The 144179-nt window shown below is 46.0% G+C and overlaps 2 protein-coding genes across 6 annotated transcripts in view; one reads left to right on the top strand and one right to left on the bottom strand.

Moving 5' to 3' along the window:
- The window catches only part of P3H2 (prolyl 3-hydroxylase 2), an 86574-nt gene extending 85106 nt beyond the window's left edge, over positions 1-1468 (top strand). Inside the window, exons 14-15 of the mRNA XM_026070944.1 lie at positions 1-32; positions 1282-1468. The exon at positions 1-32 is cut by the window's left edge and continues 109 nt beyond it. Coding sequence (XP_025926729.1) covers positions 1-32; positions 1282-1374 — 125 coding nt within the window. The 3' untranslated portion in view covers positions 1375-1468. The remainder of the gene's footprint in view (positions 33-1281) is intronic.
- A 21751-nt stretch (positions 1469-23219) lies between these two features.
- On the bottom strand, positions 23220-135022 carry TP63 (tumor protein p63). 5 transcript variants are annotated; one of them, XM_026070863.1, is made up of 14 exons: positions 134875-135022; positions 111695-111823; positions 110762-110894; positions 75546-75800; positions 44537-44723; positions 42711-42826; positions 42264-42373; positions 41366-41502; positions 40270-40352; positions 39177-39313; positions 27533-27690; positions 26445-26589; positions 25449-25542; positions 23220-24167 (listed from the first exon to the last, which is right to left on the bottom strand). In XM_026070863.1, the coding sequence occupies exons 1-14, from the start codon at positions 134934-134936 to the stop codon at positions 23871-23873; spliced, it is 2043 nt and encodes a 680-aa protein (XP_025926648.1). In that variant the 5' UTR covers positions 134937-135022; the 3' UTR covers positions 23220-23870. The 5 variants fall into 5 exon arrangements, with proteins under 5 accessions (XP_025926648.1, XP_025926649.1, XP_025926650.1 ...); XM_026070865.1 differs by lacking the exon at positions 134875-135022 and having other exon boundaries at positions 23871-24167; positions 41378-41502; positions 111695-111783; XM_026070864.1 differs by lacking the exons at positions 110762-110894; positions 111695-111823; positions 134875-135022 and adding an exon at positions 94856-95031.
- Positions 135023-144179: the final 9157 nt, after the last annotated feature.

Raw genomic sequence — 144179 nt, 5'->3', positions numbered from 1 at the left:
GGTTTACCTTGGACCCGCTTTACAGAGAGCTGGTGAGTTCCTCCTTTGCAATATGAGGGGAGCTGGGGGTACCCAGTGTCCCAGAGGTGCCAGTAGAAGCCCCTGGCTCCTCCCTTCATGCTTCTTAGCCACTGCAGAAAGGACCCATCCTTAGCTTCCAGTCCCACCGTGTCTCCCCCCCCCCCCATTAAACTCCCCGAACAGCATTCCCATGGAATGCGCCTCAGGGAAATGAGGAGCAAGGGACTGCTAGAAGAGCTGGAGGCACCGATACAGAGCAGTTTTCTCTGCTAGTCATGCTCCTGGGTGCAGGTTGCCCTGCCTTCACCCACCAGGATTGGATGCTGGACACGATGCTGGATGGTTCTGCTCAGGGTTGAAGCTGGGCATTTGTGACACCTAGTGGCCAATAACCTAATGAACAGGGAAAGGCCTCATTAGCAATCTGCAGCTGAGAAGACCAGAGTAATGTCCTGCTGCTGCCAGATCCTCAAAGGCAGTTTGGCACCTTCTTCCCATAAGTCCACGAATTTGGACACCTGGATTCCCTGGAAGATCTGGTTTGTGCTGCCTTTCAACTGTCAATCTCCGAAATCTGTTTTAAAAGTCTGCCATATCAGCCCCTGTAYCCCTTCAATAGCAATCCTGTTCTATGGGGATAAAAGGCAAAAGGCCTACTCCGAGCAAGTTCACAGCAAAACCAAGYGTAGGGAGAAAGCAAAACCGTTGTGCTTCCACCTTGTGAATTCTGTGTMTTGGGCAAACTGGTGGGCTGCGATGTTTTGGGAGAAGCTTGTTTTCAGACATGCACATTACTGTTTCTGTCTGCATTTTGGTGGTAGCTGACATCCCACTGTGCTCTGTGCTGTTCRCGCATATGGTAAGAGATCAGCCCTGCCCAGAAAGCTGGAAATCTTAGCTGACAAGGCAAGTGAAGGGGAAGATTTACCAAGGGGACAAGAGGAGGCTCCAACACCCTGCCAGTGGCAGCGACTGTTAGTGTAATATGATAAGGATACTACGATAGGTCAGCTCTGTCCCTATCCGTTATGGCCCTGGAGGGAGGAGGGAAACTGAGGTWTTGAGGTGCAAGGTGATTTGATTAATTTTGCCTAGCAAATCCCCAGGACAAGTTCCAGGCTGTGTCCTGTCCTCTAGACAACACTGCCTAGATGAATTGTCTTGCTGTGGCTGCTCCCAGTGGACTGAACTGCCCTGAAAGAACTGGGGGCAGGCCCTGGAGCTCTGCTGTTACGGTTTCTTCTTCTTCCTTTCTTGCAGGAGCGAATCCAGGCAGATGAAGTGATTGCAATGTTGGAGCAGGAGCGCTTAGGACCCAGTGAAATGAACATCAACCCAAAGGATGAGCTATGAACTAGGCCAAAGACTTTTTCTATTAAATATTTATTTAATATTGTTAATCTTATTAGAACCCTTCTATTTTTGTACAGAGCTGCTGTATAAATTAACAGGTTAATATGATTGTGGAGTTTCAGAAGCGCCTCTTCTGTGTTTAGCACAGCTCTTGCTGGGACCCCTWATTCCTGTGCCAACATCTCCTGCTGGGACTGACTTTTCCTCTTGGATTCCCTGTTCTTCTCTAGCACTTCTCAGGACTCATTCAAACCCACCGTACCTTCTTGGAGGACCCTCTTTTTTCTTCCTCAGGCAGAAGTAGCTGCTTCTCCTCAGCCCCCGCTGGGAGAATTGTCTCCAGTGCGATGATGGAGCATTGACAGCCCCTCTTCCTGTCCCTGCTGAGTGCTGGCCAAAAACCCAGGTGGTGCTGCCCTGAGGGAAACTGCCCCCCCTTTCCTCTTGGAATACACATCAGTTATGGCTGCTCTTTTCATGCTGTCTTCCCTCTCAAAGCCCTTTACCATTTGGAGCATGCTTGTTAAGGAGAATACAAAGCAAAATCCAGCTCCTAAGAAAATGCACATCTCTCTGTAGTCATGCAAAGCTGGGGTTTGCGCATTAATTCAGAGCTGAGCTTCCAGAAACCACCTGCTGAGCAGAGGCATGGGCTGTGCACAGGCATGAAGGGTCTTGGTTTGCAACTGTGTCCAGTGAAATAGGGCCCATCACTCATGTTCAGTCCTTTCTTTTGCTAAAGGCCTGGGATGCAGGAAAGAAACTGCCTCATGCCTCATGCTTTAAGCTTCCAACACAGTGCTGCTGCTGGTAAAACCCAAGGTTAAAAGTCATAGTTTCCAGGTCCATATTCAAAAGCATCTGAAGGTCCCAAGGACGTTACAGTGCCACAGTGTTGGATGATCATGGTGCAGCTTTGTACTCTTGGTGTATTGGCTGCATCCTCCCATCTCGACAGTGCAGAAATAGCAGTTGTTGTAGAATATTTCTGACCTAGTCTGMGGGTATTGCAGTGAAAGTTGTGCTGCTTATCACCAGAGATTTACTATGCAAGTAACTGCTGCTAAGCTAGTTAATCATTCTTCTCCCACCATCAACCTAACTCCTTTGCATGAGAATGGAGCAGCCCCTACAAAAATCTGAACAAGCACTGAAGTCTCAGACTTCCCTGTGTCCCAGTCATAGGGACAGCCTTTATTTCAACCCAACTAGCCTCTGCTGCTAGAAAGCAGTTCCTAAAAGCCAGGTTGTAGCAGTCTTCACTGCTGAATTTCCTACAAGGCTGCTATCTCTCCAGAAAGCACCGTAGGGATCTTGGCTGGAGTTTTCCTCAGGCTCCCTGACCAGCTTAGCTCAGCTCCCTGCTGCATTGGCTTGGCACTCACTTAGCCCTTGTCTGCTCCCCTGTGTCAGCTTTGGCATTTCCAGCACTTAAAATCTGCAATAGAGAATTAGCTTTTTCTCTGTTGATGCTGCTTGTCCAAGTCTCAGGCTTGGTAGCACCCTCCTTGCTCTCTGTCCCTGGCTGAGAAGGCCATTTGCAGGAATGATCCTTTTGCAGAGACCACCTCAAAAGCTGGCCCATGGCAGGATACAGGGGTGCTCAAAACATCTGGAAAAACAATTGCCCAGACTGTGAAGGGGGCACCATTACTGTCAAGYGAACTGTGGAAGGATCATTTGCTGCACATCCTTCACAGTCAAATCTGCGGGGGGAAAAGCTTAGAGAGTTTCTGAGCCACCTCTGTGGCCCATTTCATTGAGGTTTTCTCTCCCTTCCTAGCATRCTGTACTGCTGGTTCCCAGAGCAAATGCCCACACAGTTTGCCTTTCAGTGATCCTTCCCTGTTTAGATGTCTCCCCTGTAAATGTTTAGATCCCCTTTTTAAAATAGCCAAAGGAAAAGGTTGGGGGGGGGGGGGGAGGAAGAGAGGGCAGATGAAGAGCTGAAGTGCCGGTTATGTTTTGCCCCGTCTGCACCATGCCATTGCATCCAAGGCCAGACTCCCTGACCACTGCCGTCACCKTCAGCATGAGTTGGTGCTGCTCACCACAGTTCATTCACATACCCCTGACAAACAGGTCGGCTTTCACAGCTTGAAATCATCTGCCCCAGCTCATCCCAGCTGCTGCTGCCCCTTCCAAACAGCGTGCTGTGGACCCTGCTCTTCAGGGTCCCAGTCTGCAAGGAGCCAGCTGCTTTACAGCAGCTGGTTCCTCTGCAGGGAGGGACAAGGGGCTGTCTTTGCGCCTGTGTGCCCCCTTTCCGGGTTGTGATTTGTTTGCTGCTGTGGTGGTTAGCCAGAGCTGTGTCTAAATTCAGGGGAAATAAACTAAAGACAACAGCTGAGCTTGTCTTTGTCTTTCTTTATCCAAATATTAGAAGGGGAGACTGGGGCAGGGTAGGGGGAGGGGAGCTGTGCACAGTCTGTCTCATTGATGGTATCTGTCCTTTTGGGGGGGGGGGGGGTTCTGTCCCAATCTCTACAGCACACTCACAAACCCTGGGTGCTGGAGGAGGTGGTAGAGACAGTGATGTGGACCTGATTAAGCAAAGGTGGGTGGGTGCATTTGCTGGTCTGTCCATCTCCTTTGCTAGGCATTCAGCCACCTAATAACTTCTACACCATTGGCGCTCTTCAGCCACAGTGGAGAGCAGGATGGGGGTGTCACTGACCAGCCTCTGGTGAAGCAGCAGCTTTGGTGGAGACCAGGGGAACAGCCTCAGCAGTACGCAGCTTTCCAGGATTCAGYTGCAAGCACTACCAATGCTAGCCCTAAAGCACTAGGAAGTGGTGGGACTCCAGGCTGCCTTGGCCCTACTGCTCACTGCTCCMCTCTGCCTGCAAGACCTGCCTGTGGTTGGTGCCAGCCTAGAGCCAGGAAACAGGAACTCAGTGAGTCAAAGGTGCTTTTCCTGTTGGTTTCTTTTTCCAGCTTTCTGCTCCTTTTAAAGTCTAGCTCACAAATGGATTTTTATTTATGCTGCAACAGCGGAGGTGGTTGCCAAGTTTATTAGCTCGCTATAGCCTTGCTGGAGCAAGGTGCAAAGCCCTTCRGGTCATGCACCAAAACACAGTTTAGGCTTTTGGGTCTCCTTTGTATCAAACTGGGGTGAGGTTGCCTCCGAGATTGGCCACCAAGAAGTGGCTTTTGACTCTCAGGGCCATCTTTTGATGTAGGAGCCAGGAGTTCTCAGGGTCGCCTCCAGACTGCCCACATGGCACCCACATCCCCAGGCAAAGAAAGCTAACAGCAAAACCCAAATGCACACACTCCTCCTTAGTCAAATAACCCCAAGGACCGGCCTGGCGCACTAACAACATGTTGGCTTYCTGCTATGGCAGGTCACAGCCCTGACCTGCCTCTTGCCCTGCTGGTCTGTTCAGCCACTGCTTCCCAGAGCGCCCTAAATGAAGCAAATTACTGCCCCAAGCTGCACAGCGGATAAACCTGCAACTGCGACTAAAGCTGATGTGCGTTTCAGAGCACACTTCATGGCTTCTAGACCTGCTTCCAGTTCTTCTAGCCAAGGTTTAGCCACCAAAGGGAAACACAACATACTTTAATGTTGGCCATTTGTTATACATGTCCCAGTGCTCACCAGCAATAGGTGTGGTTTGGAAACGAAGGTGCCTGAACTATGGCTTAGTGCTTTGTTGGCTCTGCCATACCCCTCCTAGTACTAATAATATAGCCAGCCTGGGATTAGCAGGGTTGATTTATGTCTGTCAAAAAAAGAAAAACCTCATAAAGGAAACATAATAGAATTAAAATGTATTTCAAACAACAACTTAAGAGTGTGTTTGTGTGTGTGTGTGCGCGCGCGCGCGCGCGCACATGCTTGGGTGCGGCTGTTGTTCTGAAAGTGAAGCACTGAGCGTGTTACTCAATGGGAGGCGATTTTTTTGTTTTTGTTTTCGTAAGAAAGCAAGCCCGAGCCAAGTTTGGGTGCCCCTTGCACAAGACTGGCAGGCTGCCTGCAGTGTCTTGCTTGTTAAGGGGACGCAGTCTCAGCCATAGGCACCCCTTTAGCAACTGGGAGTCAGTAACATGTTTCAGGAAAAAAGTACAGATGAAATTAATGACTTCATTAATGAGAAGATGAATCACACACTTTTTGTAGTCAGAGATGCTACAGAGCAGCATACAGATGCTTCATGCAGTGGGCCAGAGCATCCACTAGTGCTCCAAAATGCCTCTGTACTGAGCAAAGAGCCAACAGGAGCCCCAGAAAATCTGGGGCTGCAGCCTCTTCAGGCTGTCAGCGCTTTACTGTGAGCTGCTACCGAAAGGTTCCCTGCAGCCAAAAGCTCACCTGTGTAACCTCATCTGAAAATAARACTTGTGGATATTTACTAATGCCTAAATTTGCAGTCAAGGCTGAAATACCTAAAGGTGTAAGTGCCAACGGCTGTGGAGGCTAATAAAATCTGGGAGAGTCAGTAGGCATTAGCCCGCTAGACTTTTTGTGGTGCTAATTTTAAGCAACCAAACCTCASCAATATTTCTGTGGAGGCTTAGGGCCATATGGACGAGTAAGTCTCCCTGGCAGCTTCTCTGGATGATGACTAACCAATGCTGATTGCAACCTGGGGGGGGGGAAGGGGCTGTGATAAGCTTATGAGCTATGGTATATTTATTTGGACCTCYGTGTCACCTTTACTTCCCAGAAGCTAGACCGGCAGCCCAAAGGAGTTTAGCAGCTTTGATACTCTTGAAGACTCAGAGACAAGCCCTGCGACCAGCTGAAGACRCTGCCTTCAGCAGCAGGACACACAGCCTCCCACCTCACTCTGAGACTGTGGCACCCCAGGGGTGATGTGAAGAGCCTCGCAGCYGCTCAGGATGTGTGCAGAGGGCTCAGCAGTGCAAGTGAAGCTCCTTGGAGGAGAGCAGGGAAATGGAAGGGGCAGCAGCKCTCAGTGTCTTGGCACATCAGTGCACACAGCTTAAAGAGCAGCCCACGAGCTCATCCAGGGTCTCCCCACCCTGGAGGCAGCGGCTGCTGCTGGTCATGGGTGGGAGTAGAACCCAAACTAGTTTGTCAGCTTTGCACTGGAGCTGCTGGACTGCTGCGAGCTGCAGCAACTTGGCTAGGGAAATGATGTGAGCAGAGGAAGGAGACAGAGTTTGCACCGAGCACTGCTCATCCCTCCTGCTTCAGCTCAGCCTGGGCTGGGCAGAGACACCCTGAGCCATTCACAGGCAGCCCTGTTTCCACGGACCCGCAGCCCCGGGGTTGTCTGTGAAGCTGCACTTAACTTGCAGCAAGGTAACATCTTCCCATGAAAAACCATCATTAAAAAAAGAACATCATTGTTCCCTCCTTCCCACACCCTTGCCCAGCCTGGCAGGGAGGTGAAATCAACTGGCTCTAATAGTGCTGGCAGTGAGATTAAAAATAGGCTAGCCCTGCTTTGACGAAGACCTATATTAAAAAGGGAAAAGAAGCATGCTTGTCTTTTGTTTCCGCAATTGGTCCTACACCCRCACCCCATGATCTACCCAGAACAGCTGCCTTTTCCTGAGGGAAATAGCACTGTTTGTCTGTATATCAGGAAAGGACCATGTCTGGGCCCCACAATATGTGCCCTTGCCCAAGTGCAAATGGCTGCATGCATGTACATTCCCCACACACACACACGCACACGCACACACACTGGTACAGCAGGTCCCCTGAGAAGGACATGGCCTGGCCTCCCCATATCTTCCAGGAGCGTGGGGGGTCAATTGCCCATCCTCCAAGCACATGCTGCAACACCCAACTGCTGTCTTCTAAAGGTCTGGTGGACGCCATGCCTAGTTCAGCATTACTTTTATCTTGCTTTAAACATACAATGAAACTGGAACCCAGTTTTTGTTTCCTTGTCATTTAGTAAAACTTTGTTATACAAAAAATCATAAATGTCAACAAGTCCCAACCCCTGGCAACCATCCAACCCTTCTGAAAATTAGTCCAGCACTATATGGGAACCTGAGAAAGCAAAGCAGGTAACTCCTAGAGCTGCCTGACCTCTTTCATCTTGATTTCTGGGGCAAGACAGAGACAGTTGGTCAGCCTGTGAGGAACTGGACTTCAGCCTTGGTCCTGCTGGGTGACAGCAGGCAGTGTGTGAGACCGTGGCGGAAGAGCACTAGCAAGGGAAACCCAGTGCGTGCTGTAGAAGGAGCTATCAAAACAAGGGCCCTGTGTGTAAACAGAGCCAGGCTGCTGAGTGGACACATTTGGCAAAGGAGCAAGTCTGCTAATGATCACTTCCAGGGGAGGTTTGGATAACGAGAAAGGCAGTTCTGGTAGATATTTCCTGGGGTTGAGCAGGGGAGGGTGGTGGGGGGGATTAATATGAGCTCAGTTTAGCTTCTACCCCTCCTTTATTTGTAATGAGATTAACAGCAGAGATCGTAGCAACATCATCAATCTGCTGTTGCGATTGGGTGAGCTGATAAAGCAGCTTTTGCACTGCCTCGCATGCGAGGCCAACGTCTCCTGCGTACGGGAAAAAACACCGGAAAAACACCACTTCTCTCACACATGGTATTTTTTTAAATGGCCTCACTTGACTCTCAGGTCCGGTGGAAACACGTTGCACTGGACTGGCCCAGCTGCTCCCAGCAATGCCAGGAGCATGACTGGATTCCCACGTCAGTTCCAGCATCCCAGCCACCTCCTGGTGGGGTTTCTGCAGCCATTGCGAACAGCCAAGAGAGCACCCGGCTAGGGCTGTGCCCTGCTTCTTGGGCTAGAAATGAGGCAACTGTTTGCCACCAGTATGCTTTGAGCAGCTCCAACCCTCCTGAGTGCAAGAAATCAAACCAAGTCTTTTGACTGCAATGACCCAGAAACTGGAAGGAGGTGAAGCGCCCTGCAGACCTCCCTGCTGCTTGCAGTATGGCGCTGTATATCAAGTAACTGAACTTGTCCTGCTCTGCAATGGAGTTGGAGTAGCTGTGTCCCTTGGACAGGTCATGGGAGACAGTTGCTGCCCCGAGAAGCTGCCAGTAAAGGGACAGGTGAGATAAGATGCAGAGAAAGCAAAGCCACCCCCAGGTCTGGGGATTTGTTTACATTTACCCAGCTTATAGCAAAAGTTGAGAAGAAACTTTCTCATGATCATCCTCGTAGCTTTTAAAAGAGGATAATATGAACCGCTAGCAAGTTTTGCAAGGATCTTTGTCCATCCTACGGCAAGGATTTTCATGGAAAGCCTAGAGCAACCTACAAGTGTACATATGTCAGCTCCCTCTGAGCTAGCAAAGAAAGAGGTTTGTCCAGAAAACTACTGAAACAAAAGCCCTATATTTTTAAATCCCTGTGTTTTTTCACAGTAACTGGACAATCATGGCCCACATGTGCCTGTCTGGGGAAAGGCTTCCCCCACCCCAGCTGTTGCGCCCCCCCCCCACACACACACTTCTCCTCATCCCCATCATTCCTGGGCTCTCTCCAGTGGCCGAGAAGAGCCAAAGGGAAGCACCATCCAAGCCCACCAGCCTTTCTTGCCACATAGTTAGTCACCGTCTGGCCTGTACCTCCGGACCGACGCATGGAGCTATACCCAGTCCTTGCCTGCTTGGCCTGTTGGAGAGTTTGGACCTGCAGAAAGACTGGATGCTCCTGCCCAGGCTCTCCAAGTGCAGTGAGGGCAGCACAGGCTGCAGGGCTTGCCAGGTGGGCTCAAGGGCTCTGCATGCAGAGCCACATCTCACAGCACCGGTACGCCCGCTAAAACCAGCTCCAATGATGAGCGTTTCTGCATGAAACCTTTGTCATTGCACACAGGGAACAAGCCGTATTGACATATGTCCATGCCACTGACTCACCAGGGGATGGCAATGGGCCACAGGGGGCAGCTGCCAGGTCCACTCGGGGTGGRGGGGGATCGCAGAGGCCTGCTCCCGCTGCAGCGCTGGAAAAGAAAAACAAACCAACCGGYGTCTGAAAACCAGTTTGTTGCCCCAGGCCTCTGGGGGTTGTTTGTTCATCTCATTTCATTTCGACACCTCATGTGAGAGGCTGGGAGCTGGCATTTCAATGTGCTGGTGGTGCCAGCTCTGAGATCGTTTTATTTGATTTACCATCCAAATTGGGTGGATGGGTGGAGACTGAATTTTCCCTTTATTTTTGTTTTCAAAAAACCCTTCTGGCTCTGGGTGAGGCAAAAGGAGCTGAGTAGTTTCGTGTTTATCTCCTCTGTGACAGTTACATGCCTACAGCGGCAGGACCACAGCCCCGCTCCTCCAAGCGCAGGGCCGTGGTCGCAGCTGTGCAGGTAAAGCCCTCAGCCTGAGCATGGCGAACGCTTCCTGCCACATCACAGCATAGCATTTTTGTCTTTTCTTTCCTCAAAAGCCCTGGAAACAGCTCCTGTATGAGCCCATCTTTCCTTCCTCTGCCCTGTGGGTAAGAGGAAAACAAGGCTTTTACCACGAGGGGAAAATGAGGGGGCAGCAAGCAGAGGCAGAGGATGCTGCCGGTGAGGCGGTGTGTGCTGGGGGGCAGCCCCYGGCCACATGGGGGTCGGGACAAGACCAGCCTGGTTGTATGCTCAGCCCTGCTGATCTTCTCAATGGCACAGAAGTGATTGTCAGCAGATGCTGGCCAAGCTATTGCCCAGCCTCATTTCAAACAGCTGTGGTGAAGGGGTTTGGTTACCAAAGATCCCCAGGAGATGCCTGGGGCCATGTGCACTTAACACCCTTAGGAGCTCTGAGCGAACACTTTCAGAATAACTGTCCACACACTGAAACACAGACTTGAGAGCAAGTCTTGGAGATGTGACAAAGTATATATGTGCTTTCTCCACCACAGTGCTATGCTGTGTGCTTCTGCAGGCAACAAACCTAGCCCTCGCAGCACCTCCACAAGCGAAGGAGATAAGAGGGAGTTTTTTTTCTTCCCATTTCACTCATGGTCTCAAAGAGGAAGGAAATTCGTGTGCATTTTCCAAAAGCTCGGACCTTAGACCCACCTCCCACAGTGACTGATGTACAGTCCTTGCTTGGGCCCAGCAAAGTAGGAGGTCTACCCTGTCAGCCGCACTGGGTCCAGGGCTCACTCCTCGCACCCCTTGGTGATGCCACTGCGGTTTCCTGGCAGCTTGTGCTTGCCCACACCTCTAGAGCCACCTGAGAGGCTGTGGGGAAAGGAAATRCAGTACTCACACCAAACCCAGCCACTTTGGGGACTGAAAAAGCACCGCTTACCATCAGCAGCCTGGCTAATGAACACCCACCCTGCCACACAACCTTCTGTTCAGCAAGAGCCTAGCRCTTTCCTTCCCCTTTTTGGTTAATTACCTCTGCCGGGAGCTGCAGTGTTAACTCGGCAGGCTACAGAGCTGCGAGATCTGGAAGCCTCGACCCCACGCCTTGCCAGYGCCCTGAAACCCAGCCTTACTTCAGAGGCCACATGGCAGAGAGCTGCTGCCACGCCTGCCTGCCCTTCAGCTGTTGGGACATATCACCCATTGCTCAGAGCCGCTAATGCTCCCATTTGGGATTAATTGGGCCAAATCCGCAAATCTCATTTGCTCTGGGAGCCTAACGAATCTTCAGCGGTTCCCCTTGAGGTGAAAGGAGCTACATCCTTTCTCTCCTTTCAGACTAATTACACTGAAACAAAGGTAAGATATGCAATACCAGGAACGTTACCAAGACTGTGAGTCCTCCACCCATCGGGATTAGGTGGGAGCTTTGGATGGCATGAATACAGATGCAGGCAGATGGCCTCCTGCTCCTCTTGCTCAACCACTGGCGCCAGGAGACAAATGACAATGAACATCTCTCATACTCTGATGGGCTTAGCAACAAACAAAATTTCCAAGTCAGAAGCTCTTGTTGGACAGTCCATTCTCCAGGCTATGCATAAGAGCTACCATCCCTCATCCCCTCTTTGCACCAGTTGTGAACATCATCCAACAGTGGCATTAGTGCTGGCGTGCACGATACTGGTGCCTACATGGCACGCAGGGAAGGTCAGATGTGCCGCATGGTGCACCGGTGACATTACCTCAGACTCCCTCCCACRGCCTGGCATGTTCAAAGTGCAAAGTGCTTCTCGCTGCCTGCATTCCCACTCCTTCCGAGGGCTAAAGCTCCTGACACTTCTCTAGCAAGAAGCCAGCTGACCCAGGGGCCACCCACACCAGTAGCCTGCTGTCACAACTTTCCAGGCCTTGCCTGGAAAGCTGTGTCCTGCATTGGCTCAAATGAGTGTCCTGCATTGGCTCAAACACCTCTGAGTTTTCAGGAAAGTCAGCAGGACTGTTTGCCCCTCCCCTCCTGCCCAGCTCAGCAGGACATCAGCCACCACCCAGCTGGGCCATGCTAATCCAGGGAGGGATAATGGGATAAACACACTGGAGGGGTAGGACTCAGGGCCCTTCTCCACTAGCTTTCTCCCATTCAAGTGGAGGAGAAGGGCAGGGTGCTGCCCAGCTAATGCAGGACACCTCTGGGAGCAGGCCCCACAGGGTATCAGGTACGGGTTCTGCAAGGCGGCATCACCCAGACCTTCTCCCTGTCACARCTGGCCACCCTGGCCAGCATTGCTCTTCTCTTGCTCATTAATGGGAAAACTCACAAGTAGCCAAAGCATCGTGAATAGGAGGCAAATCAGGCCCTGGTCKCTTGCTCACATTAATAGACATGTCCATCTTGGCCACCCTTTTCTGCAGCTTAGCCTCACTGGGTTTGATTTGACTGTCTCAGCTAGCTAAGATCCTCCTCCAAGATCATTCCAGATGCCCTGGCCTAACCAGGCGTGCAAGGGTTAATCACTTTTCTGTTCTCTTGGAGCCTGCATCATTTTGCTCTAAATGGGGCAGAAGGAAAGCTGTACCCTGTTGCTGCTGAAAATGTAAAAGAGAGTCAAGCGCTGTGGCTTTCTATAAGGAGCTAGTAAAGATGAGCCCTGGGTCTAACTCGCCTTCCACCTGCTGCCAACCAATTGTTTCTTCTTCAAGGAACTAGTCAGGACTATTGCATTGTATTTTTAAGCAGAGAGTGTGAGTCCAGAGAGAGAGCTTTGAAAGATGTCCAATGGGAAAATTTCAATTTGGTCAAAATAATGGATTAATTTTTGTTCAGAAAAAACAAACAAACTGGGATTTGCTTCATTTTCACCAGATTTGGTTTAAACTAAATATAATTTTTTGTTTGTTTCAGGTCTTGCTCACGACGTTCTTTGGGTCACTCAGCTTCTGCAGCAAGTCACAGGACCTGCAGTTCGCACTTACAGTCTGACTGTCTGGTGAGACTTCAGCTCCTGCAAGACGCTGAAGTGTCTCTGTGAGGGGTATGACCGTGCTGCTTCCTGAATAGGTACTGCTACAAGAATGAAAACAAAAAATTAAAAATCAAATTTCAATCAGATCTTTGCAGACGGCAGCCGATCGCAGACTGCGTGGGACGCARGATGTCTTCACTTTCACTCCTCACCTGCCCAACTTCAGTTGGCTACTAACATCCTTGGCAGGGATTTAAGTTGTGTCCAATTTCCTCACCTCCAAGGCAAGTCTGAAATAATCTGAGACATCTGCTGCCCATGGCCTGAGTGTAACATACTTGCCTTAATGGTTACTTGCTAATATTTTACCCTTGGGTGAAATGATAAGATTCAGGGCCAGGTGGAACACGTTCAGCCGTCTCCTATTTGGGGCAGGCTGAGTCACTCCTCTTATAGCTGTGCAAATGTAATTGGTGGGTGGTTTTGGTGCATGTGTTTTTACCTTAAGCCCTTAACCTTCTACGTACAATATAATCCTGTTCTGCTGATAACTTCTAAACACTGGGTTCCTTCTGTGTCCCTAAAGGAACAGCATCAAGAGACTAATTAAGCAACAATAAAGGCTAGCATATAAACTGTTATAGAAATCACTGCCTTGCTACCCATAGCACTTAACGCTGGAAGGAAACTTTTCTATAGGGAACACAAGCAGTATGCCCACGGATTCTGTAGCTTCAGTGGGGTCCAAGTTGTGGAGGGGGCAGCCCTCCTTAAATACAGATGCATAGATGGCAAACAGGGTAAAAAGTGCAGCCCCAGTGCAGAGAAAGGGAAGCTGCCAGCCCTTGGAGGCACACGCCACTCCTCGCCTGGTTCCGTGAAGCTGCACTCTCTGGGGCACAGAGGCTGAGGGCTGAAGGTAGGGCAGAGGTGTCCAGCCCAGCACTGGTTTTAGGGCAGCAGTCAACATTCGTGCTTGGGCATGGGAAGGGTTTGAACCCCTCAGGCTGAGGCAACCTCAAACCCATGCAGAGATGGTCTCTATCCTCCATCTATCACCTTCAGCGACAAGCAGGCGCTGCCACAGGCTGCGCCTTTGGGAAAAGGGAAACTCTGTCCAGGACTTTCAAAGCACGTTGTGGGTTTGGGGCTCAGGCCAGAGCCTAAATGCCAGCAGGGAGGGGAATGGCTCACACGTGCCACTGCCCAGGGTTTGGTGTTCACTCAGTGTGCAGAAGCTCTGCATCACCCTTTGGAGGGCCGAATACTGCCATACRGGGACCTGCCCTAGAGGAAGGGGTGCTGGAGCCTGCTTTGGGCCAGGCTTCTTAAACATGGGCATTGAAGCACCTTTTAGGCTACTTGCTCTGTATTGGATGGCCCCCCCCCCCCCGGTTCTAGTTTTCATGAAAAACCATGACAAATTTTCTGGTCATCTTCAGGTTGGTAACTCTCCCTTCCAGGTTTAGCACCAGCTGCTTGATTGTGTCCTCAGAACTACGAATCGATGCATTTATTTCACATTTCACCATGACACATGGGTAATTTGATGCAATTGTATACTCACACCTTTAATTAATCAAAGTCTTTTTCAAGCAGAACTGTGCAATATTTTGTTTCCTAACATCCCTGCTATAAAGTACTAGAGTCTGTTGTAATATTTCTTACCCAATTCCAGTGCTGAGGGCTATGGAGCTTAGAAGACGTTGGATCACATGTGTAGAAACCTTCGTCATTGTCTCCAGAGGAGATTTCCAAGGAATCAGGAGCCAAATTAACCAAAGAAACTCATAAAGGCAATGAGACTCACTGGAGAAAAAAAACCAAACAACCTCAAGAAGAAAATATGAAGAAGTCAGCAGATTCCCTGGGTGCCATTTGGGAAGCTCTGGAAAAACTAAAGGAAACCAGAGGCTCTCCTAGAAAATCAGAAAACACCTGGGCAAAGTAATCAACTCTAAGATGTATCTCAGCCCCCCCCCCCTTCCATTGGACCAAGGGGCCTCCCCAGGGTCTTACCTTCCCTTTCAGAACTGCTCCTGCCCAGCTTCATGTTGCAGCAGCAGTCCTGCTGCCGACAGGGGAAAGAAAAGTGCAAACAAGGACTGGAGGTGGTCAAGTGCTTGGAAATGCTCAGACTGAATGCTAAATGACTGGAAAAAAMCTTGACAAACGCTTACCCACACCTTAGAGCTGAGCATGCAGATCACACTTTTGGGTGCAAATGAGGAATGCAAACACACCCTTCCCTCAGGGTCTTCCTGCAGGCCGCAGCCACCTTCCCCAGGAAAGCCAGGCTGGACTTGGAGGCTGGGGCAGGGGTGAGCACTGAGGAGCACCAGCCTCAGCACTGAGGAGAAAGACTGTGTCGTCTGAGAATGGACTGGGTTTGCCTGGAGCTCATCAGTGCAGAGACCATGCAAGCACTGTCCATGGTTGCCAGCAAGGCACACCCCTCGCCACCTTGCAGCCCCAACCTGGGGCCTGTCTCCTCCAGCCCCCCCAAGCAGGGGTAGCAGTGAGCCTTCCCCATCTTCCTCCCTCTGATCTGTAAAAATGTCTCTTTGGAAAAGCCGGCACACAGCCAGAACTGTGGTGGGTACRTGCCCCGGGCTAGGGACTGCTCTCACATTTGGCCTCCTCTTGGGCAGAACCACATGGGGGCAAAACAAGCACGGCGAGCTTTTAAAGCAAGCACATGAACCAGCAAATGGCTCCGGAGCCAGCTCGTGGCTTCTGAGCCAAAAGCCCTCCGGGGAGGCCATGGGGGAAGAGCCCCCCTCCGCAYGCAGCACCCTCCTGAGCAGCACAGGTGCACAGCAGGGTGCCCTGGCGCCGCAGGCAGGCTCAGCCTTGGCAGGGCACAGGGCACCCCACCCAGACTCGCTGAGCTGGCTCTCACGGTGGCGTGGGAGCCCAAAGCTGGCTGTGGGTGCTCCAGCCAGGTGGTGCTGTGGGAGTTCCTGGTTGTGGTGTGCTCTCCCTGCAAAATATTTAGTGGTATTTTCTCAACTGGAAGAGATGCATATCGCACTAGCAGAGAGGACTTCTGCAGCTAGGAGTGTGTGTGTGTGTGTGTGTGTGTGTGCGCACACGTGGAGGAAAGGTGGAGAACATCTCACCTGCCCTGGGGCAGAGGCGTGCATGGCACTTAGGAGCTCAGGTTGCTGACAGTCGCTGCATGGTGGAGCAGCTGTGGGTAACCATGCAAGCCCGCTTGGCTCCAAGGTGCCTGCAGCCAGTCTTATGCGGTGGGTGGACTCCAACTCTTGGGCCAGCTCAGGGCAGAGTTTTACCAATCAAGGGCAGAGTGTTCAGCAACTGAGCACCCACGACCTGCACTGGCTTTGGAGAGTCAGCCCTCTCAGTTTGGCAGGGGACAGTTTTTGGTCTTCATCTGCTGAATTTCCTATTTGTGCTGGTGTTGGCTTGCATGGTGCAACAGTAGGTATTCCCTGAGCGTACAGCAAGGGCAGGAGAGCAGCAGCTGTCCTAAGAGGCAACTGCAGTAACAGTTGATCTGAAAAACTGAGGTAACTTGTTAATTAACCCATGCAAAATATATAAATAAATAGAGTCACTAAAGCAGCTCTTGAGTGTGGGATGAGGGGAATGAAGATTTTTTTTTTTTTTTTAACTTGGGAAGGATGTTGAGAAAAGCAATTCTGTAAAGTTCACGACTACGGTGTGAACACAGGAGCAATCTGGGGTGGGGGAATCGCATCTGCCTGTGCTTGGTAACACTACGATTACAGCTGCCGCAGGAGGACGGCTGACATGAGGCGCTTGGCTAACGACCGGACAGCGCTGCGGCGAAGCGCCTCGCGATCGCAAATTGCTCTTGGCGCTCAGCTTGCGAGGCTGAAGCGCAGGCGCCGCAGGGCAGCTTGCTAACGGCCGCCTGAGCAGGCGGCAGCCTGCCGTCCCTGCGAGCCCGGCGCCCCCAGGCCCGTGCCGCCGGCGCTCCTCGCGCGCCTGCAGCCGCGGGGCCCGTGGCGACGGCCCGGCCCGGCGGCGCGCGCAGGTAATCAGGGCTTAAAAAAAAAAATCCATACTTTTTTTTTTGAAGACCTCATTACGAATGCTTGTCACAAAGGAACCGGACCGGGTGGGAGATGATGTGCTAGGAAGTGGCTTGGCTTCACTACATCCAGATCTCATCTCGATTTTTYTTTTTAAAAAAAAAGCTGTATTGAGTTTGTATTTTTTTTAATGTCTGCTGCTAGACACCGATTTTGAGAGAAGTTGCAGTTAAAATAGAAGGGGAGATGCACTAGCTTCTCTTCAGGCCTGCTGATTCTTTGCAGCTTTTYCTTTTTGGACCCTGCAACAGCTTCTTTGCCCTACAGCAGAGCCCTGAAACCAGTTACTTGCRTCTGGATTGCACATGGCAGTGCAATGAGTGTCTCACAGTGCAACCACAGGCCTTAGACAGAGGCAAAGCTGATCGCATGGACAGAGCCATCCTGCTTAATACTAACAAACAAGTTTAGTCTTTCCACGGCCTTTATGCAGGCAATAATGAGACCACATCTTCCAGGGCGTGATTCAGAGTGGGAAGTTAACAGGCTCTGAATGGCTCCCCAGGGACTTTCTTGCCRCTGATGATACAGGGAGCCTAATCTCCTACCCTAGGCAGCAGAGAGAGACGATGCAAGCCCCTTGCATGCTGTAATGGTTGGTATCAGCCCAGCTGCTTCTAATTGCTCTGCATGCCAGCAGGTTCCCCCTCCTGTTGGAGCATGTAACCCCAACTTCTGCAGAAGCAGGACAGCCAAAAAAGCCACTGGATGCAGTGCTTGTGCTATTGCATGCAAAGGCCAGTGCATTGCAATGGGAGTGAGAAAAATCAGCTGAACGGTGCATGGACACCCTCACCAAACACTTAATCCTAGGGCTATCTGGTATCTGTCCTTTGCTGCCCATAAGTTGAAATCTAGTTGCCAATGGGCCTGTGTCTGATATTGCTGAAGGAGAGGAGCGAGCACCAGTACAACTGTGACTGCAGCTACCAAGGCAGAAATGCTGTGCACGAGCAATGTCCTCGGGTGCTGTGGGGACCATTCAGCCTTCGCCATCAATGACATGGACACGCGGTCTGCCTGGTTGCTGCACACCATCCCCGGAGCTGCCCCATGGAGCTTACCTGCACCCTGGGGCAGGCAGCTGGTGAGCCCCCACTCCAGTCTCATGTCTCCTGCTCCCACATAACCTTGCCTTTACTCACCCACAATCTCCGGCATCTGGGTTGCTTCGTGAAGGCAGAGCTGATGTTTCCTAAGAGCAAAACACGTGACTCTGTAGGAGTGTGTTTACAAGGAAGTGAAGGCATTTTAATAAAACCAGCTGCTCTTCCCCTCTGCTTCCACCCCATTCCCCCCCCCCAAAAAAAAAAAGAAAAAGAAAAAAAAGAATAAGACCAGTGAATGCCTGCAGGGCAGGGAGTGCTGCCCTGATAGCTGAGCCAAGGAAGCACACGGTTGCACTACGGTGGGGCAGCAGGGCATCGCAGCAATGGGCAGTCCTGCAGCAAGCAGATGCAGACTGGAGAAAGCTGTGTAGGGGCTCCAACCCCACGCCAAACTAAAGGGCATCTGTGTAGGGAATCATCAACAAAGAGACAAAAGCAAAAAGCAAACCCCAGAACCAAAAAAATAGACCCAAAGCACTGATATTAAGCCTTGTGCTGAAAGGGGTGGTATATACAGCTTGGAGAGGATGGGAGTACAAAGAACTAGAAAAAGGACCAGTCCTCTGGGGACCAAATGAGGTGACCAGGGCAATAGTAAAGGGCAACTGCCATATATTCCCAAGTAAAATTTTACCTCCTTATTCCTATGGAAGCAAAATGGGAGAAGGCTGCAGCCAGGCCTCACAACAGAGAACATAAMGATTAGCTTCTTTCCTATTTATTTGCCCTTCATGATCAAAGTATCCAAACATCAACAAAAAGGATCTAAAACTCCAGCCTCCACCCATCGATACATGCACAGGAAGACAATTCACTGCTGTCATGGGTTGTAGAGAGCCAAAGCATCTCAGGACTGAGAACCCAGCAGCTGGAGACTACCTAGCCAGGCACTTGCATGCTGTGAACAAGCAGACACTGCAATGGTTCATCAGGCTCCTGACCATGAGGCACCTTTGTGCCAAAACTGACTGACAAAGGCAGAGATTCAGCATGGGCAAAGCCTTTGCCCAGACAGCCACACTCACAGGCTGCCTCTAATTCTGGCTAGTGGACACTCGCTGCTGCTCCGTGGGCTGGATCGCACAGGGGAGCATTGCAGGGCTACCTCAAACGATTGCTGATGTTCACACAGCAGTTAGTATAAGCTATGCATTTTATATTGCAGCATTCAGTGAGCAGAAGGCCAAACATCCCAAGCTTCCTCTTGATACTGCATCCCCTTGATAGGGCTGGGCTGCTCACATGGTTTTCCTGCTGAGAAACAGCTTGCAGTTGCAAAGAGGCAGACTGGGAAACCAGGTCCTGGAGCCTTCTCAACACTGTGCATGCTTGGCAGCTTTGCCATCAGGAAGGAAGGGGATTCTGCTAATCCATGGAAGACAGGAAGAACGTGATGAGCAGGACACCCTTCTTAGGCTCCACTTAAGCATTCGCCAATTTTTCTTTTGTCTGGATAAGTTTCATTCCAGCCGGCTTCAGCATACTTTGAAAACTGTATAGAAGGGCATGCAAGTCTTCAGAGGCCCATCCAGACTTCCTAGGCTTCCTGCAAAACAAAGCTGGAAGCTTGTGATGGATCACTGCACTGAAAATGTCATGCCAAACTTCATATCAAACATCCCAGTATTCAAAGGGAAAATTCAAACAGGCAAAGGAGGAGGACAAAAGGGAGAGTACCAACTTTGGATCATCAGCACTGAAATCCTCGCTGTACCATAAGAAATACATATGTTCCTAATCCAATAATGGATCGCAGCAGACAGCTATTGYAATTGCCAGCAAGCATGTTTCATGCCTGATTAATGGAAACTGTAATCCTGTTTTACCTGATCTGATTTGCTCACCTATAGGCAAGGAGTCCATCAGCTGAAATGATGTGCTCTTACATTCATTGTGGTAGCACTTCTCTCTTTGGGGGCAAAGTGTTAGTTTTTCACACTGTAGTCAAGCAGTCCCTGATGGTCAGAGTGTACCAGTGGAACAATGCCACTGGATATTATTATCCAGAGACTGGTTGATCTCTAATCCTTTTGGAGAAAGACAAAAGAAACAATGGCTAGAACCAGAACCAAAGAAATCAGAGGGGCATTCTCTGTCCTAATGGTAAACGTTAAACTTTAACTCCAAAGAGAAACAATGTCTTTTTCCTCTTTTGAGAGCTTTGCAGATTTTTGCCCCCTCACTTCTAAAATAATAATAATAATAATAATAAATCCACAAACCATAATCTCCAGCAAAATTGTGAGACAGAGATAGAAACAGAGCTCCATACAAAATTGCCTGATTTAAGCTGGGCCATTAGCAGCTTCTGTGATGGTTCATGGAGGGACTGAAGCCCACAGCTGATGGAAGCTACTCAGTCTTTTCAGGACAGCCACCCCAGCAGCTCAGCACTGCTGTTCTTCCCAGTCTTGGGAACAGAAACTATTTTGAGGTGCAAAGGGAAAGGAGATGGTTTTGGCAGGGGAGGGGATACACAGGATGATGCAAAAAGTCTTTGGTATAGGTTAAAATAAGGAGGGCAAGCATCCCCAAGCCCAGAAAGGATCAGTAGAGATAGCTACACAGTGTGGAGGTGGGAAAGGGTGGTGCTGAACTTGTCCATATGCATTCTCACCCCAGGAAAGGGCACCAGCTGTGCCTGAGCAGGACAAACATGGGGCACTTCCTGGTGCCCCATGCAAGAACAGAAGTAAAGAAACCTGAAGTGAGGGCAAAAGAGAGCCAAGGAAATGATACAAAAGCCAGAAATCTTCACCTTCCAGCGAGAGGCTTACAGGGGTTGACTTATTCAATCTGCCAGAAAGACAACATCAGGGGTCTGCTGACACCTTGCAACAAACCTTTGTGCCGTGGATGGTATGAAATGAAAGGTCTAACTTATGGGAAAAAGACATTGCAAACATAAGCTGGAAACTGAAGCAAGAAATTCAGACAGACACTTTTATTTTTAAAAGTGAACATGAAGTGAGCTCTCAAGTGAAGTACAAAGCAAGTGGACTTTCCTCTCCACAGTCTTTGCAGCAAGGCAGACACTTTCCTGGCAGGCAAATCGAGAGAGTGCAAATTAATGGGCCTACCATGAGACTGCATGAAGGTCAAGGGCCTCTGACCAGTCAAAGCAGCCAAACCATCAACTCCTCTGCCCCTATGCCACAAATRCAAAAGAAATCACCAATGACAGTCTATGGAGACTGGAAAACCACACGCATGCGTGAAGGCTACACTAAACCCAAGGTGCTCAGAGGGAGAAGCAGCAGTCTCCTGATCATTTCCAAGGCGGCGCACAGGCAAGAAAAGAAGCTGGATGGAAATTCAGTGTCATTTTCAGTTTGACTTTTATTTTCATTGACTTCAACAACAAGGTGTTCCAAAACACGCGCAAGTCCTGGTGCAGGCAACACTGTCATTGCTACAAGCATTGGTAGATTCTCAGCTCAATTAACCCATATGCTTTGATGTATCAAAACAAAAATCACAGCTCTATAGGGGAGGGTAAAAGCTACAGCAGTTCAAACTCACTTGAAGATTCCAGTTATACAGAAGTGGGCTCCATAGTGGTGCACAGTAGAAAGAACATTTTTCACAGCATAAATTTTAATCATTAATGATGTAGCAGAAAAGCTCCAGCTCACTGCTTAATCAAAAAAGCAGATACTGAAGTTCTTGTGCCCCAACTCTGGGCACAGCATTAACTGCATTAACCTTATAGTCAGAAGCTTCCTAGTTCCTAAAATGAAGGTATTTTCAAATCAGTTTTCATACAATACTGAAGCAGCTCAGAAGGATTACACAATGGAGATGCAAAACCACGAAGGTGAGGAGGGCACAACCTAAAATTCACCTCCAAGAATTTGCAAAGTAGCCGCACTAAGACTTTCCCCGCACTAACACTGCCCCACTGAATTAATTCTTGCATTGAGTCAAGAGCAGGATGATGCGCTTCTTTTGTAGCATACTAGAAAAAAAACAGTAGTAAGTTTTCACACTGAGCATGTTAAATACTTTGAAATCTAGGACGCTGCTCTTTGAAGTGTTACAAAATAAAATGATAAAACAGGCTTTCAGTCCCTGTCCCCTCCCCCCTCAACTGCAAAGTAACACAGGAATCTCAGTATGAAAAATACAAATATATTTGTCCAGTGCTGAGTCATTTGTTACACTGTATACTGCAAGCATTTTGCATAAAAATAATAATAAAAAAAACAGAAAAACAAACGTTTTATTGTGGTTCTGGCAGACCCGGTATCCCAAGAAGAAATAAAAATTGGCATGTTATGTTCTAGGAAACAAAAATTACACATACAAAAAAATATATATATACACACACTTTACAGGGTAACCATCTTGCATCACCATTCTGAGCTATCCAAAATAGGCTTGCACAGTTACCAAAAGGCAGTCATTGAATGCAGCTTAGACCTAGGACAACAGACAGATGTGCAGATGAAGGAGGATACTAACAATACCTTGCTTAAATGAAATATGTGACACAGCAGGGCCCAGAGAACAGCCGCTGCATTGAAAAGAAATTATTTGTTTGTAGCAAGGTAGGATGGCAACTCATTTAAAAGCTGCTTTTGTCATCTTTCCCCAGTCAAAAAAAAAAAAAAAAAAAAAAGAAATCAGGCTTAATGTTAAAAAGAGAAAGCCAAGTTGAAAGCAGCCGAGCTCCTCAGTTTGGATCTGTTTCTACATATTAGCGTCTCACTGCTGTGGCCAATACAAATGTGGAAACATGCACTCCGTTCCGTCACTTGCCTGCAGTATGCCTGGCAGTCACAGAGGAAATGCCTCAGAGCACAACCGCTGTTTAACCAATAAAGAAAAAACAGAAAAGTTTTAAATTTTTAATGTAAACAAGACTTTTTGCAGTAGTAACATTCATACTGCCAGGAACCTTTTCAAAGTACTTGTTCCAAGGCAGTCTGTGGGAAAATCCTATTTTTTTTTTTTTTTTTTTTTTACTCTCTGCTTCTAGTTCCCCATCACGTAATCTACAGTCACCAGCAACAAAATGCAACAGACGTCAGTCTACTGGAGATGCATCTAAAGATGGCTCTACTTTACTTAACAGGAACCAATCTAACATGGTCTAAAAAAAGGATTGCCTGGGTTGAGGGTAGCTCAAGCCCTGCAAATCAGTGTACAGCTTCCAGTTGGTCCCCTGTGCCAACCGGAGGGTAGGCAGGCAGATCCTGGCTTCCTTATGCTAAACTAACCAGGTTGCATGTGTGACAAAGCCTAATTCTCTAGCTTAAATTTTGGTAGTAGTACAGAATGGCTAAGGTTGGGTGGGGGACACTCAAGTCAGGGGGATCAATGGCGTTATTCGCATTTATATCCTGAAACAAGCAAACCAGGATATACACATAAATGTACATTCAACCAAGAGAAGAAGAGACAGTAAAAAGGTATTTTTTTTCCCAGAGAAGGCAAAGGAAAAGGAAAAAGTGGGCTGCAGGTGGCCGTAAGCGCTGGCCTGTCCAGCAAAGTGCATGTGCTGTCTCCGCTGGAGAATATTACACATGAACAGAGCACTCAGCTCCGTGGGAAGAGGCTGTTTAAGTGCAACGTTCAGCAGACTGATTCCCATTTATTTTTTCTGATGAATTGTCAGCTTAGGGTTTGGAGCGGTTTGGGTTTTTTTTGTTGTTGGTGGTGTTTTTTGTTTTTTTTAAGCCTTCTTGCTTTCCAAAGCAGAATTGCTGGATGAGAGACAGTTTGCAGGTCAAGACACCCACAAAGTGTGTGAGGATTCAAGAGTCAAGAAAAGAAGCCCTCTCCCCAAAGGAAAACACAAGACAAGAACAATGCCTTCTTGAGAAGGCCAACGGCTTTCAAGGAAACACCACCCGCCTTCCCCCTTCGCTCAGCTCTTTCCCTTGCAAGAGCTGGGATGGAGGTCGCAAGTCCAGGAACATGGCCTAGACAGGATTAAGGGCATAACTAGCACGACTGAGTAAGAAGGCTCTCTCTGCCCTTCTTCCAGGGGTGCAGTACCAAGCAGGATGAAGACACACGAAGGGCTGAGCAGTTTGTGGCCGAGGCGGGGTGGAGCAGGGTCTGAGGAGCTCACTCTCCTTCCTCCTTGATGCGCTGCTGTTTGTTGCGCCGGGCATCCATGTCAAAGTTGAAGTCGTTCCACTCATCGCGGGGCGGGAAGGAAATGGTCTGCCGGAGCGTGAAGCGGACTGCGTCAATGACCCGCTCCCCCCGGGTTTCGCTGGAGCCCACGCTGACGGTGGAGGCGCCGCTTGGGGTGCGCAGGAGGTGGGGAGGGGAGGAGAAGTCATGGAGCTGCCGGTGATCCAGGATGCCTTTCCAGATGGCATGGCGGAACTGCTCCGGGATCTTGAGGCTCACCAGATCCTGCAAGGCAAGGAGGAGGACTTAACAGGGCAATTCCTGGGAAATCCAGGGGGTCTGGGCTCCAGTAGGAGTGGCCTCTGGGCCACTGTGCAAACACCTATGAACCTGCAAAGCCCTGCTAAAATGCAGGTGGCTGTGATGTACTATACAAGACGACAAACCAGTAACCTGAAGATGGTGGTTCACTGGCTCACCACTTCTAAACAAGCACACATAGCTGAGAGGCAACAAGAACTGATGACATAATGTCCATACTGAAGCAACATGAAACACATGTTCATGCATAAGACCCTGGGGCCTAAAGCTAGACATTTAACTAGACTGCAAGGCCTCCAAAACAACCTTGGTGAGTTCTGCTGGCTGTCTACGGTGAGTGATGCTGGGCTGCAGAAGTTCAATGGCTTTGAAAACTTCAGTGTTTATTTCAAAGCCTCCAAGAGGATTTTAGAATTAAAGTTTGAACTCCTGTATTCAAAGCTCTTGGTCTAACTGTATAGAAACTGCCTTAATTACTTGAACATAACCAAAATTTAAGACAGAAACCTAATATCAGAATACTTGGAGTTTGAGGCCCCCCATCATCTCTGCAGGTATAGTTCCTCAGGGTAGCATTTACCTAACTCTGGGAAATGTGGTATTGGCTTCTGAAAAAAATAGCTATCAGCTTTGATTAATTTGGGTCAGCTTTTCTAATTACAGCAAGCAGCAGAAGAAAGGCAGCCCAGGCTAGGAAGCAGAAGCACCACAGCCTTGCAAAGTCTTGGGACAAAAAGGGGATGGCCTGCTCTGAAGAGAGCAATCTTACAGGAGAGGAGAAAGCAACCCTGCAGCAGAAGCCATGCAAGAAAAAACAGAACTGGACTGAGATGCCAGTGGCAAGGGAAGATCATCAAGGTAAGGCTAGAAAATAGAAGCAGAAAGGGAAAATGCAGACCACTTATGGACAGCTACTTGTCTGCAGGCAAGTTAGGTGTTTCAGAGCTTTGTAAACTGAAACCAAGCCTTGCAGAGTTAAAAGGCCTGTGGGCTGGAGCCACTTCTGGGGCTAAAAGGGACGATGGCGGAGGGAGACACTCTCTACACCAGGCAAGGCAATTATAACTATGGCTCTGGCACAGAGTCCTTCCCCTCTTTACCTTGCAACAAGTCTTCCCTGGTGTGTGACAGCCTTAATTCAAACTAATTATATAAAAATAAAAAAAATACTGACTCTGGATTTCTGATCAGTTCCTATAGCAGGGCCAAGAGTGCAAACAAAGGAAATGGTGAGGAGTTACTTACATCCATGGAGTAATGCTCAATCTGATAGATGGTGGTCAGCCCCTGGGTCGTGAAATAATCCACACAGGATGAGCAGCCCAGCCTCGCTAAGAAGCTGCAGAGGAGGAAGGAAGGAAGGAGAGAGAAAAAAGGATCACCCTGGCTGCAACAGCCCAAACCACAGAAAAACCAAACACTCAGCCAACCTGCAGCAATAGAAAACAAAGCATTTACCCTTGGCTTGATCTTCTCCAAGACATCCCAGGCCAGCAAGCCATGTCGCTGCCACGTGAAACAAGTCAGGGAGTCTTTCAGTTTGGCTCCTAGCAGACAACCCTCATGGCAGCACCTCACCTTAGTAGAAAGCTGAAGACGTGGCCCAGATCTTGGGGCAGGAAGGCTCCCAAGGGCCCTCCTGCCAGATCACTGAGGTATTTCCCTGAGAAGGTGGCTAGGCTCGGGGCAGCCTGCTGCATGCATACAGGGCTTCACCAAGGTGATCTGGGGCTCAGATACCTCACGCACACAAAGTACTCCACAACAGCACACTCCTCCCTAAGTGTAAAGTATTCTTTTTTTACGGGGAGCTTTTGTCAGCCTGTTCAACTTCACGAAAGGCAGAGGGGCTGTGTCTAGAGAGGCTGGTTGTACTTCTGACCCCAGCCAAGGTTTGTTGTGTGGCTATGGAGGGGTGGGACGGGGGGGAAAACCACCACACACTTTGCAAGTCTTCCTGGTCTAGTGCTGCACACCCTCAGCTCCACCGGTCCAACAGATCCTGAGGGCCCTTGACTTTCTTGTAGTCCTAATGTCCCTGTTTCTTTCAGCTGCTTGTGAGTAGGGGGTTGAGGCCTGGTGCCCAGAGGGTGCTGGCCACGGGACTGTCACCAATGGCTGGATTCCAGCACTCCAGAAAAAAACAGGGCGAGAGCCGAGTCCAGGGGACCAGGTGCACAACACAAGGCCTCTGTTCTCCACAGTAAGAAACGTGAGTCTTGGCAGCCTGCTCCTGCTCACCTGACAATGCTGCAGTCTGTGGGGTATGGAGGAGGGGGAGTGCAGTGAGACGTTGAAGGCATGGAGAGGGGAGGAGGCAGCGCCTGCGTGGGGCTCAGGCCATTCATGTCGCTGGTCATGGCCATGTGGGTGCCCATCATGGGAACTAGAGGAGAGAAGYAGAAGGACACATCGTTACCAAGGTGTTCCCAGACCACCACTTCACCCCCAGCACAGTGCTAAGACATGGCATCCTCATCCTACAACCAAAAAGCAGCCTTAAATTCACTGCAGAGCTCCTCACAGAGCTCACAGGAATTTAAGGCAGGGACCCCAGTGACCACGTAGGGCCCAGATGACAGAAGTCTTTCAGAAGTTCTCCCCTCGCTGGAGCAACTGTAGGCAATGCTCCCTCTGCTCGCTTGCCTGGGTTATCTTCTGTTACAAACAGGCTCATCAGAAACTTAAGCAAGCTGTCGGCAGCTCAGCTTTCTTTGCTGCAGAAAAGGAGCAGGACAGAGCCAGCAGGGTAACCCAATACAGAAACCAAACAGCTTTGTTTTCAGAGACACTGAGCACCCAAAGGGGATCAGAAACAGGTGTGGGTGAGAGTCCAGCGCTCTTGAAAAACTCAGTCCCCAGAATCATGTCTGTCATCCTGGATTTACAGGGCTGCTGGGCACTCTTCAGCAGCCAGGAGGAAGCAGGTTATATTGCTACAAGCTGCAGATATTTCCTTTTAAATTAAGTGTCTTAATTGAGCCAAGGGGAAAAAAGTTTGCCAACATTTGCATCTTCTCTCTTGGAAAAGGAAGAGACAAGGTTTGAAAGACAGACGACTGTGCAGCCAGTCAGATTTGCAGAAAGTAGCAGCTCTGTTCACGCCTTTGCCTCTGCGAGGCTCAGAGCAGGAAGCTGGAGACTGGAGGAGGCAGGGGACTTGCCCTGCAGCTCAGCAGGGAGCAATATTTGGCTCTCCAGACTCCCAGCCTTGGCTCCCTAGACTAATGTTAGCCACTGGCCTGGTGCCTCCGAGACTCAAAGTCTCTTTCTCCAGAGAAATGGGGAGCAAGCGCAGAGCAGGAGAARCAGCAGTGAGGGCTTCTTACTGTTGGTTCCCATGCCGTCAGGGATGGTGGTTGGGGTCAGGGCATTGCGCTGCTGGGGGTTAATTAGCTGGCTGACGGAGGGCAGTTTGTTCATGCTGTTCATTTTGCTGAGCGGCGGTGAGTTGGAACCATAGGATGACTGCGACTGCATGGAGGTCCTGCAAACCAAGGAGATGTTAGGACATGAGTCACAGCCTTTGGTTGTTAGGAGTGCACATCCAAAAGGGCTATGTTTTCTTTTTGAGGCAGTGGTAAACTATTGCTAACGAAATTACTGGCACTATGGGAGTGTCACAGCTAAAGATCATTGGAAAGATAACCAACAGGAACTAAGAATTTTCGCAGGTATTTGGGGGATATTAAAAAAAAAAAAGAGAGAGAGAGAGAGAGAGAGAGAGAATTGCATAACACTGACAAAGGACAGCTTCACTTTCAGTTCAGTTTTTTTTTTTTTTTTTTCTTATGGAGAAGTTCCTACAGGCCATTTTCAGTTGAAGAAAAGAGCATACACAAACCCAGCAAACACCTGCCAAATCTTGAAAACAGTATTTTTAAGTTAAGCTCTCTTTGTGGTCAAAGGCTTTTTCATAAGAAAAAGAATTGAGTAAGCTATCTCAAACCATCCTAACTATCCCTAAAAATCTGACTGCAGGATACACTTATCTTCTTGGTTTTCCAAAACTCCTAGTTATTCACATAATCCGGCTATTCCCAGGTGTATGTATACAGCAATCCAGACATGTATAACAACCAGAAGCTCTTTCCTCAAGACTGACTCCATATTCCTTGGGAAAAGCTACCAAGATGGTCAAAGCTACATAGGAGAGACACAGCTTTTGCTGACATTAAGGAGAATTTGTTATCCAAATACTGCAGGCTGCTTATGAYGAATATCAGATTCATATACTAGCCTTCAAGTCCAGACAGCCCCGAAGTCCATCCAACATTTCTCATGTACAGACCTGGCTAGAGAGGCTCGCTTGCGCGCTCTCCCCCTCCCTCCCCAGCCCTAATGGTCCCAGCTGCAATCCCGCCACGTAAGCGATCCGGAGTATGGAGACCAGACTGCTCATGAATGGCAGCCCCGTTCCCAGATCGRGTTACAACTGCGGCATCCCATCTGGAGTTGGGTCTTATCTGGAATATGCAGAAAATGATCATTAAAGCGGGCCTAACAGTGCAATTGGCAGAACACTGCCATGTCACAAGAGACCGTGTTTTCTCTCTCCAAACTGCTGCTGGGCTGAGCCCTGGCATACCAGAGGCATTTGCAAGGCTGTGCAAAGGCGCTCGGGAAATGGGCATGCTTCCCGAACAAGACATACCCTCGCAAGTGATGAAGCCCGAGTGTTTGTTCTGCCGTAYTGCAGTGACCCTGCGGTGAATGTTAAAGGGCACATTCTCTTATTATTTCCCGTTGGGAAACTTGCTCATCTTTGTATAACTGGTTGCACCAATTCCTGGGAACTGGCTTTCCTTCTATGCAAACAGAATAGTTATTACTTAAAATAAGTGTAAAGTAAAGAAAAGACTTATTCCTGGATAATTTATTAAAACTTTCAGCACCCAAGGTCAAGTTTCATTTAATTACATAGTCTCCAGCTTCCTGCACTTAAAACTTGCAACGTTGGGTGGAGAAAACATCTATGCTAACAGGCTGGAGTATCTAAGGCCCTGAAGAAATGTTACCTAATTATACAATTACAGGAGGTACAGAAGGGTGTGAACTGTCCTTTGGCAGTGAAGATGCAGGACAAGATCCAGCAAACTTCATAGACTCAAGGAAGTGGAAAGCACAAGAAGCCTCACAAATTAATATTAACGATGGCAGCAACTCCTAAAGGGAAGTGAAACAGAGCCACAAAGTTCAGGCCCCACTTTTCAGGGTGAAGGGAATGATTCACATTTGAGGTTTTAATTCACCAACTATAAAAATGGAGACCAGCCACAAAATTCAAGTCACATTGACACTACCCTTAACCTAAGAGGCCTCTGAATTTAGGACTTAAATTAATATTTCTGCTTTACAGGTCCAGGCTTCTATCCTGAGCTTCAGCTGAAATTAATAAACAAATGAGCAGACTCTTAGGACAAAACCTTCTTGATTTCTGGGTAGGCAAGCAAGAGGTCACCATGTATAACACCTTCCCACAGTGAAATTCCAAATCAAGTCAAAAGGGACTTCCCCAAAAGAGGTTTGTTTCCACTGTTTAAGCTCAGGACATGTTTTATTTAGAGACTTCATGACTACATACAGAGTTTTTTTGGGTGCCTGTTGGTACAAAACAGCATTTTCCAAGGCCATCAGAAGTGAGTTCAACTTTGCTTTCTACGCCTTCAACAGTGATCTCAACAAGACTAGTTAGACCACTGCAGTATACTTCGCGGGAAAACAAACAAACTAAACCCAAAGCACCCTACACTATACAAAATGAACGCATACTCTCACTCATTGCTTAAGGACCCCATTCTTTTCTCATTTGTACTCATAAGAATGAAGATTAGCTCCACTGAGACAATCAAGCTGAAGCAAATAAAACAGGAAAGAAACAAAAACATTTTTGTTCGTACCCATATGCATTTCAACAAAACTATTCCATCACTTAAGTAGATATGTGAAACATCTGCAGAAATCCATCCAGCCAAAGAAAAGTCCAAAGATAAACCAAGATGCAAAATTTTATTGAAAATTAATGTCACACATCAATATAACAACAGCCTCAGAAACATGAGAAAGTATTTTTGGTACTAAACACACAGACTACATGTTTTTTGAGGATTCATTAAAAATAAATTGCTTTTTTTCCTCAATTTTTTTAAAAACAGGTATTATAAGAACGTCATGCACAGTGATTTTTATTAAAATTATACTTACTACGTCTCAAGAAAGATTAGAAGTAGGAGCATTAACATTTCTTTGATATCAATGCCAATGAAATGCATTTTAATATCAAGGTATAAGGACTTCAATTAAGAGACTATTATACTTCTTCGAATAGTCTGATACCAAAGGCACTGAGTCACATTCTGCAACTGATTTTCCTCTCTTCAAGAGGCTATGTAATTATTTAGCCAATAACATTTGTAGTTAGGCAAGCTCATATGAGGGCAATCAACTCTCATGCTTCAAGGCATATAGTAATCATCTCAAGAGGTCAAGAAGGAATTTCCTCTCCCACATATGAAGCACAGTTCAGTTTACAGGTTACCTTGTACACTTCTGCACTTTCCCAGATTACTGGATATCAGCCCTTCACCAGAGGTAGGAAACTGCTTGGATAGCACAATTACCTGATTGAGTAGACAACTCCTAGAGTCCTCACTCACATTAGATGAATGCAGTCTCAAAAAGTAGCCTTAATGAAAAATACATTGAAGGTTCAGTAAGTGCAAGAATAGGGCAGCTTAGGCACAGAGGATTTAAAATGTCACCCAAGCTCTTGTGACTACTGTTTGCTATTCCTGAAGACTTAGATCCAGTTGCAAAGAGAAGAGACCCAAGTGGCACGGAAGCTGTCTGAATCCGGGTGTAGAGTAGCCACAGCAACGTAGTAAGGACTACATCCTATGTTCACATGTGGTCTACATGCCCAGTGACAACGGTCTTTCAAACAGGGGTGCACTGGGCTGCACGACCCTTGGCAATGACACACAAGTGTCACAGATGCTGCTCAATTGCACTTATCAGCTTAGAAGACCCATGAAATAGGACACTAAAAAGCAAAGAGATGCACTTGCTCTCCACATCTCAAACAGCTGCTCTTCTAACGCAAGAAACAGAGCATTTTTCAACCACGCAAGTGCTTTGTAGGCTTTGTGACCAACTAATAGTGTGGAAAGGAGGAGCCCTGACAGTTACTAGGCAGACAGCAACTACAGCACAGGGACAAGGGTGGAGATAATGACTCCACATAGATTTCAGGTAGGGGAATTTCCCAAGGCAGCAGTGGATGCAATCTGTCCTCCAGGTAATGGAACTATATAATATAGGGAGTTGACATACACAGGCTGATAGGACCTGACTGACTGATATGGCTCAGTTAACCTACTTGGTTATTCCTTGAAATAAAAGGCTTACTTTTCTGAAGCACCAGTGAAGACAGAGAAGCAATCACAAGACATCTGGAAAAGGTTTTCTGCTTGTATCTGCAGAGAACAGACTAAAAAGGAACTTCAATTACTTCCAGCTCCAGGTGGTTTACTAGAAAAAACCTGCACCTTCTTAGATAACCACCATGTTGCTGGAGACTCATCGAGTCACCATTAAGACCAGATTCATAATCATCATCCTCTTGGAGGCAAGAAGGACAAATAGCAAAGCCTTTCTAGAGGACAGTGGGATCCAAACATTCTATATGTTTGCTTGGTAGAAGTCAAAGGTATTGCCCATGATGGTACAAGAGATTTCCTACAGATCAGACCAGATGAACTAGAACTTGAGCAGAAATCTCCTTACTGGGGGCTCTGGGTGCCTCTCATATTCTAGTAGGTTGTCTCCTCAAACTTGCTGATGGACAGGCCCTCGAGCAACCGTTTATACAAATAAGTACTGCCCCTATCCTGGTATTTCCATACTGTCATCCACAAGCAGACAAGACCAAGATCCAGGAATGAATCTTCATCAGAAACATGGACTAATGGTGCTAAGTGTAATCCTGCATCTGTGTTGCTTTAGCAGTTCATCTTCTCAGCTCTCACAGGGAAAGGATGACCATTGTCTGTCTTCTCCCAAATAAAAAGAAGCAGAGCAAATTTTATCTTCTTTGTGATCTGGAAGTACCTCCTGGAGTCTCCAGGTGAAGCATGGAGGCACTTGATTTGTCTAGCTTTACACAAGGAACAATAGTAGAGCTGGAAGTGCATGAAATAGTCCAAACTAGTGCTTAATTAGTTATTATTTTTATTCACAATTTTTTGTGTCTCTTCTCCATCAGCCCCCTCTGCCTTCCTGGTAGAACAAGTCTTGCTAAGATGATGAAGGAGATATCTAGAGATGGAATATGGCTCTCAAAAGAGATATTAGTATGAGTCATCGCCTGCTCAGAGCACAGCTCTGCTGCCTGGAAGCAGACGATGTGATGTTCAGAGATAAGAGTTTTCTCCCACTGTGCATCAGGCTGTTTCCCTCAGTGGGTGGCCAGGAGGCCCATTTGCTTTTGGAAGGCACCTTTTCTTCAGGCTGCACCTAACACGTGAGGGCAGAGTTAGAGCCAGGTACACATCTGCCCCAAGGGAATTCAGCGTGGATTGTGCTGCAGGCATAGAAGTTCCCATCAGGATCTATCCAGCCACCAGACAGTTTCCTAGCAGCTGCTGAGCACCGACATTTACATCTGAACTCTGGTCCCCAACCAGTGCTGGACTGGGCCAACACCACCTCTCAGGGAGCACCCTTCCCAGTGCCTCTTCAGTAACCTCTTTGCATTTCTATTTTCTGCAGCTGTGAACACCAGAGGGTTCCCCAGGAGAGATGCTGCCTGAGAGCATGGGTTGAAGGGCACTTCTCTACCAGTGCTGCAGGCTGTTTCTCATGTGATGGTGTCTGAGTCCCTCTCTGTGTGATGGAAAAACCCACCAACAGGCATCATGCCTGCCCTCAATCAGCTCCTCCCTTACTTCCAGTATCTGTACCTAGTGCCACAATCAGCAACGCCAGGGTTTATTCCACAGTGTTCTGCTTGCCTGTTGATCATTCCTCCTTCCTGCTGGTCTAGGCTTGGCACTTAAAAATGTAGTTTTCAAAGGATTCAAATCCACCTTGTCAAGCCCCATATGAACAGCTTTCAGAGGTAGAGTTTGATACAAAGAACGCGAGGGTTTACAAGTCCTTGCTGAGAAACCATCAAATGCGCAGGAATCACTGAGCCAAGACATACATGTACCAGAGACAACAAGCAAAAGCAACAGTCATTGGTTGCAGGACTAATGGACAAGGTGGGCATGGCTCGAGGCCAGCTGGCCGAGTCAACTGCTACATATGCTGGCACTGTTTTCCTTTAAACTGTGAGGTCTCTAGTGACTGGGTAAAACATAGTAGGGTTGATGAATACTCTAAAGCAACATCTAATAACTACTGAAAGTCTGCAAGGAAAGTGGCAAGCTCCAACTCCTTTTCACAGGCAGGGCAATGAGCAGTTATGGACAGTCTACCCTTGACACCCTCAGCTCCAGAGGGACAGAGACACCGGGCCACACATGAGTCCCCATGGATGTCATCACTCAAAGGCTCCACCCTCTCATTCATCTCATGCATCTCAATCCACCACTGGCAGGGCTTGGTTTGAGTCCATAGAGTCAGGAGGAGGGACCTTTCCAAGTTCAGCAAAGCTGGGTTAATCCCAGCAGTGCTGGTACAAAGTCAGAAAAAGCCACCCAGTCTTCCCTACAGTTTTGAGGGATTTTTGATCAGACTCTTTATGATTAGAATTAAGGGGAAACAAATCATGATGTCAAATCAGAGGGCATTTCTACAAGAAAAAAAATCTGATTTCTTACCAGTACCAATTAATATAATTATCACCTCCCTCTGTCCAGCAGTACAAATACTTGCATTATTACTGCATGACCAGCATTAAAACAGGCCCAACTGCCTATCACAGTCCATTTAAACACAACCCACCCTCTACCCCCACCCCCAGCCCATGAATACATCTTTAATTTAAACAAGACAAGAGGCATTTTAAAATTGAGACCTGCTCAGAGAAACTCTGCTGAGTTTCACAAATACAGAAGCAACAGGAAAGAATATCAACAGGTTACAAAAACGAGAAGAAAAAGTTACACCAAGAAAGACAACATTGTGGTTCCAGACCTCTCAATGCTACCACTACAGCTAAGAGATCTGTAGAAGTGTCTCTTGTTTTTGCAAAGTTTGAGTCCCTTCAGAACATTATTCTATTTACTGTTTCTATCAGGCTGTGTATTTGCCCCACTGTTCCTAGTCCCGTGAGCTGGGTAAAGTAACCCCACCAGCTCAATTTATGGATATACTGATGGGTTTGGGGGGCTGGAATGTTTTAGGATGGCATCGGTCTGTTTGGGAGGTTCTCTCCTTGAGTCCATGAGTTCATTCCTGAAGCAGGCCGAAAGGAGACTGTAGAGAAGGAACCAGAGAAAAGAAAAGATGAATATACAGGACCCTTTATCAACAACCAAGAGAGAAACAGTCACTTTTCACCTTCATGATCACAGTATGGACTTGAAGGAGGGGAAAAGCAGATGTCTTACTACCTACAGGAAGGTTATGTAACAGGGAAATTTATAAAGCTGGGAAGACCCAGGTACAAGCAAGTGATTGGCAAGAAAGGAAAAAACAACTAGCTGTTATGGAAATCAGATTCCTGTGTCCCAGTCTCACGGTTGCAAATGGTGCTCTGATACTGTTCCTAGCCACTCTTAATGGGCTGAACAAATACAAGAGGAAAAACATACTTAGCCAGATGGGAACAGGAGAGAAGCAGCTTCTGTTGAGTCCATTTCAAACTACAATTACTTAAAAACCAGAAGCTGATGCTAGACAGGGAAGATGGTGCTTATTGTGAAAGGGCTGGACTGATTAAGTCTCAACTAGTGCCACCTTGAAAAGCCAAGGGACCCTGCACAGCTGTATGCTCAGAGCCAGCACAGCGAACATCGCATGTTCACACAACTAATTCCACTTTTTTTTTTTTTTTTTTTTTTTCTTACCTTCATCTCAGTAATTCCCTAGTGAGAACACTATCCAAATGCCTGGAGTTTACAATGCATGCAAGCACAGCACTACAAAACCAAACCAAACCATGCAAAAACAACTGTTAACTTCCACACAGCAAATGAAAATCATTAGATGGAGGTATGAAGCACCTTCCCTGCCAACCCTCTCGCTGCAACGGTAAGCACAGGGATCCTTGCAAGTTCCTGTCTCAGATGGAGCACTCCAGGCATTGGATAGTTCTGCTCTGTCACACCTCGCTTGCAAGGTTAATTCCCTCTTGTTTGAATAATGAGCTGCACTGCTCACTAAATTGAAAGGCAGCCAGCTAGCTGCAGCCCTGCTGATATGACAGGAACGTTTGCTGAGATAAGAGCCCTCTTCTGAGCAGCCTGTGGAAGACTTTGTAAAATCCCTTCAATCACGCTATGGCCAATCCAAATGGAAACTGTTCTGAAAACACTGTGCTCAGCAGGGTGAAACCCATCACAGGAAGTTTTGTTAAACCTGTAGAAGTGTTTTCCAGTGAAACCCTTAGAGACTGGACCGATATTCCCTGGGAATACTGATGGTAAGTGTATCTCATGTCAGAATATTGAAGAAACCTTCCCCCTCCCCAAAGTATGGGCCATCTCTGGTATCTCTGGCAGCAAGGATTCTCTGGCAAAACCACATTTTAAACCAGTGCCAGACCAATAAAAGGAAGTCTTCTAAATGAAGGCATGTGTTGCTGTTTAGATATGAGCCCAAGTATTTGGCAGTGAAAAAGGAAGAACAGCAACTGCAGCTAAAAATCTTCCCACTACGATCATGAAGGTATTTGGCATTACAGTAAATAAGAGAAAGCCATGCACAAAGGAACAAGCAGAGAGAGGAGATGAGACAGAGAAAGATGCGGCCTGGCACAATGTATATGCACTGAAGTATTTTTTGATCATCCCGTGGGACACAAAGCTTTTTGATTGTCACCGGCTTTGTCTTTCACATTCCAGAACAGTAAGACAATTACATCTGCTAGCCTGCCAAACATGATGCTGGTGTGTATGTGCATGAAAGCAGTTATACAGTTGTTTTCCAAAGTGACAGGTTTTTTTTATTTTTCAAGTACCTTACGGTATGATAATCTCATCCTTCCTTTTCTTACTCTTCAAAAAAGATGAAGCTTTTCATGTTATAGAAATTAAAGGGAAACTCCCTCCCACACATCTATTTAGTTTTTCCATGTTAACTATTGCTCTGAAAAGTCAAGCAACTGAAAATCAAGCAATAACCCTATCTARGTTTGACTGTGGAGCATGCATGGATGCTGCTCCATTTTGAGAGTACACAGCCAAAGGCAACTCACAAATACCCAGGCTTCACAGAGCCCCCCTAGGATCTATATGTTCTCCTACATGTACAGACTTTTGTCACTGCACGCGCACTTGTTTTAACATACACTCTGAATAAATGCAAAGTGAGCCTCAGTTTTGAAAGTACAGCCCTATTCTTAAACTGAAAGCATTCTCTTTTAAAGCCGGAACAGACTCACAGAGGAGTGACAGTGCTTCTGAGTTTGGCAGAACATCTCCCACCAGACACACAGTACGCACTTATCTTAACCTGCTTGCATGCAAGATTGCTCCTATCCAAGACAGTTCCTATGAAGTGTCTTCCTTCCCTGATCTTATGTCAAGACCTGAAACTCCTTTATAATTCATTTTTGGAGTGTAATCAGACCTACGAGTTCTTTCACACAGAATGTTCCTTTGCCCTCACACATTTCTTCAGAAATTAATTCATATCCTGGTTCACTGAGGCAAATGCACCAGAAACCCAACTGGACCTAAGAAGCTGATGACTGAACGTGTGTTTCAGCAGAGGAGGACCGTGCTTGGAGGCAGGCTGTTGGCAGAGACAACTGCAGTAGCCTTGGACAAACGCTCAGATATTTTTCCCCCTCCTGGCACCCTTAAAAGCTCTTAATTTTTCTCCCCAGTAACTCAGCACACTCAGCAGCTGAGAAAAAATGAGTATGTAACTGGACCAGTGCCAGGAGACATACCAAAAGAAGTTTCATTAAATTAAAYGGCTGGACTCATGCACACTGGTCTTGAAGGTAACACAAATATCAACCTCAGTTGCCAGGAACTCATCCTATTGATACAGGAAGAATGAAAACAGTAATTATGGCAAAGGAACTGTCAGCACCAAATGAAAGATGTCATCTGCTGCTGTCCATTTCTGCTTACAAAACCATTTCTCAACTGAAATGACTGTAGTTCAGGTGGAGCTTTGAAGACAGGCAATGGAGTGCACAAAGGCTGCAATGCCTAGCAGCTAGTAAATACAAGCTATAGTATATACAAACAGTGCAGATGACTGATAAACTCCTCATTTTTTAAGTGCCTCAGAAAAAGCTCAGAGCCCCTGGATGTTCCAGTTATTTCAGCATAAGGCTTTTTTAACACCTCTGCAAAACTCCAGCTGACACTAAAAAAACACACAGGTCGAAATKCGAACATATGCACAGATCTGGCACAAGGCCGTGGTATTGCAGAAGTCCTGAGACAAGGCCAAGGCACCAAAATAAATCCCTACAGGCTCAAGTGGGACTTATGTGGTGCCTTGGCCTTGTGCTAACCTCTGCAAAGGAATGAATTATACCCACAGCCTCCTGATGTGTGAGCTTACCAGCAGGAACGACTGAGATCCTAAGCACTACCGTTGGTGGCTACCTACAGTCTGTGCTGCTACTTTCTGTCACCCGATACAGCAGGTGAAGCAAGTCCCATGAATGACACTGCTTACAATCTGTCTGGGATATCGTTCTCTGACCCAGTCTCTGTAACTGTAAAGCATGGGGAACAGAGGGGAAAATGGAAACCAGACACATATTTGGCCCTTCTCCCCCGTTCTCTTTCCATTTACGTCACCCAAAGTAGCCCTGGCACAGCACAGCCAGCCATGTTCAAATAGGGATTGTCTGCCATGACGGAAAATTTCTCACTCACATTTTGGAGAGCGACAAAGCACATCTTTTAAAAATGCTTTAAAAAAAAAATGCACATGAAGAGTCTTAATTTGAAGTGCCCACTGGTCACAAAGCAAGTCTTATACATTTCACTCTTGCTCCCAACTTTCAACTTCCAGTTTTATAACTCAGGAACCTACAGTATTTATGTCCCACAAAGATACAGACACCTGCCCTCCAACAGCATCAAAAGAAGCAGCGTACCAGCAGCATTTGAGCATTGAGCCGARCTGGGGCTCACAAGCCTGGCTCCGTGTGCTCTTGGCAAAGCACTCCAATGGATTCCAGGAAGGAGGTGTGGAGATGGCTCCACGTTCTCTCCCTTTTCCACAGAGAGCAGATGGAAAAAAAAGGGCACACCCCACCCTGAGCTTCTCAGCTTGGTCATAAACGCTCACCGGGTTTCTGTCTACAGGCAGTTGGATGGTGCTACCTCAGCTCAGTCTAAGATGGAGCACTTCAGACACCAAGCTCAGAGCTCCAGTTGGAAGGCAGAAACAAGGCATTCAGCCTTTCCTCGCACATCTTCCAAGACCAAAAGGTGAATTGTCTACTATAAGAGACTAGGTAGGGTAATAAAATCCTGAAAGCGATCAGGACTTGCATTTGCAGAAGGAGGACTGGTTTGTCCTGCTACACAGATAGAGGCAAATTACAAAACTTAAGAGATTCTGAGTTTGAGATTTAAGTTCAGGACCAGAAATGTGGCTTTGGTCTACCTCCTAGCATGGATTTCTACCAGCTCTGAAAGGCAGTTAACAAGCAGCGCCACACTGCACTTTTGGAAAGGATTTTGCCAATGCAGCAAGCTAGGAGCTCTTGGCCCTTGGCTAACCACAGCTGTGCATCTGCGTAGCTGTGCAGAAGCTTTCTGTGTCTCTCTCCTCTCCCTTCCCCACCGTCCTCACTGCAAAGGTCACTGCAAACACACTCGTACTCACTGCTTCTGGAGCAAGTGCTGGTGCTGCTGTTGTTGCTGCTGCCTGTAAGTCTCAATTGTGTGCTGGGGTAGGTACTGCATAAGTTCCAGGGACTCTTTGATCTTTAGTAGCATTTCGTACGTCTCTCGTCCCCTCACCTGGATCAAGGGGGGGGAAAAAAAGGGAGGGGGGTAAAAGAAAACCCTTAAAGGACTACATCTAGACYGACAGCCACCTCTGAGTTTTAGACAAAGTCAAGTAAACAACACCACAGCAGGATGCAAATACTCTGTTTATACTCTATGCATAAGCAATAAAACCGCTAAGCCTTGTGCTAGTGGTAAGCAGATAATTTTGAAGAGTTGATAATCTGACACTGCAGGCTAATGAATGTCTTGGGGTTGTCATTTGCTTGATGTAAATCTATACCAACCAAAAGCACTATTCTGATCCAATCTGTTAGACAGAAAAAGTCCTTACCTACCTCAGACATAGGTAGACCTGGTGCTGAATCTCACACACCTTGCGGAAAAGAGTACTTGAATTCAGGTGTTAGAGGAAGAGGGAGATCTAAACCTAAGTGCACTGTGGTCCAACTAAACACAGCACATGGGGAAGCAGCAAAATGGCCCATTACAGACACTTCTTGCTCTTTCTGATCCTACACTTACTACAGCATAGTTTATGTCTATCACTCTCTCCACCATGAGGGTAACACGCACAAAAGCTACAGAAACATCCATCTTTGCCACCAAGAAAACAGGTTTCAGCCCATTATCTCTAGAGAAAGCTGAATTGCCACAGACTCAAAAATGAGAGAGGAAGCACCCAGCTAGGTTTCAAAGACCATTCTCCTGCCAGGACAGGCTGATCACTTAGGATATTCTCAGGTGCTTCGCACAATCCACTTTCAGTCAGCAGCCAATGGTATTTTTCATGTTTTCTGTTTGTAATATGCATTTAAAATAGATAGATGGGGAGTGGGGAATCCACATCCCAACCCCATCCACTAACACAGTTATTCTCTCTGAGGTCTCGATGAGCAGCTGACTTGCCTCAAGGGACTGAGAAAGACACTAAACATGAGGTAAAAGCAAAAATAGAGAGAGCTTACCGGCAAGTATAAGAGTTCATCATCAGGAGAACGTCTTTTTTTGATAGATGTCATCTGTATGCCATGAGTACCTTGTCGAAAAGCTGGAAGAGAAATCCCCAAAGTGTCCCATTAAAACAAACAAACCAACCAACCATCAAGTGTATGGMTGTCTCAGATCTGCAGTGCTCTGAAAGGGTCTCTGCCTAAGTCACTCCAGAATTGTGCTTGTAGCTTCTGACCCCGCAAGGCAGAGATGACCTGCATACGTTGGGTGGCTGTAGCGTATGGGGAAATACAACAGCAAAGTAGTGCTGGAAAAATAGCAAAACCCCAGCAAGTCAGATCAGGTACAAGTACAGGCTCTTTGCAGGAAAGTCAGTGAACTTSTGTGTTACAGTACTCACTAGCTGTCAGCTATCAGTGATCCACTATGGGAAGGCAAGAGGAAGCAAGCAAGCTGAATCTACTGCAGAAGCAAAGTCCTCCAGTTTGCCTCTTGTTAAGACCGGTGCCTTGCTGTGCAGCCTAGTGCCATTACTGTGCACGTGCCAGAAACCAAAGCTGAGTTTCTACATCCTGCATGTCAGATGAGTACGTTTACTCCYCAGAGCATGGAGAGAGACCACTTGCACCTCAGGCATGCAGCAGGGTTTATGCAGAGTCTTAATCAAGATCCCTGTGACTGGAAGACATATGCCACAATATGGGGCACTGACTAGAAGGCACAGTACAGTCCTAAATGAGCAACAAGGGTTCAGAAGTGGTTACAGAGTCCTGTCTATGTATCCTGAGGATGGCAAATAAACACCCTCTGCAGCCAGCACCAACCAGGCTATCYGAAACAGTTAATTACTTCAGGCAGCACTGCAAGGGAGGCCATAAACTCAGACTGTCAAATGCCATTTTGTGAATAGCCAGCTGCGCTCAGCACCTCGAGGAATCAAACACCAGCCCATTTTTCAGAATGATTCATCCTGGGACAACAGACAAACACCCTCCTGCCTCCAAGCCCATGCACAGCACCACCTCCATCCCTTCAGCACAAGCGCTAGGGTCGCACCTGCACCCTGTGACAGCACAGTCTGCAATCTGCCCAGCTCTGCCAGCTACTTACGGCGCTTCGTACCATCACCATTCTTTGTGCTGTCGGAGACTTGCTGCTTTCGGATGCTGTCCTCATCTGCTTTGCGATCTCTGCCTGGGCAAGCGCAAATGCGGGCTTCAAAACATCGGCGGCCCAAGACTTGCCCRCTGGGAAGAAAGGAAAAAGCGTCAACTGGAGGCTCAGACATGGCCTAGTCACCTCCTCCGCATCCTCAAGCTCACACAGAGGGCCAAACTTGCAGCTAGAACCTACTCCTCCTTTCCACTCTCTGCCCCAGATGTGTCATCTCCTAGCTGGTCACCTTAGACATCTTCTGTAAATAACAGCCACATGTATGGATTCACCTGCCAGTCAGTATAAGAGGTATTCACACTGCACCTGGTATTAACTCAGCTCCCATTTGATCCTCTTACACAGTACCTACCTATGGGAGGGGTGACACCTAAACTGGAGGCTAGGAGGAGACCCTAACCATCTTTCCACATCTTACCRTTTCAGACAAACTTGTCACATTAAAGCAAGGGGTAGAAAGCACTCTGCTTGGCAGACATGGAAGCAGGGTATCCAGCTAATCACAGGTGGGTTAAATAACAATACTCATGAAACTTAAAAACCTCTGTTGAATTACACACATCAAAAACACCCTTACCACCTCCTCCAAGTAATGGACATAGGAACAAGGACAGAGTCTGAGAGATTCACACCAGACTATGCTCAGACAGACCGAAACCTCCCATTTCTCAGTCAGGTTATTCCAAGTATTGGGTAACTCTTGCCTGTAGCAATTTGGAAATGTCCCATAGCCCCTTCCATCAGACTGTCCCTAAGCACCTTGCAGTGCTGCTCAGAGCAGAAGAGGAGCCAGACAGTCACCTCTCAAGCAAAGGGGCATTGATGGACTACTTACTCTCTGGTTTCCAATGTCACGATGATGAGGATTGGGCGACGGTTCATCCCTCCCACGCAGCTACTGTTGCACATGAAGTTGTACAAGACTGTCGTGAACTCTGTACCAACCTAGACAAAAAAAAAAAAAAAAAAAAAAAGATGAAGGGATGGTGGATGGAAAGCTCTGTTTTTTCCAAGCTCTCCTCCTTAAAATCTCATCCACTCCCAGAACTGTGTTACGGTCAGACTAGCATGAAATGAGCCCCAACCACGACGCTTCCTTAAAAAAGGACTCCTGCTCTTAAGTGGGGAAGCGGTTGCTTAAAACCCTATTTCTGACAAAGAGGAAGAGGAGATTTATTGCGATGAGGATGGAAGGAGCACATGAGCCCGTCTCCTCCAACTACAGTTACAACACCCACCCCTTCCCATGCCGGGCAGCCACTGCTTTGGGTTCACAACATACCTGAGGCGGCTCATAGGGAACCAGCACGCTCTGCCTCCCGGTGATGGGATCTTCTACGTACTGGGCATGGCTGTTCCCTTCCACCCTGATCAGGTGGCTGGGAGGTGCGATCTGCCCTGCAAGGGGAAGGAGGCAAAACCAAGAAAGACTTTTCAGTGAAGACAGATTTGAAGATAGCAAAGGGACCACAGACTTTCTCAAGCTCACACTGGAAACCTGCGAGCAATCCTGAACACGGGTGYCAAGTTACTGGGCTAAGCAAGCCCAAAAGTCAGCTGAGTGGTAGCTCACAGTAACTCTTCCAGCAGGTAACTCCATGTGGATTTTTACACCAGTGGAAAGCCTTCCCCCTCCCAAGGTGTACACAAAGCAAATTCCTTCAAGTCTTAATTCCAACTACTACTAACCAACTACAGCTACTAACCCTCTTCTGTTCCCTCCCACCACTCTTGATCCTAAAGAGAGGAAAAAAAAAATTCAAGCAGAAAGAAATATGCATTTAATTAACGGTCAACTTGAAAAATCATGCTTGCTTACGGCAGCGGAAGAAGGGAACATGATCTTCTTTGTTTCTAGGACCCTTTCSAATAACTCAAAAAATAGAGTTTCTTTCCTTCAAGTTTTCTTCAGTGTTTGAAGAACACACAATTAAATTCTGAGGAAAATAAGCTGCTTTGGGTTCATCTACACAATTCCCTTTGGGTTTGAATTGTTCCTTTCTTACTCAGATACAGCACACTTCTAGAGACAGAATCATGTCAAAGTAAGAATTCAGGGTTTTAATTCTTCCTCCTCCTCAAAACTTTGTCACTGAACCAGATAAYCAACTCTCAAAAAACACAGTTCTGTCAGAAAAGCACTCTCTTAAGGACTATTTCAAAGAACTGYCTCACTCAGCTCTGATTTTCAGTTCCCAAGGCCTTGCTTATTTTTGGRCCTGTTTAGCTAGCTGCACTGTAACCAGCAAAGGGATCAAGGCTCCTGAGACATCCTGCTAACTGACACCAACCRTGTTTTTTCTTTTTCTCCCCCCCCCRCAGTAGGAGATAAATAATGCACRTAGGAATAAAACAGATGCTCATCTGAACTTATGTGAACTTAAGCAGACAAGGCAAAATGTAGCCCAGCCCATGAGTTTGCAGAAAACCCCGGGGAAATTTTTAAAACGGGGGCTAGTTCACTAATATGAGAAGTAAGTAAAAGATTAAAACACAAATACTGAACCATTAGTGTTAAATGTACAGGAAGGCTGCCTGCAGTTGATGCTGGCACTTAGTGTTATCCTGCCAGAGATAAACAACCCCTCTGTCTTTGAGGCGTGGATTAGAGATTCGAGATGATATTGCATCCTGTTACTAGATCCCTGTCCCAGTAACATGGAAGCTCATTCCTGAGTAGAGGAACAGCTGCTTCTCATCAAGGGAGCAACAGTGGAGCAGGGAAAGGCTGCCTGAGCCAGAAGGGCACTGCCTGCCATGAGGACATTCATCCAACCTGGGCAGGCGTGAGGCTTACTTTGGTCCTTTCTTCTCAAGGACCTGCTTCCACAGGAATAGCTTAAGTATAGCATGAAACTTCCTGCTAAGCACAGGAAACAAAAAGCCACACAGGACGTGGCAAGAAGTCTGCTTCCAGCAGGTTTGCTCCTTACAAGCGTTTCCACTATACCTGGACATAAACACAGGGTCATCCTGTGGCCTGGCACAGGAGTTATCATGGGGAATAGGCCTCCTCCACCTCCTGCAGCCTTGCTCTAGATCTGCAGGTATGGCTGTGAACCCCCTGCCCTGGCCACTCATCAGCCAAGAGCCAACTGCCCTCCTTACCCTCATTGAACTCCCGGCTCAGCTCATGGTTCGGGCAGCGTTTAACCACTTCGGTGACATGTTCGGCTTTCTTGTAGACTGGCATAGCCCGGATTACGGCTCCCTGGGGAGGCGGGGTCATCACTTTGATCTGAATGGGACATGTCTTGGCGATCTGGCAGTACAGCTTCTTCAGTTCAGTGGAATACTAGACCGGGGTAAGAAGGGCAAGAGAGAATCAGGATGTGCAGCCAGAGATGGATGCAGGCCAGAGGGATGGAGACGGGTTTAAGCACATTGCTGAATGCACCAGCTACTCTATGTGCATTGCACTTGTTCACACAACAGCTGCACCTCCAGACAAGTGTGTCTGGGGGGTGGGGGGAACAAAACAAACAAACAACCCCCCCCCCAAGTCTCTATTAGTTTTAGAATAGCAGAGCATAAATCTACAATSTAGTTTTCCCAAGACAAATACCTTCAAAGATTGTTATTTCTCTTGCACCCCCCACTCCTTCCATGAGATGCATGTTACCATCCACTTAACAAAATGGAAACCATTCCCTTCACAACACCCTGTAATCTTAGAAGTATTGGAAACAACATACATTTCAAGTGGTTCATTCCTATTTTTGCAATGGGATGAAAAAGACATGGATCCTCTGGAACTGGATAGTACTTGAAAGCAAGACACCCCCCCACACCTCAGAGTTGTGCCAAATTCTACATTTCTGTCATCTTTTAAAGGCATCTCATGTCCCTGCTGATCACCTCTACAGCAATCTCTCCACTTCTAAACTCAAATCATTTTGTTCATGAAGGGGGAAATTCAAGGCTCAGAAAAGTAAAACAGCTGAAGGACCAGATCAGTGATGGGACCTGTAGCAGAACCCAGGAGCCAGCTCCACAATGGAGGTTGTCACCTTCCTTTGATGTGCAATGAACACCCTTGAATAGAACAAGACACTCGTGTCCACCATGCTAGTGGAGAGCATATTAGAGTCCCTCTTCCATTTAAGGACATTCAGCCCTCAGGCACTGGTGCAGCATCACCCTGACATGTGTTCACACCTGGAAACCTCTACTTAACAAAACATTTAATCACTGAAGTGATTGGTTTCTCTTGAAAAGCTYAATTGAAACAAGTATATGGACTTAGCAAGAACAATCACAAGCAAACTCTATGTGGTTGGGTGCATTGTAACCCAAACCCAATTTTCTGGATGTTCCCTGTGAAGGGAACTCTCCAGTTTCCTCTGCTCTAAAGAATGCTCCAAAATAAGGCAGTTTTAGTCAACACCCCACTCCAGAAGCATTCAATTTTCTCTTTGTGCTCAGAGATTCACAAGCGCAGAGCTCTCCCAATAACTCTAACCACTTAGCCCACAGGAACTGCTGGCATTTCCCCACTCCCATCTCTCTGGTTCTTACAGAGAAAGAAAAGTGAAAGTCCCAAGGTGGTTGTTTTCTTGAAAATGTCCCTAGCTGCCGAGGCTGATACAGAACCAGTCCCAACTGTTCAAACAAAGCACCAACAGGTTCATACAGGTCAAGAGCACAACTTGGCCATCCACCCTGCCAGGATAGGAAGAGCTGGCACATGCATGGGTGGGTGGCAGGTGACGTGGCAACAGAAGGATTAGCAAGCAATATTCACTGATTATTTGCATTTCAAAGTGTACACATTGCAAAGCACAGGAAAACCAAAGTTGGGAGAGAGACACTGGGGAGGAGAGGGGGATTAAAAGTAAGACAAGCTGGTCCCTTCCCTCCTCACTCAACACCATTCTGCCATATGGCAGAGGAGATGCTACAGGTATTCTAAGTTAATGAGGAAAAAAAAAATATTTAAAATGCAAAGACCAAATTGTGCAATGTATTTTATGTGCCTGCAGGCTAGAGATTAAACCCACAAAGGATTTACCCAGCCCGCGGAAATGGGGAACATGCCAAACAATTACAGAAAAAAAAGTTGCGAAACAGATCTAGATGGTGATTTATATCAGACATCTTTTTAACCTGAAATTCCTTATTGTTTTTTAATTAAAAAGCAATTCCTTACTACGGTAAGTGTGAGCTCGCTATGTCATCTTTTTCATCTCTCAATAAGCAGAAGAACCACCATATTTGAAAGAGGGAGAAAATCGATAAAATACCATTTTTCAACACATACATTGTTATAGTTTCAAGGATAGAAAGTTTCAGAAAGCCACCAAATTGCTTGGATGTCTCAATGTCATTGAAGTGAAAAGAAACTGGGACTCTAAATGCAGTGAGCTGAAATGAAAGTGTAAATATGGAAGTGCAATGGTTCAGTGAGGGCACAACACACACCGAGGAGCAAACGTGTCCGATATCTGCAGGCATCTGGAGAATTGAACAAATGGAAGGAGATACACCCCTCTCACATCAGCCGAGGTCAGGGATCGTAAGCGTTGTTRTGAGGCAACACTGCCTGCAATTTTAAGTCTAGTAACTTCAAAGACAAAACTAGGGGTACAAGAGGGGGGAAAAAAAAAATCACCGCTTCTAGAAGGACAGGAGAGGTGCTCACCATCGGCACGAACACTGAGGGTGCAGGTCACACACAATGCAGTCTCTCTGCTGTCAGAGGAGGAAATCAAGTTCTTTCTGCCTTTTCCAGCCATGCAGTTGAACTGTCAAACCCTTTCCACTACAACTGCGGGGCCTGAGCTAGGAAGRCATCGGACCTGCACTTTGAATTCCCAGAAAGCAAACAGCCAAGGGCAAATGGATTACAACAAACAGGCCTGAWCAACAAAAAATATCTGTCCTCAAAACACAGGACCTGCCAACCTGGGGTGGTCAGGAGCAGTTGGCTTGAACAGACCCCTGCTTGAACTCAGCATGCCAGGGTTCACCCTGGAGCCCACCACGGCATGCTCCTCACCTCTTCCCCAGGACACGATTAGGGTACCAGGAGGCAAGAAGCAGTACCTGGCACAGAAAGGCGAACCAGCTCTGACAAGACAACAGGAGGGCTGCACAGCCCTTTCGTTATCCGACTGTAAGAGGAGTTCAGGTCTCGCGGGCGATGCACAGGGCTCAGGGTCCAGGAATATTGCGGCTTGGCAGAGATTTCAAACGTACCCAGGCAAAGCGACCCAAAAGCGTGCAGCGACTGAGGGGCCAGTCATTTAAGACTGGTGTAAATCTGTCCACAGGGTACCTGCTGTCAGACAGTGAAGGGCTTGAGTTTCCCATCCTGCCAACTTTGCTGTGACCACGGGTAACCTGATGCTTAGCAAGCTAGTGGCATAAATAGAGGCGAACAACTAGGTCACGGCAACTTCATACTRGATCAGCGATAATCGCTATATCCATGGAGTACGACAGGATATTGTATATAGATTTCAAAGCAAATAAGCATTAGAGAAAACCCTGAGGCAGGAGCTGTCTGTGCATTCAGAGAACGCCTGCAAGCAAGGATCGCCCCTCTCGGCACAGGTGCCTCTCCCAAACGGTCCCCAAAACGCTCCAACCCTGCAAAGAGGCGACYGTCTGCCTGCCCACCATTTTGCTACAGGAACTGACAGGCGCTCATTGTATTAGGGACGAGACCGTGACACCAGCAATTCCCAGCACGGGCTCATGAGACTGAAATTAAGATTGAATTCAGCATCTTTAGGCTAGTATTTGAGGAGGAGGGACAAGATTCTCCCTCAGAAAATACTGAYGGCACAGAAAATTGAAGCAGAGCTAGCATGTCACACTAATCCAGAGTGAAATTTCCAAGAAGAAATTAGTTTCTTTGCATAGGTAACTCTTTAAAGTTTAAYTCAGTTCAGGTATTTTACAAATCCAGAGCATGACTGTTAATCAACACACTTCTGTTACCTGGTTGAGTAGGCACATTAAATCAATTAGGAGGAAAAATACCAAAAAAAAGCGCTTGATCCAATAAACCAGTCTGTCATTTACTGAGATGACGATAGTCATTTATCTAGCAGCAGGAACAAAAGCTGTGCCAACTGCCCGAGGAGCACTTCTGTTAGAGGTACAGAGCAGAAAGTTATTTAAAAACAAAAGAACATAGCCTGGCAATGTATTATATATTTGGAAGGGAGAGGAAAAAGGTTTGGCTCAGACTTTGGGGCTCAAGTGCTGAATGTCATGTCCAAATAAACAGACTCCAAGGGATTGCTAAGAACAACAGYGAATTTAGCTTTTTGCTTAATAATATGTTTTAAAAGGAAAGAAAAAAAAAAAAAAAAAAARAAAACATTCCAGCGACTGCCGCCCTGCCCTCCCCACCTGCCTGTGCAGACATACTGTATTACCCGCTCTTGGCACCCTGGCTGGTAATTCAGTATCACAATACACACACGCCAGCTACCATCAGGCAACACCTGTCTGATTTCTCAGCAAGCCCCTTCTCCGGAAGGTGTGTCAACAAAGGGTTTAAAGGAGAAAACAAAACACTTTTCACCTCTCAAATGAAGCATTTTTGCTAGGAAGGAAAGAAGTGTGCTGAAAGTAAGTGCTCTGTTTGTGCAATACAAGTTGCATTGGCTTTTCACTGAGTGTTTACCTCCCCTGCAAAACTCTGATGCAGCAAAATGCCCAATACTACTTTGGAAATCTACCTCTTTAATATCTCTTTTACCATCTAATCTAGCTAAGGGATTATGGGCCCCTAAGTCTTTAAAAGGAGCGGGGTTCAGCCAGCTCTGGGAATGCTGATGAATGTCAACTTGAAGGCAATCCCAGAGGCTGGCTTACAAGCATGACAGCTCTCTGAGCCCCTTCTGCTCAGATCAACAAGGCTTTAAAATGTTTTTCAAGCTTCTTTCAAAAAGTCACGTTTTAGCTCAACTCAGTTAAACTTTGGATTCATTTTACGTGACATTTGCAAAGCCATCGATCACCTGCAATTTCTCCTCTATCAAACTACTGCTAAGAAGGAGGGGGAGGGTATTACCCTCCCCCCCCCCCAAAAAAAAGGTTATAAGAGTGAGAAAGTTACTTAAACTTCCAAAGTATTCACAGATGAGAATGAGGAGATTCACAAAGAAACAGAAAATAACCTGCATAAGGCTTCATTCATTTAGAACAACAAAACAGGAGGGAAAAAGGAAATTACCCATTCAGAATAAAATCGTGATTTATCCATATGCCTTTAGTATTTTTGTTTTGACAAATGGTAATTAGCTGTTGATATTCAGAGTGGGGACCAGATACATGCGTACGCGYGTGCACAAGCACACTTGGGAATTAATCTGCATTCAGAAAGTGCTCAGCAAGGAAACCCAAAGGGAGTTTTCCCAGGAGCGCTGCAGATGTGGAGTTCTCCTGCTAGATGTAAGCTTCAGCTCAGGAGAACTTTAATCCTATTGCTCAGTCATTGGTTTGCTGCAGCTCTGGGCAGGACAAGTCCTCGCCTCACCAGGCGCCACGGCACAGAGCGGACAGCCAGTTTGCTGCCGGTGGATGCCGCGGACACTCAGACCGCCGAAACAACGGGCAGGTTGAGGGGGCACTCGCCCCGCGTGCGCCCAGACCTGCCAAGCTGGAGCCTGCCGAATTACGAGACCCTGACTAACCGTCTGCCGTGCCAGCGAGAAATATCTGTGAGCAATCCCCGCTTGCAGGTCAAACCGTGATGCAATGACTGCGGAGGGCTGACGCAGCTCTCCCACGTACTCCGAAGGCATTTCCCAAATCCCTGTGCCCCTGGCAAAGCAAAACACGTCACACTCTTTTCCCCCTTAGGGATGGGCAGCGATTTGTCCGGGGAGGCTGCCTTTGCGGAGAAACGGAAACAAAAAAGCAGGCACCTCCCGTCCCCGCATCTTTCAAGCGGGGCGCAAAACTGTGCCAGCAGGATGGGGACGAAAACTCCCCGCGGCCGTGCCCGAGCCTGCGCCTCGTCTCCCCTCGAGCTCCCGCGCCCCCTCCCCATCCCCGGCGCAGCCCGCGCCGCGCGCAAATTGCGCTGATGAGCTATTAAAATCCTTCCTCGGAGCGCTTTTCCCCGAGAGCCGCAGCCAAAGGCCGCCTGTTGCCACCTGTCAGTTGCAGGGATTAATTACCTGAGCCGGGCTGGGAGCGGCACATTCCTCCCCCGGCCTCACCCACCGAGATGTTGACATCAGGCAGGTGGGCCCCGCACGGCCCCGGCGGGGGGACGGCACGCAAGCCCCGCGCGGTGGCGGCCGCCGGCAGCCTCGGGGCTGCAAACCGCAAAAAGGAGCCCCGAGGAAGGCAGCACCGCGACACCGCAGTGCCTCGGGGCACGCCGGCGTGCAGCGCCGCACCGAACTCCCATGGCAGCTGCTGCTGCTGCACCACGGAAGCCTTAATGAAAAAAGTAATTTATATGKTTTTTTTCTATATTTTTATATATATATATAAATATATAAATATTATATAAATATATATATAAGCATATATATATATATATGTTAACTTGCTTAGGTAAACAGGGAAGAGGAGGGGCGGCAGGGAGGAGGAGAACGGAGAAACGTAGCCTGCAGGCAAGAATTCAGGAGGACGGCGTCTGGTTCGCCGGCTCCCCCTCCTTACCGCCAGCCCCGCGGGAGACCAGCTCACCCTCTCCCCACGTCTGTCTGCAATGCGGAGCCGCCAGCGCTGCTCGCGCTGCTGCGCCTCGCGGCCACGGCCGGGCACGCCTTGGGGGATCCCGCAGTGCCGGAGCCACTCAGGGGTGGGACTGGTGGCACGGGAGCAGAAGTCACTGGGTTAGATTTACTGGGGCGGGGGGAAAGGTATCTGGAAGAAGAAGAGTTAAACACCCGCTTCCAAGGAGCTTCACCACAAGGCTTAGTAAGGAAACGTCCTCTTCGAAATCCGGCTGCGACGCCTGAGCGCAGAAGGCTCCTTACCTCATTTGACACATTTCAGCTATTCGGCAGAAGGCTCCTCTACCCCTAGCTGCCCGCAGCGGAAACGCCAAGACCGCTCCGGGGCGCCGCTCCATGCCGGAGCGTGCCGCAGCAGCGCTCGCCTCCTTCGCGAGGCCATCGCCACTCAGTCCGGCGTGCCAAGCYGCTTGAGAGCGGCACTTGCAATCAGTTGAGCTGGCAAAGCTCCAGCGTTGCCTAGCCCTACAGCAAAAGGCAAAGGGATAAAAAAGCAGCATTTTTTTCCGCCAGTAGACACAAAGTTGCTCTCTCAGTCCAGGCCATAACAAGCTATTCACCTTGGCAAAGATGACCACCTCTTCATTCCCCCCTCCCCATATGTACGCATTTGATTTTCTTGATGTTGCACTCGCATCCAGGCCCCTGTTATCATGGTGCAAATAACCCTTCCCCAATAATATACCCCATACCAAAGGATGGTGTTGAAGTACCAGTGTCTCTAGTGGGGAAACATACTAGATTGTGCTGCAGAGACCCACTGAAGTTCCCAAAAATATTGAATTTGGAAGAATCTAGTGGATGCACCATCCTTAGGAAACCAGATCATTCATTCATGTAACACACTTCAGCCTCTAGCTTCAGGTTCCTTAGAGATCTTCATTTAAAATTACCTTGACCAGGATGTACTATCTGTGTTAGAAACGATTCTACCTAATCACTGCAGCAAAGCCACAATGATAACATAAAAAACTCTGATATTTCCCCTTATGACTTTTGCATTGTGAAAGATTTATAAGTTTGAAAACTTCACATTCAAGGGCTTTTACATTTCAGTTCCACATCTACAGACTCATTTCATCAACAACTGAAGACAATCTCTAGAAGCTTGGCTCAAAACCAATGCTTTTTTAAAAATAATAATAAAAAAGAATGAATTGAAAAGTATCCTATTTCAAGAATAAAAGTCCTGATTGAAAACTACAAAAGCAAGTTAGGAATGATTTTGTGGATTTTTTTTTTTTTTTTTTTTGGGGGGGGGGGGGGGATTGAAAGGTTGTGTGGTTTTGGATTTTTTTTATTTTTTTTTTTTTTTTTTTTTTGGGGGGGGGGGGGATATGAAGTGATGGCCGTAATGGAATTCTTTACTACTTGATTTTGAAGTTTTATTCCCTTGCTAGTGTATTTTTCTATCTTTTTGAAATTCATTTCATTAAGAACTAAAATCATAAGACTCCTGCAATCAAATGACCTTACCTTACATACCCAGCTCACACTCTGTACATTGTTTCCAGTTTCTCTGCCTCCTTCTAAACTGAAGCTTCAGCAGGCAGGGACTGTTTTATGCCAGGTCCAGAGAGTACCAAATCATTTTCAGATGTTAATAATGTCTAGTAATATGTATTCACACAGCGAACAGAGTGAGGGGAAAGGATGAAATGAGAGGAGATCTGCTGGGAACACACTGAAAGTCAAAGGTGAGCCAAACCTGTACTTCTTCCCACGCCCAGTGTCCACTGACTCAGGAACCCCACATTACAAAACACATGGGAATCTTCACTGAATGAAGTCACTTACACAAGGAGGATTTATTTTATATTACCCAAAACCTGAGTTACACTTTTCAGATACCTTCTTGCAAACATATGTTTACACACGCACAGAAAACAGGAACCGTGATCCCAAATGTAGCACAGCTCCTTCTGATGCAATGTAACAGACAAAAGCTAACGACCTTCACAAAACTACCAGGCTTTGAATGCTGCACTAATTTCCATAGGATCCAAGTGTCTCCCAGCTGGACATGACTTTGCACATCCCTATGACATTATTTTAATATGTTTTCATAAGCTCTGTCAATTAACTGAGATTAACACAGCCAATTTACAGGCCATCAATAAATCTCTAAGCGTGTGCTACCTTCTTCCTTGAAAGGCATTTCTTTAGGATGATTTTTGCAGATAATGCCTCCCATGGGGCCTCATGCTGAACTGTTATACTGTGATTATTGGTTTTTGTTGTTTTGGGGTTTTTCTTTGTTTTTTTTTTTGGTGGGGGCAGGGAGGGGAGTTGGACACAGGCTCATTTTGCCCTGTTTTTTTCAGCACTCAGCATCTTAAGTCAAAGTCTAAATCTCCTTGTGGCTACTATTTTTACAAATACACAGCAGCATAAGACATAAGCAATCAGTTTGTCTACCAAGCAAGATACTAGATTAGGAACCATACACTGTAGAAAGCCCACTCTCATGTTACCTAAACTCACCCAAAGACTATTAAAGTTTTAACATTTGGCAGAACAGTTCTAAAACAGTGAGGCGTGAACAAACATGGGCTAAAAATATTAAAATTGGAATGGGGAAAAAACCCAACTCCAGTTACTGAAAATTAATGATACAGTGAAATTTGACAGCATGAATTTTAATCACCGCAATGAATGGAGAAGGAGTTGCATTAAAACTTCATTGCATTTCTTCCTTCCTTTCACCGTTCCACCATCCTCAAAGACACTCTCCTCCTTCACATCTTTCTAGCAGAAGGGGAATCCAGTGCAAATGAAGTGCTATACTGAAGGTAAAAATATATGCATTTATATAAAAAAAAGCACCTACTTTCAGGTAATCTAAGCATATGTGCATACATGACTGCATGCATTTCTTTACATGAAACTACAAGTCTAATTAATGGTACTAAGAGTCATATCAGCTAGAGTGTAACAGTGACATAACAAGCAATAATCCTTTCAGGGAATTTTACTCTTTACATCAGAAATTATTCACCAAAGCTGCTGGTAAAGCCTCCAAGATTTGATTTAGCAAAAACTTCAGCATATGCTTGACTTTAAGCAGGCACTGGGTAACAGTGCTGCCAAAGCAGGTACATTTCTACATACAGAGCAAGAGTTTTGGCTTAAAAAGGTCTGATTCAACTTGTATTTCAAAAGAAAAACAGGATATTTTTTAATGGACTCCAGAGAGAGGAAAAAAAAAAAAAAAAAAAAAGGAAGACCATTTCTGAGCTCCCCACAGCAAACCCACCCCACGACATACTGCTGCTGAGTCATGTGTCCAACGTCAGCTTCAGATGTTGAGCACTGGAGCCTGTTCTGCTCACAAATGACTTTAAGCGAAGCCTAGGTTGGTCATTTCAAACCTCCTCTTAGCTTGGCGTGGGGGATTAAACCTTCTCACAATCATCTGTCTCAGATTCAGCCAAAGAGGAAGGCTGCTGTTTGTTTCCTATTCACCTCCCAGATCTCACTCATTTCATGTCCACAAGTTCCAGCACGCTCCATCCTACCAGCCAAACTCCAACCAGTCAGAGGAAATATTGTCTGCAGTAATCACACACCAACTTTGAGCACATCTCCCAGGCGCAATACCACCACTACCCAAAGTTTAACAGTCACTTTTGTCTCCTGCTGAAAGCCAAAAGGCCAGGAACTAAGCCATCAGGAGGCAAGAACCACAGCAACACACACACTGCCCCTACTGACTGTTTCTCTACATGCTTGCTTAAGATAAGGAGCAAATGACAGTCAAAACCCTAAAGCTCTGCAAAATAAGCCTGCTCCCACCAAATCCAGCCTGGTTCCATCAACATGAACCAGATATAAGAGCCCCAGACAGCCACACCAAGCCTTGCAGTCCTCTACAAAGTGGACTTGCATCTCAGCAATTTGGGATACAGCTCAGACATAGGTTCAGATACCTCCACACCAARCTTGCAACCCAGGGACTGAAGCAGGGAACAAGGAAACAAGTCCAAAATTTAAGCCCTCCAAAGCTCATTTTAGTTCCCTCATCTGTAAACAAGGGAATCTTACGGATATCTCAGAGGAAATATGAGAGTAAACTCATCATTAGTACAGTATCCATAACTGCAGAGTGAAACCAAACTGGATGAGAGAACAAGTGAAAAAATATCGAAGTTGTTCTGGCAGTATAGTCTTTTCAATCAGCAACATCTTAAGCCAGCAGTCTAAAGGAGCAGAGTCAGACTAGAGGCTAATGGGCACCTTGCCATAAACTATACCAGCCATGCAACACTTTGCTAAACAGTGACAGATTTCCACCCAAATTCTGGCTCATGTCAAACAGCTGACCTACTTGCAAAATGCCACAGGGTTCATATGTTACAAGGGTAAGAGCATGTGTGTCAAATGCAGGCCCATCTTCCTGGCTGCATTAGGAAGAACAAACTGAGAGGCTCAGAAGAGATGCAAGTCGGATTCCTTTGCACTCTCTCATTCTGACAGGCAGCTACAGGCACAAAACACAAGTGAAAGTTAAGAAAAGGATTAAGGTCTTCTAACCTCTGATATACTTAACACCATCTTCCAGATGGATTTTGCTCCCTGTACAGATTCCTATTCCCTCTCTCAACTCAGGCTTTTGATTCAGTGAGCCTTTCTTAAAGGACAAAACTCCTGAAAAAGTTCACATAGGTACAATTTATATTTTCCATGCCTCACTGAAGTACTCCTGAAGACATAGTTGGACTTCCCTTACTTTAATAAGCCTATTCCCTCTGCATGTGGCCATGTTGGGTTCCTCCTGTTCTCCCATAATCAACGTGGAGGATCAACTTCCTTACTCACCCTAGCCCACCAACAACCCTCTTGTCAGTGCATGACCAGCACAAACTGCAGGACATCTGCAGACAGGACAGTTCAGTGCAAACAGAGCATGCTACATTTATTTCAAAGGAGGGAGTTTTCAGCTGCATTTGTCCAGAAGATAAGCTGTCATATCTGGCTAAGCATTACAGTCTCCTCAAATGGTTGAAGATGCACCTCCGGATCCTGAATTTGTGCATGTGACACCCTGGAGCTCTGTCACAACAGCCCTCCAGCTTTTTTCCCCACTCAGTGTTTTGATCCAAAGATACAGATTATACAGAGCCAGAAGGAGAGCTCTGGGATACCACAGCCCACCCCAGTTTGGAAAACAGAGAAACACCTGAGACAACCCCATGTGAAACATGGCTCCGTTATCACATATATTAAAATCTACTGACAAAATACATTAGTTTTTTCTAATCACAGAGCAAGATACTCAATGCCTCTACAATGGACTGAACAAAAGTTGGAGCAGGCCAATGACTGGGTGGACGTTTTCTYGCCTGGGCCAGGCAGTCCCACCTCAATGTCATGCCGTGACACAGTATGCCAAACTGCTCCTTCCCACTGGCCCTCAGAGAGGAACCGGCGACTCCACTCAGTGGAGCAGGGCTCTCCATTAACTGGAAGGCTGAGGGTCTTGGCATGAACTTTGATGCCCTCATATAATAAGGGATCACTTGTAAAGTCAATGAGCTCTTTTTCCTTATTTGTGTTCTCACCAAAGATTGAAGGACTCTGACAGGAAAAGGTGATCCCCTTTCTCTCCTATTCACTACCCTTTCCCCTCATTTATTCCACCTGAGGGAAAGTACATACACCTCTCCAGTTCATCCTTCTAATAAACCAGAGTATTAATCACACATATGGGAGGTGATGGGAGGAAGGACAGAAAGTATTAAATTTGACAGGCTCTCAAAGCAGCTGTGCCAGTGAAATGCATGATTAAGGTGAGTAATTTTCCTGTTTACTTCATCAGCTCTACCCCCCCCCTTCCTCCCCACCTAAGATGTGGGCAGGACCCATCAAGGTAAAGCTTTGGAAGCAAGCAGCAGCGTCCCCAATTTCTACATAAATGCTGCAGGCCAAAGAGCAAAGGCAAGTTCCAACTGAGCCCTTGACAGTAATCAAGCACCGCGGCGCCTCTGGTCTTGTCTTGTGCATACCTTGCAAGTAGCATCATGTCTTCCCACTGATATTTCACTGGCAGCGCACACAGGCGCCTTGTTCCTTGGCTTCTATTTCAGAAAAAAGAAAGTCTTGAACACACATACACACACACGCCCCTGCCTTTCTACTCTGAGGGAGACTATTTCCCTCTAAATCTTCAGCGCACTGTAGGGCAGCCCTTTCAGAGCAGATTTATGAATTTGCAAGAACTCTCTTTTGTTTCCTTCAGAAAGGTTAGCGCAAGTCCCTTGCCAAAAGGGCATTGAGTTTTCTCTATTAACGTCCAGGAAACTTTCCTGAGTCAGATCTTATTACATCTGAAACAAAGTACAGGTACCAGCAAGTCTCCTCCATGATAACAGCCAGGGCCTGTCCCATTTCCTGATCACATTACGCTCAATTTCCAGAATTACATCTATGCAAATATTGTTCTCCTGCTTGCAGAGCATTCCATTGATAATTAAAGTGGAAAGCCAACAAAGCTTTTCTGGCCAGGACAGACTAGCTGGTGAGCAAGGCAGCAAACCAGCACGCAGCTAGCAAGCACAGCCAAGTTTTCCTCTTTCTTATGAGCACTGTCCTACTAGAACTGTCTCTTCCTCCTAGAGAAGGACACAGAATTCATATTGAACCAAACCATTTCTGGAAGAATTCTTGTATTTTCTGGATTCGCCAATCTGACAGGGCTGCGTTCTGGTTATGAGTCACAGAGCAAACSCAAGGATTAGAAAAGACAATCACATCTAAATGAGCCATTCACAGTTTTATTGGAAAAAAAAAAAGCTGCAGTAACTGGCTCAGGCACAAGCTAGATCATTAACACACCAGAGCAGCTCCAGTGTGCTCAGGATGAATGGAGACTAAGTCAAACTTATACACATTTTATTCATACAATTAAGCTTCGGGGATGAATGGTGAGAAAGCCAGACAAGAATACAGTCACTGCCTATTACCAAGATTTGCAAGGTACTGGGATCTGTATTTTATCCAGATCTTACTCTCTCCCAGCCCTTTCCTTCCATCCTCAATGACCTAGCTAAGCACAGTCTTGAGTCAACTGATGTGGTTTCTCCTGAGTCTGCTTTCAAAGTCAAGACATGATTCAGCAAGGTGTTTAAGCAGATGCCTACCTTTAAGGATGGGAGCAGCCTTGCTGACTCCAACAGAACCCAACAGATTTCACAGGGAATATTCACGTGCTAGAGGTTATGCACTCACTGAAGTGCCTTACTGAACTGAGACCTTGATTTTCCTACATACCATGGGAAACGGTTTGTCAAAAACCATGTTCAGGCACACGGCAGTGTCACTGCTGCAGCCATCAGACCATGGAGACTTCCCATCCCCAGAACGCACCACCTAACACCCAATCTGCTCATGTTTTCACTGCAGTAGCCACTTTTCTTCTAGGAAGAGCAACAAGCCCATCCCAGGCTCAGGGTATTCCTCCAGCTTTTCTCATGCTCACCAGTAGCCCTGAAGCAATGCAACTGCAGCAGCTCAAGGAAGAAAGGCATTCTGCAGAGTGAGATGCAGGTTGGGAGGAAGGTTTGTGATGAGTTCAGGAAATATCACCAGCTGTCCTCTTTATCCCTYCTCTAAAATCAAACTCTTCAGTTTTTCATCTCATAGCACCAAGAAAAGAAGGAGAAACCACATTGCAGTTCGCATGCAAGCCGAAGGGAGGGATGCAATAACATGTCACATGAGAAATGGAAGGCTTAAACATAGCACAGACCAGATCTGTCTTAGCAGATTACTAGGCTGCTTTATACTTTCAGCAAAAATGCACAAAGGTATAAAGTAAGTTTGCATGGTCCTGGATGCAGTTTACAAGCAAATCTACAATTATGCTAGATATACTTGCCAGGAATAATCTCCCAAATGCTCCTTGATAAAATTACAGATCTATAAATTACTAGAAGCAGATTATAGCAAATCTCTCAATATCTAGCCAATTGATTCATTTCACTTGGTAACTGAAAGATAATAACATCATCTGTCTGACCTAACTGGAAACATATCAGTGAATGTGGATTTAGATGCAAATCCTCATGACCACAAATCTGAAGATGGCTTTCCAAAAAAAACACCAAAAAGCTCTTTGTCCCTGCAGACTTCACCACCTCCACACTGCTCCATTTACAAGATACAAGTTCTGAAGACACCAAGCCATGGATCCTTTGTGAAAAGATTTACTCCATTTAAAGCAAGACTGCTTTCCTGCCCCCTCCCCCAGCAGTCTTCATTAGTGGGTAACAATGAGAACAGGAATAGTTCCCTGGGAAACATTGTTTTAAAATCAGATTTCCCCACTAACCACACCCAATTAGGTAAGCGATGCCACGTTTCTAAGTGTTTTTAGAATTCCAGCAGCTTTTCACGAGTTTCAGTTTTGTGATTTCCTCCATCTTCCCACCAAAAAATGTCATAATCTTATCCAAGTTGAGCAAAACTAGAGATGAGCCCCTTCTCCTCCCCCTTCCMCCCCCCCCCCAAAAAAAAGGTGCAAAACAAGACAACGTTGCAACATCAGAACAAGTTATTGGCTCACACTGTCCAGCACTCCTGTTCTCCTTACAGCTCATACACGATGCATCAGAGAAAGGCACAAACCGCAGCACAGACAGTATGTGCCGTTGTCCTATGTAGTGCTGCTACCATCAGTCTCTGAACTGCATCACTGCAAATGTTGACAAATACAAGTCTTGCACTACAGCCCATTAGCAGCTCTGAATTTAATGCCATCCAAACTGGTGGGTGGAGGAGGAGGAAGGGGGCCAACACTGGCAAATCATTTGCAGTAAAAACGTAGCATACAGAAGATAGTCAGCTGGCACCAAACAAAGCAGGGATTTTGAGCCTGCAGAAGCAGACCGGTGACAGCTAAGTATCCCTCCAGGTTTTTATCTGCCACAGCCATGAGGCCAATGGCTATGTAGAAGATGACACCATTACACAGCTGGCATAACCCAAAAGACTCTTTCTGTCCACTAGCTTCTCTCCACCAGCTTCACAACTGAACAACAGAAAAGAGCCCATGGAGGAACAACAGACTTACCTTATGCTGTCTTATTGCAGACAGCAAAGTGCCAGGATGCAATAAAGAATCCTAAAGAGGATCAGAGACATGACAACACACATCACTAGGATGCAACTATGCTAATACTAAGATAGACAGCAGGATTATTGCCTAAAAGTAACATACATGGGCACTGGGCCTCTGCACACGGCCCTGGGTGAGAAGAAATTGCCTCCGTTCAAAAAAGCTTAAAGGCAATAGATAGAGACAATGAAGAGGGAGAAGCTCAGGAAGGACTGAGATGATTAGAGAGAAGCAGAAGCCCTAGTCACAGCACACCAGCTGCCTGGTCCTGGAGGACAAGTGATAGAGGCCCAGCTACACTATAACTGTTGCCACATACTTCTTATTTAAATGCAATTTGTTTAATCTCAGGTCGGATTCAACCATCAAAGGCTCTCTTCTGTAGCACACTGACAGTTCACTCTAAATCTCTGTGCCTTTAATCCTATAATTAGCCAGCAAAAATGTGATCTCAAGTCTTCCACCAACCTAAGCTAATTTTCTGCATGGAACTTCCAACTCCTGTAGGTTACAGCTTTCAGCTGCTTCTGCAGCCAGAGGAGGGGAAAAAAAAAGAAAAAAAAGAGACACCCAAAACAACACATCCCCCCACCCCATTCCCACACAGCCTGGTGTATGCTTGCCCATGTGCTGGCTCTCCAAATAGCAGCTCTTTGAAAAGAAGTTTTGCAGAATGAAAAGGGGCCCATTTTCACACTGCACTAGTGGGCTGGGAGGAATAATTGTATCATCCAATTCAGAGAAGGAGCTAGCAAAGGTTTTGATGTTGGATAAAAAGATGGCTGGAGGAATCTGGGGAAAACACAGTGCTTACACAGGGGCAGAATGATAACAGAGAACTAAGCCAGCATTTGCGTAAGAGAGAGTCATTCCCAGTATATAAGCTTTGGCCACCTCCCCTAGATTTTGGGATGGGAGCTCCAAAGCAAGCAAACAAAACCCAGAATGGCCAACAGTTTTGGAAGCTCTCTCCAAAAGATTTTTCCACAGATGAGCTCTGCTGTTGCTCAAGAGCTTGTCACGGCAACACAGTTCTGAAGACAGCAAAGGAAGATTTCCTGAGTCACCAGTCCATTGAGAAAGTCCTATTCAGATAGCTTGGATTCTGTATCAGTTTTTTCATCCAGTCCAGTAGAGAAAACAAGGCCTATGAAGGACAAGAGGGCCACGTAAAGTCATCTAATATGAAAAGCCTGAAGCATGGGGACCGAGCTACCACCTGCACCATGCGAACACAGCCCTGAGTGCCTCTGTATGTCAGGATGCTCTCTGCAGGGCAAGCAAGAGTAACCAGTGCTCTTGCTCAAGGTCCACTGCAGGCATGCCCATACCACAGCTGCAGGGACAGCTGCCTCAGCACTTGCTAACTCAGAGCATGACATGCTGGGGAAAGGGGTTCAGATGCACCCAGGCCATTGCTTTGCTCCCCCGCCCCCAGACTGCCAAGGCAAAGTTGCAATGGGCCAGAGCTAATAAACCTGGTCCACTGAGATAGTACTATGTAGACATGGCAGTTGCCTTTCCAGATGCACCCTGGCAAGTCCATGCAGTGTGACACGAAGCCTAAGGCGCTTCCTAGCATGGGTGTCCACCTGCAGAGCATGGACAAGCCAAAGGAGACATTCTTGGTAGCCAGCAAGGGAATACGGGTGAAAAGCAGTGCTGAGAATCACTAGGGGCTTGACAAAGGCATGCAAATGCAGGGATAAGAGCATCTTCTTTCTCATGAGCAAAGCCACAATGGAACAGCCCTGTCTACATCAAAGGGAGAAGAGGAGGCAATTCTGCATCCTACAGTTCCTTAACTTGCTTGCGCACTGCGGCCTTGAAGGGCATTAGCACATAGCCCAAGCTGCCTGGCTTAAGCAAGCACGTTTGGCAAAGTCAAGGCAGGATTCTGCATTGCAAAAAGTCAGCAGTTCACACTCTTCTCATTCTAGTCTGGTGACTCCTGCAGTAGCAGCCTGCTGGTGTCAAGCACTGGCAAAATACTACCAAGGTAGTGCAACAGTCCTGTCCAGGCAGAACAGAGCACCCCTTCAAATGGATGCCCTTTCCCTTTGAGGAGGGCAGTATGATTTTAGAAGCACTGTTTTCACGCTCTCCACCGTATTCAGTACAAGTCAGTCCCCCCAGCTCCCTAGGAAGAAATCCAGCCCACATGACAAGGAGAAGGATCAGAGCAACGGTTGCTCCACACCACAGACAACAGATCCCACAGATTCACACACAGTCTGCACATTCAGAACTCTCTTTAGTTACATGTATAAACCAGAAGAACAGCAGCACATGCATCTTGGGGGGTCTACTTAAAAAATAATGCAAGGCTCAGCATTTAAGCTGAATATGAGAACCTCTCTTACAAACCTTACCACTTCAGCCGCTACTGAGTCATATAACTGTTCTGTGCTGCCACAGGCCTCGAGAAAGAGACATTTCAAATGAACAATTAAAGGCCGGCAGACAAGCTTTACAAACTGCAGTTGCTAAACATTCAGTCTACATTCAATTCTTACAAAACACAGGGGATCAGGGTAGGTGGCAATGACCATTTGATTAGGAAGCTCTATTCTGGTGTTCAGGCAGCCAACCCGGTAACCGAATCTCTGCATACTCTTTGATCAACATATTACAGAACATCCTTCTACCGACAGTCCTTGGGGTGGGTCCACAAAAGTAGTAAACGGTTACCAGATTTGCTCCAGGCCAGAAAGCAAGCTCATTTTGCAGCACGAAGATGAGCCCCCCCCCACTTTTTTTTTTGTTGTTGTTGTTGAAGTATTCTACATTGCTCTGAAAGCAACTAATCAAATTATTAAAGTGCTTAAAAGTTTAATGAAGAAATCAAAGCTATTAAGCAAACATTCAGCTTGATGTCTCTTTCCCTTCTTACCCACCCTTCCTCAGTGCATTTAAAACCTCGTTTTGCTGTGCTACAACATGTTTGAACAGGTAGTGATACACAAACAAGTCTTGGCTCCATCTCATACAGAATGGATTGGTTGCAGATGTTCTCCTGCAAGCTACATCTTGCCTCCTGCAAGAGCATTCATCTCCAAAACACATCATTTCACCTACTTTGCCTGAAGCCAGAACTCAAAGGTTATTTAATTTTTAATTTTATTATTATTTTTTTATTAACTCTAACATACCTACAGCTGTGCAAGCAAAACTCCATCTGGTTTTTCAAGGCACAAAGAGGTGAGCTACTGAGTTTAGATAAATGTAACCAAGTTGGGGCAGTAATCTTCCTGTTCACCTATGCAGCAGCCAACAGCAATGTCAGGGGTGCAATAAAACAAAAAAAGAAATGCTATATTTCAGAGAAGCCTGACATATTTCACTATCTTCCTAGGACAAGTCAGACATGAGCTCATACAGTGGCAGGTGAGTCAGTGACGAGTCAGACAAGAGCTCCTTAATTAAGCTTTAGGGGCGGATGATCCCTCGAAGGTGTAATCAGATTGGTATGGCCAGTGGAAAAAGCAAAAGAAAAAAAAGAAAAAAAAAAAAAAAAGGCTGAGTGAACTGTTACACCCTTGCTGATCCATGCCAGGCAGGCTCGAGGCAGTGAGCTGCACACAGTCAGAGCCCCCAGCATGCAGCAATACCTCATGGTCCTGCACCACTTCCTGGCAGCCATCGTTTGCCTGCGTGCTCAGCCCTGCTTCTCCTGGGAGCTCAAACTGCTGACTTTCCCAGCCAGCAGGTTATGCTAAGGTCACCTCTCGGACAAGGCGTGATCTGGGGTGCTCAGGGCAAGTCACATTGCAGGAGTTTGGCTTTTGCAGGCAAGGGGCTCGGACCTGCATGGTAGAGAGCGAAGCCATCGAGAGTTAGTCAATCCAAATCACTAACCAACAGAGTAAGTCTTGGCCATATGCTATATCAACCCTTAAAATACCACCAAGCAACCCCATTCAGGAGAGAGACCCTACAAGTTCTGGTTTTAGGACACTTGCCCAAAATATCTTTCAAAACACATATCAAAGTATCAACGTATTAAAACAAAGCAGCTCCGTTAAACAGATTGCGATCAGCAGCGTGACTAACAGCATCAGAGCGTTCTGCGTTCATGACGTCAGGCGCATGCAACACGGAAAGGGTTGTCTCCCCCCAAAAATCTTTGTCCCTGCAAATTCAACCTGGAACCTAGCTTGCCAGTAGAGCTGCTCTTCCCATCAGCCAGTGCCCTTGCTGTGGTGCTCCTTCAGAGTGCCACCAACACCAGCACAACACCCCTTTCCTCTTCTGTGTTTTGCACAGATCAGCAGGCTGAAAAACATACCCACAGAGAAAGAAGCCAACCTCTTCAGCCCTTAAGAGAGGTATGGCAAAGGAAGCCTGTAAAACTGATTTGTCAGTGAAGCCGGCACACTAAGGGGGTTCTGAATAAAGATTAAATGTATTAATTTGTTACAGAAACTCAATTGTGAGGCAATCAGTCCATGTGTTTTGTTTTTCTGAAGCTTTAATCTTTATGGAATTAACAATGAAGCCTCCTCTAAAGCTTTTCCTAGGGGTCTCACCACCTCTTTGTGGGTGTCATTTTTGTAAAGATTTGAGTAAGAAATCTAAAATTGCGCAGACAAGTTTTGTAGGAGTCCCCTTTACTTATATGCCAACAAAAACTCACCAAAGACCGGCCAGAAAAAGTGACTAAGAATGAATAACGTGAGTGGTTTGCAGCAGAAGAGACAGGAAACAAGGAACTCATCATAAAACCAGTCACCGCCTCGCTGATTAATGAACAGATGTCATTTAGTGCTCAGCCGCCTGATGAACGTCTCACAGGAATACTTTTTCTCTCCCACCCATTGAGGTGCTGACACCAAAAAGCAAACGGTGCGGGCAGGCTGCCCTGCCGACAGCTTCCCAGGCATCCTCCGGGCTCCGCACCAATGTTTCTGCTCTCCATCCCTTTGCTCTCGAGGGCGGTAACCCCCAGGAATCCTTTTCAGACCCACATTTTCAGAGTGGCCGAAGAAACCTCAGCACACATTCGAAGGCAACCCTGCGCTCGCTCTGTTCACACTGCAAGGAGGTCAGGAGCAAGTCAGCTCCCGGGCAAAGGTGCGCAGCCACAGTTCTTGTGGTTGAGCTAATAAGCCCCGACAAGAGGCAGGGTGTGTTCACTCAGGCTCTGCACCACAGCTAACGTAGCAACACTTGTATACCATAGCACTCTATCTACATAAACAGGAAGAGAGGCTTTCCTTCATGCTGTAGCCTTCAAACGGCCTCTGCATCAGCAGTTTTCCTACCTGATGGGCCTGACCCTGGTAAAGCTCTAGAACTGAAGCAGGGGAGCGACGACCCAGCTGGGACTCGGGCAGTTTCCAACTTTAGCCAAGAGATTTTTTGCCCTGCTAAAAAATTGGTTTGTAAAATATTTTAGCATCCTGACAACAGGTCAAAAGAAGAGGCCTGAAAGTTGAGCCTTCCGCTATCGGACACACAGTAGGTGGCAATCCCCAGACATCTCCTAGCATTTCACACCGGGGGTCCAAGTGCTTTACGACAAGGGATCATGCACAGCGACACCATCCTGACTCTAAGGGTGGGCGTGTGGAAAGGAGGAGGGAGAAATGGAGGCAGAGGGAACGACTTGCACAATGTTACCCCAGATTACATCTAAACCACAGGGCAGGAGCAGCTCTGAGGCTGGGCTTGGAGCCAAATCCACTTCTCATCTCTGCTGCTCACTACCGGAGCATCTCCGGGCAACATAGCTTCTCCTCCCCAGAGGGAAGCTGGTGCGCCCCAGACTTGAGGGCATACAACAGTGTGCATGGGTAGGAGAGGTGGCCCCAAGTCCTGCCCCCAAAACCCCTATTTGAGCCTAGCCTGTGCAACACTTCAAATTGACATCAGGCTCTTCCCTAGAGGGATCCCAACATTTCATGGGCACAGGGGAATCTGAGAATGGAGAAGACAACCCTGCCAGAGTCCAAGGCCAGGTCCCTGCTCACCAGGCTGCATTTAGAGTAATTTTAGTGGTTAATTTGTATCAACAGATCATGAAGAACTCCTTTTTAATCAGACAAGCAAGTCTTTTGCTCTCTTTAAAAAAGAAATCACAGAATACATTTGATAAAATAAGGAAAAAATAGCAGTGCATCCTCAGAACAGGGCTAAGTTTAGCTCTGATGTTTAAAATGTTATCCGTAGCACCTGGAAATGTACTGTCTGCACCAATACAAAGATGCTACTTCTCCATGCAGGTCTATTTATAAGAGGATAAACTCTCATTTGGGTAGCTATCCTATTGTGTTTACAAATCTGACACACCTGTACATGGCAAAATCTCATGAAAAGATTTCCATTGCATAAAAGTTCATGCTCTTCCTATACAGGAGCCATCCCTACCTGGGACACTTTTTTTTTTTTTTTTTTAAAAAAAAGGGTAGGACATTTCTTCATAGTGTATGGTCTGCCAACAACCAGAGCTGATCCCTTGGTGTACATAACACTACCAATGCCACACACACAAAAACGAGGCTTGCTTCAGCACACCGCTGAAAGTAGGCTATTAGTCACTCAAGTAATTTTTGTACAAAGTTTTGGGGGGTTTGTTTGTTTGAAATAGCTTCAAACAAGGTTAAATTGACACAGTTTAAGTAAGCAAAAAGTTATACAATCCAACGACACAGGGGAATTGGCAACGCTTTAGGAAACTCTCCTTGCTCAGGAATGGGCTGCCTCCCTTCTGGCCCAGCTTGCTGTGACCTTTGGAAACTTATGGAGGCAACACTTTGGATGCCTCATGTGAGACATGCAGGGCCTCTTTGCAATTTGCATGCTTAGCACTTACGAAATCCATGAGAGCTCAGAAGCTTTTAGAAACCAGCCTAGAGGCAGTCCCTATGCTGAACACTACAAAACCCCCCAAAGTATATTAAAAAAAAAAAAAAAACACCCTACTGCTTTGGAAATTTTGGCACTTCTGGCGTCTTGGTTTCCCTTTCTTTAAAATGGCGACTACGTTCCTGATTTGCCTACCAAGCAAAGGTGTTTGCCGATTAGGGAAATCATGTTTGTGCAGCACATTAAATCTTCAAAGTACTACATTAATCCTACATGTTGTTCTTAGTAGAAGCCAATTTTTAACTAAGAGGAGGGAAAAGAAGAAAAGGCAATTTAAATAGTGACCCTCCCCTACTTTAAGATGTTCACTCATTTCACAACATCAACTATTCTTATCTGTAAATGTTTTTTTAACCCTTCCTTCTCATAGTTCTCAAAAACCACAAGTCTCATTCAGCTTTTATTTGAAAAATGGCTTCTTTCCAGGCTGTGGCTGTTTCTTGTAAAGTTAATTCCTTTGGTAATACCGCTGGAGGCACACTGGTATGTTTGGTGTGTGTGTGCATGTATACGTATATATTTTGCCCTTTTTCACACGGTGTTGTTTATATCTGTGTAGTGAAAGATACCTAATCCAGGATTAGGATTCTCTTTATTTCTTTCTCATGAAAGTAGGTGGGGCTTCTTTATGTAAGCTGAGTTGATGAAAATTATGTTTAACTAACACTTTTTCTCTCCACATAGAGAAAAAAAATTCTCATTAACAGAATAATAATTCTCATTACCAAAAAATGGTTCTCGCACTTAATTCTCTCAGAATTTTTTCTTCAAAAAATAACAAAACCTTAGACAACTTGTGCCAGCTCGGGGGGGGGGGGGGGGGCTGATGCCAGTACAGCACAACCCATCCCCAGGACTACTTTCTCCATCCTACTATGTCCATCCCTCATTTCTCAGTATTTTGCATTTGCAGACCCTGAGATGCCTGTAACAATCTCCAACTGGTCTCCTGTTATATTGGGAGAGGATTGGCACAAGCATAGTGACCAAGATACTAAATCCTACTTGAAAGGAAAGGATGTTCACATCAATTTACATCTGACCACACCATCAGTCACATCCAAATGACTCTGTAGAGAAGAGGCCCCCCCCCCCCCGCTTCCATCCCCCCAACAACTGTTGTCTCCCGGCCCCCACAACCTTACAGGGAGGTCAAAATCCTGCGTTAGGCTCCTGAAGTTAGATGCATAAAGATGCATAAAGTCAACGCGCTGTTTGAACAGCAGAGTACATGGCACTGTGAGTCTGGAGACCAAATTTTCTGTTCCCAGTGCCAGCACATTATCACTATGAATTATCGGAAAGTAAATAACTTTCCTTCTCATCCTTCCTGGGTTTCATAAGCTATACCTCTATAACCTGGTTTTATGCCACAACACAGTTCTGTCATCACTGAGGGCACTATTCTAGAGCATGGAACAAAACTTATCACTACAATGACAGCAGTTCAGATAGGGCAACTACACTGCCTAGATAGGATTTACAAAGCAAGCAAACAAACAACAACAACAAAAAAGCAAAGAGGAAAATATAGCTAAAAAGAGGAAAAGGCCAGCTCATCTCAAGAAGTTTTTTTGGGGAACTATGGCACAGATCTGTATAGCTGCTTCTAAGGAGTAACAGAAAAAGATAACTGCTAATACAAACAAAATATACATGACAATGAGATTAGGGAAAAAAGCACAATTACATTTTAATGGGAACCTAATGCACTCAGATCTCCTTCTACCCAAGCATAAAAAACAAAATAGAATTCACCAGGCCCCTCCTGAACTGGTTCTCACAGGTGAACTGGTTCTTCCCAGCTTCGCTAGCTTGAAAACATTTCCCTGCCGTGAGAAAGGCACCTCCTTCAAAGACAACAAGCCTGGCTCCTCTCTTTCCAGGTAGCTGACCTAGGACAAGTTGCATATGTCTCAAGGAAATCCACAGCCTTAATATTAGGGCCTAGACTATCACAGAGAGGGAAATACACTTGACGAACTCTTCAGCCAGGAAAGTGCGATCACAGCCTCTTGATGCGTGAGAACTGTCATTACAATCAAAACGCGTCCTGTCTTCCTGCTTGCTCTGTGCAGGCAAGAGGAGCATATGAGAAACGGCCTCTTTAGGAAGTCATAAGCAGGAGAGTGCTCAAACAGGCAGGTACGGCTGCAAAAAGCTTGAGGAAGCTCATTGTTACCACTTCTCACCCAGGACAAATGCCCAAAAATGGAAGTGCTCCCACCCTGCTCAGAGCAGCAACAAGCCAAGCACTTAGCTCACGCTGTTGCATCAGTTCTCTCGTAGCCTACAGCTTGTGCAGGCAAAGGCTGCAACCCCACTTCCTCCTCTGCTGCCTTCTCCTGCCAGTTTGCTCTTCTCCCTCAGGATTATTTCCCTTCCTAGCTCTTGCTATAATATGTGAAGTTTGCACAAGTAAAGTTCACTTTGCTGAGCAGTCAGCTGGGCTGAAGAGAGAACCCATGTTTAAAGCCACGAAAGGATTAGCAAAGCATCTGGATGATGACAGAGTCCAGTGCTCCTAGAGAGGTCTGCAAACCTTTGGCACTAATGAGTCTCTCTCTTACATGGACCTTTGCAGCTGCCCTGTGCAAAGGGCTAAAGCCTACTTTGTTGCTGTCTAGGTGCCTCCAAGAAGAGGGAAACTCAAAGTCCTGAAACAAGATCACTTCCATTCCCCTTTTCCTGGCAGCCTTAAAATTAATATTCCAAGGAAAAGTTAAAAGCCCTAATTGAATTAACCAGAATACAACCAGATTGTGCGAGTGCTGCATAGCTGAGGAAAAACAAAGCTAAGATTTCTCACGAACACTTAGTGATGCCCGACATCTAAATTCGGTGGGAAAGAGCCACTGGCCTTTCAAAAAAAAAAAAAAACAAAAAAAACCCCTCACATATGATGTAGACAGATGATCAGCAACAGACTTCTCCTCCTTGAAGGGTAATACTGGACATTACCACTGTTATCAGAACAATGGGCTATTTGTACAGATCTGATTATTTGATTTAACAGAACACTGTGAACACATAATTAAAGACTGCCGAGTTAAGGCGATGCATGCATCTAATTGCCGTCTCACTGCTTCACTTATGCCTGTGTGCAGTCCTCAAAATCATTTTATACAGAGGAAAAACAAAACACTTCCCAATTTTACCAGGTGGTTCAGGACACTGAATGCATCTAAAACAGAAATTGAATGAATCAATTTGAAATAAAGAGACTGAGATAATCCAACCAAGACATTTGTATTCTTGATCATGGAAACCTGTTATTGCTAGCGTGGACTAATTTAGTTGCATTCCTTTTGCCTTCATTAAAATGCAGTCTTTCCAAATCCACTCCCCCCAGCCAGCACAATCCATTTATTTGCTTTTTTGCATGTTGTACAGACAGTTATCTGGCTTTGCTAGCAAAGAGAAAATCTGGAATCTAAACAGTTTCACATAGCTTTAGATACAGCTGAGTTTATGGAGAATACGAGAGGTATCAGTGTGCCTTCTTGTAGGATGGATTCCAGTTTTGCAGAGCTCTGTTTCATAACTGAGCACTGTGAGGACCAACCCTAACCTTGTTCAGCTCCAACCTACTGCAGGGCATGAGAATGAACTGCTAAACTCAGGTATTGCCAACACTGGAATTATGCAAGTCTTGCAGGGCTGGGTGTCTTTCTCCAACAGAATTCAGGATTTGCAAATAAACTTCAGTTTTCATTTAAAAGCTTAAAGCTATTTCTGCCTTCTTTTTCCTTAGCCCTCACAACTACCAAGAAAAGCTTTAAAAGAGTTATTAGATGCACCCTAAAGGCTCAAAAACCTGGGGGAGAATAAGAAGAACCTGTTTGTCTTTTAAAGAGTCTCATGACTTATAAGGTGGTATCTTGCTTATGGGGATGGGTGGATCCGATTCATTTTTTGATAGCTCCAGTTTGGCAGTAATGTTAACTTTTACTTACCTTGACATACAACTTAAAAAAAAAAGTCTACTGCAATCATGCTCTTCCCTATGTAACAGGTTCTGCTAGTGACAGGTGATTGCCAAATCTTTTTTTAGGGGAAAAAGGCCGTGCATTTATTTACTTATTTAGACTTAGAGTGGGTGGGGAGATCTGCACACAACTTACTTCTGCAAAGAAAGTCTCAGGTGGAACACTTTTGAAATGGCTTGTTTTCTACTGCTGCAAAAATGGAAGGAGATTGCAAGCCAAGGTATATGGGAATTCTCACAGAGGAAATATCCCACAATAAATGACACTTGATTCAGGATACACTGTTACTTCACCCAATTCATATGGCTTCTCACTCAACCTTAATGACCTACTCTCTATCTCATCATTACAGGATGATAGCTACTTCTTCCTTCACAGCTTGGTTTTCAAGGTTTTATTGTAACATGAGCTCCTTGTCCCAGTATGCATGTGAGAAACTTTTTCAATTTAAACTGTTAAGGCTTTTGTTTTCAAACACCTCAGTAGAGTTTCAATTGTTAAAGATTTTCATTCTGAAAAGACTGATTAACCTGCTTATATTCTTACTTATATTCTCAGGTCATTAATTAAAAAAATAATCAAGGATGCTTTTAAAGTCCTCTGCAATCCAATCTCAATTTGTCATCATTAATTAGTTCAACATTGCATACAAATGAAGAGCTAACCTGATTAGACAGCATGTTTTACTGGAATTCCTACTTAGGGTCATGAAGGACTTAAGAGAGAAAATTTGCAACATTTTCAAAGTGAATTGCTCATACATATGAAATCACCCTCTCACCTAGCAGTAACCACTGTTTCTCTCTGCAATTTTTGGCCAGTTTTCCTTTAATTAGGAGCCCATCACAAACCTGAACAGGGAGGCAACTGTCCCAAAGTTACACTCGCATCCCTCCTGACTTACTGCATGCAGATATTGCTGATCAGGCAGTAGCTGCCCTCCAAAGAGGGCCCACTGACCCAGGAAAATAAACCTTCCCCACTGAAAGAGTCCAGAGAGCTTGGAAACCACCCCCCCCCCACACACACACACTTCAGGAAAAAGATGATTTCAAGGCTGTTTTCAGAGACAGCTACTCAACTACTACTCCCCTGCCCCCCATCTCCACAAAAAGTAACCTGAGGGGGTCTACCTAGGACTTCAGATTTCTCCCTCCAAAGCATGCAAATCAGGAGCTACATGCACAAAGTGAACAAGAAGTCTGAAGCATCTCACAGCTCTATAATCCCCCTTCAGAGAAGCTGCTGTTCTTTCAGGAGAAATAACTGAGTCTTCTCACCAAGCCCACAGCCTTCACTCCCATGACCTAATCTGCCATGACTCAGCTTCAAACAAGCTCAGAGGAGGCTACACAGCTAAGCGCCCCATCAGCCAGGATGCCAGATCCACCACCAGCCACCACCAAGCTGTCCCAACAGTGCAAGGTGGGTCAGCCTAGCTAATTCACTCCCAAACGGGGGAAAGTGTTATACAGTGAGCTTCCTTACTTAATACTGTTGCCCTGGGGAACAGCTAGAGGAAAGAAAAGAACTAAGAAACAAGGCTTTCAAGTTTTGGACTCTTAATAAGGGTGGGGCCATCTAGTAATTAAACTTTTAATAGGTCACTGCAGTGGAAGAAACCCTTCCAGTTGGGTAGGTTCCTAATCCATCATAAAAAAAAAAAAAAAGATGACAGGCATTAATCAAAGCATATGAAGTCACATTTGGGGGGGGGGGAGGGAGAATGAGCAACCCAAAGAACTTGCTCTTGCTGAGACAATGGGGCAATCACTCCTTCTTTCATCATTTTGCACATTTCCACATTTCTCAGAATGGCAGCGGGAAAGAGCCTTCACGTCCTTCTCCACCCACCCCACTGATAAAGCTGTCGAACACATATTACCAACTGCTCAAGAGCCCATGTGAAATGAGTTGGTGGATTAATTAGCAGAAGGGCAGAGCTCTGAAGATGGAAAGATGCTCTGGTGCGAAATGCATATTGATTGAAGGTCCCCAGCAAGCACTGCCAGGCTGTCATCAACCACGATGAACACGCTGCGCACCACCGGCTCCTGCGCAAGGAGCCGAATCTGGGTCACTCAGCTCTGTGCAGCGTGGGGACACCTGGACCAGCCAGGACTGTGCTTGCCCCTCAACAACCACAGCGCTCTTTGGGAGGCAGTTCCCCCACTAAAACGCACTGACTCATCCCTAGACAGGCTGCCACAGTAACACAGAAGACATCTCCATCTCTCTGTAGCATGGTCCATGTCAGGGCAAGATAACATGAGGGCAAGCTAAATGTGCTTTTCCCCCAGCTGCACACAGTTGGTGACTGCAAAATGCCAGCCCACAGGGCCAGGGAGATGCTTGCAGCTTTAAGCTTGCAGGTACCTCCCTCCTCCTCAGCTCTAGTGGAAAAAGCCATTAAATACATTCAACACTCATTTCAAAAGACCACTTTTTGTAGCTGAAAGGACAGCATCAAACACCCTGGTTCCCTACAACTGCCTTGTGCAATTCCTTATAACATACATATCAAAAGAGAACATCTTTTTATATCTCCTTTAAAGGACTCTCCAGTGCACTCTGCAAAATCTAAGGGCAGCATTTTCCTGCTCTGAGAAATGGAAAGTAAAACTGACCAACTATTTTCTTAAAGGGAAGTGAAAATACATACTATACATGATGTAGGTAGAGAAACCTGGACATGAAAACAAGTGTGAATTACAAGACATTGTTCCCAATACAAAAAAAAAAAAAAGGAAAAGATGCATTTCCACATCATTTAAAAAAATCATTCACCCTCTTATGTATGAGCAAATGGAAAATTTGTTCTTGAATGGACATAATACATTTTAACTCTAGGAAAAAAAAATCCACACAATTTTCTTAAGACTCCTGCTACCAGTTTTTGACAAAGCTTGCTTTTAAGAGATAAATAATGCAAACTTAATGATTTACTGTCATGTGCCATCTCTTTCCATCTAGCCAATAAAAAGGATCACACAGGTTCCACTGTTTCACTGTCATGTAGTGGCTTAAAGTTTTATAGTTAGTTGCAATTCCTGCTAGACTGTATTTAAATTAGAGATCAAAATTTTTCCTTAGATTTAGAAGAGAAAAACAAAAAACACAAACAAACTCTCACTATTTTAATGCACTTAGCTTTTGGTAAAGCGTATCTGTTCTGCAAAAACAGAATCGGTGCTTTTATTCAGGTAGCATGAGTTCTAAAGAAGGAAACAGTGGGAAGCAGTGGGATAATTGTGATACCCATTAAAAAACATCACAAGAAAGTTTTGACTGAGGGAAAATAAAACAACAGTTCATAATATGGTGATGCTGCAACTTGAGCTTATGCTTTAAGAGTCAGTACATATATCAAAAAAAAAAAATCTGTTTCTTCCACAGGGGATTTAATTAAACAAGTAAACCAGACTTATCAGGCACAGCAGCGGTTACTGATAATGCCTAATTTAGGCACCTAACTCTCTAGTGTTATATGAAGGTCTAATATTCAAAACTTAACTAATTCCCCTTATTGACTATACAGGGAAATTGTCTATAGGGAGATGATTCACAGCACCTACTCCGAGTGCCTCAAGCAGATGAGAGTAAATACTGAACATCAATATTCTCCACTCCAAACATCTCTAATCTACAGCCCTAAAACACTACAGGGTGTACGGTTCCTGTAGCCCAGGATACAGAACTACTAACTCCTACAGCTTGAACAATCAAGTCATCTCCACCAAAGATCAAGAGCTCGCCTTCAAGTTTCAAACTTTCTACTTTTTTTTTGATAAGAAACAGACTACACTGACAACTAGACCAATGCCTTAATAAAAATAAAAAATAAAAAAAAAGAGAGAGAGAGAGAGAGAGAGAGGGAGGGAGAGAGAGAACACACATCTGAGTACCCCAGGACTGACCAGAGCTGGCGACACTGGGGTTCCCCACCAGCTGCCAGAGGGGCAGGACATGGAGAGAGAGGAAGCCTCGCTCCATGGGTCAGCACAGGGAGCGCCACTGCCGCTCCACACCTCTGTCCTGCTGGCACAGCTCTTTGCGCCAACTCTGACTCAAACCTGTGTGTTTAAGCCAAGGGAAGCGTCAAATCTGTTCTTATTCCTCCTCAATGTTTTACTCCAGCACATCTGCTAGTCACGAATGGAGAGCCACTGTTTCATCATAAGTGAGCTTTAGTTGACTGTCTTTTTGCAGGACACTTCATTCACCTGGGATTTAGTGAAATTGAGGGTTAAATTCCCACCACACCCTCCTAAAGCAGCCAAGATAAATTTCTCCCTCCTGCACATAACATGTAATGCACTAAAGAGGACACAGGCCACTCTGTTCTTGCACAAGCCTGAATGATATATCACATTTAGTGTCACTACTGGCCTCGGGACTGAAGCCAGAGAAACAGCAAGGCTACGCTGCATCCTTACCGTCCACGTTGCTGACTTTGCTGTGCTGGACTGTTGAAATGATACATCGAAGCTGTGAGGTCCTGGGTAGTCTGTGTTGGAAGGGATGGCTGGGGAGGGCGAGAGGGCATCAAAAGTGGAGCTGGGCTGGGCGTAAGGCGAGGGCGCCGTGACGCTGTTCTGCGCGTGCTCCGTGTTGTAGGGGCTGGTGGAGGAAGAGCCATTCTGAATCTGCTGGTCCATGCTGTTCAGGAGCCCCAGGTTCGTGTACTGCGGCTAGAGGCAGAGAGATGCACAAAAGCGTTACAAAAGCACCTTTAGCACCGGCTGGCTTGCCGCACCGCAACACAGCCTTCGCCATGTGGGGTTTACAGTATGCTCCCAGCACCACCCTACATGTTTCATTCAAAGAATCAGGAGAATTGCAAAGAATATACCCCATTTTTTAGTTCTGTTTCTATCGCCTATATAAAGCTTCTCACAGTCACGTAGTAGGTCAGCAGCCAAGAKGGGAAAAGAGCTTGTATCTAATGAGGGTGATTAGCAGGGCAGCAAATCACCACGAGAAGACAGGCAGCCTATGTGTCTAGCAACACTCTCAGACCCAGACCTTTTTGGAGGGATTGCTATAACCTAATTAAAAATAAAATAAATGGTTCATTACAGGGCAACTGGCTCTAAATTGTATAAGGTTACGCAGTCTCTGACAGCCTTGAGCTCTATCCAGAGACCATTCCTCCTCTTGCAGATCCAACCCTGCTACCCACATTGATATTTAGAAGCTCTTACTCAGCTAGTACCTGCACTGAAGTCACCAACTGAAGTATCAGTCACTGRGAGAAGAGGTTTATAGCCCTTAACCAGGTCTGTACACTGCACTCAATTCCCAGTGACTAGCTACAGACAGTCATAGAGGAATTAAAGGTGGCCTCATCAAGCTGAGGACAAGTTCACACCATAGAAGGCCTTTCCACATACATAAGTAGCAGCAGTTGCACAGTGTTTAGCATTTAAATGAGCAGTCAAGGTTGTGCCCCAAAAGAAGCCTCMAGGTACAAGTGACACATGAAACGATTGAAGGCATCAAAAAAGAAGGCTAGAGAATGAAGTACATAAAGGCAAAGGTTAGATCAGGGAGAAGTTAGCAGAAAATCACGTGCACGAGCCTTTAAATTCTATGTGAAGTCCTGGTCCCCCATCTCAAAGAGATGAGAGGGAAACAAAGTTCAGAGAAACGCAACAAGAATGACCAAAAACCAGTTGATGCCTTCCAGTCCTGCAATGCTTAAGTAGACTAGGACTCTCTAGCCTGTAAAAGAGACAATGAGGAGAAAGGGGGAATGCATTRTAAGTGCATAAATTCTTAAGTGATATGAAAGAACAGATAGGAAATGATTATTCATGCTCTCTTAATACAAGAATTAGGGAACAACAAAACATCACTAGCATGATGTTGGTTTAAAGACACGCACACATGCATGATGTTTTTCACATGGCCCATAGTTAAATATGGGATTTTCTGCCACGCAATACTGTGGATACAAAAAGCCTATACATGTTTAAAAAAAGCACTGGACAAGTTCATGGGAGAAAAGTCCATCAAGGCAACAACTCCAAATTTAAGACTGTGTTTTAAAACCACAAATAGTTGGAAGCTGGGAAAGTATTCTAGGGAAACAGGCTTACACAATCACCATGTTCTTGTATTCCTCCGATGAACCCAACACTGGCCACCACCAGAGACAAGACCATGGGTAAGCAGCACACTTGGTTTGGCCAGGCGCACAGACTCTCACCCTGTGCTTATCTGAAGAAGGGCACTGTTTGTGCCCAGTTTATAGAGGGCAACATCCAAAAGGCTTTTTGGTACCTGCCCAAAGCACCTCTGGGATTTCCCAAGGAATGTGCAAGGACGAACACGYCTAGCTTTACAATTAGACAGCAGATGACATGGCAGAAATGACACTGGCTCTTTCCCTTATTCAGAGATCTAAGCATCTCATTCACCTCCAAGCACTACCATGTCCAACCCACCCAGAGCCATCCAGCTCACGTATCTGACGGTGCTTGAGCCAGTCTGCTCCCTACTTTCTTCTACTTTCCAGCTGTCACCTCTTTTCCAGAGAATAGCTCCAGGACAATCCTACATTATATACCAGAGGCCAAAAGCTCCCTGGGTCAGAGTACCAACAGAAAGACCATAATTAAAAGCTTTCCCAGTGCTGGGAATCCCAACAGCCCTACTGAAGCTTCAAGTACCACTTCATCATTCTGCACAAGACCCAAAAAAGAATCACAAAGCCCCTGTCTGCCGAGTTCCCCGGGGCTTCAGACAGGCCATTTAAACACCCACTTTCTCCAGCCATTTCATCCATATAGGAAAATGGCCTGGTTCCTTTCCAAGGGTAAGGCATCGTCCCTATACCCAAACACTTTGCGCTCCCAGCTGTCCTTCTAGAAGAGAAGGGGATAGAGAAAACCAAGCCACCGAGTAGAGCTCTTCCTCATATCTCTCTCTCATCTGCACTGGAAGAGGCTGACATTTTACAGGATTTTTAATTAAAAGCCCAAGGTAAGCCCAGTACTTCTGGGACTTCAGTGAGGCACACACAATCTTCCGGGAGCAGTAAGTCGGGGCAGGGTGTTGCTCGGAGCTGCACTGCAGAGGAGAGGGCCTGGTGGGTAACAAGCTGGAGGACTTCATCTTGGGAGCTGGAATGGCCTTCAGGAGGACACTCCGGGCAGAGGGAAAGGAGAACTGGATCTCTCCCTTGCTCTGCAAGTGACACACACGCCCTTGGGCAAGCCACCTCGCCGCCCTTCGCCTCCCCCTCCACCCTTGGCCTACTTGAGGCTGTAAGGTCTTCAGGGCAAGGATTGCTCCTCACTATGTAAAAAGCACTTCACTTAATGGGCCTCCGTTTTGGATGAGGCCTTCAGGCGTTAGAGTAATAAAAGCAATTACGTATTGAGTTCTAATCCTGGATGAACCAGCGACTCTCCGTGTCGCCTCAGGTTAGTCATTTACCCTCCCTGCCTCAGTTTCCCCATTTACAGCAGTGGGGAAGMGCTCACCTGTCTAACAGGGGTGCTGTGGGATTCAGCAAGTGCCCATAACCGCACTGTGACTTGAACATACCCTGGGCTGCTAGAAGTTTGCTAAACAGTTGTCACGGGGGAGACCAATCCAGACTAGGTGTTTTTTTCCAAGAGGAGAACAAAGCTTTGACAATGCAGATGACAGTTATGTCTCCTCTCCTGCAGGCTGTTCTGCAAACCAAGACTTATTTAATGGACTTTTGGTACGTGTTTTTCCTTGATGCTAATTCTATATGGTGGGTGCTAGAAGGTGAACATAAATGGCTAGGAACRTTCTTTTTGCTGATTAATAATTTTGTATTTAATGAAAAGAAACCAAACAAAAAGCCACACACACATGCCTTCTCTAAAACATAAACAATCAAAAGCAACAAAAAAAATTTTTGGATCATTTAATCAAAATTAGTCCCACACCCCCTGACCCTAATGAGACCTAAAGGCTTCTTAAAGTCTGCAGAAGTATTACTCAGTTGTTTCATTTCTCATGGAGATTAGCATCAGACACACTCCCTAATCAGCAGAATGATGAAAAGACGATGATGATGAAAACAGTCTCCTAAAACAGCTCAGGCCGACAGACAGCAAAACAACAACTGTGTTTTAGCTTCCACTTAAAGATTATTCCTTCTAATCCCAGGCTGTTTAAGATTATGGAGAAAGATGACCAAACAAGCAGGCAGCGTTAACAAGACAGCGCAGCCTGGAAATGCTGAAGATGCTGCTGGGAAGTCAATTAAAAAAAAAAAAAGTACCCCATTAAAATTTAAGATATCCTTAAGGGAATCAAGGATCCTTTTCATTCCATTCAGTCCAGGGACCATCTGTCTAAATGTTAACAGTAGAATACCCATTCCATTGCATTTATACATTCGCATTCCATAGCTGAATGCCATGTCCCCATTTGCTCTTTAAATAACTATTAATCTCCTTGCACTTATCCCAGTGCTGACACAAGCAGCTGTTTGACTCCCCTCCTCTCCCTCCACATCCCACCAGCCTCCAACCTTTCACCTTTCCTGGCCCCTTTCTCCCTGCCCCGGGCAGGTGCTCTGACCCGGTGTCAAAGCCAGTCGCTAGGCTTGTACGCTTGTATGTAACACACACACACACACACACACACACACACACACGACTGTGCTCATCCTCTGAATCAGCTCGCAGCTACGCCTCAAGGCAGGCAGCTTGAAGAGCTGTTTGTGCTCAAGGGGTCAACATCTGAATTGCTCGCAAGCCCTTTGGTGGGAATCAGATAAGGCTTTCGGAGGCACACGCCTTCTGACAACACGGCAATTAGAGGGGCAGCAGGCCCGCAGAAGGCGGCACGCTGGAATTCAGCGCGCAGCAGAACTCCTGCGCCCCGGCCACGCTGCGGACCGCGAGCTGGGGCGAGAACAAAGAGATCAAGGGCCTTGTGCAAGGCTGCAAGACATCGCCCTGAAGGAGGGGTTTGCAGGGTGCGTTTGCACACGCACGTGTGCATGCGCACACACACACGCAGAGCCTCCTCACCATTTGCAGAAAGCAAGATGACAACATTTAAGCGGGTACCTAATTCTTGCCAGTTGGGTAGCTCAGAGTTTAGCACTTGCTTGTGTTTTGCTGTGGGGTTGTTTTGAACAACTGCAGGCTCTTATTCCTGGCAGAATAAGAATGCTGTTTAGTGAAAAGAAGAAAAAGCATGCAAGGCAGAAATAACAGGTTATCTAATTTTCAGTACCTTGGTTCTCAATTTCCGTCCTCCCCCCCACCCCAAGTTTCTGACACTATTAATATTGCTGAAGCACTACAAAAACCTTCAAGCAAGTTTAACTGCAGACAATCAGAGGGATGCAATCAGTTCCTATACTACCTATTTTAGAACATCATTTCAATGATGTATCTAGAATTATCAGTTTCACTTCCTATATGCCATCAGCTTCGCTTTTAGGTTTTCATGCTAACTCATATTTCTAGATTAGAAAAGCCATGGTTTCACTGGAGACACTGCTGAATTAAAAGAAAATTAGAGACTGAAAACTGCACAGCTGTTTTATCATTGTTACGCTATGATAAAAACGGGACTTCCTTGGGAACGCTCCAGACAACATAATGCAAAATCCTTTCCAGTCCCAGCCACCCGGTAGCACCTGCCACAAGAGGGCAATGCAAATGCTCACTGCAGAAGGTAGAGCTGATGCCTGCAGGAAGATTCGCCACTCCACCCAAAACAGGGCCCTTCTTGCTCTGCACGGCAGGAAGAATCCCCCCAAGTCCTTGGGCTACAGCCCGTTTTTAAACCCCATGTGTTAAACATAAGGCTATGAGATATATTTGCAAAGAGACCCCCCACTATTAAGGCATGAGGGAAGTCACACAAGCAAAGAAAAATTTTCAAGGGGACTTCCAAACCAAAAACCCCCTAAAATGCACAGCTCCATTTATTTACTACCCAGTTATCAACCTCTCAGAGAAAGTTTTGAGAGTATTTTTCCACTTGAAAAATAAAGGAAAAGTTACCCCCTTAACTTATATATATATTAAAAAAAACACTTAGATGCCTCCACTCCTGCTATTAAAATTCTTCTCTGTCTCTCCAAAAGAACGTGCATCAATATTGTATATGTATACCAACAAAGTTTTATTTTTCATCATTGGATCTTTGCAGCTCAAGAACATTCTCCAGCTACTTAGAAAGCCTTGCAAACACCACCTCTCGTGCTTATTCTCCAATGATAAGAGATGATGAAACTACAGTGAATTACCATGGATGTTGGCAACAAAGATTCTGCAAGGTATTTTGCTCATTTTGTGCTTTGCCCTTAACTGCACCATGACTAAGGCACCAGGACTAGTAAGAACCAGCTTACGACGATATTTCAATGTCAGACAACGTAAAGATTCAGACTCTTGTTTGAGAAGAGATCTTTTACGAGCAGCAGGAGGAATATTTTCCAGCATACTTGATGCCTATCCAAATCAGGAGACGGATACCTCAAATGTGACAGTACACTTAAATCAACCTAGTTTCAGAACCTTCCTAAGAGGGGATTTAGTAGGTGGAAATAAAGTGCTTGAGCTCAACAGAAGTGCTTCTATCATAATTATTAATCAAAATATTGCTGAACACAAGGCTGTGCAGCTTTGCCAATTGCTCAGAAGGCAACTGATACAATGCTAGATGTAGGCACACTCCTTGTGCCATTACAAAAAAATGCCAGGAAATAAAGGACTCCACCCATACCCCTCAGCTAAGATTAAGGCTGAAGCTGCAAGAGATATGTAGCTAACTCATCACAGTGAAAGGTGTGATTTGGTTGGTATCTCTAGCCTCTTCTCTCATCGAAGAAAACAAACAAACACTAAAAAATTTCTTTTCCTGCCAGACTGGCTGTCCACCCAGCTAACGCACATCTGGATTGCACTCCGTTCGGAAGCAATAACCACAGAACAGTTTGGACATCATTCCGGTCCCCTCCTAGCCATAAGGGAAAGCACAGTTGTTTAAATAAAAGCTTAGGTCCAGATCCCTGCTGTGCTAGATCCCAGAGTGCCAGCAGCAGGGCGCACCACCTCTCCACATCCCTCCCAGCCCCACTTCTAAAATGGAAACAAAGCAGGCAGATCTATTTTTAAGAGGCTTCCTCCCAGAGCTACTGTACAGCTAAACACATCAAGGACTCAGAAGCACTTGGATATTACAATAGTGTGTACCATGCACTTTATGTGAACAGTCAAGGAGCAAGTAACTTTGGTTCAACCAAAGATACCAACAATTATCAAGGCATCAGTTCAGCTTAAGGGCCTGGGAACCTAAGCTCTAATTACTTTGTAGCAGAGTTTTTAGCACTGTATCAATCTGCCTGATTTGAATAATCTTATTGTTGTGTCATTGCTTCTTCCAGGAAGACAGAAGACTATTTCACATCCCAGTTGTGTTACAGGTTCCCAGTGTGATGTGCTGCACTGGGCTAGAAGAGTCCCTGGACCCTGTAAATCCTGGTCCCTGCTATTAGAGACAGCCACAGCATAACCAAACGCACACAAACCTCACGTAAAACAAAAAAAAACAACAAAAAAACACATCCAAGATTGTCCTGCACAGGTATTACATGTTAAGAACTAAGATAACCACAGCATGTCACCCAGACAGCTTCCAGCACAGCCCAAACACATACTGCACAACCTAAAGAAAAGAGTTCTCATTTCACCCAGCTACGGGGAGGAGGGGAACGACACTCAAACCAAAACAAAAATCCAAGCATAAGTGATATTCTGAAATCAAGCCACCAGGTTTAAAGTTCAGATACGCAAGGTTAAAACAGTGCCCACTCTGCCTACCTAACACAGCATCCCATCCCTCTCAGTAACTGCCAATCAAACTCTGACAGTGGCCAACTTGGTAGAAACAACAAGCTACATATGGTAAAAAGAGAAATCAGTGCACATCAGCGACCTGCAAACAAACACCATCGCCCAGGAGAACACTACGAGTTGTATACTCGGGGGAGGGAGGGAAGGCTGGATGATTTCCACTGGAATTAGCTTTTCAAGTTTGAATTTCATGCTACACATACACTCTTTAGATTAACGCAAGCAGCACAACTATAAAAGCCATACCCACTGAGGCTACAGCCCACGTGCCTCTCCACTCAGACACAGTTCTGTTGACCTCAGCAGAACTTCTCATTCAAGTAAAAGCACACTTATGCAGGTATTTACAGKCTTGGAGAATAACTCAAATTCATGAAAAGCAACATGAGGGCAAGTTTCTATATCTGTCCCTAAAGGCTGCAAGTTTGCCAGTGTGTGTCATGTCTCCTCCCCCCCCGCCGCCCCCACTTTGTTTTTCTTTTTAGCTAAACTTCGAGTCTTGCCCCTTGGTTAACATTCATTTACTTTTACACAGCAAAAAGTATTTTTCAKCCAGAAGCAGGGTGCCTTTTAAAACAAGCACAGCCCAAAGCAGGAATGCCTGTAATTCCTGACTCCTACCACCTGCCACAGGTTCACGTAAAAGAGCTTGTCTAATTCTAGGATTATCAGCATGACAGTGCATCCCACTGTCTGGACACCCTATATTCTGTAAGTATTTCTAAGTACTTTCCAGTGCCTATAAAAACAGTATGATTGACTTCTCTAGGATTTTATTTTAGGTTTTCAACACAAAGATTCTGAATTGGGTTCTTGAAAAAAATTCTCCTTGCATAGAAAACACCACTTTTCTGAATGCTTGACCATTCTCAGTAGGCTTTAATGAAGTATAGCCTAGATATCCTAATGATTTTGAAAGTTCAGATAGTTCTAAAAGAGGAAAGAGTCCAAGACCTCCCCCCACACATGCTGTCATTTCTTTACTCTGGGCTTGTGCACAGCAATTTATTTGAAATGCAATTGGAAAATATATAAACACGGAGGCAAAAAAAATTCACACAATTGCATCTCTGTGAGATGTCAGATACAACGAGGCATCAGAACTCCATGATTTTACAGCAAATTCATTAATATCCCTAACACGCAGTTTCATAAAACTAAAACAGAGGCCAAGAGCTTCCTAAGCTCTCCTGTTACCAGCTGGATAACAGAATGTCAACAAAGATTTGAAGAGCCAGAAAGTACAGACTGATTTGGAAAGGCACCCCCTCACAAGAGATCTAAAATAACTGAAGACAAAGACCTATAACAGGAAAGATAGAGGAAGACTGAAAGATTTCAGTGAAATATACTTGCCTAATTTCAATGGCTGAGAAATACTAAATGATCATAGCTTGGTAGGCCGTACAGAAACCCCTCAAGTGCTGGGGTTTCTACAGCAATAGTGAAAAGTTGGATCAAAGAAAGTCGTCATATTTAAATAGGAGGAACTGATTAAAATACAAAGGAGGAGAGAAACTGGACAGGAGAACTCCTGTAACTGATTAGAGTTGCCTTCTTTCTTGAACTCTTTACCAGACGGTAATCATTGATGGTTATCAGTCATTTCAGACTTGCAGCATTTTATTGTGTTGAGAAAGCAGTGTTAGGCTGGACAGGATATCTGTGTGTCATCCCCAGTGAAAGGCAGCAGACACGAACTACCAAAGTATGGCCATAGGGCACAAGGACAACAAATGCTCCAGGTCAGAACAGCACCAGGAGTTGAAGTCAGCTCCAAAATTTGTCACTGTGCTCAATAAAACCAGAATCCACCAGGTTTTAGACACCAAAGTAAAATAGCCCACGTAGCTAGTATTCTAGTCAGAACGAGAAATTCAGACAATCTGCAAGTTAAATAAATCAAGCAGTTAAACACAAGAAAACAGAAGCCACACGCATAAACCCCCCACACCCACTCTTTGAAGCATGGTGCAACTACAGAATATAAGAACTCATAAGAAGAGTTACAGGAGGGCAAAGGGCAGATTAAAACAAGTTACAGCAAGCAAAGAAAAAGGTTTATACTCCAGCACAAGAATCCTCATGGATTAAAAGAAAGATCTGTGGAATTTTCTAGTGTATTTGGCCAATTCCTCCATCCAAAATAAGCATCAACTCCTGGATGACATTTTCAAAAACCTGAGATACGGAGCGACAGACCCAAGGCAGCACCATCAGCTGAGGAGCTCTCAAGACTGAGTGGGACATCAAGGGGACTGGCTGCCAAATTCTGATTATGCCCCAAATGCAGAGAACAAAAGGAGGCAGAGATTTGCCTTCTAACACATGGGTTTATGCTGTATATTAGAGTATCTTGTGACTGGCACCAAGAAGCAAAAAGCTGGCTTTGCGGCTGAGTACAGCAGCACGCAGAGCCCAAAGACCACCCTATCCAACTCAGCAGCATGAGCTGCCCGCCCTCTGCAGCGCACAGCTGAAACATACAGCTTCTCCTCACTTTTTCAGCTGGCTCTTAGGAGATTAGCAGGAGCGTTATACACCATTTTCCAAAGACACCAGGCTGTGCCTGCACCAGGCTGTTCCAGACCCAAAAGCTGGGCCTTTGGGAGCGTTGAGTACATAATGTGCACACGAAGAAAGTGCTTCTTCCACACCGCCTTCACTCCATCAACCTTACAGCCATCAAGAATGTTTTCCCGATCATTTAAATCGCAGCATTATCTGAAGTTTTACACACCCATGATTTCTGAGGTAGTCCGGTATGGACTCTCCAGCATCTAATAATGCAACCAAAACCACATTTCAGTATTGCCCTCACCGTCTGATATTGGTGACCTCAGTATACATTAACACACGCTATGCCATGACTGCTTAATGCAAGGTACAGCTTCAGAAGTCTGCATTTGAGGCACTCAATTGGCTTCTCAGTTTGGATAGTGAAAAACCTTTCCAATACATTTGTTTTTCAATATTGAATCACTCATGCTAGCAGAAAGATGGGGACTTTGTTTTATCGTTTTCCTTTCAAACAGACAGTTTTCGTAATGTAACGAGTGCTTATCACAGTAAGCAAGTTAGCCAAACTAACTGGAAGGCATTTCTAGTCACTCGCTCCCACAATTACCATGACTGCATGCAATTACAGTAGCCATTAACTCAAAGGGTTCTTCCACATTTTTCATGAATAACAGCATATCTATTAATTTCCATTTAATACCACGTTTAACTCCCTACCCCTCCAACCTGAACATTCACAGTTACTTTCAGATACACAGCACAGGGGACTGACAAAGGCTGGTCTCAACAGTTTTCCCACCTTGACATTCAAGAAGCAGTTTCCTGCTTGCAAAATGACTAATATTTTCCAGATCACACCTAGCCAGTGTATTTTCTAGTTTCCTCTTCAAGAAATTCTTGTATGCTTATTTGCTACAGAAAGAGGGTGGTGGTAAAATAAAACATCTACTTAGTAGATGTTCTCAGGCAGTTTACTTATATACTATGGATAAAATACAGAGTAAAACTGCAGCTGTGACAAGTCACAGCAAAGACTTGCAAAAGCTATTGATGATTTCAGAAATGCACCTGAAAAAGTTTGCAGGGTCCAAGTTTTAAAGGAAAGGACAAAATTCTGATCAACTGCTCTATGAGAGATCTCAAACTCAAAAGCTATTTTCTAATGTACATCCAAGAAGTCACGAGGTTATCTACAAAAAATTAAACCCCAGCAAAATGATGAAATACTTTAAGCCATCTTCCATGCAGCAGAGAGATCCACTTGTTGACTTGACATGGTTGTTGACAGCATGATTAAGTCATATAAAGCTATAGAAAGGGAGAGCACATCCACCTATTCCTATTGTTCCATTCACATGTTGCTGAAGCATCACGCACCAGCCCTACACATCAGTTCCCTTACATAGCTAGCTGCAGCATAGCGATTTCTGCCTAAAGAGCACAACCAAGAAGCCTAGCGCTGCACCTCCTCCCCTCTCCCCTCAGCGTGTTCCCAGAAGTCAGCAGAATTCTTTGTATTTACTTCCTAGATGTGGATTAAAAGTAAAAGATTCATATCTGCCGAGACACAATCCATCCCTTTCATTCCCAGACACTACCCCACCATAAAATATTTCCCCTTCCCTCCCTGAACTGGGCGTTTCCTCCCACTCTCTTGCCCTTGGTAAAAGCATTCATCTTCTTGCCATCTTGAGGAAGTTGGAATCATCTCAAATTTCACCAGGCCCCCTCATATACCACTTCCCAAAGTCCTTGAGGGGAAGTTTAATCCGGATCCAAACTCTGGAATCGATCCCAAGAGACTGCTGGGCTCCAATCAATGCATTAAGTTTCAAACATGCTCAGCCTTGCCACTCGGGTCCACTTCCAAACACGGCAGAGGACTAGGCATAAGCTCAGAAACACTTCAAGCCATCTATTCCAGTGCTTCGCCACAATCATGCTGTGCTGCATCTGTATCAGCACACACATCCTGGTTAAAACACTATTCCCTTAGTTGTACCATTAAGACCCCAGCAGAGGCAGGGGATTTGCAAAAACAAAAAAAAGCAACCCAAAATATCATTAAGTACTCTTGGATCATCTCCCAACTCATTCAACTCTAGCGCCAACAATAAAAAGACTGCGTCCTCCTCCCATGCATTTGTCTGTGCCCAAGGAGCTCGAAACACTGGTCAGTAAGTTATAAAATAAAATAAATAATAATAATTAAAAAAAAAAATCAAGTCTAGACTCAAGCTCCCAAAGAAGATTCAAGTTCACTTTACCAACACAGAGGAACTAAAGCTTTTGCATGTCTTATCTGAGCCTTTCTGAAACTTTATCTTTATTCTGAACCTTATCTGAGCCTTTCTTATTGATTTAATTCCTAATATTAGAAGCCTTAAATAAATAAAACTCCAGTCATCTTAAATCCCATACTCCTGTAGTTGCTCCTTGCACAAGGTAATTGCAAGCAACTAGGGTAAGCTCGGAAAGCCTCTCACAGGCTCTTCTTTAGTTAGACAAGAATAAGACTCTCCCCTAGGAGTCAGTCTGTTTATAAGAAATAGGTTCACCCCCTAAATTTCATTGCAGTTCCTTCTCAGTAGCTCACAGCTAAATGATAGCTTGCATATTATATTTGTCCTGTGCTGTTCTCCTAAAGCTTTAGCCCAGGTTTTCCCCTACTGGAAAGCGGCTCTCCAATCCCTCCGACAACTACAACACCTTCTCACGGCGCAGTACAGGTCTGATGGAAAGCTCCATTTAGGAGACTAAAGACTGGAAGATTTCTTAGAAATTATTTAATAATATAACTAAATAAACCAAACCAAAACATAACAGGAAGTTTTTGAAGAACAGCAGATTTATTCACTTGGAGAGACCCATCCACATGCCTAACCATGGCTGAGCTCGTGTATCACTAAAGATGACAGCCTTGATTAATTGTCAAGGAAATGCAAGCTGATCGTGGCACTGAGATGGCAGAGAGCATAGAAAAAGTATGCAATTAAGAAAAGTCAAACTACAACACCTTTGTAGAGTAATGATTTTCCTCTTAATTCCACTTGATACCAAAAGTGACTTGACACTAATCCAGGCCAAGCCACACAAATAAAAGAGCCTGTGCTCACTTCCCCCCTTGAGAGGATGAAGTGGAGTGTTACTGCTGGGTATGTGAGAAGCTACTCTCCTTTCTGACAATTTATGCAACCTCGGTTTAAGAGTCACACACATTTTATTGCCTACTCTGCACATTCAAGAGGCGTTGGAGGCCGTGCCAGAAAAATAACAGGGCTTAGCAATGTCTAGTGCAAATCCATAGGTGCAAGAGTTCCTTTCTGAAGCGTTTCCAGATTTTTTTCAGTGGGAACATTTTGTAAATAGAATTTAAAATTTGCCTTGAGCCAGGCAACACCCACTTTTATTCAATCCTTCGCTATAATGAAATAAGTAGTTTCTCCACTAGTTACAGCAAAGTCTTCCAGAAGAGAGAGCGAAGTGTGTGGTTTACAGAAGTCACCCTCTTACAGCCGACATCCATAGCCTTCCTGTTGCCGATGCCGTGTCTTCCACAGGGAACTAGTAATGCTTTTGTACCATGGAAAACAGCAGTGATCAGAAACAAAATCTTCAGCTAGGCATAACCTGACAGATACAACCCAAAAAGTCATCACCAGATGGGTAGAAACACATACACCACCTTGAGACAGACAAAGCTTGCTTTTGTTGTTTCTCTATGTTCAGGGACAGGGGAGATAAGAGAAGCAGTTTCACTTGACTTAAAATCATTACTTTATTATTAAAGACAACAAAGTAAAATAAAAGAAAAACAACTCCTAAGGGAGCTGCACAGTAACATAACTAGGCTTGTGTCAGAAGAAATCAGAATTCAGGTGATGGCAGCAATGTAGAAGATGGAGACAATCAGAATTAGGAAAAAAGAGCCAACCCAAACAGCAGATTCTATATTCTCCAATGAAAAATCCCCAGCATAAAGTATTTGGATTATTTCATCTGGTATCAACTGAGGTCAATTCACACAGCAGCTCTATTAGCTTATTTCCCAGAGTTTTTGTAAAGAAGCAGACAAAAATGGATAGTTAACAACAACCACTGGTTCATGATGTAAAATGCCTTCACCACACTGTGATGGCTGCTGCTCCTTCCCATCTCTTATGGTGAATATTTTTAGAGTACAGTTAGAACAAAACCAGTTTCTAGCCAAATGAAGCAAGCTATCAATTTGCCAAGAACTCAAAAAGATCCTCTGCCCCTAATTCCAAGCTACTTATTAACTCTTGTTTTGAGCTCGGAAAGTTTTAAAATGGAGGTACAATTTCTATTCTGATTTCCAATGTAAGGCATGCATTACCACGCAAACTGCAAAATGCGTGTGTGTACATAAGCACATACTGAACAGTAGTGTCTCTTCACACACAACCAAACCACAGTGATTTCTGCAGAACTATCACAGGACGCTCAGAAGTTAAAGCTGTGCAGACGGACAGAACGGTGCTAGGTTTCATTTTTGTCTATTAAAGGACACTCATTCATTCTTTCCACCCACATGCAAGTTACCATCATTTATCTCTGTGCTACACCCACAGCCTTAGACTCCTTGAGGTCCAGTCCCTCCATCCTGAGCAAGGAGAGGAGCTCGCTAGGGTAACACCTCCCATTCACTGTTCCACATGTGGTCACATTGCTTCTATTATGAACACTGATATTTTGGCACCCTATTACAGCACAAAAGACCCTCCATGGCATGACAAATCTGCTTAGATAACAGGCAGTTGGACCCTTAGTGGAACCAGACTCAGCTCTCCCCTGTCCCTGCATTTCTCCCACGGACTGGACCTCTTGTTTCAGTGGGGAGGGAGGGAGATGGGAGCACACAGTGAGAGGCAGGTCTCATCTCCTTGCTGCAGACCTCTCTAGACTACTTGAATCTCTTCACTGGAAGAGGTAAAAGGGATAGTAACAGCCACTGGGATTCTCTAAACAAAAGACACAGGCATAGACAAGTCTACCTTAGCTTTTCTATCACTGGGCAAATCTTTACAACTACACTGGGGTTTGAAAACCTCTGAGAAGAAAGAGTACCTAGTTATAGATGGCCTGTATATCCACGTACAAGACCTCCACAACCTGAGGTTGTGCCTAACAAGCTTGCACAGATGTCACATGACAAAAACTTTAGTCCCTTAAGTTCAATTACAGCAAAAACAAAGGATGGATAAACAAGAACTGCAGCCAGACACCAGCAAGGAACACAGCCTCTAATCCACTCCTCCCTTCCCACTCCCGATGCCCAAACTGTGCTCAAGCAAGCAGGGGTAGTAACACCACTTAGATATTCAGAAGCCACTGAAATGGCACTCGTACCTTAACTTGGCACAGCTCAGGAGAGAGGTTTCTTCCCAAGGCTCGCAGGCTGTTCTCTGGCTGCTTGGGAACCAGCAGAGCCCCGAGACACCTTTACAAATAAGTGGTGGAAGGACCAGGAAAAAATGGCTCAGGTTTAATCAATACCTCTCTTGAGAACTCATAGCATCCTCCAAGTGCTTTCATCTTGGGGGTAGGGTGAAATGTGAGGTGCAAAGGGCACTGCACAGATGAGCCTTTCTCCCCAATACCTCCACAAACCTGGGCAGAGCAGGAAGACTGATCTCCCAGGCAGTGGCCATGGGCCTTCCTCTGAAGACCACATCCTTCCCCCTGGGTTTGGCCAAGGGTCACAGAGCAGGGGGTGGTGGGAGGGGAAGAGGCTTTGCTGGGTGAAGTTTACCACTGCTGCATCTCAAAATCATCTGAGGAAAGAAAGCAGTGTCAGAGGAGCCACGGCTTTGTCATCTCAGGCTGTTCACAGGAGACTACAGACTGACAGCAAGAGCAATAAACTCCAGTCATGCTTTCACTGCGCGCCGAGAAAGCTGATGCTCAGAAATAAGCTACGTCTCAATTTTCAGATTCCTCAACCTTAAACTAATGTTTGCTGAAACAACGTACCAGACAGGAACATTTCTTGCACTCTGCTGAGGGGGCCCAGCTCCCTTAGGACATCCTTCCAGGCCACCCCTGGAGCCTCACCTGGCTGCTTTTACAAAGAGGCAGGACTCACATCCTAGGTCAAACATATACAACTGAATTATTATTTAAAAAGATGGGGGACAGGGGGGAGCAAGGAAGCACATCCTTCTGAATAGGCTCTCCTAAACCTGAATCAAAGATACCTGCAACAATTTGTCTACAGCTTTTTAAACTTCCAGTGTGAAGGAATGTTGCCAAAAAAGCCATAAACCAGAGCACAAAATGTTTTAAAATGTTTTGTATAAAACTGGTTCCCCATTTCCCTCCCAAAACTATGATAAAATCTTAACGGAAAATTATTCTTTCTCTCTCCCACAAAGAGCAGGAAGATCTTTATTCTCTTGGCAATGCTTTAATTTGATTTTAGCAAACACTCTAAACCCTGTGCATCATCATCTTAGCCAAACTCTCAAAGAATTGGTCCCTAAAGTGAATCTCTGTTGTTCTCATCCTCCTCTCCCAACACCCCGAAATGGCACCCGAGAAACTTGGACTAGACTGCACAAACTTGCAGACACCCTCTTCATACAGAGGGTTTCAGATTTACAAGCATTTCCAATTTTGTGCATGCTCCTTGCAAGCTTTTCTGCATGACCCATCCCTCCACACCATACCCAAACCCGCAAAGTGCGAGGACGCATAGGAAAGCCATCTGAGGCCCAAAGGGATCCTGTTCAGCAGCACCTCATCATCCCATTACAACCACACTACATCTCTCTCCTTCTCACATCTCCTAGTCAGAAGAGGATCTCCAGGGTCATTGAGTCCAGGACTCTGCCAACAAATAGCATGCTCACTCTTATAATCAATCCAGATCAAATGCAGGATTAGATTAAACTGGAGAAGCAGTTGGGTCAGATTCCATCCTCCAGCTTTGAGGGCTATGATTCACTTTTTGCAGCACCTCTTGAAAAATATCTCCCCCTCTCTCAGCCAGCTTTTGTCCATTTGAGAGAAGCTCCCAAATTCCATTGCAACACTYGGGAAGACGCTCGCAGGCACAGGCCCTGTGTGGATCGGCAGCACATCCGCGCTGCTGTTAGCTCGCGGCCGCCACGCACCCGTCATTAGCGCTTGCACAAGGGCAGGTTCCCAGGCTGCGGGGTGGAGTGCACCGTGCTGCCGGCGGCTGCCGGGGAAGGCAGGAGCTCAGCACCCGTGAGTAGGTGGCGCTGGGTGTACAACAGACACGGCAAGCCTTCAGGGGCTGGGTGGGCAAAAGTCCCTTGAGAGACATTTTAGCACTGAGGGAAATAAACGGGCTTTGGGCAGAGGCAGGGGGCTCCCCCCTCTGCCTTTTAAAATTTGATTTCAGTGGAAAAATGGACTTGTTTTTCCTCCCCACTATGTAAGTTTCTTGGCTGGTTTTAACCAAAAATATATCATATACCAACCTTTTCATGGGTGCATACAGCCGCCTTCTACCCAATCTCCAAAATATCCAGCAACAGTTGCAACAAATTTCTAGCTCTATCTCCAAACCGAGGGCTAGGGCATATTTCTTTCTTGAAGAAACTGTTTCAAAGCCTACATCTTGTTTGAGCTTAGAACGGGCGAGGTTTGTCACCACCACTATATTTTAACTGAGCATTAACAAGTCYCCATTTCTCTTGAGAGGATTCATTAGAAAGGCTGTTCTTCCTCAGAAATAAAGTCAAGTCAATGCTAATCACCTTTCCTTCCACAGAGTATAACGCTGCTCTGTACAACAGAGCAAAGGCCTTTTAAAAGAAAAAAAACTTCCACTGATTGCCACTATGATGAGCAGCATTTAAGCGGAGCGAGAGCACTCCTGAGTGCATCGCTTCTGACAGATGAGCCCAGCAAGTCAACCATAGGGACTCCAAACCCAACTGCTGCTGTTCAGCGAAAGTTGATCAGATAGCAGGAGACAAATAATGCCAAGCAAACATTCTGCCTCAGAAGTGCTCTCTCCACATTTAAGAGTTTATAATTAACCGGGGGTGGAGGGGAACAAAACAAAACACAAAACAAACAAACAAAAAAATCAAAGTTACTGTCTTGTATGGAAGCAGCAGTCAGGAACGAAGCACATATTGCATGTTTGCACTCCCTGAAAAAGAAGGGACCAGGAAAGCACGCAGGTTTCAGTTTACCATGTTGCTTTCTCCGAGTTACAAACCTGCCATCCCAGGCGTGCAAGCCCCAAGTGCACATTTAACAGACTTTTCCTCTCCGGCTAACACATCCCCTATCTGTACGCTCCTTGCAATTCCTATTTTGTTTTGTTTGCCAAGTGGCTGAGATTCTGTCTGCTTCAGGTCTCGTATCCTATGCACTCCACTTGAAGCATTTTCACCAGGAATACACACACACGCGCGCGCACATGCATGCACACACACACACACACACACACACACACACTGGAGCTGCTGCTGCCTTGCCATTCTGACGAGTGTCAACACAGCTGCTGTCTCCTCTGGAATGTAAACCAATATTGTTGTTAGATCTCCCTCAACCCCAGGTAACTTCCTCAAAGATTTGCAGAGTATGTGGCAATTCGCTCTACTTCCACCTTACAAAAGATCTACCCAGTTGGTTTAAAAATAAATAAATAAATTTAAGCTAAATTTTAAGCTCCTGTTCCACCAACACCCATTCAGCGCTAAAGGTTACAGAAAGCAAAACGTATACATGGTATGCGAATTTATCCTCATATAATGCGTTTAGACAAACACCCCATGTAAAACATCTCGCTGCTGCAAATCGCGGGGCAAGATACTACCAGCACTGAGTAAAAGGGTTATTGATGTGAATGCTAACGTGACGTTTGCAGCGGAGAACCTTTGTTTGCATATTATTTTTACTTAAAAAGGTAACCTAAGAAGAGGTTTATAATGCACTTTTGGTTTACTTCCTAAACATCGTCTACTTTTAACAATGAGCGGCAATTTCAGCAATAAAAAGGCTAGTTAATGAGTTATAATGTAGTCAACACAGATACTGTTCATACAACTACAGGAATGCAATCTGTATGCATTGCCCACAGTAGGAGATTACTCTGCCTTACTTCTCCAATGAAAAAAATTATGTTTGACCAATTAAGGTTCCCAAAACATATTTGCTGTCCCAAACGTAAAGACTGAAAGTTCATTCTCATTCCAATACCTAGCCCAGCAAACTCTGCTCGCCATTTGCAAAAGTTTCAAAAAAAATAAATGTATATTCCACACCTAGCTTCAAGACTACAGGGGTGAAGAAAATGCACAAGTTCACTAAAAATAAAATATATCAAAAATATCATAGCTCAAACCCAGAATCCTTACCTCGCTATACTGGGACTGGGCATTGTTTTCCAGGTACAACATGTTAGCAGTCAAATTGATCAATGCTGCTGTTCTTTCTTCAGGCTCCAGGATTTTGACAAACACCTCCCACCCCCTTGAAGACCCTAAAAATATGTGATGCTACTTGGAAGATAACAGGACTCGGAGTGTGCCTCTCTGCATAATTTAAGTTTCCCTTATATACCTAACTATAGGCAAGGAGGAGGAGGTGGGGCTCTCCTGCTTTACCTGTCCAATCTGTCAAAGTGYCACCTGGAGTCCTCCACTCCAATGGAGAGAGGCCTCTCCCATCTCATTAAGTAGTTAGAATTCCTTATCACCAATCTCTAAAAAGCAAAGGGAAGGGAAGGGTGGGGGGGAATCTACCAAAAGGAGAAAAAAAAAAAGAAAAAAAAAAAGAAAGCAAACTATAACTTTCCCCTGTCACTTTTCTAAGAGTTTGGGAACCCAAAAGACAGCCACAGAGTCATTCGCAATGAGGAGCTTGGGAAACTTCTATTTATTTATTTTCTGAGGAAATTCCAGTGTTTTCTTCAGGAACAGGCTTCTCTGCTACCAAATCCCAAACTGTTTGGGAAGGGATCGAGATGCAACTTTTGAGACCGGCAGTGCAGTAACATGGCCGTGCCTCTTGTTGTTGCAGCATGTAGTTTTTGGACAAAAATACCAAGGAACCTTCCGCGAAGCAATTACTGTTTCATATACCATAATGCATCTACATGCTTTATTGCCCATGCACTCTTTCATCCACACTCACAGCTACCAGGTGCCATGCTTACAGGACATCATTTCACACTAACTATTATTTCTTCTCTGTTCTGTAATTGCATCTAACTCATTCTGCTCTCATCACTGTAGTAAGTCTTAAAATACTCTCATTTACAAAAAGAAGATGTTTAAAAAAATAAAATAAATAATCCAAGGGACTCATGGTTTTGAGCACTTGCAGAACTAATATACAGAAGAAATATACACTCAAATTACCAGGCACTCCTCAGTAGGAAACCACCTGAACGCTGTGCTCACAGCAACTAAAAATTTTGAAAAGACAGATAGGAAAAGAGCTAACTCTTTAGCCTAGTCAGACTCAACCTGCGGGAAAAYGGAGCAAACAACAAGGCAGATCAGAATTGCCACGCTGTGGTTTTACTCAGAAGGAACAAGTCAAATTCCCGCTCTCGCTGCAGTTGCGGGAGCGGAGACACCCGGGAACCCCCGAGCGCGGGCTGCAGCCGGGTACCGCGGTCCGCAGAGGGGCCGGCCACCCGGCGGGCGCCCCGCAAGGTCTTGCCGGGACGGCTGCGGCGCTGGGCTCACGCAGCACGGTTCCGCAGCGCCCACTGCGAGGGGTCTGGTGCTGTCTCGCCGAGCCGGCGGGATGCACAGAGCGAACAAAAGACAGCTAATTTTGCTCGCTTCTGAAAGCTCAGCGCAAGCTCTGTCAAACAAGGGGAAACAAAACACCTTTTTAAAGGGGTGGGGAAGGGGGAGAGGAAACCAAACATCCAGATCAGAGCAACCGCCTGCCCTTCCAGCGTAATGACAGTGCTCCAGGACTTTTATTTGAGGATCTATTCCGAAGCAGGCCAACTGCTAACTGATAACTACCCTCATGACTGCAACTGCTCACAACAAAAACCGAACCTCCTGCTCTGAGCCATCAGCAACTGACCTGCGGGTGCTTTGCGGGGGGGAGAGGGGCTCCCCGTGCAGAGCAGCTATGGCAGCTCGGCTCTGCCACGGCAGCCTGACGCCCAGCCAAAGCCTTCTGCAGGGCTGAGCGCTCTGCCCAAGAAGCTGGTCCTGTTCCCAGCCACACCAGCTCCCTCACCTTTGCGCATCACCTAACCCCAATTTCTCCACCGTACAAATAAGAGGGGGGACACCAGGTTCACATGGAGCCAGATCAGTGGTGCTGCCTGTGAGTACGGGCTCCTGAACAGCTCTCTAGGTAACCTGCTCTGCTGTATTACAGAAGAAGGAGCCACCACTGACTTCCTGCCCACCTGCAAATTAAAGGACATTGCACCCTTGCACCAGGCTCTTTCCAGACTAGAAGGCAGCAATGCACTCACTAAACTGGCACTAATAAAAGGGAGCAAAACCTTTTTCAGGAAGGAATGAACACCAGAGCAARAGAGGAGCAGGGCAGGCACCAGAGCAGAGCAATGCAGGAGCACAACACCCTCCCTACCCTGCACAGCTCCTTGCCACCAGAAGGAGTTTAGTTATCTCATTTAGTTCTAATTCCGTGTGCTTGGCTCAACAGACGGCCCCTAGGCGCAAGAGCAAAAGTTTGCAAGCATTTGCAGTGCACCTTCCCCATTCCTCCTTGCCGATCACAACACACTCTGGATGTTGCTTCCAGGTATGGGCTGTAGGGAGTAGAGCCGTGCACAGAGCCCTCCCAGCAAAGGGAGGGCCCTGTCTACCACCGACAGCAATATCTCAGCTCAGGCTGGGGCTCCACACACCTTTAGTGCTCCTCAATTACCAACCGAGCTACCAGCAAGTGCCTCCTGAGCACAACAGGTTTCCTATATCCCAGGAATAACCCAAAGACCACTGCTGCAGCCCCTTCCTTTCCTTACCATCTTCACCACCACCACGCAAAACCAGGAGCTGCACCGGGTGCATTTACGTGACCTCACCTGAGGCAGGTACAAGCCAAAAACAAACAAACAAACAAAAAAACCATACAAGTACCAGTCTGGAGATACAGGCAAGGTTTCCAGGGAGCAGCCACAGCCCTGTTAGCCAAAAAGGGTCTCTTCAGGAGCAGCACAACTGCAAATCTTGCACGGAGCTAGAAGTCACCTGCAGATTCTCTGCTGCCTAATAATGGAAAAAATTACACTGGGCAAGTATTAATAGATTCATTCATCTTGAAGGACTGTAACCATTTTGACCCCTTAATTCTGTCAAGCTTTTGATACTGGCCCGTTAGTTCAAAAGTTATGGAGGGGAAGGAAAGAGGAAGGTAAGATACATATACATACATGCATCTCCCAGCCACAGCAAGTCATTGCAAAAAACTCTTTTACTAGCTGTGCTATAAAACTCAGAAGATCCTCCTTTTTCTCCAGTTCCAAGTCATTAATGCAGCACTGTTGCGTTAGTTATCTGTAATCTTCTGTCCCACAGGTGGCTGGAGGTGGTTGTAGGTGAAGCAACACCCAGATGCACTAGACAGAGATATGTGAAAGTTTATCCAAAGATATCTGCATGACAATATGAGGAGAAGCATATATACCATGAATATATTGACATGTCAGCACAAATCCCTGCTCTCTATACAGAAAGCCCAGAGTTGGCTCTGTGCCTCAGAAGCATTAGCCTGTGCGGTCATCTTGAAGTTAATGCAGGGCACGTGGCTTTTTTCAAATCATGCATTCACAGGTGACACAACGGAGGCAACCACCACCCCACTACCCTACCCAAAGCGGGAGAAGGGAACAGAACAGACACGGACAAGAGCAGCTCAGGGCTGCTAGGTTGCACCCGCGAGCCACAAGCACCCGTCAGCACTGGTGCAGCCCAGACACACACGTACCTCTCACATGGTGTCCCAGGGCTCCATATCTGTTTCACTTACTCCTTTTGAGGATGCAAAAAATTAAACAGATYATAGAAGAGTCTCTAACTACCTAACAGCAGTGAGGCAGCATCTCTTAAAGACTGTTAGAGGCAAACCTGACTCCCAGAAATAGAGTATGCTTAAATGGCTTTGTGACCAAAAGAATCCCCCTTCAAACCATACGCTCACTTCTCAGCAATGGGACAATGATAATTATCATTTACTCAAGCCTTCTGGTCAGCTTTTCAAAGAAAACACCAACATCAGTTCTGTTGTGAACATATAGTCAAAGTGCAAGACACGCTTTGCAGAGATAGGCCATATCTTATTATAATAGTCAGTCTATTTTTTTTTCTATTTTTAAAGAATAAACTAGAAAATAAATCAACCCAAAGCATCAGGAGTTGTGCAAAACCTGCTGCTTCAAGTTTTGGATGCTCAGTTTGAACTTAAAAGCAAAGCTGCTCTCAGCCTCTGTAAGGGAAGCCTTTTTTAAAGCAAGAGCCTAACCTCCAATACTTTAGGAAACTAAAAATAATAATTGCTAGTTAGATTTGGAAATTTTAGCTGGAGTCCTAGCAAGACTGCCTCGGCTGTTCTGGAAAGCTTTCAACAACACTTTGTGGATCCTGCTGGCATGTTGAAAAACAAATATACAAACAAAAAAACCTAAGTTTCCAAAGTGAGGCATCAGCCAAGTCAGACTGTTGATTCAGGTTCTTCTTTYGAATACACTTTCCCCACGCTGTTATATGCTGGTCTGTTCCAGCCTCTCTCACYGGCAGCACTGGCAAGTCCTCACTAACCCTTCCTGACTAGGATAACTGCGCTAAGTCATGACGATTAAAAATGTCATTGCCACAAGTCTTTAATTGTAGTGTTAATTGGAGATTGTGTAATTTCCTGTAGAAGGGGGTGTGTGCATGCGTGCACACCTGCCTGCTCGTTAGGTGGTTCATGCAGAATTTCCTGCAGATCAAAGAAAAAAAAAAAAATCTGCTCAGACCTCTCCACTCTGTGATAAAAATAGCATCTGGATCAACCGCGTCACCACGGACTGTGACTTTCACTCAGCTCAGAAATGTTTACAAATTAGGACTGAGATAACAGAAGGAGGAGGAAAAAATAGAACGTGGGGGTTTTTTGTTTGTTACATCTGAATAACTGCTGAATGCTCAAAAATGTGCCTCTGTCAATTAGCTTTGGGAGTTTTTCCAGTGAAGACTTTATGGGGCCACACGTGATAAACTGCAAGAGCATGTGGCCAGGTTAAAGAGCAATAAGAAAATACCTGCAAAAACTTAAAACACCACCCTTCCTTCCTGAAACCTGCAGCAAGGTTGGTCAGCTGGCCTTGCTCAAACCAAGCAGAAGATTGGGGGGGGGGGGGGACGGGACACTCCCCAGCAAATACTGAAATACTCTTCCCCTTTCAAAAAGCAACAGAAAGACAAAACAAAAATCAGCTGAAAACCAACTACCTTCATCTACTCATGACAGAGATGCTGCTGAGAGGCAACCTCCTGCCCACCGCTGACCAAAGCAACCAGCCACAGCTTCATGCACAGAATGGACCAGTTTCTCTGTGGCACTGCATGGGAGGTGCAGCTTATCCATATGTAGGATAGAGACTTGCATTCCCAGAGCCTGCAGGGTTAGCCTYTCTGCTTTACCCAGATCTGAACCGTGTGCAGGCGACAAAGCTCGATGCACTTGTGGCTTCCCTACCACTAACTGAGGGATGGGACTGATGCCCAGAATTTCCTTTGGAAAAAAAAAAAAAAAAAAATAATAATAATAATAAGTGCATGAAATTCCAAACTAGAAACATGCCCTATTTGTAAGTGCTTCATATTGAAGATCAATCCTTCCTTCCATGGACTTCAAACTGCACTTTTCAAGACTAGCTCGTTTTGTAAACTGCAGCGGAAAGACGCAGACTTGCTGAGGAGAGAAAAGCCCTGCTCCTGGTTTCTACCCACAGCACAGGCTGGCTTTTCCTTCCCCAAAGCAGCATGCCCTCTCCAATGCAATTGGCTGTCACAACAGGCCTGCCCTCCGACCCTGGGTAAACATCTGCACACGCTGCTTATTTGAGCTCCTATAGCCTCGTTATCTCCCCAGAACACCCCTAGGGCTAATTAGAGAGTTAATGGCATCATGTCAAGAGATAACACTATGTAGGGGGAGCAGGGAGAGCGAAGGAGGAAAGGAATTGTGAAACAAAACCAGTTCCCTTCACAACTGCTATGTAATATTGGTTTAGGATGGCGCGCGCAGACCCTGAGGAGTCTGCCCTCCAGCTGCCTAACACTGTTTAATGAGGAGCAAGACACTCCTTTAGAGAGATTCATCTCTCCAGCCAAGATGATGCAAGGTCCCCACTTCTTTCCTCCCATCTGCACGATCAAAACCCCTCCAATCCTTTCTCCCACTGCTGCCAAGGGGGGTTACCCCCACCAAAGCGAGCAGGAACTCACCTTCTACAGCTGGGGGTGCTACACAGGACTGACGCCAAGCAGCCAACACTTTGTGTTGCGTGGCATCTGGAAAGCATTAGGTGTGGGGCAACTGAGTGTGGAGACCATTTATCATCAGAAAGCTTTGCCCCGTGTTTTATTCCTGGCACTCCTTTACTCTATTTTTCACTTTTTTTCTACCAAAATAATTCTCTTTAAAGAGCAATTGTTTCCACTAGAAAATTAGAGATAAAGAGGAAGCAACTGTCTGTAGGCAAATAGATTTTTGCAAGCCTGCTGGTCAGCCTCAACCACTGGTCAGCAGACACTTGAGCAAACACTTTTGCACTGATGGGTGCAAAGTCACAGGTCAGCAGACACTTGAGAGGAGACCTTGCATGGAGACATCATTGGCTGCCTTTTGGGGTTCAAGCCTCTGCCATCAGCAGCTATGTTGCCCGATTAGCAACCCTCGACATTCGGACTGCACTTCTGCCTGAAGACCTTCAGGTGCTCAACACAGCATGCCACGCACACACACAAACGCTTGCAGTGTATTTTGCAAATGCGGAAAACCAGATGCACAAGCAACCAGGACAAGCAGCCGCACTCTGCAGAGCAAGGGCACCCAGGTCCAGTGGGCTCCACGAGTGGTCTAAAGAGAGAAGAGTCACAAATTCTGGGTCACCACGCGGGTGCAAACAGCCCCAGCCTCCGCAGCTGGCGCGGGGACGGCGGCAGGAGGCTTCGGCACGCGGCAAAACCCACGTTGCAGCACGAGACGCAACACTCCAGCCAGGGAGAGAGAAAGCTGAAAGGGAAAAGCGGGAGACAGCGACAGATTAGAGCCTTTGTTTTTAATTAAAAGAGAAGCAACTGTTGACAGTCCAGGTTTGCTCTTACGTAACCAGCTGAGGAGAAAGTGTCGTGCTTCCCTTATCTTGTATAAACTACAGATTACTTACAGGAAACGCACAACTGTTAATAAAAGCACAGTCAAAGCAGCTCTTTCTGGTCAGCCTGTACTATGTCACCACCTCCCTTCCCCCATGGCCTTGTACAATAACTCAGTATTTTAAATAAATAAATAAATAAATAAATAGAAGTCATCAAGTTGCAATAATTTGAGATCGGCCTCCCCAGGCTCTGGCGAAACCCCGACCCTGCGGTCGCTGGCCGCCCGCACTCATCGCACGAGTGCATCGGCGTTACCTTATATTCCCCCGGCCTGTTTATGACACCCACCTGTCGTCTCGCGTCTGCGGCGCGATTGTAAAGCCTCCGGCCCAGCATGGGGGAGGCTAATCCCGGCCGAGGGCTTCCAGGCGCTATCGCAACGCTGCCGGCCAGCGGCAGCCAGGGAGCGTATTTTGTCCCTTATGTTTTCTGTGCAAAAGCGTTTTGTTTCGCATCGCGGGTCGTTGCCCAGGTGCCCTCCTGGATGCTCTCACATGCCACATCCACCACCGGTATCACAGCCGCCACGGGAGATCACACCCGGACCCGACATGCCACCCTAGGGGGGGCGGCCCCCGGCGCGCCAACCCCAATCCGGGGCCAGGAACTCTCCAAAGCACAGACCGCGCTTTCTTCCCCCCCGTTAGCAAAGAGGGGCGCACGCTGCCGACTCCGCTAGCGGTTAATGCCCATACTATGAACTGCATCCCAGGTCTCAGTTATTTGGCCGGAGACTTTTCCCCAGAAGATTTATTTGATATTTCTGCCTGCCTTAACACCAGTTTAGTTTCTGACTTGCTTAAACCTAACCCAACCCGGACATCACCCTAAATTCCTCATTATCTAGCTGTGCCCACAGAAAGAAAGAAGGGTGCTTCGGGGAACCTTTTCCTCGTGTTTAGAGGATGGAGATAAAAACAATCCACATTTTTAGAGCCAACTTAGTTACACTTGTAACTGAAAACTCCTTTGATCTTCCATTAAACTCCACAAATTCAGATGCCTATTAGCAAAAGGTTCATTCAGCAGCAAGTGAACTAACACAGGCCACAAACCACTCCTTAATCTACGCTTCACAGAGACCGATTTAATTTTCCATGACTGTCTGACAATTCACTCCCTCGTTAATTTAAATGCTATCAAATCAACGGCAGCGAGCTGGAAAGCAGACAGAGACATCTGTGGGAAAATGGACTGCCTAGTCCAAAAGTCTCCTTATGAAAAAGTGAAGGGAAAAATACAGTCATTAAGGGGACCACAGGCAGGATTCGTAGAACCACAAAGTGACATTTCCAGCAAGACTCTGGATGTGCCAGGCCTTCTCCAAGGCAAGAAGCTGAATTAATACAAGATGGGACTTTTAAAAAGCAAAGCTAGGCACTGCAGCTCGCTGCCAGGCAGAGGCACTTGGACCAAACGGCAGAGCGCCACTCTCGCGGGGCCGTACCCTTGGTTTGCCTTCGCCACGAGGGAGCATCCCATGAGCACGGCTGGGCCGTTCCCAGGCCCTGAGCCCGCTCGGGAGCTCCCACGCGGCATCGCACTGCACCGGTGCAAGGGGCAGCCACAGAGCAGCATTTTCATATGCCTGGAGCGGCGCAGCTGGATTCAGCATCCTCCTTCCTGCCAAGGAGAGAGAAGGGCCTCCTCTCCCTCCCGCCACCAACTCGGATGACAAATTCAGATGAACATGAACTTTGGGGATGGCCGCTCCACTTAGCACAGCTGTATACAGCTGTGCTTCGCAGATGGCTGGAACGCCAGCTGCCTGAGGCTGATGGAGGGATTTACCACTTATGGGAATGTTTTGATTGGGTTAGAGCTGAACAAATAATAATGGAAGTATGTTTACTATATATATATATATATATACACACACACACATATATATATATATATATATATATATATATATAATCTCCATCAACTGGGTAGAGAGACATACAGTAAAGTTCCCTGCAAGACAGCATAAACTTTAAACTTGCTCTGGAGGCAAAAGTACCTACAGTTTGTTGCTCTGAGATCAAGATCCTTTTTAATTGTTTGTGCAGACTTTTTAAAAGATGTAAAATAATTGCTAATGCATTATTGCTTCATACTTCAGCAAGAAGCACATGCAGCCTTATGGAAATCTTTGGAGGCAGTCCTAGTTGCTTGGGGAAGATGTTTTCTGAAGCAACTGCTTCTTTCATTCTAAGGTGTTTGCATAGAGGCAGATGGCAGGACTTGCAATTGCAATCATCATCTCAACTACGTGTAGCAATAAGAGCTGGAGATTTAAAGCCAGCTCTCCAAAGAAGACAGGTCAGAACGAATACTCAACTCGCTTCAGCCACTGACCTCACACTATAGCATGCTGCAAAACGCCCTACCATGCCTGGCTTATTTCCAATAGGTTTTTGCTTTTTAGCTTAAAATTAGTTTATTCCCTCCCAAGTTGAATATAAAGCAGGATACTTGAAGGGTGATAATATTTAAAGGAATTTTAAATATGTTTCCAAAATGATCTATAGCACAGCAGACAGATCACCCATTTGTTTTCTCAATGCTATTAAGAATTCAGGGAAGTGACACTAAAAATAAAACACTTACTGTCACCCTACTCATTAACTGGCTGCATTCCTACAAAAAGAAATGCAGCCAACTCTGGCCTGCAGCCAGAACCAGCACTAAACAGCAAGGGAAAGGGAACCACTGAAAAATTATTTTAAACAAACAGAAAGATCTTTGGAGCCCTACTTCTCATTCTGAATGAGAAAAATTTTCATCTTTTGTTTTACCTATATTGAATGCACAAATGCATTCTCTATGTGCATCCTTTATCTGAATGAATTGACCATTTCTGGATTTGAATCTGCAGCCCTAAATGTGATGATTAGATCACTCGGAGGGACCTACACTGCAGAAGATTAAACATTCAGCAGTATTATAGAGCCAAGCCTAAATTAGGAGAGCTTATGAATTCAACTGCAAACAAGAGAGGTGCTGCAGGGAAAGTTCCAACAGAATAATGCATTTGCTCTTTATGGAAATGCCTTTGCATAATCTCAACTTTCTTTGCACAGCTACAGAACGAACAAATACCCACACAGAAGAGAAACTTGGCAAACCTCAAACTCTCTCAAGCACAAACCAGACATTAATAAAAGCTTTGATCACGTATCTGTGCTGTACAAAGTCCTTCCTTTCTTTCTATGGCCAATTCAGGAATACTTAAGCATGGAAACAGATGGTCACACAACCCACTTTGCTGCATCTACTTATCAAATTGGCTTTATCCTCCAGGTGCAAAACCATTTCCCAACTAAATTCAGCACCTGCCAGAGCCTGGGGAAGCACACACCACGCATTAGTCAGCTTCTCCACAGAGACATTCTTCCTGCATCTCTCAGCCACATCGCACATAACATGCCAGTTTGCCCGCGCTACCCACCTGTATGCAGGGACAGCCTATCCATCCTTCAGTCCTACAACCCGTAATCAGCTTTCATCTATTTCCTCAGCCATTACTTCACAGCAAGTGGAGCTCTCTTCTAACCCAGCAAAACGCTTTTAAGCGAGCAATTAAAGGTAACCGAGATCAGAACCCATGCGTTAATATTAACATGTTGGAAAGGATGCAACAGACACACTGCAATCCCTTCTGGACAACGGGTTGCTTGTTATCTGTCTGTCCATCATATACTTGCACAGAAGTGTCCTGGTGCTGACCCTGACCACAGCCCCCACTCTATGCAGGCAACAGGCTCCTAGGGGCACAGAAATTCAGTGTGTGGCCACTGACTTCACGTATTGAATTGGTTTATACAAGGGCAAGGCTGAGAGAGCACAGAATACAGCCTACCAGTTATCCAGTGGCCAACCCACGCTGTGCAGCTGCATCACGGACCCGCTCCTCTCTAGGTCAGTGGGTTGCTACCTGGGAAGGTACCTTATGAAAGCTGATGTGGGGTGGTTCCCTTGAGAGCCTATAGCAGGTTAAAGATACTTGGGAAAGGTTTTCTGTTCTCATTGGGAAGTATCAAATACTAACTCTGAGATCTAGTAATTGGCAGGACCACTCAACAAGGACCAAGGCAGAGGGCACCAGCCCCAACACCTCCATGTTCAACCCATGCTGCATCCACAGTCTCGCCTGCAGTTTAGTTTCTCCTCTGCCTCCTAGGCAGAAAGTTTACAGCAGCGAAGACATCACTTAAAAACATGAAATATGCATAGCATCTCCAAAGTTTCTCTAGCTACCAACCGTGGGACACTCACAGCCCATGAAGCTGCAGATCCGAATCCAAAAGGACTCCCTTAGCCCTGCGTTCTCCTGAAGCAACACCACCCCCCCCCCCAACACCCCAGGAGAGAAACCAGACCCTCTGGGAGCTCTGCAGCACACGCAGCTCAGTTGGGCTTCCCCAAGGCACACGGAGCAAACACCCACAACAGCAGCAGACAGAAGTCATGGAAAAATAAAGCCTGCCTTCCTCAGCACCTGACAAGAAATTCTCTCCCTCCTTTGTGGGGAGGGACAGATACAGGTTAAGAAAACTCTGACCAAAGTGACTGTCTGTAAAAAGGCATTCCACTGAACTGGTTAGGCAAGGGGCTGCGGGAGGACGGCTAGCTCAGGGGCACGAAAGGAAGGTATGTACATGGGGGAGGGGGCGAGGCTGATCCTCCACTGCTCCATCACTTCGGACAGCACTCCTGCTCCCACTGACAAAGGCTTTCTGGGTCCCTGGAGCCCAGGTGCACGCTGCTGTGAGGGAGGCACTCATTTTTCTAGACGAGGACTTTTCTGAGCTTTGCCTACTTTGCAAGACCCTTGGGAGGGGCAGGAGGGGTGAAACTTTTTCAGAATATCATCCAGTGAATTTCTTAACCTAAACCAGCTTCGTTTGGGTCTAGAATAGCATCTCTTCGCACCCATGGGCTACTTCAAAGGCACTTATGCGTGGTGGCAAAGGAAAACAAGTTTGCACCTGGTATACAGCCAGAGTCAAACAGCAGGCTGACAGCTCGCCATGAGAGCTCCAAGGCAATACAGAGGTTATTGCACTGCCACATACTCATTTGTAGAGAGCGCTCTCTGGATCCCCTCCTCCCAGTAGCTCAATGGCATTTAACCATTCAAAGAAACCCATTTTTCATATAACATCACCTGGTTTCTAGCACCACAGGAGCAAACCTTAGAGAGCAGCCTGCCTCCAAGGCAGGAGAAGCAGCATCCTCTTTGAATTGAGGGAGCCTCCTGTCACCCCTCTACACATCCCACAGCTGCTGGCTTCTGCCTTGTTCGCATAAGATGCTGCTGAGTATTTTCTCAGTCAAAGCCCAATGGGCCACATGGATGTGTGTTCAACTTACCTTCCTGGCCACCCGTGGCTCCTTCCCGCTCTAGTGCCATGGCAGAGACCACCAGCATCCTCTCCCCAACTATGTGAAAAGATAGACTTCTGCTAGGGCGGGGGGTTCCCAGTCTGCCTGTGGTTAACATCATTGGTGTGTAAAGAGGCACAGCCAACACAGCCTCGCAAACGGGCCACCCAGAAACCATCAACATGGAACATTGTGAAAGACCTAGTCACAAGGCATACAAACGGGGGAAGGCTGCTGACTGCCTCATTTTACACCAGGCCCACAAACCCTCTTCCCCTCCAACTCTTTTCATCCAAAGGTAGTGCTGTTCTCCAGTTTCTCCTGCTCCTTTCTTCTGCAGGACAAAGGAAGAATATTTCTTCCTTAAAAAGGAGAAGAGCATGAGAACTGCAAGGGTTCAGCTCAGCAAAAAAACAAGTTGTAGCTCAAGAGAAGGGTTTCTTTCTCACTCAACCTTCTCCTCCAGCTCTCTCCACACTGAGCTCCACTTTCAAGGCGATAAACACAATTCATGGGTGTTTAGCAGGGCAGGACTTGCTCTCATTTTCCAGCCCATAGGTAGGACAGTCTCTTCAGGCACTGATCTGAATGCTGTACTGCACTCCCCACTATCAGGTCTGCTGTGAACAAGTGACTAAAAATCTCACAGCTCTCACCAACACAAATCTTGGTCAGGGCTGGATCAAAGATGGACATCTTTTATGGCTGAAAAGCGAGACTTTCAGCTAAGTTCCACAATGGTACAATACTTATTTTAAAGGCCAATCATGATTGCCTTAAAGTCCATGGAAGGTCAACCGCTTTGAATAAACCGGTCTGTTATTTGCTTTGCGCCCATTTCAAATTCACTTGGTAGTACATTTTGGAGAAAAGCTGGCTTTGCTCTTTCCCTAACAAAAATCTAGTAATAAAGAGCAGTCTGTCTTGATCTCACCATTCATCTCCTAAGGCCCCTCTGTTTCTGCTGCATTCCTTTGTGTTTATCTGCCCTCTTCAACTCTTTTTACTGCAATCAGCTGCGTGCGGCACCTCGTGTCTAGAAGTGACATGGCTGAGGTTACACGACAGACAGGTGCAAGGGGAGCTATTGCCCTAAAGCTATCCAAAGGAAAAGAGAAGCTGGAGGGGAAGAGGGTTGTAAGGTATTTCAAATTAAAGCCGACAAACAGCAAACACCTTGCCCCAGGCTACACATTCTCTGCCAATGCAAGCTGCAGCGGCTGCGAGCCCCAGAAACAGCAAAGCAAACACAGACTTCTCTGCAAGGGGGAGTTGTCACCTGTCAGGGATGTTTGCTAATTTATAGGGAGGTGGTGGTGGTGGTAAGGGGAGTAAAAAGAGCTTCCCTCATTTTAAAAGACGGGCTGTTTGCACAGGTTTGAGATGCATATTTTGCTTTGTAAAGGCTTTTGTGCAGCACTCAACTGAGCGAAGGTGCTGTCTTCCAGCAAAGGAGAACTAGAACATTTATAAATGAACATGGGAATACTCAGCCCTTAGCAGCGTGTCTGAGCCATAGCCTTACAGTAAGGGTAAGGATGGGATGGAATTTCCCTGCTTCCCCTTCAACTTGTTGTGTCAGTGAAAAATAATTCTTTAAAGCCACCATGCAGCTCAGCCTCTTCAGAAATGCCTCCTGTGAGGCCAAGATCAAACTTCTCATAAGCAAGAAGTAATTTCATAGCAAAAGCCTCTGCCCTCCTCCCCCAGCCCTAGCGCTCATTTCAACAGCGCTCAGACAGGACAAGAGAAAGGGATTTTCCACCGATGTTTCACTGCACCACAGACAGGAGAGGGAGACTCTGAACAAGGGCTTCGAGAGAGCCTGCCCAGTTACCACAGTGCTCCACAGACCACACAGAGAAACTGGAGATGGGGAGGCTTTGCTAACACTCACAACGCGTGCGGCAAGCAGACGTTTTGGGCATGGAAGGAGCAGAGTTTCTGCTGAGAGCCTTAGAAGTGTTGGGGTTTGTTTTGTGGAAGGGCATAGTTAGTTCAAACAGACCACCACCACCCATTCTGAAAGCCAGGAGAATCTTTCAGACCAGCTATTGGAGGGACCGTTTTATTGGAGCTGCGCTACCACGTCGGAGAAAGATAAAAAACGTCCTTTCAGATCCAGATGCTGACGGAGGTCTTGCACCCCGCCCCTCTGAGTCCACCCGGAATACATGGTTATTTAGATACAAAAATCAAGATGTAACCAGACTTGACATTAGTCACCTCCCTCCCTTGTGCACCTGGAGTAGTTTCATCACATTAGCCCAGCAGATGCGCAACCTCAATGCAGCCTTTTATCCTTTGCAATCTTGCAAGGGAAGAGGAAAACATCACCCTGTGCTGTGATGTTTCAGCAGTCATGCTAGATGGGCAATAACAGGTCAAGCCTTCTGGCACCAGGTATTGCAATCGGCATGACCTGGGAGCTCTTTTCCTTTTGGATGTGATCCTCCGAGTTACAAGCACTGCCAGCATGCAGACTGCCGATCAATGTCAGTGCTGCAAACACGTTGTGGTAGAGCACTAAAATTGGTAGTCAATAATCCAGGGAGTTGTCAGTTTCTCAGAATGGAAACATAGAAGAACAAGAAAATCCCACAGACATCAACACAAATGTCAAACCACGCATAATTTTTACCTCCAAATATATAAATCCAGGAAGAACAGAAGCAGAAGAGGGACAACTCCTGCCTCCCACTCTGCCTTCAAAAGTAATACCTGACTTCTTTACCAGAAGTATTGATAAGAAAGAGCTGGTCAGTTTGTGTCAAAAGCAAATGAACCAGTAACCACCAGTGCCCCATCTGCATTCCAGTCTCCAGCCATACAGGTGACACACCCATGACCAAATCTTGCTAGAAGCACTCTCTAGCCTCACTTATCTGGAAACACAGGAAGGAGAAGACAGCCATGGTCTAAAAACAAGTTTTCATTCATACTTGGCCTTCAAGAGAAAAACAGGCCAGTGAAGAACATCCTCAGGTCTTGGCCTTTGATTAGCAGAAAGGCTACAGCATCCAGAATATCAACTATTTTAACACTCAGGCCACAGAAACAAGCTCGAAGTAGGGAGAGAGCAAGGACAGCCAAGCAGCTGCGCAAATGCAAGAGACCCCTTGGCTCTTCCTTCTGTTCACCTCCTCATCCCTCTTTCTTGCCATCGCTTTAGCAGGGGAGGAAGGGCAGGTAAAGAGCCAACCTGCTCCCCCTTGCAGCCACAGGAAGGCACAGAGAGGCACTCTTCACAGGGCACATACTCTCTGGTTAAACCAGACATATTGACACTGCTGTTAATTGCCACTATTCCCTCACTTCACAGAGCCATACCCCAGGCTAGTTCTTGTGAGTGGAACAACAGGTAAAGAGAGAAGGGACTTCCTTGCTCAGAGAAAACAGCCACAACTCCACCAAGAAGGAGGAAGAGAGTCCTGGCACAAGACTGACAAGCAAGAATGACTTCTACCAAACTCCTCATCTTTTCCCATCGAAGGGGGAAAGGAAATTCTTTTCAAGACTCACCCACATTGGATCACTCAGCTCCGTATCCTGTACCCGGACACAATCCATGCTAATCTCTATTTTGTTTGTAGGGCCATTTTCTGATGGATCATCAATGAAGTTCAAATCAATCGGCTGAACTGAGCATATTGGCCTGAAAAGAACAGAGTAATGCAGTTAAAACGGACCAAGGTCTGTTTTTCCCCATCTGCTGGGGTGTCACCGAGGCATTAGACATGATCACAGACTGTTCCCAAGGCAAAGTAAGTGATTCCTCCTCAACGCTATCTTCACCACCTGCTATACTAGCAGCACCACCTGAGCAGGGCTGGGCCTGGAGGGACGTTTTACTTGCCTGGCCAGTAAAATGAGGTAAGAGTACAGGAGTTAAAATCACTGAAAGACAGAGTACTCATGGAGGATATATAGCAGTAACTGTCTCAGCATCAGTCATGGCAAGTCAGGAAAGGAAACAGAATCAGTTTAATAAAACGTCTCCTCCAGTAATAGCTGAAGACACCATAGGCCGAATTACTTCTTTCAAGGGACCTGATAGAGTGAACTGCATACCACCTCCACCTCCTCTCCCTCCTGGGCATAACCAAAGGCTGAAAACATGGAGCCTGGGTATAGAGAAAGCTGCCGAGAGCCATGGCTCCAGTTCCTTTGGGGAAAGCATCATCCATCCACCTTAAGCGATGGAAAGCAGTTAGCACAGTAACTAAAGGTCTCCAAGAAAGTCAGCATCATGTGCGACCTCTGCATCGGTCCCCCACAGACTGAATGAAAGACTTCTTCAGAGCTCAAGAGCCGTCCATCATCATAGACTCAAGCCAAATAAGTACAAAGGCCTCTTGGAGCCTCACCTTCAGTCCCCTCAGCAACCTAATACAGAGGTATCCTGTCCCAAAATGCCTCCTCCCCCCCCCCCAATTGTCCTTAAGAATTACTTACTGTTCCAGGAAGTCCCAGATATGCTGTAGCACCTCTGGGCTCAGGAATTCCCTGGGCTGTGAGTTCTGGGACATGGCTGAACGGTAGTAACTCTCCTTCCAGGAGAAGTGGCTCGGAGTTTCTACAAACCTTAAAAAACAAAAGCAAAAAAAAAAAAGAAAAGAAAAAACACACACAAAGATATGTTGAATGCATGAGCCCAACTACATGAAAACCCATAAATAGAAGCTATTGTGTGAAAAAGGAGACACGCTAAATGCCTGCAACATTCACAGCTGTACAATGTACATTCCACCCTACTGCAGATGCTGTATTTAGAAGGGAGAGAATTAGACTACCCTTTTCAATAAGCTAAGTACGCCTTAGAGTCCACTGGGATGCTGTGTCATAAGGAATCCCACAGAAAAAAAACTTTCCATTTTACCCCAAATAATATGAACTTTGCATACAGAACAGGCAGAGCTGTGTAGCAGGTAAAGCACCTAAGGGTAACCAGGAATCAGCCTGACCCAATCTGTGACTCCACTCTCCCTGTCAGGCTACCTCTCCAGATTGCATGACCTTGGACAGTTTAGGGGGCTTCACCTCTACTAGCCATTGCAGCTGAGGTCTTGGACCAATATAAGGATTTTTTTTTTTTTTTTTTAGTTTTTGAAAAAAACCTTTTCTTGCTTGGTTTTCTACAGAGATAAATTAATTTATATCAAACTGTACCTGCTTGTCTACTGCCTTCTCCTCACCTCCAATAGCTTCTGAATCTGAACGACTGATTTCTGCCAAGTCTGGTAATCACCTTGGCCATTTTTATCCCTTTAAGCTGCTACAAGCTTCACAGAAATAGGTGGGCCCAAGAGAAGGCAGTGACGAAGCCAGAGCACTCGCGCATTCCACAGCTGCACATTCTCATCCCACCGGCCAATTTCTAAATTCAAACACAGCAGCTTTTACACCAGTGTCAAGATACTCAATGGCTGTAGGGATGTAAGGGGAAATTTCTTGAGTGTATTTACAGATGACAAAAACTCTCCATTCAACTTAATTAAAGTATCAGTCAGGTGATGGCTTTCACCCTAAAAGGACAGGAGGCACCCCACAAAAATTTTCATATATAAGAGTTGTTTCTACACAATATAATTAAACAGCAACATTCTCTGCCAAAGGAACTGCTGTTACAGGAGCCAAGAGTATAAATGAATTCCAAAATGAATTACAATAACATTTGGAGGACAGGCTCATTGGTGCTGTTTAACGCAACAGTCTGAAAGAATTACAAGGAAGACCTTAATCTGCTGGCTGCCAAAATTAACAAGAGTGTTTCAGAGGAAGGATCATATAGCTGTTCTTCTCCTCTAATATTTCTTGAAGCATCTACTACTGGCTGTTGTCAGAGAGGAAACTGGCTCTTTTGACTGAATTTGTATGGCCTCTCAAGTTTTGAAGAAGATTCATGTCCACAAAAAGCAGGGCTTTCCTCACCTCTGCTGCTCACAAATCTCAATTACATTTTAAAAGGGCAGATAATTTTCCCTAGTTAATAGAAATCAAGTGTTTTTGGCCCCAGAGCCATGGCTGAGCACACCTCAAAATAGGTGGAAGTACTGCTTCTGTTGCTAATCTCTTCTGATCAACAACAAAAACAACCTAACATGTTTGAAAATTCATGAAAATCCAAAGGGACAGAAAATTCAAAAGTGATGCAACTCAAAAATGCTCTGTCTCACCAATATGAACACACGCCCTCACTCAATCTGAATACATAATCACAAGTCCTCTGAGAACGGCAGTTACCCCATGAAGTACCAGAAATTACAAGTTACATGCTTTCAGTTTGGTATGGCACTTTCAAAAGTACCATAGTGAAACCCAGATGAACACATCTAACCTAAACATCTGTCATGTACACTAAGAACCAATGCTACAATGAGCTTTTAAGGTGCGTAACAGGGAGAGCACGGCCTCAGATAGAGATCCACAATTTTTCTGCTTCATATACCTGCCTCCTCAGGCCCAGCAAGGACTACAGAACACATACTTACTTCAGGAAACAAACCCTGAAGTTATGTATTTAAATTTCTACAAATACTTTAAGAGTAAGACAGATGAGAGCCACTGTTTTGGCCATTTCTAGCAATGGAACTGGAACATAGAGTATTTCTCCATGGCTCACATCTACTGAGTGACCCAAGGAAGTCTAAGAAGCAGCCGGGAAAGCAGACCCGGCCTGGGGCTGACTCCACCTGACCTGCTGCCTGAGTTGCTTTGGCCAAAAGCCACATGCTCCAGAAGCTGCAATCTGCGGAAGCATCCAGCAGGAAAGGTGGGACCTGAGGAAGAGCTCTCGGGATACTGTGCTCTCCCCTGGTCTGGGCCACAGCTAAACCCATGAACTACCACTGCCATGCAACCTATGAGTGGCAGAGGACGTAGAGACAGAAAGGAAGGACAGCGTCAAACAGGCATCCTTTCCAGAGCACTACAAAGGCAGGAGTAACCTAGCATTAGACACCGAAGGTAAAACCCTGCAGACTGGGCACAGTGGAGAAGGCAGAAAACACACCAACTAGACAGCCACATGGACAACATAACAACACATTGCTTATACTCCAGTATGACCAAGAGGCTGCAACCAGCTCATACAAGACACAAAACACTTCATACACAACAATCCTCTGACCTGCCTCGCTTCTGCCTGGCTTCAGCACTTCTCTAACATCATCTTGCCCATCCTTGACTCCTGCTGCTGCTGCCCAGCACCCCAGTGGTTTGACACCCTGTTCCCAGCAAGCAAATCCAACCAGAGTGGTGGAGGGTTGACCCATAGGTTATCCCCAGCGACAAGAGGCAATTTCCTTGCTGAAAGGACCCACCTATCTTGCACAGCCTTCCTGGAGGCACATGAAGGAACACTGTGCTCTCTGCATGCAGCACATGTTCCCAAAGCCCCAAATGTGCTCTGCCACTAAATCTGCGGACCCCAAGAGTTGCTCAATATTCCACACCTGGCTGTGACCTCCCAGGAATGCCTAGCAGAGAAACCACCAAACATGTGCTCCCAGTCCACCTAAGCGCTCACTTCTTAAGAATTATTTGCCGCTTACCAGCTCCACTCACAACTGGTAAATATTCAAATCACTTTTTAGGAATTCAGTATGAATGTAACAACAGCAACCAGTCACACCAGCTCAATACTACTTACAGAGGAACCAACTAAGCCAAAAAAAAAAAAAAAGTTATTACAAAAAGGCCTTCCTCAAAAAAACTTCTTTCCATCAAAAAGTCTCAGTGCAATGAGCTTCTGGCATGCCATGACCTGCTTTGGTTCACAGCTGCATGCAGTGCTAGGTCACAAGATGATGAAGCAACCAATTCAGCCTTGCTCACTCTGGCCCTTTGCAGTCCCATTCAGCAGCAACACAGAAGTTGCTTTACACAAACCTGCTCCAACCAAGCACTTTCCATAGTGTCCACATTCTGCAGTGCAGGAGAGGAGAGAGATATTACCTGCACAGGGTGTCAATGTTAGAAGGTTTGTTATTCTGGGTCTCTAAAGCTTTTGGGGTTGTTGCAAAGATACACACCAACTGAGGACAGAACTAATGCAGCCTGGTCTTAACACAACTCCAAACCTCTCCAGAGAGTCTCAACATCTCCATTTCTGGGGTGCACCCCTCCTACAGATACCCCATGGCTGCAGAGCCAAGCATTTTCCAATTGTGTCATCTTTACTCTCCTACCCAACCCATCTCCTGGCATTCTGTTTCTAAAGAGAACAATCCAACTTCAAACGATGCCAAAAAAGGCATGTTTCCCTACCCCAAACAAAAGACGTTTCCTTGTTAATACTTTCACAGAAGCAAATTTTGAGAGACTCCTTCAGCCCTCTGCAACAGCTTGCCTACCTATACAGCTCCATTTCCACAGGAAGCTGCAGAGCTAGTTAGCCAGCCTATGCAAGGCACCTGTGAGAAGACTACAACGTTACAGAGGCAGTGAGCAGTGCTTTTTTTACTTAGTTGAGTATATCCTGCTCTCAGGTAGAAAAGAGTTGTCAGAAGTGCAAGAAAACTAACTTTAATTCAGCATAAACCTGCATGCATGATAAGTTGTCTCCTTCCCTGTGATCTTAATAAGATATAAACCTGGTGCCATTTTCTTTAATAAGCATCCTTTAACCTGGTGGAACTGATTCTGTCAATTAAACAGTTTCCTAAATGCCCAAATGTGCTCTTCTACAGAAAATGGAAGTTAAAACCTGAAAGAGGTCTATGCATAAATTCCACTACTGCAAACCCTCCAGTTCTTTTCCTCTATCAGCAAACTCTCTGACTTCAGTGAAATACTCCTTAAGTTACTCACAAGATAGCAGGAGCTTGCAAATCTGAAGTCTTAAATTGTTCCTCCCGGCAGCTTTTTTATTAACAGACATTTAAACAACAGCCCTTTTACTCACAACCATGCATCCCAAAGTACACTGTAGGAAATAACACTTCCAAGCACAGGCTGTTGCACCAAACTACTGACTACGATGGGACAAAGCATGATAGCAAATCTTCTCTGGTCCACCCTTAATCCACAAACTATATGTTTAATTAACTGCTGAAATAGTCAGCAGACAACTTGCTGCCAGAAGCAGAGAGCACTAACTGCACCCATTTGTTACTGCAGAGGAATTTATCACCCCCATCAAACTGCAAGCTGAATAGGACATTGCACCCATGAGCCCACTCCTTTAAAAATCACCAGGGGATCTTTAATGATCAGAAACGATGGTTTCAGTGCCCTCTGAGAGGAAGCCTCTCACCAAGAGCACAGCACTGCAACACAGCTCCTGCACCACAACACAGAGCTCAACCAGCAGCAATCTTCATCTCCCACTAGGATCTTAGCTCAGCTCAATCCTATTTATTTTGCAAAGGCTGGGAAAAAAGAAAAAAAAAAAAAACCACACAGCCTAAACTCCAGGTGAAAGCATTCTTCCAGATTCACCATGCAGACCGCAGCCTCAGGCACACTCATTTGCTTTACTTTCTCCTGATCATTTCACAAGAAGCGGTGCATTACAGCACACCAGGGGATAAGTGCATCACAGGTGATTCAGGTTGCTATTAAACTGGTTAACAAGATCGTGGGGAAAAGGTGACAGCAAATGCAACATCCCTCCCTCCAGTTGTACCTACACAGCACTCAGCTTCAGAGCCTCCCAGAGGCTGGCAAATGTTAAACTTAAAAAAAGAAAATAAATCTGGTGAAGGTGGCATTTGCCTTTCGCAAGCACCAGCCCACCTGTGTGGCCGCTGCCTCTCCCTTGGGCGCGGGGCTCTCGGCGTGGGGGGACACTTGGCCCCGCACCGCAAAAACTCCTCGCGAACACAGGAGGGAATGAGGCCTTTCGGCCCCCAAAATCTCACTCTGACCACATGCTCTCTACTCTTCACCACGTTTTTTCCCCTCCCTCCCTCCCTCCCTATCAAAGACACTGAAGGAACAAAAAAAAACCCACCCCAAAACAAACAAAAAAACCACTTTCCACACCAGAAAAACAATGACAAAAACCCCCACTAAACTGACTGTTGCAACATAGCGGAGCTTCCCACCTGAGAAGCCACCTCTCAGTGCACGCAATCTTCCCAAGAAAGGGCTAAACCTGCAACATCGAGGCCCGTCTTACCCCGGGAGAGGCGGGGAGGCACGGCGAGAGCCCGCTGCGGCGCCGAGCATGCCCAGACACTCCCCGCCGGCCCTCACCTTAAAGGCAGATGCTGCCTGCTCTCATGTGGGGCTCGGGTCTGAGGTGGGTTGGCCCAGCGCTGCTGCGGGGCACGCCTGAGTCTGGTGACCTCTGCAAAAGTAAGATGGACTGTCACAGCCAGGAGATAGCACGGTTTTCTTTGGTTTCCCTTCCAAAACAGGCTTGGAGCTTAGATGCTCTGAACTGCCCCTGGGCCAATAGCAGGTTTTGTAGAGAAATCAGAGATGAGTAAGACATCTCAGTGATGTCTCTGGCCTGGGTTTCAGGAGACCTGAGCACCTCCACTTTTTTCCAGCCTCCCTCGGAGCTGCAGGAGCTCAGCACCATTGGGGTGGGCACCTTTGGCTGAGGGTTTGCGTTTCTCCCCGACAGTGTGCGAACTCTCAGAAACAACGTGGTTTATAGATGGCAAACTTCATGGCACATCAGCACTGTTCCTTTCTGCCTTGTGGGGAGAAGAGATCACAGTAGGACCAGGCAAAATGGTCTGGACTGTTTTTTTCTGATTGTTGCCAAAGTCACAGGATGCTGCTTTCTGCTTCTCCCTCCGAGGCATCTCTCACTGCTCTTCTGCGCAGCTTTCTATCACTGGGTCTTTACTCCTCAGACAGTGGACAAGCAGATGGGGCCAGAAATGTTTATCTTTGTAGGCTACAGATTTTGCTGGTTTTTTTTACAATGTGTATTCCTCTAAAGAATCATGTCAGCAAAACACTTGGCAAACCTTGATGCAAAGAGAAGAACATCTACTGTCATGAGGAAAGCACTTCCACATTTTGCAAATGAACAGAAAAATAACTAATAATGTCTAAATAATGATATCTAATATGGCTCATTCTATTCATAGCTCTCAAAGTGCTCTACAAAGGAAGGCAGAGTAATTACTCCCATTTTACCTGTGGGAAAACTAAGGCACCAGGAGGTCATGGGATTACTCATGGTTACTCAGCAAGCCAGTTGTGCAGCCAGAAATACAACCTTGGTCACCTGAGTCCCATCCTGGTGCTTCTCAAAATGTAACTAGTGATTTTGGGTGTCTAGCTAGATAAATTCAAAAAGGCCCTGATTTCCTCGAGTGCAGTATGCACTACACTTCCTAGAGGAACAAAAACAAAACCTCTTTTATCTTTAGGCACCAAAATGCTGATGCCCAACTGTGAAAATCTAGGCTGTAGAAATGATGTGACTTGCTTTAAGTCACACTAAAAGTTCAGGGCAGAAGTAGAATTCAAACCCAGATTTCCAGGCTAAAAACCTAATATTTCTTCCTGAATGCTTTCAAACAGTTACGCTTTGTCTACCTCTTAACAGCCATTTATTCATGCATAGGTGAGTATATTAGTCCTATACCGTCACGGGGTATGGGTTGAATAGAGTAAGTTTCAGAGCAAAGAAGCCGGCAGTCTCAGCTTCGACCCTAGCAATTCCARTACACATGCTGGTCCCTGTCTTCTCCAGTTATGCATCAAGGAGCATCAAAAGGCACAGTAAACAAACAATTTAAAGTTCATGAGTGTTACACTTAATTGCCTGAATCTCGGTTTTAGTTGTATTTTTAGTTCTCGAGTGGGGAGGGGGCTCCTTTTCTGTTTGCACTGTTAAAACTCTAGGAACTTGGCAGTGCTCACAGTGCTGGAATTCCCCCTGCTCTACGTTTTAACACTGCAGTGATTTGTAGACATTGCTACCTAATGAAGCACACAGCTGTGCAAGAAGAGAAGGAAGCGGGCTTTGGCAGCATGGGACAAGCATGCGTCTGGCAGGCAGTGTCATCTGGAATTCCCCTAAGCGTGGAGCACGCTTATCCCCCACGGCCACAGTCAGCCACTCTCATCCGGCAAAGCACACCCTGGAAGTGCATGTTAAAGACTTTGTGTAATCARACAGGTTCTTTGCCCCAAATGGGGGGACCAAAATTAAAGCCAATGAATAGACAGGCAGGCCCTCAACCTTCTCGAGGGGCTGAATTTTGTTGAATTCTGGGGATCTGTATTGCACCTGTATCTATGCCTCTTTCTGTATCTACTTATAAATAAGCAGATACCCAAATATGAACTGTACCTTACTATCCATTTTCACATTTCCATATTCCAAGGCTCACATGAGTCCAAGAGAGACTCTTCTCACAGGAATCCCATCCCAGCAGAATCAGGGCCTGCTGAGCTGCATTAACAAGCATGTATTCTCCTATAAATTTGCAGCCCACCTTTCAGATTCAAGTTTCTAAAACCTAGATTCTCAGAAACTTCTCTGAATCCTTCACATTTAATTTCAGTAACAACACTGGTTCTGTGACTCAGTACTATGAAATAGCTCTGGATGAAGAGTGATGGATGCATGGGTTTGGAAGGGCGAATGTAAGGAATAACAAAAACAAACATATAGGGCTTTTTGAGACAGAATAAAATATTCACTCATAGTTCAAATGGCCATTCTTCCCCTTTTTTCCCAGATCCCTTATTTTTCAGATCTGCATCTCACTGAAAAACGTGTGGGCAGCAGCACGGATTGTGGGAAGGGGCAGCTGGGAGAAACGTGGGCCAGCAGCACAGAGATAAGCACAGGTCTCCCTGCTGAGCTGGGAAAGGCAGCATTAGACCACTGCTAGCCTTCAGTATGTGCAATAGAAAACTAAAGAAGGTAACAGCCCTGGGGTGAACCCAGATTTCTGAGAAGGAGATAAACCAACCAAGGAGATAAAGGGAAAACAAGAAAGGAATGGTGAATCACAGCAGTGAAGGGCTCTATTGCACTGCCAGGGTCCTTCAGCATCCTTTGAGACCAGTCTAGGAAAGACTATCAGCTTCTTCCTGTTCCCTAGAAAAATTACACTTGTGTTGTGCATGCTCTGTTTGAACTGAGAGATGTGACACAGAGAAATTAAAGCAATTCTGTCTCAGACAAATGCTGATCACATTGCTTAGAAAAACTCTAGGTTCTGCTAGAATCTACTAAAATAGTGCATCCTGAGCTCCCTGTGACTTAAATTCCTTTTTTTGGAGGTGTATGTATGTGAGCAGARTGGAAAGGGGGGAGGAAGGTATGGTTCCGGCCTCTGGTTGCTTTTTATTCAAGCCTTCAGTGCTAGGACAAAACTGACTTCTGCCAAGGAAAGTGAAACTAGCTGCACAGAATGATCCTCCTAATTCACCATGCCAAAAAGTGCAAGGGGGATTTTTTTCAGTTCATTATCTTCTTTCAGTTAGTGTCATCTTGGGTGTGACTATGCCCACAGTGGATGTAACATTTTCAGCTTCAYAGTGTCCCCTTAAAGCACATTACATCACCGCAGCCCAGGGCGGCACTCCAGCGCCCTGCTCCAGGGCCGGCAGCAGAGTTCCCCCGGGAGACAAAGGCTCCCTCTGCGCTCCCAGTGCTATCGTGCCGACGAAGGCTTCACAACTGGGACATTGCTTCGCCTGCTTCCTGCAAACCTCTTCAAACTGCTCCTGGAAGCAGAGCACGTTCAGAACATTTTCAGCAAACCCAGCAAAACCAGGAACCCACAGCATCTGCTATCTACATCTCATCATTATCAACCTGACAACAGTGACCGCTTCTAAATAAGTAGAAGCATTTCTTTATCCACAGGTCTTCAGATAGCACTAGAGGCATCATCCTGTCTTTGCTGAAGCAAAGTCACCTCCGATTTTCTTTTCCCCTAAAATGATTCCTTCAGCATCTCAWGAATTTTCCCAGACCTCTCTTATCTCCCACTCAAGCTGGGATACCCCCTTCTCCACCCTCCCCTTCTCACCCATCCTTGGAAACTACCTCGTCACCCAGTCGCGGACATCCCCTCCCCTTCTGCTCAGCCCAGACACCCACTCCCTTTCTCAGCAGGGAGACCAAGCTCTAGCCAAGGTGTAAGCACTGCCACAGCATATCTTCCACTGTGCCAGAAGCTCCCCTGCCCTCTGCAATTGATGCTTTCAGGACTGGGGGACAGATTCCTGTGTAACCCCCAACAAACCACCCAGGAGCCCAAGCAACCCACTTGGGAGGCACAGGGTCAGAGTGCTAGCCTGGGCCTCAGGACATCCATCCATCCTCAGCTCAACCTCCAGGCAGCAGGATGACCTTTCCATCTTTGCCCTTCCCTTCCTGGAGGATAGCAATACCACTACCTTTGTAAAGCCYGCAGAGACCCACTCAGTACATTGCCAGGGAAACATTATCCTGAGATTTTCCAAATGTAAATAGTAAAAGAAAAGTGAAACCCTAATCCATTTTTGAAAAGCATTAAAAATAAGTAGGCAATTAAAAAGTTAGCAGTTTCAAYTGTATTATTCTGTAACTCACCTCTCCAATCAATCCCCTCCCCACACCTATTTGCAGAGATGGGTAAGAGCAGTGWCCATCTGGAGATGGAGTAGCCAGAGCTGCCGGGTAGAGGTGAGAGCTTTTGATACAGTAAGTGAGAAAGTCTTCTCAAAAGAGACATGAGTGGAAAATCCAGACCCGGCCTTCAAAATTCTGAGGTATTTTTAAGCCAAATTCGAAATTCAGTCTTCTAAGATAAACTTTACAGGCAAACAGTTCAGAAGCCACAAAGCACATTAAGGTCTATCATAAGAAAAACAAAACAAGCAAACTTTGGTCTAAACATTAAGAGCTTCATTTGCCCAGTTTTAGATACCCAACTTAAAACATCCATTTGGGTCTACCTTTAAAAGTTTAGCCTTGCTGAATGCTTTTTGCAGCCAGCCAGCTCTGAGAGTCTTACAGCCAGCCAAATTCGGTGATGCCTCCTACCCATTCAGCATACAACACACCGAGCACAGACCTTCGCTGAGGATGTGTCCCGCTGGCTGAGCTCTGCTTAAAATGGTGTGGTCACCCATTAGCCTCTGTCTCCCAGCTGCACTCACACTGCAACCAGCTGGTTTGCAGCTACAGTTAAAAACAACAGCGACCATCTTTTGTGCCTCTAGGGCGCCTACTGGGTGCCAAAGTTGCCCAGCGAATTCCTCATCCACCTTTAGTAATGGTTTGCAGCAGGTGCTTCAGCAGCATGTGTACAAGCAGCCAAGGAAAAAGGAGATCCAGGGATCTYTGTCATTGCACCGTGCTGCACAAGGAGACTATGCTGTTTTGTCAAGTCGCTCTTTCGTGGAGGAGGAGGGAAGAGGTAGGTGTTTAATGCTTAAAGCAGACTAAAACATCTATCTCCTTTCTAGTTATCTAGATCTCTGCAGCAACATGAAATTAAAAAAAAAAAACAAAACAAAACTAGATATGAGATTGTGCTAGGTCATCTTCAGGAGGATACGGTCATGACACAATACAACTACTACAGGCCTTCACCAGTGCCATCGCTACTGGTCTGTGGTGATTTTAGGTACCTGATATGGAAATCTGAAAAGTTTGAAGAGGCAATRGTCAGAAATCTGGCTTTGCTGAGACCTTTTGAATCAACTTCCCCCTTTTGAGCTTTGCTCATCAGTAATTTTTCTGTGACAGCATTTACCCAATAACAATATCTACAGCAGTTCACTGAGATCCATTTTTCACAAAGAGCTTGCTTTCGATATTTCCCACAGGAAATGAGGAGGCCTGGGCTTTCCCTCTTCTAGCTRTTGTCTCCTGAAGTTTTGCAGTACTCAGTGCAACCAGCATCTCTCAAGTTTCACCAGTCTACCTGCAACACACCAATACAGAGACCACAACRCAGAAGGAGAAATTATTGTATTTATTCCAGATGATAAAATAATTCAACCAAGTGCATCAGAGCTTCAGAAAGTTAGTGAAGGTGTCTGGAACAGGCTCTAATTAGATACTGTAAGACTCTGAAAGAGGCCAAAGCTAGAAAAAAATAACAAAAAAGTTCCACTTGCAGCCATAGTCTAGCAGCAAATAAAGACACTGGTTACACCCACACTGCTAGTCTGGCCTGTGTTCAAGGTCTGGTTTATGCATTATCCCTTATCTGCATGCAAGCACGTTTTCAGACATGGTGTTGACCTGAGCTCTGGAGCTGTCTGGAGAGGAAATAACTGTGAGCGCATTTGAGTCCAACTTCTCATTTTATGYAGCATGGACAAGTTAGGCATCATCTGGGCTGAGCTTCCTGTAGTCCGCCAAATGTCTCAAGCTCACCCCTTCCTAAGCACTGTGCATCAGCTGAGTGAGTGCCAGCTGCAGTCAGCACACCACCCAGCAAAACAGAGAGAAAACACCTACATCATGAGTCCACCATGAGCACGGCCAGGCCTCCAAATGAGGGACACTTACTGTGCTGGGCAGCTGCCTGGGAGCTCTCTCTGGGCTCCTGACTGGTTTGTTTGTTAACATAAAAATGAGATTATGAGGATTAAAGAGCAACTGTTACAACTTAGGGAGCAAAACTTTTGCAGTATTTCCCTCAAAGAGTAACAGGGTTAAACCACAGAAAAACTTAATTTGCACCTCTTTTAAAAGATGCAGTCAGAATCCAACAACAATCTCATCTTAATGCTCATGCATGCAGAGATGAAGCCAGAGCTCAGCACTTCTCAGGGAATACAGTGATGGATCATTTGAGGAACTCTCATACTGCCAATTTACATGTTGCAGATTGTGGTATACAGATAGTGTCCGCTTAAGTAAATAAGAGGTCATTTTAAGCACATCATCCTCTGTTTAATGGTAGATACACATGGAGATGTGGTGTATGGAAACTGCTTGAAGAACTGTATTAGATATGGTACATTTACATACAGCCCTTCCAAGACAACTCCTCGGAGGCTGTAAAGACTCAGTGCAGCATTCAGCCACTSCTGATCACACGGAGATGTGCACATATGCCTCATTCTGCATATTACTCAGATTCTTATTGGAGAAAGTGGTGACTATTCCCAGTGTGTGATGATGGACTCTGAAAACCAGGTAAACACAGCAAACATCCCCTCAGGTCCCCAGGTGTCCAACCCTCCTCTGTGTCCCTGGGATTTAGGTGCTGACAGTAGCTTTGTAGCTGAGGATCGAAGTGCTCCAAGAACTCAGTTCTAAGAATTGGTCTCTGTAATGGGCTAAACTGAGCCCTCCTGCACCAGGCACCGCTGCTGGTAATGTCCCCATCGGGGTGGCCAGCCAGCAGGAGAGAGAGCAAGGGGCTCCATGTCTGTTCTTCCTGGTAGGGAAATTTCAATCCTCATGTCAATCTCCTCCAAACCTTTCACCAGCACTAAAGCCTTCCAAAACCCTCCAGAGGAAAATACAATCAGATACGCAGCGTTCATCTCCCTCCCATTTCTGCTACAATTGAAACCACTGAATTTAGTGTGTTCTTTTGACCTAAATCAATGCGAATACCCAGGCTCTGAGACATGGCAGAAAGGCGCACAGCATTTTCGTTTCTGCTTGTGCTTGCAGCACTATTTGTTCATGCTGGGGTCCCTGCAGAAGGCTTTAAGCTCTGTAAAAAGCCTGGCATAGGTTACCTGCAAGTGGCTTTTCCCTGTTTGCACTGTGTCACTACGAGCAGTGTTAAGAGAATRTGTTCTCCAGGACACTAACACATTCCACCCAGCACAGAATTTCTTTTAAACCTGCTGAGATTTGAGCATTTTTGATGTGTGAGGRAATCGGATTCCATCCCCTCCAAGGCCTTCCAAACAACATGCAGGATCTGCTTGTTCGAGTGCTTGGAGTGCTGCAGATATTCCCCTGGAGAGGCACGGGGACCCACAGCACACCAAGTGGTGGGTGCCGAACTGCTGCTGTCCCAGGTCATCCAGGACAGACGTTCTCCAAATTCAGCCATCATGAGGAGGCAGCAGGGAGAGAGGCTGGTGAGGGGACATCCCGCATGGGTCTCAACACTGCCACCCGACCAAGGAGGAAGCAAAGCAGGAGAAGTCCATGCAGCCCTGGGATATCATACCTGGCAGGATGTTTAGTCACATAAATATAATTAGAGAAGAGAGGACCAGATTCCCCAGACAGTGAATATGAAATCCATGGTCTTTTTAGGACAGAAAGGTCTCAGATTGCCTCCTGACATTTTGAGTTGAGCCAGGTAAGAYTCTTGGCTCCCCTAGGCTCCTACTCTTCAAAAAGCAGCTTTATTGTTTAGTTACACAAATTCCTTTCTCTGTGAACAGATCAGGATGCTTTATTAAAGTCCCTCTGTCATACTTTCTCAGAACAGTTGAATTTTACAAAAATTTCAAATAAATCGTCATAATAATGCAGAAAACCCCCCAAACTCATTAGAAGCAGGAAACTATAAAGAGCAACATCCTGTGTGTCAGTAAATAATTCTCAAAATGCAAAACTGAAACGCCAGCAAAGCAGATGTTAGGTGTAAAGTCCTGTGATTTGAATTTGTGAATTTGGTTGAAGTTACCACTTGTTTCCCCCACAGCCAACCTGCTGAAATCCAATGTGCTTTGAAGGCCAAAAAATAACTTCCATTCTCAGCTCCTGTTATCAACGATACTTCTATGGGAAAATAAAGTCTTTACTAAATATGGTGATGCCTACATCCTTCAGCATGTAGCACCTACATGGCAGGCCAGCTATTGCTAAGCCCAAGGACAGAGAATCCTTCTCTCAGAGGAAGATTTTTGTAAGTATTCTTATTTTTTGTCACAAAATAGCTGAAAGACAATAGAGGAAGGACAAAGAATTAAGAGCAGATTATAGTCTTGGAAGACAATAACAAGTGAATTGTTTATCAGAAACAGTGCTAGTGTGTAAGGGAATGCTACTTGGAGTGCTCATAATAACTTCGCTTTTGCAACTATGCCTGGTGTTAAGAAATTACAGGATTGGCTCCTTATAGTTTTATCAATACATTGCCACCTAATGTGGTTTATGATTTTGTTTGTGATGTGACTATCTGAAAGCACTAGCTTCTGGAGTGTTGCGAACAGATCAGTGTCTCAAATTCCATGAGAAACAAGAATGATGTTTCTAGCCTATATATTTTTAAGAGGATAACTTGCAAATCTGAACAACAAAAGTTAGAAGAAAATGTAAAGGAATTTTGTTATTTAACATCATGATTTTTAATTCTGTGGTATTTGGGTACCTAATGCCCACATTAATGCTCAGAGCCAGCAAAGCTGAGATTTCACAGCTATCACAGTCACTTTATAGTCTACAGTGACAGCAGGTGCAGCAGCCCCGCAGCTCTGAATATACAACTGAGCAGCCGCCTCCTGAAAAGTCCAGTGCAGCAGCACATTACGCACTTCTTTCCATGCAATTTTTTTAGCGTGCAGCAACTCAGTGGTAGGCGAGCATTGCTAAACAAGACAGGCATTGAAGCCTCCTCCCAGGACAAGGTTTTGCAAGTTGACTTACTTTTATGTTGCAAGAGCCTATTGAACCCCAATCACTTACTGCAGGGTTTCCCCCTTCTCACTCATAGAAGTAGCTGTTCTCTTTATAGCTCCATGCACTAACCGAATTCCCCCTGCTAGTGTGCGTCACTGTTTAACACATCAGACCACCTGTGCCATTCAAACACCTAATAGAAGATTACTCAGTAGCAAAATCCTACAGGGAGATAGTGTGCTACATGATAAGAAGTCATTACAAACAGGCACCAAGAATGCACAAGTAAGCCCTAGGAACAGATATAGATGTTTTCATGAAGCTATACAAACAGATTGAAGGGTATTACCTATTATCAACAGATCTGGTCAGACAGTCCTCAGAAAGATATTATAATGAACATATTACTTCTGATTATTTCAATTTTGATCATGTGCTACAGCACCTCAAAAATAATCCCAAACCATTTCAATTATTATAACACTTTTTTTTTTTGTTGTTATTTTCATGAGAATATTTCAAGGGCTTTCTCTCTCACACACACACTATCTGGCAGAAACACTGATTGAAGGGAGAAACTTTGTCCCAATAAGTAAAGATAACAAAAATGCTAAAGAAGTTCCTCTCAGCAGAGCACTAAACCGGGAGTGAACGTGGCTGCTGGATCTATGACTCCTGCAGCTGTTGAACGTAGTGGGCAGCACATCTTTCCATAAACATTACTCATCAATACTGGTAAAACATCAGAGAAAGACAGAAAAAGGGCCCCTCTCTAAGCTGACTGCCCCCCTCCATGAGCCTGTCAACACACATGCCACTGAGGGTGGCTTTGCTCCACTCCAGAGCCACTTGTCACCTCAACACCCAGTTTCCCTGGGAAGTCAGATTCATCTCATCCCACTGATTTCAGTGGGATCCAAGGTGCCAGTCCTCTTGACTTTGTTCCTCCCTGTGCCATGGCCCAGGTTTCAAAGAATAATTCCTGGATTTAGTATGTTGTGCTGTGTTCCTCGAGTCTTCTCTCCTGTCCCATTTTGTCTTAAATGGCAAAAGTGACCCCAAAAATTTTGGCATAGGGCTTTCCCAAGGAGTTTAATAAGTAGCTGTGGACAAATCTCTTATCCATGAGTTCCAAGAAAATAACAATATGTTTCCTAAGCAGACATTGTTACCAATTTTAAACACAAAAGACTGATTTGCAAAGACATAGGACAGTCAGATACTTGATAGTTTTAAAACTGCCTAAGTGATTTGGACACTCAGGTGAAGCTACATACCTAACTGTTTTCATGCACCTTAGCACAAGTGCGAACCAGGTCCATAATACCTGTGTAATTTGAAAGAGATTGAGGGGCTCTTGCTGCTCTGTCCCAATGCATATGCACAGGAGAGGGAAAAGAAAAGCTTTTAAATTAAATAGAAGTCATAATTTTTATGGAGCTGTAACCACTGGCTCCCACCCAGACTCCAAAGTGCCCAGGATGGCTTTCACAGAAGTGCAAAACTAGCCTGGGTTTTCTTTTTTATAGTTGTATCACAAAAGGTTTTGAAAACAAGGGGCAGGCACACAGAGGTGTTCATCACATAGAACTCAGCAGCTTCCCTACAGGGCTCAGGTTGTTGGGAAGGCATCAAATGAAGAACCAAATTTCCCCGGTTTCTTCCTCAACCCGAAAACAACACCCCCTCCTTACCCCTGTCCCTTGTGACACCTATGGACAATTTTTTATAAGCACTCAGCACCCACTGGGCCACTTGTTGAACTCAAAAGGATTTTATTTTTCCCTAAATCAAAGCTGAGCCCTTCTGATCTTTATCAGGCCATAAATCCTTGTGCCTGTTGAGAGAAGCCATAGCGAGTTAGCTTGCAGCAGGGACGTACCACGCAAATCAGCAGGGGATTATGTTTATAGCATGTATCATGAACACCCTCAACATATCTAAACAGATGAGCTATTGAGAACTTGATTCTTTAATCTCTTCGGCTTTTCTAGAAGTTGAAGCTGAGAGAGATCCTGTGAATAAGGTATTCTCGCCTCAAAGTAAAAAGGACCACATGAGAGACTTCACGTACTATCCTTCCAGTCCTTTGAGAGCTAGGAAAAACAGAAAACGGTCAATTCAGTTCCACTTTAATCCTTCAAGCAGCACTAAAAGGACCTCCAAGCAGACAAGTATCTTCTTATGGCACTCAGAGGAGTCTGTGCAGTCTTGCAGAGAAGAAGAGAAATGCACTGTCTTCTGCAATGACTGTGAAAGGGCAGCAGCATCCTTGGCAAAACCACATCTCTGACACAGAATGAAGAGGTCCAGCAGGGGCAAAACGGAAGAGGACAGTAAGGGGACAGGCAGATTGCGGGGAATCTGCCGTAAAAAAAGATGAGTTAAAAGAACTAAAGATGATTTATTGAATTACTAAGAAGAGACTGAGCAATGTTTTGCAAAGATCTTATCTTCTATTCCTATCTTCTCATGAGATTGAGCTACAAGAATAGGAGAGAGACCAAAGAACAGACTTCAAAAATAAAATAAGTACACGGTCAGGCAGAAGCAGACACTGTGACTCAGTCTGCAGCATTCGTGCTGTCCCTCTGGGCTCCCTCCTTGCCCCAAGGAGAACATTTCCCCAGCAAGGTGTGGAGTGGGCATCTTCGAGCACAGCCAGCACGCCGGTCACCCACGGAGCTGTGCTGGGCTGGGGAGGCCATGGCAAGGCTCTGAGGAGGAGGAGGAGGAGGACTTGCTTTGAAAAGCTCTTCCCCCCACAGAGCCCCACTGTGACAGCTACAACAGTTCTCCACTGGGCTTGAGGCACCGAATGCTGAACCTTCATGCAAATCTGGCTCCAGTTGGGTTTCTCCCAATGGTGAGAGCACGACAACAAGAGCAACCGCTGTTTCCACAGACACAGGAAAGCACACTGAGGCCAAGAAAAAAAGCATCCCCTTTTCTCCCCTCAATTTTTCCTTTTTTTGGAGTGAAGCCAGCCCTGCTTCCCCAGAAGTTACCAGCAGCTCTGAGCACACCATGAGCAGCTCAGAACAATTTCTGTCCCTTCTCTGAGTCTTTGGAAAGTACCTGCTGTATCACTGGCTGTTCCTGCAAATAGCTCTATACACCAAGTCATCTGTCTATCCCCTTGGGTTCAGGTCTTTCTGCTAACATGGCAAGTCTGGGCTCCCGTCATGAAGATGAAGGCAGATTAGACATGTCAACTCTGTCATGGCAGGAGTTAGGTTATTATTCAGCCCAGGAAATATGAGGAAAGAGAAAAGAGAGCAGTTGCTTGAAAGCAAGTATTCTGTAGAGCCCAGCAYACAGGGTGTAACACTAGCTTTTCTGTAAGATATTACACTGAATTCCTGCTTAAATAATGCTCTGTCCTGATACCACCTAGCTAATATCAAAGTGAAAGGAGAACTGCTTACGCTAGAATTCCTGCTGGACAACGATTGACTCACGAGCACGAAGGGATGCAGTGCACTGCTTGCCACTGCCCAGCCAGCACGTTTCTCCTGCAAGCGCCGCCTTCCAGCACAGAGCAAGGAAACCTGCAGTTTTATTACTTCCTAATAGTAATAACGAGCACTTTGTACAGAGGGTTTTTCACCTTTGTGCTGCATTGCGAGCATTAACGTTGGCAACATTCCTATCTGATAATTGCAGTCCGTTTGCCAGCCCCATTTTATAGGTACAGGAACCCAAGAAGAAAGATGAAGTGACACATGCAGTACTTCCGAGGAAAGACCCCCTCCAAAGYCAGGAGTTCTGGGCGGCTTGAAGTAGGCTCTGATCACTGAAATCCACCCAGATGCATCATCCACTAGATGATGTTACAAACCCCTATTTCCCTCCCCTTCCTTCATTCCCCCCAACTCATTTCTTACAGAAAGGTTCCCTCATCCTCTTTTACAAATGGATTTTGAACATAACTGTTTGTTTTTTGTTTTTTGTTTTTTTTTTGGGGGGGGGGAGGGGGCTGCCCAAACCCACAAAAACATCAGAGGGACCCAGTTTCTGGCACAGATCCCACAGGGACCAGAGGATTTAAGGGTTGTTCCTCAAGCCTATGTTATTAGTGAGATTTGCAAGGCTGGGCCATATCACGCTGAGAATATAAATCCAGAAATGAAAGAGGAAAAAGCAGTTTGTGCGAGAGCTCTTTCATTCAAAAGGGAGGAGCAAGCCGCAGAGAATGCCTTCAAAACACCAGTGATCAGAAATTTTGAGGCCATCAATTAGGCCGGGTACAGGGAAAGCAGCAAGCAGACAAGGCAGGCAGGACCTTAATCCGTTGCACTAACAGGTGCTTTTTTCACGGCTCCAAAAGCACAGAGCTCCTAGGTAAAACACAGCCTAATGACCATTATTTCCAAAAGCACAAGTAACTTATCTGTAAACATCACTCCCCCAAGCAGACATTAGCTGAAAAAAGGGGCTTTGGAGAGAGAGACTAATTACATAGCTTTCAGGAGTTGGACTTTGATCATAATTACAGTGCCTTCTTCATTTTACATTAGTGGCTTTCAACTGCAGCTAGGAAGGTGGAAATCCCGCCCGTTTCGGATAGCTAGGTCATTTTATGACTCAGAGCTCGCTTAGGTTTTCTGCAGCACAGGATGAACTCCAGCTCACACGGTACCATCCAAACAAGTAGTTCACTGGGGTCAGTGACTTGGCACTTCAATGAAGGCCCTTTTGTCCTTACAGCTGACCCTTCCCAGGCCCAGGAGTCAAGTGCAGAGCCTGCTTTATCGCTGTTTTGGGGGATTTCACATGAATCCCTTCAAAAGAGAAGCAGAAGTAGAAAAACTCTAAGGCTTTTGTTTAACTCCATTGTTGTTGAGGTAAGGCATCTCTTAGGTCTTTCTATCCAGAAGGAAAAAAATGAGCCAACTCAGCGATGTGCCTTTCCAAGCTCACTTCAGATATTAATGTGCTATTTGTCTGTCCCTCGCTTCTGCGCAGGGATGCCTGTCCCATTCAGGGCCCAGCAGCCCTTTTCCCGCCTGGGTTGCCATCTCCAGTTGCTGAACTTCAGCGCCCACAGCAAGATGTGGGGCTAACAAGGAAGGAGATTACTATCCTGTATCCTAGCAGAGCTGTCTGTCTTTCTGTGTGATGCAGGGGTGCTTCTGTTTTGATGGTCACACTAACTACAATGTAAATAGCCTAAATGAGAGGGATGGGGCAAAAGTTGTTAAGACAGATGCAAGAGTGGCCTAAGCCATAAAGCACAGCACTGAGAATGAAGGACCTGGCTTTTTTTTTTTTTTTCCTTGCCTGTGGCACTGAATTACTGTGTTTGGACATACCATAATGGTAGCACATAGATAATTTCTCTACTGTGAAATGACAGGCAGCAAGTATACAAGCATTATAATGGCACTTTGGTTAACACTACTAAGCATTGTCTGTGTTCACCTCTTGTGAGGGGAAATGTTTTAGATAATCTCTTCACCTTGGGAGTGTGCGGTAGGCCGGATGCGGGAGAGACTAATAGATAAAGCAATGAAGAAAGCAGGGGGCAAATCTGTCTAAGCCACAACCTTCAGTGCTAAATGGTAAAGGAAAGTTTCAGACCTGGGGATCAGGGCCCCAACCTGCTGCTGTCCCCTCCATATCATACAGTGGCTCCTAGGAATCATCTTGAGTTAAATAACTCACAGTGACCTCCATCTCCAACTCGGTAAGGAAGCCCATATGGCTGCAAGGATCAGATGGGAACAAGGCATTGACCTAAAGGGATATCTGCATGAATCCCCCCTTGTCTCCCTCCTTTTAACAGAGCTTTTGACCCTTTTCACTCTTGGTGTTTAAGATAAAGTCAGCATGCTTCAGCTCAATGTCATCAGTTTGCTGTTTAGATTTTTACTATCTAAAATAATATAAAGAAGATTATATTAATAGAGCCAAAGTTGAAAAGAAGCACACTATTAGCTAAATGTTTATCAGCACACTGATATTAGCTAAATGTAGTTTTGACTACATCAAAGCAAAATGTTTCAATCATCTGTGTAAAATAAATGCAATTATGAAACTGTTCAATTTTGTTAAATCAGTCAGAAAATCACCCAGCACATCATGAAAAATACTCAGCTGATGGATTTTAAAGCTTAAGAGTCTCTATGTCTTCAAACTGAGAAAATTATCTCTGGGACCAACTTTCAGCTGATTTCGACCATGCAAAGCATAGCCACTAATAACTGGACAAGTGCCACTCTCAGTTCATGTAAACAGACATGCAAAACAGCTGAGCTGCATTATTACTCTAAGCCAAATCTCAATCCATTTTTACGACAGAGATGTCACAAACTATCTGTTCCAAGCTGTCCTGAAGCTTCCCGCACTACAACAGTCATTAACAAAAAAATCATCATGCTCTTAAAGCATAGAACAAGGACCAGCATATCTGGTGGAAGGCATGATTTGCTGGAGGATACAGATTTCAAGGCAAGAAACAGCCATTGCAATAGTCAGTTCTACAGAATACAGTCAAGGGAATCTCATTCTACGCTTCCTGCGTCAGGCAGGTTTTCTGCCTGAGCAGCAGCATGTTTTTTACAAAGAGTGCCCATCCTGAGTCCAAGAACAGGACTGGCAGGAGCTCACTGGGCCTGGGAAGTTGTCCTATCCTTCCCAGTCCATCTTTGGGCTTTCCATTTGGTTTTGTTCTTTTCTGTTTGGAATTTGTCTAGCTTTGGCTTCCAGCCATTGGATCTTCTTCGGCTGTTAAAAGAGCCCGCTGCTGCCAGGCAAAATCCGCCTTCCCAGGTGGGCCCCGCTATTGTATTTCTGCTCTCCTGGGGGCACGCACATCCCCCACCGAAGTTAGCTGAGCCGTGGGGATTTAGCAGGGACAAGCGCTTGGCTCGGCGCGTCTGCGCAGCCATGCAGACCGCGCGGTGGCAGGTCTCGCAGGGGAAACCAATACCCCCTGCTCCGTCCCGCATTCCTCAGCCGAGGCAGCGCTTGCAGCCAAGGACCGCGTGCTATTTCCCAGCTCTCCTTCTCTTCTTCCCCTCCGCCCCCTGCTTGCCCCAAACTCGGCCCCTCCTCGCTGCCAGATTTCCACGCTACTTGCAAGGATTGTCATGCTGCCGGGGTGGCACTGAGCACATGGCAGTGTGAGCAGACTAAGGAGGAAGGGAAAAGAAGAAGAAGCATTGTGACAAATTAATATTAATGAAAAAGAGACCACAAAGCTGTCTGTAATCCTCTAGGCTGGGTGACAGTAACCACGCTCTGTCTTCAGCAGACATCTATGCAACATAAGCAGTCTTCACTGAGCACCAGYGCCGCGGGATGAGTTAAGAGTTAACCCTTCTGAGGATCAGCTGCCTTCGTGAGAAACTATGACTTGCCAGGGCTTTTTTGAAATGTCCCTAGAAACTAGCCTTAAAGTAGCTCGACAAGTGACTGTGCTAAAAGGATTTCACCTCTCCAAACTTTACGACTGGAAAAATACCACCTACATGTCATTTACATGCTTAAATATAGTATCTCCTATTGGGAGAAACAAACAAACTGACAATGTGATACAGTGATACCTCATGCGGACAGGCTCTTTTATCTGCTGGAAAGTTATAAAACTCAGCTTAACAACAAAGCTAAAATAAGAGTGGTTGTTAAGCTCCGATGTTGACTGTTAAACAGAATTAAAAAATACTCTCCATGTTCTATCTTAGAAGGAAGGCAAAGAGTTTCTCTTCTCTGGATCTTTTAAATTATTTGTTTATCCTTTAAGTTCCCAAATCTCAAAGCTTTATAATTAAGTTCCTATTCTTTTCAGTAGCTTTTTCATTTAAAGGAACAAATAAACACACTATATAAAGCTAAAGCCATTCTTACACTTCCCAAAGCACAGAGTAACAACCTACTCCAAAACACAGGGAAACGATACTATCAGCTTTCATGTTATTTATCATATATTTTTCTCTAATGCCAAAGAGGAAAAGGGTGATATCTTAAACGGATGCCTATAATTAAACAGTAACCTGTTAGAAAGCCAAAAATAATAATAAGCTCCACTGAGCATGAAGAGAGTGGCACATTTTTTCCGCGTGCAGCCCAGCTGCCGCTGGACGATAGCAGAAAAGTTAACAATTACACAAGACACTCAGATCAAATCTGCGATAGGAGAGTTACGTCACGCTCAAAGACTCACCGCTGGATGCAGGGATCAGGGTAATACTGCAAGGTGGTGAAAGGTGCTGCTTCAAAATTCATTTCCTTCGAGCCCCTCTTTGGGCACAAACAAAACTAAATAAATAAATATATATAAAGCCAGCAGGCTAAAAGCAATAAGGTCAAGTGGTACACGAGATACAACTTTAGAGATTTATTTTACACTTGCAAATGGGTGGGATCTCCCAGGGACTTGGCCAATGGGATTCATCAAGTGACCTGAGCATCACCACCAGTCACTCCTCGCCAGCTGGGCATCTTCTGCACGGATATTTTCCCCTCCTCTCAACATCCTTAATAAACTTTGGTGTACATCAGCCACACTTGTTGTTGGGAGCTCATCTGGGGCATCTCTGAACTTCTGATCTCGCTGGTCATTGGTTGCCTTTCCGCCTGACTTCACAGTTTAATTTTGGCAGCTCCTGTGATTTTGCAAACTGCTGTAGCCGCTGGTCATCACTGTCTCCAGATGGCTGGAGTTTCCTCTGCTGGGTGCAGCGCCCGTGCTGAATTTCATCTCACTTTGAAAGCCTTCCTGGTCAATTCTGTGGCTAATACCTGCATAACGTTGCCTGGGGAAATTTTATTTTTCAGTCTCTCTCTCTTGCCACAGTTCACAAACTGTCTGTTGTGGTCACAGTTTCAAAAGCTGAATGACAAAATATGGGGAAATTCCTCAATTAAATTTAACTCTGAACTTTTACTCCTCTGCCTCCCCTTCCTGCCCCCCCAAGAAAAGAAATATCAGACATAATTGTTAATGTTTCCCTCCAAATATTTTGAACTATTTTTTTCCCTAAGAGAATTGAGATGATATGAAAATTTTTAATTCATTTACAGAACATTAAAGCAATTGAATGGTTTCTACATGGAAAAGTACAATATTTTCAAGAATCTTCACTACAGAAACAAAAGTAGGGGGAAAAAAAMCCCATATTTTTCAGGCCCCTAAAGCCTAAAGAGGAGCCTGAAAACAAGAACAAAGTCAAATCCACCAAAACAAACTAGCAGAGATGAAAAGCAGATTTATCTTCAGGAAGAAATATAAAAGTCAAAGGGAGAGGCTTTTTTTTTTTTTTTTAATCACAGATAATAATTCAAGAAAGCAACCTGTTTTGTTCCCCTTGTTTCCCCCCCTCCATGGCTCATCCAAATAGTACAGGCTGTAAACCTATCCTGGTTTTGTGGTTTTGGAGAATGAATGAAATATGAATCAGGAGCTAAATTAAAATGGATTCCAGCAGGAAAAAATAGCGTCCACGTATCTCTGCACCAACCAGATTGCATCTTCCAGCAGACGTGTATGTTTGTGTATATGGGGAGAGGGGAAGGGGCTGACCTATACCTCACCTGCTGTGCATCTTTTTTGCTGATGTCAGCACGAACACCAACCTTCTGAGTAAAAGCCAAAAGTACTCTCAGAAGACAGAGATTGTCTCTCTTTTTTTTTCCCTCTCCCTTTTGCCTTTTCCTTGGAGGAAATTTTGGTTCGAAGAATGTCATGTGGAAACATTTTCTTTGCTGCCTGTGCCAGGGTGGCAGGGAAGCTATTTCAGACTTGACATTCTCCACCCACACTCAGCCTGATAGTTCCTAACATCTGTGAATTGTGAATCCTGTAAACTCGCAGGGCTGAGCCCTGGCCAAGTCCAAGCAGCTTTCGCTATGATAAGTGATATTCACCAAGGAAAAGAGACTGAAAATGAGGGACATATTTATTAACTGAAGTTAAGGGCTCTCTCCCTGCTGGGCACAGCTTCCTCTGCCCGACCTCTGTAAGAAACAGTAATACCAAGCACCTTTCACCCCTAGAGTAAACACCAAGCCTTGTAGCCTGGATCAGCAGGGAGGAAATATGGAGACGTCCAAACCAGGCTCTGCTAGGGAAGGGAGAGAAGGATCACGCCAGGGGTTGTGCGCACACATTGCGGCCAAGGGATACAGCTGTATCCTCTTCCCTTCTGCTGTTGGTGCCACAGCCGTGCCTCTCCCCAGGCAGGAAGCGTTCCCAGGCAAGAGACATAAGTCAGCTGAGATCATTAGGGGGAGGCAACGGTCCGGCATGGGCTTTCGGTCCACACTGCTAGCCTGGCTCTGATCTAGGCTTTGAATAGCCATCTTTAACAAAAGATRCAGATCAGCAGCCCTCTCTCTCTATAAGCCATTCAGGCCCTGCAAGCGAGAGCTTGGGCCTGCACAGAGCACTGAGCATGCCCATGCTCTTCCTCCCCAGGACTCAGTCTGCTCCCMTGTCAAGAGTATGGATAAATCACCCGGCTGGTGAGGTACACACAGGTTTAAGGCTGGGCTCAGACCCTTGCTGCAGTCAGCGTGGGTATATTGCTGAGACCTCAAGCTTGCTGTTAAAGGCAGAGCATGTTTCCTGCTAGACTTCAGCCTACAAGGCAGAAATCTCACAGAAAAACTGCTGCGTGAATATGGCTGGTCTCATGAAATTCCACAGCACCCACTTCTTAACAGGAGCTCAGGAAGGGCCTTTCCCTGCATGAACACCAGGGCCGAGACTACCAGTAGCAGAGGAAGGTTGGACAATTCCCACCCAGAGATTCAGACCTGCTCTTCTGGTTTTGGCCAGTCTCTTCACCTGGCACATGCCCAGATAATACTGTGTGGTCAGATCACACATCCCAAAGGCTTTATGAAGTGCAGCAGCCAGCTCCTGGGTGCCTGCGCCCCCCAGTTTTACACTACACTAACTCTGCACAGCAACCAACATGCAAAAAACCCAAGCATAGCCACACTCAGCAGTATCCAAAGCAATTTTGCAGGGAACATCCAACATCAATGCACCTTTCCATGTGCCCCTCGGTGCCTCGGACACATTAAGTACAAGTCTGTGACAACCCAAACTACTGAGCCTGTGATTCCTGCTTTTAGTGCTGAACACGTCTAGCAGCACCTCAGTCAAGAAGAGGCAGTTAGTCTCTGGCTTGCAATTCACACCAAAAGAATCTCTTCTCCTCAAAAAACATAATTAATTAATTAAGAAGCACCACATAATTGTAATGAGAAGTAGTAGCTTGGAGCAGGGCTCTCTTCTCACTCACAAGGTACTGATGGGAGGGGGTGTCTAGCAAGAACATTTCCATAAAAACTTCAAAAGGGGCCACCAACTGCCCAAGGTCCTTACCAGCCCTCATGCCTGGGGCTGGGCAAATGCAAATGGTTATTTCGCTCATTTTGGCAGAGCACACAACACCTGACTGTTTTTCCCAGAGAGCCGGACATCTTCAGTCTCCCACAGAGATCTGGACATGTTTTGAAATAGCTCAGAAGGTCCATCTTTCACCTTTCTCCGCTGGAAAATGGAGCTAGAGGAACCTACCGGTGACAGTCCATAGAAACTTCCTGCAAAAGCCAACAAGTCTTCTCGTTTCTCCCCCACCCCAGCTTCCTTCCTTGCCCTGTGCTCACAGTCAACACTTTGCTGCAAGTTCCCAATAAAGAGTGATTCAGCATAAATTTAGGCAGAGATTATCAGTCATTGCAATTAGGCTGTGTTAAACTCCTCTCAGGTGCAAGGTGCTCCTTGCATAGCACCACTCTGCAGTGGAAATACAAGCCACAGGGGGGTGGGTGKGTGTGTGAATTTTCAGTACCCCATTCATAGGTTCTCAATGCAAGCACTCAGCCGGCACCATTGGTACTGCCTTACAGAAAATCTACTGGGTGGACAGGGAGATGGAGTCTGAGACACGAAAGAGCAAAGATTTTTTTTTGGGGGGGGGGTCTAAGTGTGCATGCGTAGGCTGGTAAGCTTCATCCCGGCAGCCTGGGAAAGTAGGCAAAAAGAGGCCTTTCCCCAGTAGCCCAGACCTCAAAGACAGCCAACTCGAGAGGAGAAGGAGCCTGTGATACTCCGAGAGAGGCAGGGAACACCGAGGACATTTCCACACAGGCTAGTACTGATCTGATGGCAGTGAGCACATGCCTGAGAAGCGAGAAGGAAGCTGACGTGTTAAAGATCCGTCTGGCCAGCGGATTTGCAGTCGGAGTCTCTAGCGCTCGCGTTAAGCAGGCCGCCCAGGGATATGTGGAGGAAGCATGTGTGTAGGTGGGCAGGAATGCAGGGCATCACTCCACCGCCGTCGTTTTCGTGTCTGGGGAAGAGAAACAGCTGTGGCCCGCTCTCCCATTACTCCCTCTGCACACTCTCTCCTCCACTGCGGCAGGCTGGAGATGTATCACATGAGGGCCCGTGAGGGCTTGAAATGACCACGAGAATATGTTTTAAAGGAGGCAAACATTTAAAGCCTCAGGAAGGGGCTGTTCGGGAATTACAATGGTCTCCCCACCACCATGCACACTCAGTGCAGGACACCTGCATGCTGCTCCCAGCCCTGAACAAGGACAAAAGGCAGACAGGGAGTTTGCTGAGCTCTCTGGGGCTCCGGYTCTGATCCCTTTGTCCGGAGCTCAGGATGGCTTGAAGTGAAGGAAGCTGGGAAAGAGGAGATGCCAGCCTTGCTCTGAGCCACCTTTGCAGCCTCTGGCTTCAGGATTCACCTGGGATGAGCCCCACCCTTGGACCAGGGGATGAATTGTTTCATTCACAGCTTGGGGTTTCCAGAGGAGTGGCTGTGGTCATTTTGGGTTTTTTGTTGTTGGTGCTGGTGGTTTTCTTTTTTTTAAGTTAAAGTGAATTTCTTTTCAGAAGCAAAAAGTTTGTAGGATATATGGGGATGTTTTGCTAGAAAAAGTCAGAGAGAATGAAATAGTTATTTTTAATAAAAAAGAAAATATCTTTAGCTTGATTATCTAAGGAAAAGTATTAAATGATGTCAATGATGCTTTAGAGCACAGTTTCTAATTTCAACCATATTTAACAAACAATTAAAGGTCTCAAAGATATTAAGGTTTTATGAGTTTCATGAGCAGAAGCAGACAGAGGAGAGACACCCTCTTGGTGGCTCCAGTGAAAGGAAAGAGGCAACAGGAGTCTGACTCTCACAGACATTAGAAGATTTAATCTTCTAATCACATCAAAATTCATGTTTTACTCCTCAGCAGCCTCCAGCCAGCAGGGTTCTCTGGTCCCACTGCTCTGCAAACATCAGATTTCTCGGTTTGGCTCAAACAAACATTTCCCCTTCCTCTGCATTGAAAGAGAAAGGACAGGGAGAATAGGGAACTGAAGATGTTGTGGCTTAAAAGAAGAAAACTGCAATTTCACAGAAAATCTCTTCTCCCGATACCTTCTGTCCCCAGTGCAAACACAAACAGGATTAAAAAAAAAAAAATTACCATTGCTCAGTCTCCTCCTAAGACATCCCCACAGTCTAAACCCTGCTGCGAGGAGGCTATTCAATAGAGACCACGTGCCCTGGGCAGTGCTGGTGTACAGCACAGTGCTCGAACACCAGGCCCTCCGAGTGAGCCCAGAGCGGCTGGTGGAGGGCACCCAGGGCCAAGTCCTGGGGCGTACAGGGCAGCCTCTTGGGGACAGCACTGTGCAGCCACAAGGTTCATGGTCCAGGGTGCACTCAGCCAGTGGCCATCTGCAAGCTGGTGCTGGCGGAGTCCAAGCCCAGGACTGGTGACAACTCAGCAGCGAGTGAAGCAGTTTAACACAATCCTGGGCACATCAGAAAAGCAGCCCACATGTTTTAYTGTACAGTTCCCCACATCCTCATTCTCCAGCTAAACCTGAAAATATCACTGCTAATGCTATGGATTTGAAAATACACTCCAGCTATCAGCTAATTGCTGTACATGATATTGGGCACTGAGCTCTGCACTATCCTCATGTGGACTGTCAACTGCTTCTCATAGCTATTCCTAAATACCAGAGATGATCTCTCTATGGAAAAGAAGCAGAAGGAGCCAGCTCAGAGGCCAACATCAGAACTCCACCCCAAACTGAAAATGGAGCTCCAAATCGCACCTCCATCTCCCCTACACACCACAGACAGTAAAAAAACCAGCACCTATGGTATGCACTTCTGTGCATGTAGGAAGAAAGTGAGGCACAGAGATTAGTGAACCTAGCAATAGACCAGAAACGGGGCCAAAAGCAGGCTCTCATCCCGTGCTCAGCTCACCAGCAGCACTTCRGTCTCAAAAGAGCCTGCTTCATCTTTGAGAGCTCACAGGCCACTGTGCCTGCGGAAAACTCCCATCTTCAAGGCTGAGAGGGAGCAACAAATCTGCCAGGCAGAGGGAATTTCCCTCCCTGACGTCAGTGCAGCTGCACCATTGATTCAGGGCGTTTCTGAGACATAGTGGGGCCATAGGCCTCAGCTAAAGCGGGGTTGGGAGCTAGACTGCCCTGCCGGGGTGGGACAGGTGGTAACCCCGCTCCAGGGAGCCAGTTTGTATTGCATATCAAAGCCGTGGAAGTGGCTGTGTAGGTGGAAGGCTTGGCCTCCCTTTACAGCTGCTGTTCGATATGTCTGGCATTCTGGTGAAAACCGCACCACAAATACACACAGCGTCACTGTAGCCCATAGGGTCAAGCCCAGGTTGGATCCAGAAATCCTTATGGATGAAGTTMTGCCCTCACTCTGTTGTGGCACTGCACAATTTGATGGCTGGCAAAGGATGGGAGATCTGGAAGCACCCTGCGGTTTTCCTTCGCTTTTCTAGCAGAGACTCATAATCAGCCTCTCTTGCTCCAGACCCGTCCCAGAAATTTCTCACACTTTGCTCTTGTCTCCTGGGTTTGATATCAAAAGTCACACAGGTTGGTGCATGGGTATCATGGCTGTTTCTGTCAACTTCTGAAGTCCTGGCTGCACCAGAGAGGAGGGCTGCTTCAGGGGAACAAGTTCCCCAGGAAAGGGAAGAGTCTCAAGCGGTGTGGAAGTGGCACCACCAGTAGAAAGGGAAGAACTGCTGCAGCACGATCAGCAGCACCAGACCAAAAACAAGTGAAAAGAAGCTCATGAAGCAAGGTGAAAGTTTTTAGCCAGTTGTTTGTGCGGAGACATTCACTTTGAGACAGTCAGCAGCAAGGGTGGCATTTACAGACAGCCTCAGTGGAGGAAACAAAAATGCAGTGGACTGAATATTTCTGTATCTTTCGTCTTTCACTCCCTCTAACTGTTCCTTGTGAGTCAGAGCCGAGGTGAATCTTAGTAACATCTTGCTGTTATTGCTGTCATCCCCTGGTGCTTCACGTCTCCTGTATATTCCACACAGAAGGAGCAACCTCTGTGTCCTTTTGGCAATTTCAGAAAATAAACCCTACACACAAAAGCATAGGCCTCAACAGAATTTCACATCTCCAAACAGCAGGCACCAAAAACTCACTGCTTGGCTGGCAGAACTCTTGTTCCCAGCATTAGGCTAAGTCTCTATTGCAATCCAAGGCGTGAGCACAGCTCCTGCAGGCATAACCAAGCTAGCGGGATTAAAGCTAGTTCCAAGAACCAGTAGCAGTTAAAACAAAAATCCCCACAGCATTAACCACCAGCTGTGGAAGCCCTGGTTGCAAACCTGCACATCCTCTGCTGAAGCCTGCGCTTCCACACCTTCCCACCAGCAGTACCCGGCTCACCCGGATTAGCATTAACATGGGTATGTTCACACAGCTAGTAATTGCACTCCTGACTGTGCTGGAGATACACCCGGAGAGCCAAAAACACCTGCATTAGGGACACTGGAGTCCTTTTCAAGGCTTGCAGCTAGCAAAACAATATGGACAGAGCACGGTGTGCTTTGATGGTTGATTTATCCTCCTCCAGATGTAGCACAAAATCCACCTAATCAATGATAGTGAAGTATGTGAGTAATAAGGGTGTGGTGCCACTTAAGTAACATGTGCAAATTAATAAAACTTTATATAGCCTTTTCATTATTAGAACAAAATTTTCAAAAGCTGAAGAGCCAGTGTTTCATGTCCTTATAGAGACGATAATATGACTTTTAAGGAGATCATCTCTTGCACTCCCCCCATTCTCGCACTTTGATGTTAACAGTCAGTATATGCAACCTTGGGAAAAAAAAAAAGGGAGGGGGAGATATGATCAAAATTCTGCACCTCACATTTTTTCAAAGTGAAGCTTAATTTCTGCAGTGACCCAGCCTAAAGACCTTAGGCATTGTGCCCTTAAAGCAGATGAAAGATTAATCCTCTGTCCAAACCTCGCAACTCAGCCTTCAGCTTTTCAAAACAAAATGATTGCCCCATTGCCACAGGATGGCAGAAGTCAGTGTTGCTCTTCACTAGAAAACAGACTTGCAAGAAGTGACACACCAGCTAGGTAACGCTGTTTGAGGTCTTTCACTTCCTCATCCAACTAGACAAGGGTTATCTAGCAAATGGGCAATCCTACACTTCAGAAGCCTTCGCCCAAGCCCTACCGCCTCGTCCCCAGTCAAACCTCTCCCAAGAACTGATGCTAGTGACAGGTGCAGAGTGCAATATACCTGTCCACTTACTGTTTGCAACAGCTCTCTGCAAGAAACTACCCCTTATAAAAAGCAGTGATGTAACAGGTTGGAGGCAGCGCGCTTCTCCCATACAGAGAAAACGAATTGGTGTGAGTGTGCGTAACAGTGCCATCTGGTGATTCCCGTGACTGCCTTGTCATCATTAGGTACTTGTCACAGGCGGCAGCCCCGATGCTTGCGTTGGCTCCCCAAATCTCCTGGCTCTCATGGTTCTGGCTCCGAGGCACCTGATGGACACATCTTTGTCTGGTGCGACTCTCCCTTGAGTCTCATTGCTGAACGTTGCCCTTTTCATCTCACAGTGTGGCAGGTCAGACATCCTCAATCTGGGAGTAGGAACAAGCTTTTTTTTTTTTTTTTTTCCTCCTTCTTTTCCTCCTGCCTGCCAACTATCCTAAAAGGGCCTGCAAACATGAGCTTTAGGAAAACCAAGCCAGGCTCTTCCATTCTCCATCCTGTTACCATTGATCAAAAAATTCAGCAAGCCAAATCCTGCCCTTTGCATTATCTCTGCGGGCCCCTGGCTTTCCATTTCCTTCTCCAGGTTCAGTATCAAACTCAATTAGAGACCCTGGTCTCTGTGGCTGTGAAAACAGAATTCAGCTCTGTCTGGCAGGGGTTCATTGGCCCCGAAGAACTCCCAAAAACAAGGATATTTTAGTCTCTAGACCAACATTTGAGACAGATATAGACAGTTTCAGAACTGGGAAGCATCCAGGCTTTTTTAAGTCATGCTTCTCAAGGGTAGGACTTTGAAGCGTGGTACAATTCACTCAAATGTAACATCAAATCAGAAGAGCTAAATGCTGCCCACCTCCTGCTGAAGGATTCCCAGACAGCATCCATGGTCCTGATTAAATCAGAAAAAAA

This window comes from Apteryx rowi, unplaced genomic scaffold (genome assembly GCF_003343035.1).
Source record: "Apteryx rowi isolate R43461 unplaced genomic scaffold, aptRow1 scaffold_32, whole genome shotgun sequence".
Lineage (NCBI taxonomy): Eukaryota > Metazoa > Chordata > Aves > Apterygiformes > Apterygidae > Apteryx > Apteryx rowi.
The sequence above is the reverse complement of the archived record's forward strand: the minus strand, read 5'-3'. Positions and strand labels throughout refer to the sequence as shown.